At 35.2% G+C, this 122055-nt stretch overlaps 22 protein-coding genes and 4 long non-coding RNA genes across 39 annotated transcripts; 9 read left to right on the top strand and 17 right to left on the bottom strand.

The window, feature by feature from the left end:
• Window positions 1-1166: 1166 nt before the first annotated feature.
• Window positions 1167-3780, bottom strand: LOC140968547 (uncharacterized protein At5g39865-like). Of its 2 annotated transcripts, none has more exons than XM_073429555.1 (2): window positions 2630-3780; window positions 1167-1456 (listed from the first exon to the last, which is right to left on the bottom strand). In XM_073429555.1, the coding sequence occupies exon 1, from the start codon at window positions 3694-3696 to the stop codon at window positions 2677-2679; it is 1020 nt and encodes a 339-aa protein (XP_073285656.1). In that variant the 5' UTR covers window positions 3697-3780; the 3' UTR covers window positions 1167-1456; window positions 2630-2676. The 2 variants fall into 2 exon arrangements, with proteins under 2 accessions (XP_073285656.1, XP_073285655.1); XM_073429554.1 differs by lacking the exon at window positions 1167-1456 and adding an exon at window positions 1468-1929 and having other exon boundaries at window positions 2630-3778.
• Window positions 3781-6384: 2604 nt separating this feature from the next.
• LOC140968462 (protein IQ-DOMAIN 17-like) lies at window positions 6385-9528 on the top strand. 2 transcript variants are annotated; one of them, XM_073429416.1, is made up of 5 exons: window positions 6385-6633; window positions 6741-7007; window positions 7428-7664; window positions 7745-7888; window positions 8634-9528. In XM_073429416.1, exons 1-5 carry the CDS (start codon window positions 6499-6501, stop codon window positions 9387-9389), a joined length of 1539 nt encoding a protein of 512 aa, XP_073285517.1. In that variant the 5' UTR covers window positions 6385-6498; the 3' UTR covers window positions 9390-9528. The 2 variants fall into 2 exon arrangements, with proteins under 2 accessions (XP_073285517.1, XP_073285518.1); XM_073429417.1 differs by having other exon boundaries at window positions 6386-6633; window positions 7745-7882.
• A 260-nt stretch (window positions 9529-9788) lies between these two features.
• Window positions 9789-11219, bottom strand: LOC140968533 (protein BRANCHLESS TRICHOME-like). Its single transcript, XM_073429531.1, is given in 1 exon segment — window positions 9789-11219. A coding segment is annotated over 1 exon segment (939 nt). The 5' UTR covers window positions 10914-11219; the 3' UTR covers window positions 9789-9974.
• Window positions 11220-13422: 2203 nt separating this feature from the next.
• On the bottom strand, window positions 13423-15593 carry LOC140968593 (GDSL esterase/lipase At5g41890-like). The gene is made up of 5 exons (XM_073429609.1): window positions 15344-15593; window positions 14760-14890; window positions 14408-14653; window positions 13824-14082; window positions 13423-13664 (listed from the first exon to the last, which is right to left on the bottom strand). Exons 1-5 carry the CDS (start codon window positions 15591-15593, stop codon window positions 13423-13425), a joined length of 1128 nt encoding a protein of 375 aa, XP_073285710.1.
• A 1312-nt stretch (window positions 15594-16905) lies between these two features.
• On the top strand, window positions 16906-20186 carry LOC140968542 (probable lysophospholipase BODYGUARD 3). The gene is made up of 4 exons (XM_073429549.1): window positions 16906-17870; window positions 18235-18563; window positions 18954-19153; window positions 19662-20186. Exons 1-4 carry the CDS (start codon window positions 17330-17332, stop codon window positions 19984-19986), a joined length of 1395 nt encoding a protein of 464 aa, XP_073285650.1. The 5' UTR covers window positions 16906-17329; the 3' UTR covers window positions 19987-20186.
• A 5827-nt stretch (window positions 20187-26013) lies between these two features.
• LOC140968440 (mediator of RNA polymerase II transcription subunit 10b-like) lies at window positions 26014-28782 on the bottom strand. The gene is made up of 5 exons (XM_073429385.1): window positions 28441-28782; window positions 28129-28209; window positions 27951-28053; window positions 27491-27580; window positions 26014-26327 (listed from the first exon to the last, which is right to left on the bottom strand). Exons 1-5 carry the CDS (start codon window positions 28710-28712, stop codon window positions 26256-26258), a joined length of 618 nt encoding a protein of 205 aa, XP_073285486.1. The 5' UTR covers window positions 28713-28782; the 3' UTR covers window positions 26014-26255.
• LOC140968441 (uncharacterized) lies at window positions 26334-27288 on the top strand. The gene is made up of 2 exons (XR_012173777.1): window positions 26334-26510; window positions 26718-27288. It is a non-coding gene; the product is annotated as an uncharacterized lncRNA (long non-coding RNA).
• A 707-nt stretch (window positions 28783-29489) lies between the features above and the next one.
• Window positions 29490-32447, bottom strand: LOC140968510 (methionine gamma-lyase-like). Its single transcript, XM_073429504.1, has 2 exons — window positions 31578-32447; window positions 29490-30219 (listed from the first exon to the last, which is right to left on the bottom strand). The coding sequence occupies exons 1-2, from the start codon at window positions 32365-32367 to the stop codon at window positions 29642-29644; spliced, it is 1368 nt and encodes a 455-aa protein (XP_073285605.1). The 5' UTR covers window positions 32368-32447; the 3' UTR covers window positions 29490-29641.
• Window positions 32448-42301: 9854 nt separating this feature from the next.
• On the top strand, window positions 42302-48786 carry LOC140968606 (protein HLB1-like). The gene is made up of 14 exons (XM_073429622.1): window positions 42302-42854; window positions 44168-44290; window positions 44769-44838; window positions 45062-45175; window positions 45585-45668; window positions 45903-45953; window positions 46166-46195; window positions 46355-46417; window positions 46530-46595; window positions 46736-46864; window positions 47483-47518; window positions 47622-47741; window positions 48202-48387; window positions 48492-48786. The coding sequence occupies exons 1-14, from the start codon at window positions 42400-42402 to the stop codon at window positions 48600-48602; spliced, it is 1638 nt and encodes a 545-aa protein (XP_073285723.1). The 5' UTR covers window positions 42302-42399; the 3' UTR covers window positions 48603-48786.
• A 351-nt stretch (window positions 48787-49137) lies between these two features.
• LOC140968498 (uncharacterized) lies at window positions 49138-51556 on the top strand. The gene is made up of 3 exons (XM_073429485.1): window positions 49138-49589; window positions 50305-50638; window positions 51117-51556. The coding sequence occupies exons 1-3, from the start codon at window positions 49209-49211 to the stop codon at window positions 51308-51310; spliced, it is 909 nt and encodes a 302-aa protein (XP_073285586.1). The 5' UTR covers window positions 49138-49208; the 3' UTR covers window positions 51311-51556.
• Window positions 51557-52081: 525 nt separating this feature from the next.
• LOC140968499 (uncharacterized) lies at window positions 52082-54498 on the top strand. 2 transcript variants are annotated; one of them, XM_073429487.1, is made up of 6 exons: window positions 52082-52377; window positions 52573-52779; window positions 52876-52955; window positions 53674-53749; window positions 53820-53930; window positions 54014-54498. In XM_073429487.1, exons 1-6 carry the CDS (start codon window positions 52261-52263, stop codon window positions 54032-54034), a joined length of 612 nt encoding a protein of 203 aa, XP_073285588.1. In that variant the 5' UTR covers window positions 52082-52260; the 3' UTR covers window positions 54035-54498. The 2 variants fall into 2 exon arrangements, with proteins under 2 accessions (XP_073285588.1, XP_073285587.1); XM_073429486.1 differs by having other exon boundaries at window positions 52083-52377; window positions 54009-54498.
• On the bottom strand, window positions 53219-53713 carry LOC140968501 (uncharacterized). The gene is made up of 2 exons (XR_012173784.1): window positions 53565-53713; window positions 53219-53481 (listed from the first exon to the last, which is right to left on the bottom strand). It is a non-coding gene; the product is annotated as an uncharacterized lncRNA (long non-coding RNA).
• Window positions 54499-54983: 485 nt separating the features above from the next.
• Window positions 54984-59670, bottom strand: LOC140968513 (N(6)-adenosine-methyltransferase MT-A70-like). Of its 4 annotated transcripts, none has more exons than XM_073429510.1 (8): window positions 58520-59670; window positions 58083-58181; window positions 57887-57970; window positions 57448-57803; window positions 56994-57210; window positions 56689-56768; window positions 55677-55819; window positions 54984-55273 (listed from the first exon to the last, which is right to left on the bottom strand). In XM_073429510.1, the coding sequence occupies exons 1-8, from the start codon at window positions 59603-59605 to the stop codon at window positions 55266-55268; spliced, it is 2073 nt and encodes a 690-aa protein (XP_073285611.1). In that variant the 5' UTR covers window positions 59606-59670; the 3' UTR covers window positions 54984-55265. The 4 variants fall into 4 exon arrangements, with proteins under 4 accessions (XP_073285611.1, XP_073285609.1, XP_073285610.1 ...); XM_073429508.1 differs by having other exon boundaries at window positions 55591-55819; XM_073429509.1 differs by lacking the exon at window positions 54984-55273 and adding an exon at window positions 55339-55590.
• A 395-nt stretch (window positions 59671-60065) lies between these two features.
• Window positions 60066-64185, bottom strand: LOC140968470 (oligopeptide transporter 7-like). The gene is made up of 7 exons (XM_073429428.1): window positions 64122-64185; window positions 63507-64003; window positions 63335-63432; window positions 61995-62564; window positions 61592-61847; window positions 61317-61499; window positions 60066-60824 (listed from the first exon to the last, which is right to left on the bottom strand). Exons 1-7 carry the CDS (start codon window positions 64159-64161, stop codon window positions 60216-60218), a joined length of 2253 nt encoding a protein of 750 aa, XP_073285529.1. The 5' UTR covers window positions 64162-64185; the 3' UTR covers window positions 60066-60215.
• Window positions 64186-66874: 2689 nt separating this feature from the next.
• Window positions 66875-68269, top strand: LOC140968463 (probable methyltransferase At1g29790). The gene has a single exon (XM_073429418.1). The coding sequence runs from the start codon at window positions 66875-66877 to the stop codon at window positions 68267-68269; it is 1395 nt and encodes a 464-aa protein (XP_073285519.1).
• A 420-nt stretch (window positions 68270-68689) lies between these two features.
• Window positions 68690-72462, bottom strand: LOC140968607 (plant UBX domain-containing protein 10). Its single transcript, XM_073429623.1, has 4 exons — window positions 71576-72462; window positions 69833-70003; window positions 69491-69694; window positions 68690-69139 (listed from the first exon to the last, which is right to left on the bottom strand). Exons 1-4 carry the CDS (start codon window positions 72368-72370, stop codon window positions 68912-68914), a joined length of 1398 nt encoding a protein of 465 aa, XP_073285724.1. The 5' UTR covers window positions 72371-72462; the 3' UTR covers window positions 68690-68911.
• A 602-nt stretch (window positions 72463-73064) lies between these two features.
• LOC140968434 (uncharacterized) lies at window positions 73065-75826 on the bottom strand. 2 transcript variants are annotated; one of them, XM_073429374.1, is made up of 5 exons: window positions 75669-75821; window positions 74803-74875; window positions 74412-74565; window positions 74192-74239; window positions 73065-74085 (listed from the first exon to the last, which is right to left on the bottom strand). In XM_073429374.1, the coding sequence occupies exons 1-5, from the start codon at window positions 75734-75736 to the stop codon at window positions 73190-73192; spliced, it is 1239 nt and encodes a 412-aa protein (XP_073285475.1). In that variant the 5' UTR covers window positions 75737-75821; the 3' UTR covers window positions 73065-73189. The 2 variants fall into 2 exon arrangements, with proteins under 2 accessions (XP_073285475.1, XP_073285476.1); XM_073429375.1 differs by having other exon boundaries at window positions 73068-74085; window positions 74803-74888; window positions 75669-75826.
• Window positions 75827-76107: 281 nt separating this feature from the next.
• LOC140968583 (transcription factor bHLH157-like) lies at window positions 76108-81091 on the bottom strand. Its single transcript, XM_073429602.1, has 10 exons — window positions 80503-81091; window positions 79862-79951; window positions 79631-79739; window positions 79493-79534; window positions 79332-79391; window positions 77496-78782; window positions 77313-77414; window positions 77070-77207; window positions 76717-76848; window positions 76108-76612 (listed from the first exon to the last, which is right to left on the bottom strand). The coding sequence occupies exons 1-10, from the start codon at window positions 80610-80612 to the stop codon at window positions 76436-76438; spliced, it is 2247 nt and encodes a 748-aa protein (XP_073285703.1). The 5' UTR covers window positions 80613-81091; the 3' UTR covers window positions 76108-76435.
• A 4737-nt stretch (window positions 81092-85828) lies between these two features.
• LOC140968483 (BTB/POZ domain-containing protein At3g05675-like) lies at window positions 85829-88087 on the bottom strand. Of its 4 annotated transcripts, none has more exons than XM_073429460.1 (2): window positions 87807-88087; window positions 85829-87376 (listed from the first exon to the last, which is right to left on the bottom strand). In XM_073429460.1, exon 2 carries the CDS (start codon window positions 87334-87336, stop codon window positions 85981-85983), a length of 1356 nt encoding a protein of 451 aa, XP_073285561.1. In that variant the 5' UTR covers window positions 87337-87376; window positions 87807-88087; the 3' UTR covers window positions 85829-85980. The 4 variants fall into 4 exon arrangements, with proteins under 4 accessions (XP_073285561.1, XP_073285560.1, XP_073285558.1 ...); XM_073429459.1 differs by having other exon boundaries at window positions 87760-88087; XM_073429457.1 differs by having other exon boundaries at window positions 87721-88087.
• A 409-nt stretch (window positions 88088-88496) lies between these two features.
• Window positions 88497-91752, bottom strand: LOC140968484 (ribosome assembly protein RSM22, mitochondrial-like). The gene is made up of 6 exons (XM_073429461.1): window positions 90856-91752; window positions 90665-90748; window positions 90431-90526; window positions 90012-90088; window positions 89158-89246; window positions 88497-89042 (listed from the first exon to the last, which is right to left on the bottom strand). Exons 1-6 carry the CDS (start codon window positions 90886-90888, stop codon window positions 88657-88659), a joined length of 765 nt encoding a protein of 254 aa, XP_073285562.1. The 5' UTR covers window positions 90889-91752; the 3' UTR covers window positions 88497-88656.
• Window positions 91753-91775: 23 nt separating this feature from the next.
• LOC140968482 (trehalase-like) lies at window positions 91776-95587 on the bottom strand. 3 transcript variants are annotated; one of them, XM_073429453.1, is made up of 11 exons: window positions 94927-95586; window positions 94628-94747; window positions 94430-94545; window positions 94212-94312; window positions 94031-94140; window positions 93812-93884; window positions 93530-93703; window positions 93249-93336; window positions 92772-92871; window positions 92354-92567; window positions 91776-92237 (listed from the first exon to the last, which is right to left on the bottom strand). In XM_073429453.1, exons 1-11 carry the CDS (start codon window positions 95466-95468, stop codon window positions 92151-92153), a joined length of 1725 nt encoding a protein of 574 aa, XP_073285554.1. In that variant the 5' UTR covers window positions 95469-95586; the 3' UTR covers window positions 91776-92150. The 3 variants fall into 3 exon arrangements, with proteins under 3 accessions (XP_073285554.1, XP_073285557.1, XP_073285556.1); XM_073429455.1 differs by having other exon boundaries at window positions 92189-92290; window positions 92336-92567; window positions 94927-95587; XM_073429456.1 differs by lacking the exons at window positions 93812-93884; window positions 94031-94140 and having other exon boundaries at window positions 94927-95587.
• A 4127-nt stretch (window positions 95588-99714) lies between these two features.
• LOC140968511 (ABC transporter F family member 3) lies at window positions 99715-109881 on the bottom strand. The gene is made up of 18 exons (XM_073429505.1): window positions 109539-109881; window positions 108560-108778; window positions 107646-107835; window positions 106930-107138; window positions 106645-106803; window positions 105944-106072; window positions 105774-105875; window positions 105507-105653; window positions 105333-105395; window positions 103912-103958; window positions 103708-103767; window positions 103433-103515; window positions 103053-103147; window positions 101315-101401; window positions 100685-100772; window positions 100520-100605; window positions 100039-100101; window positions 99715-99946 (listed from the first exon to the last, which is right to left on the bottom strand). Exons 1-18 carry the CDS (start codon window positions 109740-109742, stop codon window positions 99824-99826), a joined length of 2154 nt encoding a protein of 717 aa, XP_073285606.1. The 5' UTR covers window positions 109743-109881; the 3' UTR covers window positions 99715-99823.
• A 1130-nt stretch (window positions 109882-111011) lies between these two features.
• Window positions 111012-112178, top strand: LOC140968598 (uncharacterized). 2 transcript variants are annotated; one of them, XR_012173800.1, is made up of 3 exons: window positions 111012-111222; window positions 111330-111385; window positions 111883-112178. It is a non-coding gene; the product is annotated as an uncharacterized lncRNA (long non-coding RNA). The 2 variants fall into 2 exon arrangements; XR_012173799.1 differs by having other exon boundaries at window positions 111018-111222; window positions 111886-112171.
• LOC140968599 (uncharacterized) lies at window positions 111414-111825 on the top strand. Its single transcript, XR_012173801.1, has 2 exons — window positions 111414-111555; window positions 111634-111825. It is a non-coding gene; the product is annotated as an uncharacterized lncRNA (long non-coding RNA).
• A 594-nt stretch (window positions 112179-112772) lies between the features above and the next one.
• LOC140968577 (plastoglobulin-1, chloroplastic-like) lies at window positions 112773-117283 on the bottom strand. The gene is made up of 3 exons (XM_073429588.1): window positions 116635-117283; window positions 113689-113884; window positions 112773-113326 (listed from the first exon to the last, which is right to left on the bottom strand). Exons 1-3 carry the CDS (start codon window positions 117195-117197, stop codon window positions 113015-113017), a joined length of 1071 nt encoding a protein of 356 aa, XP_073285689.1. The 5' UTR covers window positions 117198-117283; the 3' UTR covers window positions 112773-113014.
• Window positions 117284-117996: 713 nt separating this feature from the next.
• LOC140968594 (AP2-like ethylene-responsive transcription factor At1g16060) lies at window positions 117997-119921 on the bottom strand. Its single transcript, XM_073429610.1, has 8 exons — window positions 119831-119921; window positions 119725-119773; window positions 119453-119535; window positions 119316-119324; window positions 119143-119231; window positions 118969-119042; window positions 118691-118818; window positions 117997-118570 (listed from the first exon to the last, which is right to left on the bottom strand). Exons 1-8 carry the CDS (start codon window positions 119919-119921, stop codon window positions 118116-118118), a joined length of 978 nt encoding a protein of 325 aa, XP_073285711.1. The 3' UTR covers window positions 117997-118115.
• Window positions 119922-122055: the final 2134 nt, after the last annotated feature.

Genomic DNA, 122055 nt, shown 5'->3' on the forward strand with positions numbered 1-122055 from the left:
TATATATTGCTAAGAGTGGCAAGAAGTTGGATTTTATCCAAACCCAATTCTTGTAAGAAAAGAGAATTAAGACAAATGATAAATGGATCGGACTTTATTTGAATGTATAATAATACTTCCAAATTATAATATGACTAAATCAAAAAATAATGAAAATATCACATGATGTTTGGATGCCCACCACCAAATTTTTTTAAATATAAAAGTGGGGTTTACCGACAAAGCCGTATATAGTGGGAGATTAAAGAGTCAAAATGCTATTCATTAAGGAAAAAAAAGAAAATATTTGTTAATCATTTGACAAGAAGGGGAAGGGCCTGTGGGCAATTACTGTCCACATATTGTAGAGGACAATACATAATATCACACTGATTTCTCATGTTTCTCCGAAAACTGTGACGTTTCACTATCTTTCACCCAATCGATGCCTACATTTTAGCGCAAAACCTTTACTAATAACAAACCCACCAGACCTTCGTAACCACAATTTCATCAAATCAAATATTCAAAACTCCGATGACTTGTCATAACTTGAATTGATATCAACGCTGTCAAAACTGATGCATAAATATCAACTCAATACATCTATTTTATATAGTTGACAAAGTCAATATAATGGATCTGAGCATATTTTGTATTGAATTTGGCAGGACGAAATAGATAACTCTCAACCTACTACAAACCACCATTATACGAAGCCCAAATTTTGAGTGGTCAAGATATTGCAAACTAGTTCCACCTTAATAAGGATCAATCCGACAAATTTGATTTGTTTTGACAACTCTAATCGATAATGCAAGAGATAGAATATATACATGAAAATTTACTCTTTCACTAATCTTTTTAAACAAACATTCATATTCATAAAAAGTAAATCAAATATTTTATGCTAGTCTAATACGATTTTTTGTTTAAACTTAAATGGAATTTTTTTTTTTTGGAACGTAAAATTTTGTAGATTGGAATTTTATTATTTTTTTGTTTTTCCTCATCCAATTCATAAGTCATGACCCACCCAGATATAGCAATCTCCTGGCGAGCAAAAATGCTAAATCATGAGCACCTGGAATCATTTTGCCTGATTTGGACTTGGTAGCAATATGCAAATGATTGCACCTTTCAAAATATATAGATTTTGAGCTGCAACACTAAATCTGAAATATTACAGACTCCCTCACCAATTTCTTGAAAAAAACGAATTTAAAATTTGCTGACAATTTTATGACTGGTATTCCGCCATCCGTTTTGAGTATTAGCTAAATAGAGCATAAAATTCGGTTCATCATGAGGGCATCACAAATAAATTGTTCATCCCTTTGGTATTAAAACAAGAAACTCAGTATCAAACTGATTCATGAGTAGCACCAAAATCTAGCTCCGTAATATAATCAATCATCTACCCAACAATGAAACTTTCATGCATCAGATGCTTTGAAGTTTCCCTTTACGCGGCATACTACCGACATAGCGGATACATTAGATATAAACACAACATGCAAGAGAAGAAAATATTGTCAAGTACAAAGGGCAAAATAAGATCACATTACAGAAAATGGATTAGCTGACGTAGATAAGAAAAACATAAGATCACTCCGATGAGTATTCTGTGCGTTCGTAGAGCAAAGCCTATACCTATTTTTCATTTTTTTGATACATTGGAGGTGTGGGGACTTGATCTTGGTACCATTTTTGAGGGTTTGAGAATATATTCACGTGTGCAACTTGATACAAGAAACATCCGCTGATAAATTACACAAATCCCCCAAGATCTGGAAGTTGGACTGACACCGAAGAATTTGCTCGTTCTCTAATGAGCATCTCATGTTACATGTAGATATTAGGAGCCTTAACAAATCTACATTGAAGAAAATCAGCATGGCATCCTTATTTTCGACGACAATTTCTGCAACTTGCAGGGAAGGGATATATCTGCAGCGAGTGAATTTACAATCAATGACTACATTAGGCATACAGGTTGGAATTCAGCCATGAACTGGCTTAAGTGAGATGCATACAGTCTTTCCTATCTTAAGATTCAAAGTAACTATTGCAATTCTAACATGAATGAATCTTAATCCTTGGGTGAACAAATATCTTTCCCCACTTGTAGATTGAATAACCATGCAGATGGGAATTCCTTACAACATTATACAAGTGTTTCATTAAGTCAAAACTCAAATTTGAAAATGGTTGCACGTCAGAGTAGATTTGTCTTTCCTGGACGCCGGAACTAAGCTCGACCAAGAGATCATTATACTGCTTAATGAAGTTATTTAAATCATAAACTTGAAAAATTCTACAGCCCTTAATCCAGGGTTGCTGCTGATAAAATCTTACACCATGCTATCTGCAAAAACCATAAGATAACATTGCAGAAAATAAACTACAAAGTTTAATATGTCAAATTTCCAAGTAAAAGCTTCATAAGTGATAATGTGATGTGATCAATTAAATCTTTTTGAGTGCAGAACACCGAATCCAATTAAACCATAGATGTAAATTCTGTAACAATTCCTAGCTCTGTTATTTATCCTTAAAACTCAATCAAGAAAGTGCATTTAACATGAAACAGAACTCCGTATGCTAAGAAATCAACTCAAATAACATGAAAAGAGAGTAGAAAACAAACCAAACAGAGAGGTCGTGGAAGCAAAGTTATGGACTTTCCATTATGGATCAAGTACAAATTGGGCAAAGCACCAATCCGTTCTCATTACAATCACTGCATCTCACCACCACAGACCCCTTCGCTTGATCCCCTTCCATCTCCATTCTTTCATTCACCATCGTCACAATTTTACAACTCCCGTTACATGTAAAACAGGGCAAGAACCTCACACCCCCACACCCCTCACATACATGCCCCGCTCTCACTTTAGGCAATCCCTTGAGCAATTCCCCTAAAGAGCCCTCCTCGAGCATCTTCATCACCTTCTCAAATCCACCTATGTATCTCCCTTTCACAAAAATTCTGGGTGGTATCAGTTCACTGCTTTCTTTCCCCTTCATCAAGTCCCTTAATTCATCCCTAAAACCTCTATCCATGGAAATATCCCTTTCGCAAATCAAAATTCCTAGCCCTTCAAACGCTGATCTCACGGCATTGCAATTTTCGAAAGTGGTCCTCACCCCTCTCAATGTTGTGGAATACATAACAGCTTTATCCTCCCCATTTGGCGGGCAAATAATTTCAAACCGATTAAACAAATCTCCTACGCAATTTGAATCCTTTGAACTAGATGACTCTCGCACAGGATTACCAATATTAGGGTTGATGTTTTCCTCTTTAAGTTTCCAGAAAAGGGATTGCTGAGGGAGAGGAGAATCAGAGATTTTGGAAGGAACAAAGGGTGAAGGGGAGAAACGGAAGCTGGGAATGCGGTCTGAGTCCAGGCCCGACATGAGATCCCATGAGTTGATAGTTTCAAGAGGCTGATATCTAAGTGAACGGGGTTCTGAAAGTGGACTTGGGAAGAGGGAGCCGAGTGTTGTGCGCGACGGCGGTGGCGGAGGGTTTGGGGTGGGAGGGACTGTGGCGGTGGGAGAATGCCGATGGGCTGGCTGCGGTGGGTCGAGACTTAGCAAACCGTAAGTGGTGGAAGTGAGGGAGACAATGTGGTGGCTAAAAGCGGCTGAGCCGCCGATTTGGGAGAATTCTTCGTCCTGGTTGAGCAGTGCGGATGAAACACAGCCCATTTTCTTGGATTTTACAAAATAAAAAATTACAGAATGAAGACAGAGTGCTAGGAAGTGAGGAATAATTAGTTAAGGCGAAAGTTCATTCAATTTTCAAACGTTAGCACGAGAGGTTTTTAGCGCTTAAATTCCAACTTTATTTTTTGAATATAGAGAAAGATAGATACCGCCGTAATTTTATGAAACACAGCGACCGATTTTTTTAGAAATAAATAATACTGCAATTTGCGTTCACATTCAATTTGGGATCTCGATTCTAAAATCCATTAATTTCTGTTTTAAAGGGAACTGAACTGCTTATATAACCTAATGGTTCCAGTTATGATTTCGTGTTTGTACCTTTCACCGTATAATGTTTACTTAGTCGGATAGCGGGTGTACCTTTTATCCAAAGTATGTATCCATCCATAGTTAGTAATTGTATTAAACATGTTCGCGACTTTACGAGTTGGATCTCGAGCTATGATCTAAAACGATTTTTTTATCGACTTGGTTAGTTACCTCTCTAATATCACAATATAAAAAGACACATTCAAATGACATAACATTTAAATCAACATTATCCACGATTTACATGTAAGTTTATGGTAACATTATTTAACATCATCGAATATCAATGATATTGATCATCTTTGGATTTCTTCTAGTGTAAAAAAAAAAAAAAAAGAGGTTGGATGTTGTCTTATCTCGCTGATAAGTACGTTGTTCGTGTAAATTTTCACCCCTATAATATATAGTATTGATGAAACAAAAAAAAAAAACACGTAATGATAAAATTTTGTTGAAATAAAAAAATATTATTAGTCGAAGAATTTTCTTTTTTCAGGAACAAAATCAAATCTCCGTCATTCGGGGTCAGAAAGTTTAACCCGTCATTATTATCTGTTTGAATCGAGATTATGCACTAATTGCATGCACTATATATATAATCTTACTTTAATTTTTTTTATAGGTTATAATTTTACTTTGTTAATAAAAAGTAGTAGGCATTTTCTTCTTATTATATATAAAATACATATTTATTTATTATTTTAAAAGGAACAGCACTATATCTATTCTCAATAATCATACTTTTTTAATATTATTAAACGTGTTTTATAGTAAGGAAAAAAATATGCATACGTATCCTTTGACTTATCTGGATAATCGAAAATCTATCGCTTGTCTCGTTATTACCAGATGATACGACAAAACTATGTTTAACGAGGCATATTTACTCGAGTTTATATCGATTTATGCACGTTGTTTGTACCGTTGAAAATCATTTACTGTATGTATATATATATATATATATATATATACATACATCGGACAAGTTTTCACTAATTCCAATTATTATATTATTTTTTAGATGGCCGTACATTATTATTAGTTGCTCAGCTCTGGGATCGATTTGGATGCTTGTAAGATTTTAATGGAAGAAAATGTGTTATAAATTTAGAGTAGAATTTTCTATCAAAATATGGGTGAAGATGTTATTAATGATAATTATAGGACTAAAGAATCAATACGGTTCTGATTATGGATTATTATAAAACTAACAGCAAATCAAGAAAAGGAGATTGGGAAACTAAAATTACAAATATCAATGATCAATATTGCTTGACCAGTCCAGAGGTAAATGCACCACTGTCACTGGTCCCTTTACCCAAAAAACGAAAACAAAAATAAATAGAATCTGGATTCCCCTGCACATGCACATGTCTTAAAGTTGCCGATATAATTTTATATAATTTGGGAATAAAATGCCCCCTATAACAAGATTCTTGGCTTCCAAAAAAAAAAAAACAAATGAAAAAACCCTCTATTCTTTTTAACGATATGTTATTTTCTATACCGATAAAATTATTGAAAGCCCCCCTAAAACGAGAGTGAAAAACACCCAACGTATTTGTACCCTTTTGTGTGTGTGTGTGTGTGGCTAGTTCACTTGCATTATGACACATAGCACGTGAAAGCATGAGGAGAGTCAGCAATTATTTATGAGAAAAATAATGGCAGCCCACTTATTTTCTTTTGAATTATTATTTATACCTTAATTGAATTTTATGTATTTATTATTCATACTAATGTAAGTAGTGGATTCTTGTGGGAAAGTTGGTGAAAAATACTTTGGGTTCACTCCTTACCCACAAAATTGTGGTATTATGTCATACAAAATGTGGTACACTTAATGTGGTAATGTGGTACTAAAAAAGTACTTAGGGACTGAACACAAAAAAATCGACGACTGAGGACTGAACACCAATTTCCGGTTCCTATGTGACAGCTTTCTTTCATTTGAAACTCTCTCACACACATTTATGTCCTTTAGTTCCTCCATTTCTGACACCACACCCCCCATCAGTGCTTTGTTAATATTTCCCAATGCCACTACAAAATACCTACGGTTGTCGCATATGAATTGGAGCTTTTAACTACCCATTTACCATTTCAAGTCAAAAATCACTTATCTTCCTACTTCGGACAACGTGAAGTTTTTAGATTATTCCGCTCCTCTCCAACTTTCTTGCAGGCAAACTCCTTTATTGAATCAATCTTTTTCACTAGCTAATTAAATTAATAATTTTAATTCATAAATCCATATGGGTTTTATGTATATAAAAAATTATCCACGACGTTAATTTGTTTTTATTAGGGGCGTAATTTCCATTATAAATATGCAAATGAGATCAAGGAATAAACGAATCTGTGTGTTTTATATATTATATAATTTACTCTTTTTCTCTATAAAGCCAGCTGCATCTCCTTCCTCTACTCTGTACGTGGAACATCTCCTCAAACTTTTACACGCCATTTTCGATGGGAAAGACGGGAGGTAATTCATGGTTGACAGCAGTGAAAAGGGCTTTCAGGTCCCCAACGAAAGACACTGAGAAGAAAAGCTGCAGAAGGAAAATAGAGCAAAAAAATATCCAAGAACAAGAAGAAGAAAAGGTGATGTTTAATTCTGCAAATTTCCTTTTTTTTTTCTCCGGCATAGTAATTTGTGGGTGTAATGTGTTTGACGAAAATTTTCGTTTGGATTCGTGGGTTTTACGCAGAAGTCGGAGAAGAGGAGGTGGCTGTTCAAGAAGCATTCTAGTAATGTAAATGAAGGAAATGTAGTTACAACTGATGAAATTGTGTTGGCTTCCGAGCATAGACATGCCATAGCCGTGGCGGCAGCCACGGCTGCCGCGGCTGAAGCTGCGGTGGCAACTGCTAGAGCGGCGGTGGAGATAATCAGGTTGACTCAGCCAACTAATTCCCCTTCGTTTAAACAGCATTCTTCGGCCAAAGTCATTCAAACAGCATTTAGGGGATACCTAGTAAGTCATTTACAGACTTATTAGATTGCTTACATCAGAGATGGTACCTTTTTGGAATATCTGAATTGAGTTGTTTTTCGATTGATTCATTGTTTGAAATTTCATGGATAAATGAATGTGACTACAAAATTTTTGTAGGCTTATGTTTCAGGCTTATGTAAAGACTTTGAATATTTTGAATGAAGAATGTAAGTGTTAGAACAGCGTTCCATGACAATAGACCCGACTCAACGTCAAATTAGTCAAAGATAAAATAAGTTCTAGATAGGAGGCTAAAAAAAAAAAAAAAGAAATCATGGTTTCGAACAATAACAAAAAAGCTCAATGTCAATAATCGTGGAGCTCGAGTCAAACAATTCATTAGCCGATTTGACCCATTATAGGCGTCTAGTTCCTTACAAGTGTTTTGAATGAATGTAGGCAAGGAGAGCTCTAGCAGCGCTTAAAGGAATAGTGAAACTTCAAGCTTTGATAAGAGGGCAGAATGTAAGAAAACAAGCTAATATGACTATGAAATGCATGCAAGCTCTCCTTCGAGTTCAGGCCCGGGTGCGTGATCAACGTTCCCGGCTTTCACATGATGGCGGAAGAAGATCAATGCCTGGGGACACAAACCGTTTTATGTACCTTAAAGACATAAGAAACAGGAGGTCCATGGTATGTTTTTCTTCATTTATTTGTCTTATATTTTTTTTATACAATTGTTTGATTGTAATTTGATGATGTTCACTTTACAGTCTAGAGATGGAAGCTGGGCCACTGATGAACGGAGAGACTGCCCAAGTACACTTGAGGAGCTCGATGAATTTGTAAAAGCCAGAAATGAAGCTGAATCCACGCGTGAAAATACCCTGGCTTTTGCTTTCTCCAAACAGGTCTCTGTCTTTACAATAACTTTCAGTAAAATAATAATTCCATTGATACAAAAACTTACGAAGTATGGCTCAACTATAATTTTTATATGTTAACAAGGTATAATACTGATAAAGTGGGGCTATAAGTGTCAAGTGTCTCATATTGGCTCCACAAAAAAATATTTTTGGGCCATTGTGGGTGTTGGTTTCTCAAAATGTTTGTTACGTTACATGTCTTATATGAGATCTGCAATAAAATGTGGAATAACTAATAAATTGGATGGAGTTTTCACGCTAACTTTTGGGATTGAGCTCTTATGTTTTAAGGTTTATGACATGAGATAAATATAAAAAATGGGCTAACAGTACCAGTTTTCTCACATTTCGAGGTCCCTCGCACCTTGGTCGTCAGAAATTGACCAAGATTTGCTTGCAAGAAGTATTGAGGTAAGGTTGGCCGGTGGGTCATCACCAGTTTTGTTTTTATTTTTTCGCCTGTAGTTAGTTCTTGGTGTCTGGATATATGCCATTGAGGTGCAGAAAGAAGTATTAAAATGATATTACTGTAATATCAACAAGAATACAACGGAAGTTAAAACAGCAAACATGAAAAATGTAGATTTCATGGAGATGAACTAATTTTAACATAGTTCTTGAATATGAACTGTTCCGTGATTTTCGAGTGTGATTTGACTTCAGACCACTCTGTTTCATTGCTTACCTTTTCTATCTCTTGATCTGAAAGGTTTTAAAAACCATTTCTTTGTTTCAGAATAAGATATACAACGAAGGCGAGAACGGGATCGAAAACAGAGCAAGTTACCTTGATAAGTGGACAACAGCAACAAAGCAATGGGAGATCAGCAGCAGGGCTTCAACAGATCATAGAAGAGACTCTTTCAAAACCGTTGAGATTGATTCGCAAAAAACGACGTCCACATATTCTTTGACGAATGGTCGAAAATCGAACTGCCAAAGCCCACTTCACAGACAATCTATCCCACATGCCGCGGTCTCATCTCACCATAGATCATCATCATTTCACAATATTACTCAATCTCCTATAACCCCATCCATTGTATCAAAACCACGACCCCCGCAAGTTCGTTCTTCGAGCCCTAGATGCCTAAAAGAGGAAAGTAGCTGCTACTCGACTGCAAATACACCGAGCCTACGGTCCATGCCATGCTCAAACAACACCATGATGCCCAATTACATGGCTAGCACCGAGTCGGCTAAAGCCCGGATTAGATCACATAGTGCACCAAGACAAAGGCCTTCCACTCCCGATAGAGATCGTGGTGGAGGGTCGGCTAAAAAACGTCTCACATACCCTATACCAGAGCCGTATTATGCGAATTTTGGTTTCGGTACCTTGAACCAGAACTTGAGAAGTCCAAGCTTCCAGAGTGTAAAAGCAGGCTATGTAGGGATGGAGCAACAGTCGAATCATTCATGTTACACTGATAGTATTGGTGAAGAGCTTTCGCCATGCTCGACTACGGATCTACGAAGATGGTTAAGATGAGAGAACCATCTGCACTGAATCGATAGAGCTCTTCTGATATCGGACGAATCGTCTTCTGATATGCTTCCTATGAATTGACTATTTTGCTAAGTTTTAAGTGTATCACCAAAACTTATGATTACGAGTTATCATTTACTTAATAACTAGTTGTTTATGCACACACTTTGTGTTGATATATATNTCAACATCGTATTCAAATATTTTAATAAGCTCAATATTATTTATTATACAGTCTCATTAACTCAACTAAACAGATCTTACAAATGGCGAGAACAATTAAAAAAAAAAAAGCAAGATTAAAACAATTTTTTTGAGGAATAGTTTCCCATCCTTTTAATTGCAATGTTGTTGAACTTTTTCTTTGGATGATCACAAATGCCTAAATTAATCACAAATCCATAATCAAAGCTAGCTATCAATTGAATCAAACATTTTCTTAAACTATTCAAGAGATTTCTTCTCGGTGGGATGATAAGCCATATTCGCATACTGCAAGCTTAAGAATCTTCAAGCTACCGATTAAAGAGAAACAAATTCGATCACAAAAATATAATTAGCACATCAAACTAATCAAAATATGTGATCTTATCTTGAAATCACGCCATTAAATCTCACAGGCGCCTTCTGTTTAAGCAGAATCTTCAACTAAGCCTTTTGGCACTCCAACTTGTTGCTCAGATGCTTGCTACTTCTGCACCCAATTGCCCGAACCACTTTCGGGAATTCGACGAACCCTTTAATCCCTCTTTTTATGTGAGGATTTTCGGCGTCTGGAGACGATCTTTTCTGAATAAACGCTATTGTATGGACATGGGTTTCTTGATTATGAATCCCCGCTTCTTGTTTTGCTTCTGAAGAAGATGATAAAGATGGTTCAACTCCCATCTTTTTAGCTACTTCCAGCTCAGTGAACTTCTCTTCCAACAGGATTTTCGCCTCCTTCAGTTTCATTTGCACTCTCTCTTCTCTGATAACCTCCGCCACACGCAGCATTTTCCTTTCTTCTTCAATGCCTTTCTTCAATCTCGCTACCTCTCCTTTATCAGATGAAATTTCTTTAGCTAGCTCTCCGCATACTCGCTCTAATGCTTCTCTACCCTTCCTCTCTTCCGACAGTTCCTTAGCCAGCCTTTTATTCAAAGACTTCATTTTCTTACGTTCTTTTCGCTCACTCTCTAGCTCAGCTTTCAGCTCATCGATCTGCGCCTTAGCCATTTCGAGTTCAGATTCCATGAAAGGCTTGATAAACGTCAAATCCCAGAAAGAAGCTGCGATTTTACGGTCGGATATAGGGAGGTGGAGCTTGTGAATTTGCTTTTTATCGGTTGAGCTGTGTTCTTGATGCTGCAGCGTTTGATTTTGTTGAGAGATATAAAAGGGATTTTCATAAAGTTTCCAAGTTGGGCAAGTAATTGAAGTTGTGATAGGGAAATTGTTATGGTTATTGTGTTGATGAACAGAGGTAGAGGAAGCTTCTTGGCTTCTTATCTTCATCATCACCACGATCATCTCTTCCATTAACATGGGGTGTAAATCTTGCTTTAACTTGATCTTTTTTGGGTAAGATTGGATGCCTTTTCTTTCGAAGAAACTTTGATATTCCTGGCCACCGATAATATCACTTATTTCTTTTGCTTTTGTGCTTGCCTTTGTGCTCTGTTAAGTGGAGTAGGCCCATAATTTCAAGCCATTTGATCAAAAGGCAATTTGAAGAGAGGGAGAGGGAAAAGTACGTTACGTGCATCACATGCTGGTGCACCTCTTTCTGTGTATTTAATGACAGCATATGCATGGTGAATGGTGGGAATGAGGTGGTCTCTTTGAAAGGTCGACATCCTTTCGCTTTTACTAGCTTCTCTCACATTTTATCATGTCTTTCATCCTTAGTCATCTTATTTTTCGAACCAAACGATCTCATTAATTTATTCACCTCTCTCATAAAATTCAACAAAAAATTAGTTATTTTAATATGTGATCCACATCTTATGATGGTAGTTTGGCTTGCTTCACTGTTTTTGGAACCATTTTCTTGTACAAAATAAGCTACAAAAAAATATGTCAAAGTTTCGAGTTGGAGGTTTGCTTTTTGATTTTCCTACTCTTTCGGGTCGAAGTTATCCTAAAAATATTCTGTCTTGAAAAAAGTTTATCGAGATTCTTCGGGTTTGAAATATTATAAAAATTAAGACATCCACTCCGAAGTAGTGCGTCCCATATAAAAGAAAAGACGAAAATGGTAACATGGGTGGTCAATCTGTCTAATCATTAATTACATCGAATTTCGACTTGGATGGTCTCCTATCATGTCTTCTTTATTAGAAATAATAGTTCCAATATCAATTTTCAGCAGTGACTCAAATTATCAAGAACAAATCTCTATTCAGGTTTTCTGTAATTTTCATTAAAAATCTTTCAAAAGTAAAATTCTACTAACAAGGTATGTATATATATCATCGTCTAATGTTTTATTTCCTTTTAACTAATAATCTGGAATGCCAACATGGCCGTATCTTGTACATTTGCGTACCAATGTTTGTATCTCGACAAGATATCAAGATTTTTTAATACAAGTTGTAAAGCAAGTACAAATTAAGATTAATTTAAGGATGTTGGTGTAATTAAAAAAAAAAGATGCGCCCCCCCCCCCCCCCCCAGTGTTGCAAGCTAATTTTATTGTCAATTGGACCACTCTGAAGCAACACAGGACTTTTAATATTATTTGGCTAAAATAACGAGTGGATCAACCGAGACTGATACTTATAATTATATAATTTTACCACTCCAAAAATTCCACCATTTTATTGAAAAAGAATAATAGATATAATGCATTTAATATATATGTAGGCTTCCACGCTATATTGTCCAAATAAGGTCCACAAATTTGATAGCGCATCTGTTAATTAAGTTTTTCTGTAGGACTTCAGCCCAATATATATGTATATGTCTATGCTATCTATATTATATTATTAAATTTGATATATTTATAGTAATAAATTTTTGGTATCGTCTTCTATTTTAATAATTTTATATATTAATAAAGTGTTAAAACTTTAATGCAAGTCATCTGTAACTTTGCGAATGAAGTCTTTGTTCCTCATCAGGTCGTAGATTCAATTCCTTCATTTTTTTCTATTTATTTTTTTTAATTCATATATCAAAATTGCAGTATAGTCTCTCACTATTTCTTATGATTATATTTTGATATTCATTTAAATATAAAACAAGTGGATTATAAAAAATATTGTACAAGCACACAACGCATGCATCGATACACTAGTATATTATTAAATTTGAGACACGTAAGGTATCCAACTTTGGTGTGATGATGAATTTTTTAAAATTCCATTTTTTCTTTTTTTAAATTATAAAAATATTTTATTTTCATTTAATAAAAAATATTATAAAAATATATTTTAGTAAATTTATACATTATCTTATCATTATCATATCAATATTCCAAAAATTTTAATATTACTAAAATATGTTATTTAACATGTATCCAAACTTTTGGATTTTTAAATGATTATATAATTCCTAACATAAAAAAATTAAATTAAAAATAAAACAAAAATATCAGATATATGGATGCAACGCTAGCAAAAAGATGGCAAGTTTTTAATAAAAGGACAAAAACTTAATCAAACAATAATAATAAAATATAAAAAGAAAGCATTTTACCAAGTCAATATACAGCCAAATAAAATTGTGTTATCCATCCGTAACGTATGCCCACTGCCGACTGATTTACGAACGGTAGCATTTATTGTTTGAAATAATTGTCTATGATTTCTACACCTGTGTTTAGTGTACCCCACCATGCATGCCGTCACATTATGAATTTTTTTTTACACATTCGTCATATTTTATTTTTTAAAAAAATCTTATCCATGTAATAATTGTTAAATAATATTAATTTTTTTATTATATAAACATGCAAATCTAAGTGGTTATGGAGTTTGAGGCAATTAGTACGTACCAATGACATTTCATGAACAGCTTTTTGTAACATACAAAAGTTAGATGAAATAATTATTCAATTGAAATCAAAGTTGTAAAGCTCCCAAATATTCATAGGGTAGCTCTTACTTTTATCACCATTCATTAATTGATTAGCTACGACTATATTTGCTGCCTCTGTGGGGTGGTATGCATCCCAGAACACGTATTTTTTCCGGTCACTGCACAAATAAGAACTCGAATTCACGTCTCTCCCTTTGTAGCACACGAACGGTGGAAAGTATCCTCCGCAACAAGGCCCCTCGTTGTCCTCAAAACCTATATATATATATATATATATATGATGTTTGGTAATATCATTTCATGGTCTTATATCTATTAGGATAGACAAAATGTGTCTTAAACTTAGTACGTACATGCATGTAGATCGAATGAAAATTTTGAAGAAAGGAGAAGTAATCTGGATAACTAGCTTACCATATTTGTGATAATTGAGGATGATATCTCTGAAAATGTCGTATGAATTCGCATATACAAAGACAGCGTTAGGCCGTAAATCTTTATTCATTTGATCAAGCTTCGATTGCAGTTTCTGATTGTAGCCTTGAACCAAAGCATTTACCTCACCGGAGCATTTTCCGGATGGAATAAGATTGATGGCTCGGATAAAGGGTATGCAGCCAAGAGGTCCGATGCCCACGACCACGAATTTTCTTGCTCCAAAGACATACAGTTGCTTTACGAAAAATATAACTAATCAGAAAATGTGACTCAACCTTTTTATCAGTCCAGGCTAGAGATCACATAAAGCATCAAGAAATAATCATAAAAAAAGAAAATCAAAACTTAACTATAACATTCAGGATTGGTTTTCCTAACCATTTCATGCGTAATTCGAATTTAGAAACTATTCCTTTCAAGTTTCAACCACTCCAATTAGCATATCACTTTAGGAGACAACTTCTTAAAAGATGTATATTTAAGCAATTTTATAAACTTTTTCAACGTTGAATAATTAGAAAGAAAAACTTGAAATAAATTTCACACTTTATATTTGTTACCTCCAGTTGTAGGGTCAAATTGGACACCAAGAAATCTTGAAACATGGTTGGAGAAACATTATTGCTGCCTATAAATGGAATCATCGGACGTTGGAAATAGTTTATGACATCATTGGATCCAATTGTTATGGAGAATATTGCATTCTTGAGGAGATTGGTTGTATTTGTTACTCCCATTACACTCACAATGTATTCTCTCGTTTTCTCGAAATTGTTAATTTGCTCCTTTAATGGCAATCTTCCTATCTGTGACAAATTTTCAGAATTAGTTTACCTTAAAAATATTTATGCACGTATAAATATATAATTATATGCTTTAACTGAGGAAAAATTAGTGGAAAAATATACAGACAAATAAAGTTCCAGTCTCATCTAGGATCCCGGAAGCTCCCGAAGCATAATTAATTCCTGTGTGGATGGAATAGGCGGCGGCATTAGGTGCTAGATAAGGCGGAGGATATGATTGAGCTCCTATAGCTTCACCTACATATACACCAAGAAATTTTTTACTGGATTTTCTCATTTCTAGAATCTTTAAAGTTCATTTTTATGGAATTAATAAGAAAATTGTTAACGAAAAGTTTGTTGATATATATGTATGTATGTATGTACACACACACACACACAAATATTAAAAAACTAAATAATTGAATATATTTTCACATTACATTAGATGTAAATTTTTCTTGATATGAATATCTGATCAACAGGTGAACTGATAGGTCCCGTAAATCTTTCAATCGCATTAATTCTTCATTTGCATATTATTCCACATATATTTGCATCAAAGAAGCTTCTATTGTTATTATAACGTAAAAATCGACCGATGTCGTAATACACGTTAATTACAGTGAACAGTGGTAATGAAACACATTCAAGGGGAAGCCATTTGAAAAAAAATAATCGTGCAAGCACTTGAAAGAATTAATTAATTACCTACAATATCTGATATGGTACGACCATTAGTGAATCTTCCAGTGGGCTGGCCACCGGAGGGCGTGAAATCGATGCCATAAGGTGGAGCGTCTGCTTTCGATAGCGTAAATAAATAGTTATTATTGCCTCCATCGACTAAGGAATCACCAAACACAAATGAAGTGTAAGAAAAACTAGGCAGGATTTGTAAACTTAGAGCAAAGAAAAATGTGAAGAGGGAATACGTCCCAAGGAAAAAAATACTGTCCATGCTTCAACTACCCAAATGTGTTGCAAATTGTTGATATATAAACTGCAATTTTCATCCTTAAAAAGAAAGAGGGGTTCAGAGATAAGGTACGATTTTGAACAGGTCCGAAGGAATTGGTCCAAGAAAATAATCAGCAGATTCTAGTGTTAAAGTACCAATGAGGTAATCGGTTTGATCGATATAGGAAAATTATTATCAAGAAGCCTCCGTTGGATGTTTTTTTCAATTGAGTCTTAAACTCGAGACTTTGTTCCATATCTAGGACTTTAATGTCATATAAACTACAAGTTATCGGTAATTTTAATATTTTTATATATCTTAAAAAGGTTCATGAAATATAACTTTTGTTTAAAACTCTAATTTTCATATCAGAAGACCCGTTTGGTAATTAAAAAAAATATAATTAACAATGTTCTCCTTAGTTACTTTCGTATAATATATACTTGAAAACTAGTGTTGATTCCATCGATTCATCTAATGTTCATGGTGATTTTATATGAAGAATCTCAACTTCTATAAATTCGAGGTGTCTAACAAGAATCAATTTTTTTGAATTGGAAGATAGTATATAATTGTGTATATTAAATTATAATTGGACGATTATATTTAAAAAAGTAAAAAACGAAAATATATATGTTAATAATTAAATTGTTATAGTTTGACACCTCTACAAACAAGGCTATTACTTTTGTTCGGGACCAAGATTGATCCCTTCAATTTGCATATGTCACCTTAATTCCATGCATATGACAACCTTAGCCATCACGAAGCTCGTATACGAGACGACGTAGTTTTGGATCATGACAACCTACGAGACAAATAGATTATTGTTTTTTACATCTTGGCAAGACTGAAATTAGATCATGAGTACTGGTTTTACAGGTTATCTAAACTAGACCCAATTCGATTCCGCCACGATAAATTTGAACCCGAAGATACGTTTATAAATAGTTTATGAGATTAATCTCCTCATAAGATGAGGGGAGTGATTTCACATTCACATCTCTAGCTAGCTAACAACTCGTAATTGATTAAAGGATTAGAAGATTGAGATAATTTTGTCTTTGTAATATAGAGGTTGGAGAGATGGGAGTCATGTGGCCTAAACAACTTTCAATTAATGCCTCAAGTTTGGGACCTATTCCCTTTGAAAATGGTTGCATCATTAATTTTGGTTTGTCTATACCATACGTAATATAACGAGGGAAGAAATGTGGTAATTACTTTACGCACGAAAGCGATGTCTTCAATTTTTGTGATTTAATTTAATGGTTTTATAAAAAGTTCGATCCCCTAGTTTTTATGTAAAATGAAAAGCTAGGAACCAATTTTATTTAGCTTGTTAAGGGTGGGTCTAGTCTAAATTCTTGAGCAAAACTTGTATCTTCTTCTGCTGGAGGTTCAACCACCACCAACCCTATTTCTTTCCCCATGTCTTGCAAACTGATTTTAGTGTTAAAATAAATTCAATTGCTTCTACGTGTCTTTGTTCAAGTATTAAAAAAAATCCCATTTCTTCTTCGTCCCCTTCTGAATATCTTTTCTTGCATTGTTTTCAAGAATTAAGAACCCTTTTACATTATGTTTTCTTTCCCTGCGTAGCCTGTGGGAGTGGCCATTTTCTCGAATTAAAGGGAAAAGAAATCTGATGTGATTTAAGGAAAAGAAATTCGTCACTCATTTTTCCTGCCAATTGCTAGCCAGATTAAATAATCTGCTGTCACTTGTGAACAAAAATGGAGACGAAGAATCACATCCAAAAGTTCTCAACAATGGCGGGGACATTCCTGAATGAGATCATGAGTTTCATCGTTTTTGCGCTATTGGACGTCCTGGATTTCGTCTTGTGCTACGTGTACAGGGTCGCTGATTTCTTGATCGAGTCAGAATGTAAGCCTTGTTATTGCTCATCTTCAAAAGAAGTGATCACAAGAAGTGGCGAGATCCTTGTTTCGGAGCAAGGCGAATCGAAAATTGTTCGATTAACCTGCAGCAAGCTGCAGCTGGAAGAAATCTCCGACACACTATACACTCGCCCCTCCCTTGTGTCCGAAGCCTCGAAATCTACGGTAATTAGAAATCAATCCAGGAAAACGAGGAGACGAGTTGGGGCGGTGCGACCGACTTACACCGTTAATTCGACTATCATCGAAATAATGCTGCAAGCGCAGCAAACGTTCCCCGTGCCCAGGTGGTCCGATTGCAATTGCGAAACTTGCACCTCGTGGACTTCGTCTAGGGAGGAGACTCTTTTTGTCAAAGCTGATGGAATGATAGGTAAGAAAGAAACTAATTGAAGCCCCATCATTTAATTTGCTCAAGAAAAGCACGAGGGAGATGAACAACTTTAACATTTAATTTAAGGAAAATTATTTTTATTTATAATTTATGTTCTCGAATTTCATATTAATTTTAGCTCGTAATTTTTATATTTTTGATGTGTCACAATCCCAACGTTGATATATGCGATACAACATCATTATTTTCTATAAAAAATATTAAAATTACTAAAAATCGAAAAATACACAATTAAAATTTAAATTTATAATATAAAAAACCAAAATAGATTTATTTACGTATATAATTGTGTCCACTGCACATTTCAAAATGGCTATTCAAGAAACTGAGATTTTTCTAGCAGATAACGCGCAAGAAGATGTGCTATTCATCCATGGCTTCATATCATCATCTGCTTTCTGGAGCGAGACACTATATCCAAATTTCTCCAAGTCCGCAAAATCCAAGTACAGATTACTGGCAGTGGACTTGCTGGGATTCGGGAGGAGCCCGAAACCTACAGATTCTTTGTACACTCTGAGGGAGCATTTGGACATGATTGAAAGGTCTGTAATGGAGCCATACAAAGTGAAATGCTTCCACATCGTGGCGCATTCACTCGGCTGCATTTTGGCCCTTGCGCTTGCTGTGAACCATCCCAACTCGGTCAAGTCGCTGACGCTACTCGCGCCGGTACGCAATTTCACGTTGATTTCATTGCATTTATTGCAGATGGTGTCCTCCTCACTTAGATGAAGTAATTATTCGTAACGCTCCAGATTTGATGCCGCGTGTCTCTTCTGTCTCTCTCCCTAGCTCTACAATACATGCATGTCACAAAAATTATTTTTTTATGATGATTCCAAAAACCCCACGTCCACAAATATTAAATATGTTACCCTTTTTGTTATTTTAAACAAAAAAAAGCATATATTCTATTCAGTTTTAAAAGTCGTTAAATATTAATTTTGTTAATCTTTATATACCTATGAAAAATATAGGATCTCTCTAATTTAATGGCAATGAATAAAGAAAAACAAAAATATTTTTGGATTTGAAACCAAAAATGGTGATGCATGGCAGCCATATTTTCCGGCACCGAAGGGCGAACAAGCGACACAATACATGATGAGACGGATAGCCCCACGGCGCGTGTGGCCGCTGATTGGATTTGGCACGTCGATGGCTTGCTGGTACGAGCATATTAGCAGGACCATTTGTCTTCTTATATGCAAAAATCACCGCTTGTGGGAATTTCTCACCAAACTATTCACAAGAAACAGGTGCGCTTTATTTTTATATATCATTTATTTTAATTAACATATACCACAATTTTATGCTATTTTAAAATTTTATTATCCAAAAAAAATTATTACATTTTAATTTACGTCGTACTTTCCATTTAATTATGTTTGTTTGTGTTCTATTACTACATTTATATATAGTAGCGAGGCATAAATTTGATTTCTCGAACTAAATCATTAATTTCCCACAAATTTCACTTGAAATATATTCTCATGCACATTTGCTTGCTTTGTATGAGCCCAATAGCTAGCGCTAGCTGTAAAAATATATTTCTGAAAAGATGAGAATATATATGTTAAAGTTTTTTAAAGAAAAAATACTAATTTTTATATGATTTCATTATATATTTACAGACATGCAATAATGGATATTAATTTCAATGCTATAATATCCTATCTGATTATCCCTTAATAATATAATAGTAGAGATAATTCCAACACCAATTTTTATTCATTTTATGTGATCGATTGTCTTCTTTGTTTTCAGGATGAGAACATACTTGATGGAGGGTTTCTTCCTTCACACTCACAACGCTGCGTGGCATACATTACACAATATAATTTGCGGGACGGCTGGAAAAATCGAAGGATACATAGACGAGGTTAAAAATCGACTCAAGTGTGATGTGACGATATTTCATGGCCGAGACGATGAACTGATCCCAGTCGAATGCAGCTATAACATGCGAGCAAGAATCCCTAGGGCTAATCTTAAGGTTATTGAGGACAAGGATCACATAACCATTGTTGTCGGAAGGCAAAAGGCTTTTGCTAAAGAGCTTGAGGGAATTTGGAGAAATGCCCGTTGTTGAGGAACGAGATGATAATAATTAAGAGGGGGAAATGTTTTATTTATAAATATATATTAGGGTATAGGAAAGATGGGATTTTTCAAGTTTTCTAATCCTTTTTCCTTCTAATTAGGTATATATTTGGAATTTAATTAGTTTAGTTGAGTGTACGTTGGTGATCAACCCCTTCTACTATCGAAAATGTTAATTAATTAAACTATATATGTTACCTATATATCGAACCTTATGACATATATATATTAATTACTCCTATACATATTTGTCTATATCTAAATCAATCGGATGATTAATTAATTAGTATAGAAAATATCCATTCAAAATTGATACCCTTTAAATCCTATCCGACCCATGCCATAGTATGCCAGAGCCCATTCAGTAAGGATTATGGACATGAAGCTAATGCGACGGCCCTTGAAAAGGAAACTGTCCAAGTAGCCGAGCTAAAGGTACACTGGCCCGATGCTCTCAATGCTGTAAGATCACACCTTCCACTTTTGTCAATTATATTTTAACAAAAAATAGTATTTTAAAACTATGATTTATTATGTAGATGCGACATGCAGGCATCATGCATGATTTGTTCATCGGTACTAGAATTTAAATTTATTATCTATAACTTGGAATAATCATTCTTATTCTTATATAATTAAAATCGTACTTATGTTTCCTCACTTGATTAAAATAAATGTAAATTGTAAATATTTTTAATAATTCAGTAATAATTAATGAGCTTAATGAATGACGCGCTTCCTGCATTCAAATTTAAGCTCTTTGGTGGAAAAATGCTCCTTTAATTTTATTTCTATCAAGATTCTTTTTTTTTTTTTTTAAACCAATACTTTTTACAAGATTTCGAAGCAAGCGTACGTGAATAACTTTTTGAACCCTTTGTTCAATGATAAAATAGGTACCAATCAGCTGGTATCGTGCACGTGCACCAGTTTTGTCTTTAGGTAGATTGATCATACATGTTTGGCCTTGAAAGTAAACCATTTCAATCAATAAAAAGGGATCATTGGTTCCATTTCCATCGCTTATTAACATTGATTATACAGATGAACTAAAAGGTTCGCATAGATGGGAAACGTGCACATTCACTGTATATGAAACTAGCCATAATGAATTACTGGTAGATTTCATAAAAGTCCCAACGTATATTTTTTTGTTTGGCAATAGTTATTTAGTCGAATGAATAAATTTTCAGCCTCAATTTTAGTAAACATATAAAATACACTTACACATGATACCTTGAGAACCAATTTGGAAACATGATAACCAAAGCAAGACCAGCACATATTACTTGATGGGCTAGATATTTTCTGGGTGAATCCAAGATCTCGGAGTCTACGCTAAAGTTCTTGAAAGTCAAAAATTTTTTAAAGATGAATCATATATACAGTTTTGTCAGGTTAATCATAATTATAACATTATAATCATCATTATAAATTTAAAAGAATATGGGACTTTATAAAAAAAAAAATGGAAGTCGACCGACAGAAAGCTTTCTATCCACCCTGCTTGCTCGCTCCGGCTCCTTCGCCGCCATGATCTCTACAGATCTAGCTTGGTTCAAACTAAAACGAAACTCAGGTCTCAGTCCCAGCCCTTCTGTGTCTTTTACCAAAAAAGGGGCAAAGTTTGCATGATTTGAATTTAAGCATGAGAAATTACCTTTTCGTGTACACAGGGAAAAGTTCTAGCGAAGAAGCTGCATTGACGAAAAAGGAAAAAGCAAAAAAAAAAAGGTCAATGTCATGAAAGGGGCGGATCAAAAAGATTCAAAGCAGATCATGATGTAGAATCATTACAAAAATCATTAAACTGACAATATATAAAAAAAAAATTATCATCTGGCAATGATGGAAAAAGTTCCGTATTTGCAGTGGTGTAAAAATCTTTAATCATTACATCAACCTGCTCGTGCATGGATTACAACCTTATGTCATAAATCAACTTGAAATCACCAGAAATGATCGACACACAGTATCCAAATTAGCTCAAACAAAGAAGATCTTCATAAATCTAACCAAATTTTATTACCCCTTAGGAGAAACCCAACAAGTGAATCAGAAAATTCAGATCAAAAGGGAGCAAGAAATTGAGGGGAATGAAGCCTGGTCCGAGGTCATAAACACTATGTATCAATATATAGTTCAAGAATCAACAAGTTCTGAACTTTTGTCTTCTTATTACGTTTAAACATGCTACATCTTGTCGATGGTCTCGAGCCAGACAACATTCCCCTCAAAGAGTAAGCCTCCCATTCCTCCATATACGGATGAAAATTAGGGTTTTTGGAGAGATTAAGTCTTGTTGATCAGAGAAGAAGAAATGACTGAAGTGTGTGAAGGAATGTGGGTTCTATTAGGGCATCTCCAACCGAGACTTGAAAATAGCGTTTCACGCTATTTTCAAGTCCCGGTATTCTCCAACCGGGGCGCTATTTTGGAATCCAAAATAGCGCCCCACATCTCCTGCGTCAAATTTGACGCAGGAGGCACCCTGCGTCAAAATTTGACGCAGGGTGTTGTATTTTTTTAAAAAAAATTTTTATTTACTTTTTTATTATTTTTAAATTATGATTAATTTAATAAATAATATATTTAATAATATATGAATTCTTTAATATATTTTAAATGATTTAAAAGCATTTAATTAATATATTAAATAAAAAATATTTTGTTAGTATTAATAATTGAAAGTCATGTATTAATATATGGTCATTCAAATATTTGAAATTATATTTGTAATGTATTTTTTAATTTAATGTCATGTATTTGTATTATGTTTTTTTAATTCAAAGTCATGTATTATTATATTTTATCCATTTAAATAATTTATGTTTCAATTCGTATAATATTAAACAATTAAATAAATTTTTAATAATTATTAAACAATTTAAATAAATATTAAACGATAATTATTAAACAATTTTTATAATCATTAAACAATTTAAATTAAATAATTTAAATAAATATTAAACGATACTTATAATTATATTAATAAAATTAGAAATATATATTTAATAATTAATAAGAAATAATTTAAATATATTTTTAAAAAGGAATATTATGAGAATATTCTTTTTAGAGTAAGATTTGAAGTAGATGGGTTGGAGATAAATATAATATTTGATGCAGAAATTACACTATTTTAAAGTAGAGTTGCTTTAAAATAGAATTTTGGGTTGGAGATGGCCTTAGAATAACGCGATATATGTGATAAATAGAGAATTGAGATTGAGGAAGAACGCTGTTTGTGTAAGAGGGATTTTTATTATTTTATTAATTAACAATAAAAAGGGACAAATATATACAGAGTCATAAAAGCAAAGCAATTAACACGAAGACCCTACAATTATATATCTATATCTGCCGTGTTGTTTTTGCCCGTCTTGTCATATTAGTAATCAAATATTTAATTTAAAATTAAAAAAAAAACATGTTAATTAGCTTGTTTATGAACTATACTTTGTACATTTTAGCACAAAAAATAAGCACAATTCTCTCTAACCACTAAAAAAACGGATGGAATAACGACGTTTTTTGATAAACCGTTGCTACTAAAGCGACGCTTTTTGATAAACCGTCGCTTTTTTTGCGACGGTTTTTGATAAACCGTCGCATTTAAAGACTAGCGACGGTTTTTGATACACCGACGCTATAATAACGACGGTAATTCATAAACTCGTCGTCTACTAAAGTAAGCGACTGTTGTTGTAAAAACCGTCGCTATAATAGCGACGGTTTTTACAACAACAGTCGCTATATTAGCGACGGTTTAGTGACACCGTCGCTATTTTGTGCGACGGGTGTATCACCCGTCGCCATGTGCAACGGTATAATACAAAACCGTCGCATTATTTTGCGACGGTTTGTTTAATCTATCGCAATAGGCGACAGTTTTTCTTGCCCGTCGCTAATAGCGACAGATCGGCGACGGTTTGTCAAAAATTGTCGCTAATGGTGACGAGTTTTTCGACTACCGTCGCTATAATTCTTTACATACCGAAGTTCGCGAACACCTTACAGCGATTTTCGCCTATTTGGATTTTTTTTACTTTTTAGCGGAACTCTATCAGTTTTTTCGCATTTTCTGTTTTTTTTACTTGTACTAACATTTTTTGTATTAATTTCGTAGATTTGCTCGTCGGTGTAATCTTTCATCGTTACGTGGATCTGCATATCTTCGCGAAAGTAAGATTTTTAAAGTTTTTTTTTAATCGAAAATTTAATATTTGTAGTGTATCGTATTTATGAAATTTTGCGTAGTATTTTGATGACTTTTAATTTTTTTTTACGGAAAACCGTAGCTTAATTAAGCTACGGTTCTTTAAAAAACCGTCACTTTATATAGCGACGGTATTTCGAAAAACCGTTGCAAAGCGACGGGTTTTAAAACACCGTCGCTTAGTATAACGACGGTTTTTTAGAAACCATCGCTTAGTATAGCGAAAAAAGAAACCGTCGCTTTTATTCAGCGACGGTTATGTAAAACAGTCGCTTAATATTAGCGACAGGTTCATTTAAACCGTCGCTAAATTAGCGACGGTCTTGTTCAGAAAAATCGTCGTTATAGACGACGGTTTTTGGGAAACCGTCGCTGTAAAATAGCGACGCGGCCTCCTGTTACGGTTTTCCAAACCGTCGCTAGAACCGTCGCTTAACCCTTTTAGCGACGGTTATGGCCGTCGCTAACCCCGTTTTTTTTTTGTAGTGAACTGGGGATTTTTAACAGGACCAAATACAACAAGAAATTATATAGACTCTGAGAAATTAAATTGCTCCCAATTGATTTGAAAATTTTAGGATGTAAGCCTCTATTGTTCTATAGCGTTGGAGAAAGAATCATTGACTGAAAATCGATGAAATTGAGGACAAAGAAGATACTGGCAAGCACATTTGGTAGGAACTCATTTTCAAATACAGACCTTTTGTTTTTCTTTTATCCACCAGGCAAATATTTTCTAAATATATAGAAAAAATAATTTTTATGATATTATTTGACTCGTGAAAGCGATGAAGTATGTCTATCGCTCCCGAGTAAAAGGCCAATGAAGCTAGCAAATTTTTATTCGTATGCACAAAGTTCAGAAGGAATAGTGCTAAAACTTCTCTTGAAAGCTTTGTTATACAAAACAAAATGGTCGAGCATGTTTATTGCCCCATCTGTGCTGTGGAAGCCAGAGATATCTGTTGAAATTTAAGTAACCACGTAGATAAAACTATTTTATTTTTTTAGTATGTGTTTTCCAATATCCTGTGATCCACTACAATATATCAAATGTATTCGCCTCTTTTTTTTCCCCAAAAAGATGCCGACAAGATTTTCACAAGTAATATAATGCCGACAANAGAGATAGGTTTGACTTCATTGGTGAAATGAAAATGTTAATAATTGGATACGTAAGAACATATTGTTTCCAATATCGATAAAAGACTGCTCCAAAAAACCATAAGTCACAACCTCGAATGGCCAAATTTTGGGTTAGGTACTTGTTGTGGACCCCAGACTTATCATCAAAGTTACATTTTCTAACATAAATCATCTACGGTAATTCAATAAATTACCATTATTAGTATTTTTTTCCAACCCAAATAACACACAATTGTTCTGGCCCCACCAATTTCATCTCTCATGTAAAATGGGAAAATAACATGAAAAATAAATGATTTGCTGATTTTTAGGTCTCGACATTTGATCGCAAGTCCAGGAAAGTTGCACGCTACACGTCGTCGTCGTGTGTCATTGACATACGTGAAGAAGAGGAACTTTTAATTCAACTTTTTGACAAAAATGTACCCAAGAAAACACGAAACTTAATTAACCTTGATCATTGTTCTTAGTTGTCGTCTAATTTCAAGCCTACTTTTCTCCTAAGTATATCTTTTAGAAGGCTGCAATTATTAACACTACACGAAAATGAAGCAATTCAAACTAGTATCAAATATTGTTTACTCAATGTAAAGCTATCCAATAAAATATTCATGAGTGATCAATGAATCGTGATACCTCAGAGACAAATATTTTTGAGTGAATTTTATATTATGCAAATTGTTCGTACTCTCGTCCCCTCAGATTAAATTATATATAAGTTTTAACTCCTCAATAACAAAGCAGCATCACATTGCAATGACATAATCCTTTATGTACATTATTATAAGATAACGGGGTAACAATGCACATTACGTACACAAGATCTAGAAGAACACACCGTTAATTTAAACCGATGACGGACGCGAATCGTCTGGTTCGTAACCCTGCGCTTCTCAAATCTCAGACTTAACTTTTACATCTCCATTCGGCAGGCTGTTCTGTAATTGCGCTAAACGCTTGGACTCCTGCATAAGTTTCAACGAGTCCAAAACTTATTATTCAAATCCAAATAAATGTTTCTTGCTAAATGATCAAAACCGCACTTGCAAAGCTAACCAACCCGGCGCAAACCTTTAGAAAAAATATTTAGCATTCGAACTACAAAAGCAAATCAAAGATCGTTGATCAAGCCACACTCCACCTAGACAGTTGCACATTTTTCTATTTTTTTATAAAATCAATATGGACCTCTGAATAACACACTACTTAGACTCGTAAAACCACCATCCCTCAAATTCCTATCCCGGCTGTATTGGATCCTGCCACGGAAAATAATAAATATTGAGTAATTTGTTTCTCATGAAAAAAAAAAAAACTGTTTTAGGGAGCGGAGCAAAATGCACCTCGCAACCTAGAACAATGTTGTGTTTAAACTTGCACCATGTCGTGCTCTAGAATTCACTTAAAGTTTTGCAAATCGACACGGAGCAGCTTATGGTCAAAACATATTCCCGGTTTAAAAATTGTAGAAAACAACACATATTGGGTAATTTATTTAAAAGGAAAAATATAGCCATTTTACGAGGTAAAACACACATTGCACCCACGAGCAAGGGAGTTCTAAATTTTTGCACAATCTAGCACACTGGAATTCATGAATCGTGAACCCTCAAGCAACTGTCGGTCAAAATATCAGAATTAACATTGTTGGTGAGACTCTCACAGTTTCCTAGAAACTAACTTGAAAAAAAAGAAAAAAAACTTGCACCCGACCTGAAATTTCACTCCAAGCTCAATTTCCAATACCTTATTCCTGTCTCCGTTTTGTCAATGTTTTTTAAAAAAATTTAGCTCTACTCATGAACGAACAGCTGTAAACTGGGGGACGGGTACTGTAAAAAAGCAAAGAAAATAAAACAAAACCGACAGTTCTTTAATTAACAAAATAACACATTGATTTTCAAAAATTGTCCATGCAATGAAACATGTAGATAAGATCAAGAGAGGGAAGATCAAGAGAGTTTCCCTCGTAAAATGCCATATAAGCAGAATCATGTTCCCACCAAAATCAAAATTAAAAAAAAAACATGGGGCAAAGGTAAAGCAGCATATACTAATTCAACAAATTAATCATTGATATTTTGCAGCATGTAAGAAAACAGATGAACCAGAATTAAAGCTATCTCACAGCTGCAGATGATGCACGTATCTCCCTATATGCTTCAACTTCATCAGGAAATGCCAGGTCTAGTTCCTCAAGTAGATGTCTTCGCAGTCCCTGCATCAAATACAAAGCAATACAAAAGCACACGATTTAATATTTAAATGGACAGAAATTAAAAGATCTACACTAATGCATCGCGGTGTAAAAAAATTGAGATGCATGTTAAAATCAATAAAGGATCAAATATATCATTGTATCCACGTCTCTAAGATGTTAGTAAAGGTTAAAATCAGTTCATGTGCAAGCTTTCCTCTGACTAATTGTATAATCCCTAACCTCATTAATATAAACCTAATCACAACAATACGTCATCAGCTTGATTTATCTCAGGGCACATTGAGACGTGAGAATGGCAAATTGCTATAGGCAAAACAGATGTCTTCATATAGTCAATGTAAAAAAAGTGTTCACGGAAAACACCAACCTTAAAGGCATCTGTTTTCCCTTTAGTAATCTGATTCTTGGCAATGCAGCTATTCAATACATTCCGAGTGAATTCATCTGGATTCTTTCCATCATCAATCAAACTGCGCCCATTCAATCTAACACGATTACATATTGATATTAACTAAACCATGAGTCAATAAATCAAGAACCCTTACTTTATAACGTCCATGGGCACCTGAATGTTACAGTTTTCAGCTAATTTGGTCATGTTATCCAGCTCCGACACCAATGTATTCCTTGAGCCAGAAATAGAAAAGAAATCAAAAAAAAATGACTCGTGAATCAAACTAGAAAGATTGCTACATCAAAGAACTCAAGAGAGCACTCGTATCCATGAATTTATCAAATGAATACAAATTGGTCAGATCTTTTCAAATCCGAGTGAAAAAGTTACTCTTCAATTCCTAGCATCAAACAACATGAAGATTTCAAAAATTCAGAGAGTAAACATATTGTACGTAAATTACATGCGCTGCAGGAGAGGGAGCTGGGAAGCAACGTTGAAAGATGAAACGGTGAGGTAGAGCTGGTGTAGGATGCCTAGGGTTTTCTGGATCGAATCAATGACCTGAGTTAAATTTTGTTTCGGATCGTCCGAAGAAATCCCTGCAGCGGATACGCCGGAAGATTGCATAGGAGATAAGTCGTTCGACTGCTGGATCATAGTACCGTTACCGTCGGTCGCGACGCCGCCGGCTTCAGCTACCATTGATGCCGTGGTCTGTGAGGAGGAGTCCATGTTCCCAAGACTGGAGATGGGCCGTTAGCTGTTCCTGTATTTGCGTGCAACCAATATAACAAGTTTGCCACGGCCCACTCTCACGAACACGCATGTTCACAGAAGTTGGGCTTTTTTCTTTTCTTTTTTTTTCTCAAATATAAATAATTAATAGCTAAATTTCTTTTTTGTCTAAATTTTTTTATTATTGTTCTTTCCGAAAAATGAGATTATACCCTTCAGATAATGCCCTAAAAATATAAATATCTATCAATACAAGTAAGGTTCATATGTTTTCTAGTGGGTCTCACATAAATAAATGTTCACATTTAAATTAATTAGGATAAGGTCAAATTTCATGTTCTTTCCGTATACATGTTTAATTTCTACTTGCACGCTAGTATAGTTAGATTAAACATAATAATTATATTTTTGTTTCCAAATTAATGACTTTTTTTTTTTTATAATTTTTAGTCATCTATCTAAAAATAAAATATATATGTATAAAATATAAGATTTGATTAGATTTTAAAACATAAAGAAGAATGTGATTTAAGATTTATAAAGAAAGACAATTAGGAAATTTTTTTAAAATTCGTCAATAAAATTATATAATTATAATTTTAAATAAAGTTTCACCAAATTAATCAACAATTTTAATTAGTAAAATTAAGATGCATATATGAATTTAATTATAATTCTCAAACGAAAATATTGTACCATAATTGATGGTTAATATTGAGGTTTCATTTTAAATGTGAGCTATTTCCACAAGCTTAAAATGGACATCAAAGCAAATTAATCAATAATACCTCATTATATTCAACACAAGAGCGTCCAAACTTACTTTTTAAAGATATATGTGACAAATACCACACACATTCACATGGCAAACATACCAAGTTAAACTAGTAATATTTTGCGATGGAAGAGTGGATATATAAAACGAGTTACATCTTTTGAAGTAAACTCGGGTCCTGCATTCGAGCGAGGGCCTTCTCGAATTGGCTCCATTTCTGCTCCAACGAGCCAGTATAGCCAACCGACATTCTCACCAACCCAGGAGAAATGCCAGCCAATTCTTTCTCATCTTCGTTCATTTCGCTGCTCGTGCTACTCCCGGAACACGACATCAGTGTTTCGTAGTAGCCCAAGCTGACAGCCATCAGCCCGAACTGAGTGCAGTTTTGAAGAAGACTCATCAACCTGTTGGCCTTCTCCTCGGTTCCCATGTCCAAACACAAAATGCCACCGTAACCATAGTCTTTATTCGAGATGGACTCGAGCAGTGTGTGATCGATGTGATCTTCCAGACCTGGATAGATAACTTTGAGACCGAGCTTCTTCATCCTGGTGGCATACACCAAGGCCCGATGGCAATGCTCCTTCATTCTAAGACCCAAGTGAGGAAGCCTCTCGGAAAGTTCGAATGCGATTTTCGGGTTCATGGTCGGCCCCAATAACATGAGAGCCCCCTGATGTACATCCATCATAGAATTCACTAGGCTGGCTGGACCGCACACAGCACCTGAGGGCCATGCACATATTCATTCAGTAGGGGCATAGAACTTCAAAATAAACAAATCTAAATTTCTTGATACATATCCAAATAAATTCACCAATCCAAAACCATTATGGAAATATTCAGAATCCAGCATCAAGATAACATATGGTATATTCCCTTGTCTGAAATAACCACCACTTTTTGAGACATCATCAACAACCAACTGTCGTCCATCACGTGGATTTATTACTCTATCCTTATATAGCATTTTGGACCTACTCCTCTTTTGTACCTACTCCTCAGAATTCCACACGGTCAGGATGAATCATTTTTACCGCAATAATTAAATGTCCCTTCACTTGTTTCCGCATTAATGTATATGTATACACACACACACACACACACACACCCCATAAGAAGATATATTCTTTTGTTACTATTTTATAACATGATATTATATTGTTGCAAGAGAATTTGATTAACCCGGTAGATTTCATCATGTGAGACTCGCATTCACTAAACTACTCGGATTTAGCATAGAATCTCATGCTTGGAACAACAAAAAATCGGAAGGAGAGTGCGAGGGGAGGACATGTGATACCAAAAGAAGGCTGCTGCATCAACATGTGATCCGCTCGTACTTTAATGTGTAAATCACATGAATTCAAGAGGATAAAACAGTCGACAGTCACAATGACCTTTGGCTTATTCGGTAAATAATAAAAGATAAGTGTGCGCCGTTCGTGATAATAAAAAACGTAGAATATGAGAGATCCGAAGTGGTGGAAAAAAGAACACGTGACATTATTATTAATTATTAATTTAATTAATATATAAAAAGAGCCAACAAGACATGTACATATATCAAAGAGTTGCAATGATCAATCTTTCAAAAAATATGTAATTAAAAGTAATTATGATTATATCGGGTAGACTAAGTAAAACTTGATGGCTTTATTTTCCGAAAGGTGAGCAAACACAAAACGGTAATCCCACATTAAATGCAATCATGAATGACTAGATTTATTATGGATAAATATGTGGTTAGAGATTATCATAATGAGTCATTTAAACAAATAATAATAGTAATTAAAAACATAATAAAAAAAATCCATCAAATACGAAGCAAATCATAAGAACAGAATCATTAATTAATTACGATTTATTATATGATAAGATTTTAGTAAATCTTATCTTATAATCGAAAAACAGAATCAGATATAATATAAGAATCAGATATAATATAATAATAATAATAATAATAAATATTTAAAAGATTGATCTTGAGTAAAACATAGGTCACAATCACTTATAACTTTAATTTAAGAAACTTAATAAATGCCATAATCGAACGTGCGAGAAGGAATAAATCGAGAAAATACCTGCGATGATGTCGGCGCCACCGCTAATATATTTGGAGATGCTGTGCACCACCACGTCCGCCCCCAACCTCGCCGGAGACAACACCATCGGCGCGAACGTGTTGTCCACAACCACCGTCACCCCCTTGTCGTGTGCTATCCTGCACAGCTCCGGCACGTTAGCCACAGTCAGTGTGGGGTTCGACATCGATTCAAAATACAGGACTTTTGTTCTGCCCTCCACTATTTCCCTCCTCACCATCTCCACATCCCTGACGTCCACGAACGTCGTCGTTATGTTGCACGCGCGGGGGAAAAAGTGGGTGAGGAGCGCGTGAGTCCCTCCGTAGAGTGTACGGGAGGCCACCACGTGCCCACCAGAGCTGCAGAGCTGGAGGAGGACGCAGGAGATGGCGGACATGCCGGAAGAGGTGCAGTAGGCAGCCTCCGTTCCTTCGAGTGCAGCCATGAGGCGGCTGAGATTGAGCACCGTCGGGTTGAAGTGGCGGCTGTAGATGAAGAAATCCCGGTCGGGCCCCAATTCACCGGAGAACATTCTGGCCATGGTCTCGGGTTCCATGACTGTGAAGGTGGCTGAAGCCTCGATGGACATGTTAACGCCGCCGTGCTCGCCGAATTCGTGGCGAGCATTGGCCAGCGCCTCCACCGGGTCCACCGCATGCATCTGCGACACCTTGTTCCACTGATGTTTCTTGGCCGCGGCAAGCTGGTCCCATTGATCATCGGAAGACCCTCTTTTCTTGTTAGAAAAGTCGGCTATGCTACGGTTGCCAGTCGCCTCGGCCGCCATTTTAGTGTTCTTTGTTCCAGAGTTGGTAGGAGGAGAGTTTTGCAGTTGTGAATGTGTATTAATGACTAACGAGAGTTGGATGGTGAGGAAAATATCGAAACGGGAGTGTACCTATTTATAAGGGATGTGAAGAGATTAAAAAATAAATATAAAATTTTATAAATTTAAGGAATTTTATTCATAATAAAAAAAAGGGAAAGGAAAACAGAAGTCATCGGTCTTCGTGTTTCTCTAGGAAACCAAAAATAATATAAAGAAATAAAGTTTATTTCACGTCTGAGTAAATACTGCTATATGTGCATAATATAACGTATTCCATTTGATTTAGGGTACTTGGCGTTGGATTGAATGAACACAGACACCTTTTGAACAAAAATCCTGCATTGTTCAAATATTGACCATAATTAATTCTAAAATCATAGTCAGTGTTTTCCGATATCTTCATGAGAATTGAAACTAAAATTTTGAAGATATAAAGAACATCTCCCAAAGATGTGGTATGCCATTAGATTAAGTCATATGCAGCGACTTGTTTCTATAACAAATGATTTTGATGATATAATTTAGATTTGAATTTTTACAAATTTCAAGTTATTTGGTTATTATGCATTTTTGATATATCAACTAGTCAAAATCAGAATATCTTGTTTGACGTATCTATCAATAATATATTATTAACTAAAAAATCCACGGTGCAACTATTAGCGATCCAAACGAAATTTTGTTTCTGAAATATATCCTCCTCGCACTAAACAAGCGTATGCATATAATTAATTGCTCACGAATGGTGTTTAAGTTAGTGGAACAAATTAAATGTATTTGTAATTAATTGGTTATAAATTCTATTATTTATCAACATTTTTTTTGGACGAGCTTATTACATAATGTTTGTCTCATGTAATTTACTTGATAGACATGGTTTGTAGACTACTACGTATAACCCGATAGTTATTCCAGTGTGCATCCTACGAATAGCGGCCGAGAATTACTTGTTTTTTAAAAAAAAAAACAAAATTCATATATATAACTTAAGTAGAGTATAAAAGAATTTCCAAAGTGGGAAATTAAAGACAACGGTGGATTTTTCGCTATAACCTGATATGGAACACAGAACTCGTAACAGGTTTCATAACATTTTCTTACTGTGTGTAAAAATGTCCAAAGTGAGATCTTTAATCACCCGACTTACTTCTTATTTGCAGAAGGTGAATGATTCTTCACGTGTAGACATATCCCCCAAAAGCAAAAAATACAGAACAAACCAAAAATATTAGTTGACACTTTGACTACTCAGCTTGAATTGAGGATTTGTAGGATGATTCCTTGAAATAATATGTACTTAACTAGCATTGTTGTATGCTTGTTTTGTAATTGCTAGGTGTTCTTAAACTGCAACGAGTGGGAATCCCCGAGTGCTCGATATATTTTTAAAAACGCAAAAATAAAAAAGAAAAATGAATCGAATTTGTCTGGGTCTTACACGAGTCACGTTTCCCAGAACGTGGCTTACGCAGGCAGCTCATCAAGAAGGAGGCCACATCAATTTGTTCCCTTCCCAAATGACAAATTGTGCTGCCGTCCCCTTTAAACACATGTAACATGAATAAATATACAATAGGAGTTTGGGAGGATATTTGAGTTGGTAAAGTAGTTGAGCATTTTTTTTCACCAAAACTTTTTCAGACGAGTTTGTTGCACATAGGTTTTCGTGACGGTTTATTTGACTAGCATAATTTGTATCTATTGTGTTATCCTGGAGTTTATCCATTATATATCTAAAAGTAGTACACACGGATTATCATATCATTAAAAAAAATATGCAGGAGCGAAAGATGATACCTTGGCACCAACTACACAAATATAATAAGAATTTAGAGTTCACATCACTGCAGGTATATGATCTGAATTTAGATTATGCCAATTAATAAACTAATTTGAAGCCCATATCTTGCTTCGGCACCAATGTTATCCATGAGTTTATGTACCTCCTGTGTACGTGGCTCTTTGATCGCTTGGAAATAAAATAAGGAAAACTTTGTTTGATACTTACCAGAATCAAGCAGCCGGGAAGGATTTTAGACATATTAGGAATAAAAAAAAAATTAAACCAGGAAATATATAAGTTTTGAAACGTGGTAGTACTTGTAATAAGATGGGGATTTTAATGATAAAACTCTATGTTGCAACCAAAGGTTGTATTTCAATCCATGGATTAGAGATTGATGTATTTTGAGTTAATTCGTTTTTCGCTTGATTGAATGTACAAATTAAAGTAGATTTCAAATTCGCAGCACTATCGAGTCATTCAATTTTAATAGTAATTATGATGGATTTGAAATTCATATAATATAAATGTAATTTAAAATCAACATATAAATATATTATTTAAATCAAATCATTTCATTCTAACACATTTTTAATATCATAATATTATTTAATATTTACAAAGGTAAAAACCGAGAACAAGGGGTTATTGTTTGTTCTATTATTTTTTTTAGTAAGAAATATATTTATTTTATTTTATTGGATATTGGGGGAAAAAAAATGTCATTCTACTTTTATAGTACATGTGGGGTACATATATACACGATATAATGGATATGCACTTGCCAACTTGCAATGATCACGCTTATCTTCTGATTTAAAATTTTGAAGAAAATTTCATGAACTTTATCTGCATATTTTTAAGAGGATCTGTACTCTACATTGGTTCGATTTCGATTTAATCATTTTTCTTAGCCAAAACTGAACCATAATATGTGATTCGATACTAGTTTAAACTACATGTCGTATAAAAGGAAAATATTTTTTCCCAAGTATGTTAATCTACTTCAAATCAAAATTGAACATTAAATTTTAATTCCAAAATTTTTTTTTTGGAAAAATATATAATGATTTTTTTTAAAAAAAGTTACTTTTTGATTTGGTTTTGTTTAGTTTTTTTTTTTTTTTTAATTTGACTTTTCGGTTTAAACGTAAAAGAAAATTTCGAAGTCGCTTCTCGATTTTCGATTACAATATAATGTACACTACTATTTTTTACATTGTAATAAAATGCTCAAACTGATAAATCATATTCAAATATTATTCAATTTTAATGTGCCAAGTGGTATATCTTTTTTTGACGTGAACGTTCCATTTACTTTAGCACAATGGAATATTTATTCTTGAAATGTATTAACATGTGTTGCAATCTAACATAATCTAATCTTGAAATGATACGAATTTCCAACGCCCACGTGTTTCAATAATCTCATGTACCGACACACGCCCCACCCCACCACTAATTTGACATATGGGAAATGATGCACTCCATGACATCGGTCACTATACCTCAATCAATGGAATATCCTTGTGATAATTTGCCCCATATGGGAATTCGTTGCATTCTATCCACTAAGACCTTTTTAAATCTCGAATGTAATAATTTAGGTGGATGCAGCATGTACAGGGAAATGGAATATCCTTATCGCTATAACTCACTCTTGTGATTGGAGTGACATAATCTCTCCCAATATCCAAAAGACCCACTCCTGTATGTGCTAGAGATGGCATAGTAGGTTTTGGGCCCGACAGTTCTTTTAAGACTTTGTTCACCACAACGGCCCATTCCGCGACCAACAAATATTTAAACTCCAGAAAATATAAATGTTAGATAGAAAATAATAATCATACTTATATTATATAAATTGTTGTGAAAAAGTAAAAATTTACGGTAAAAAAGTAAAAATCTCAAACTCTCAAAATTATCACACTACACACTTTATAATATTTTTCTCTCAACTCAATTGTGTTTTTCTTCACAAATAAGAGATCTATTTATAGAAAAATTTTACAAATAATCCAAAAATAAAATACATCATTACCTACATCATCACACACTAATTTTCAATATTCAACACCTAATTTTACCTAATTTTCAACATTCAACATTCACATTTTCAACACAAATATTTAACACATTTTTAAATAATTTTTCAACACTCCCCCTTGTGATGACGATCATAATGATTGTATACATTACGTGTTTTTATACTGCCTCGTTAAAAACCTTACTAGGAAAAACCCATTGGGATAAAAACCATAGTAAGGGAAAAAGAGTGCAGTCACGTAAACTCCCCCTCATGTTGACACGAACAATTCTTCACAAATTTCGTAGATTGCGCATCCCAATATTATATATGTGCTTTCTGAATATTGTCGTAGGAAGTGCCTTTGTGAAGAGATCTGATGAGTTTTCACTTGATTGAATGTGACGAACATCAATACATTTATTCTTCTCAAGCTCCTTGGTGAATGCGAAGAACTTAGGAGGAATATGTTTAGTTCTGTCGCTTTTTATGTATCCTTCTTTCATTTGAGCAACACATGCAGCATTATCTTCATATAGTATCACAGGCTTCTCGTCGAATGATAATCCGCATGAGATTTGGATATGTTGAGTCATTGATTTTAACCACACACATTCACGGCTTGCTTCATGTAGTGCAATAATCTCGGCATGATTTGATGAAGTTGTTACAAGTGTTTGTTTCTGTGAACGCCAAGAAATTGCAGTGCCTCCACGAGTAAATACATATCCAGTTTGAGAACGTGCTTTGTGTGGATCAGATAAGTATCCAGCATCGGCATAACCAATTATACTTGGATTAGCATCTTTTGAATACAAAAGTCCCAAGTCTGTCGTTCCTCGTAGATAACGGAATATATGTTTAATTCCGTTCCAATGTCTCTTTGTTGGATATGTGCTAAATCTTGCCAATAAATTTACGGCAAAAGATATATCAGGCCTTGTACAATTTGTAAGATACATAAGGGCACCGATAGCACTTAGATATGGTACTTCTGGACCAAGAATATCTTCATCATCTTCACATGGACGGAATGGATCCTTTTCTATGTTTAATGATCTAACAACCATTGGAGTACTTAAAGGATTTGATTTGTCCATATTAAAACGTTTAAGGATCTTTTCTGTATAATTTGTCTGGTGAACAAATATTCCACATTCTTTTTGTTCAATTTGTAAACCCAGACAATACTTGGTTTTTCCAAGATCCTTCATTTCAAATTCTTCTTTCAAGTATGACACAACTTCTTGAATTTCCTTATTTGTTCCAATGATGTTTAAATCATCAACATATACAGCAATAATTACGCATCCGGATGTTGTTTTCTTAATGAAAACACAAGGGCATATTGAATTATTTACATATCCCTTTTTCATCAAGTGATCACTTAGCCTATTATACCACATTCTGCCGGATTGCTTCAACCCATATAATGATCTTAGTAATTTCACAGAATAACATTCTCTGGGTTTTGAACTTTGTGCTTCAGGCATCTTAAATCCTTCAGGGATTTTCATATATATATTACTATCAAGTGATCCATATAAGTAGGCTGTAACAACATCCATAAGACGCATTTCTAAATTTTCAGATACTGCCAAGCTAATCAAATACCGAAACGTAATTGCATCCATCACAGGAGAATACGTTTCTTCATAATCAATTCCAGGCCTTTGAGAAAAACCTTGTGCAACAAGTCGAGCTTTATATCTTACTATTTCATTTTTCTCATTTCGCTTTCGAATAAAAACCCATTTGTATCCAACAGGTTTTACACCTTCAGGTGTAAGGACTATAGGTCCAAAAACATTACGTTTATTTAGCGAATCCAATTCAACCTGGATGGCATCTTTCCATTTTATCCAATCCTGCCGATTTTTACATTCACCAAAAGATTTTGGTTCATGATCTTCATTATCATTTATGATGTCGATTGCCACATTATAAGAAAATATATCATCAATTTCTTCTATATCTTTTCGGTTCCATATTTTTCCAGTATTAATATAATTGATAGAGATTTCATGATTCTCGTCAGTTTGTGGTTCTGACAAAACATTTTCATCATCATGTGTTTCTTCAGGAACATCATTCTCTATTTTGTGATCATTATGTGTTTCTTCAGGAACATCATTCTCTATTTTGTGATCATTGTGTTTCTCTATGAATTTTCTTTTTCGAGGATTTTTATCCTTGGAACCAACTGGCCTTCCACGCTTCAGGCGTTTAATGACATCATGACTATCTTCAATTTGTTTCTTCGGAATTTCAATTCGAGCAGGGGCATTTGCAGCATGTATATATGATTTAGTTACCCCTTTTGTGTCTGCAAATGCATCTGGTATTTGATTTGCTATTCTTTGCAAGTGCACAATTTGCTGTACATCTTTTTCACATTGTTTTGTTCTTGGATCCAGATGTAACAATGATGATACATACCATGTAATTTCTTTTTCGGTATGTTTCTGTTCTCCCCCTAACATTGGGAAGATTTCCTCATTAAAATGACAATCAGCAAAACGTGCTGTGAACACGTCGCCTGTCTGTGGTTCAAGATATCGAATGATCGATGGACTATCATAACCAATATAAATTCCAATCTTTCTTTGAGGTCCCATTTTCTTTCGTTGAGGTGGTGCAATAGGCACATACACCATACATCCAAAAATTCTCAGATGAGAAATGTCTGGTTCTTTACCAAATGCAAGCTGCAATGGGGAGTATTTATGATATGCACTTGGTCTGATGCGAATTAATGAAGCAGCATGTAAAATTGCATGTCCCCATATAGAAATAGGGAGCTTTGTTTTCATAATCATTGGTCTAGCAATCATTTGCAGACGTTTAATCAATGATTCAGCCAATCCATTTTGAGTATGTACATGAGCAACAGGATGCTCAACAATGATTCCCATAGACATACAATAATCATTGAAAGTCTGGGAAGTAAATTCACCAGCATTATCAAGTCTAATTTTCTTGATTGTATAATCGGGAAATTGATTCCTCAATTTTATTATTTGAGCAAGTAATCTTGCAAATGCAACATTTCGAGTTGACAATAAACATACATGTGACCATCTGCTGGAGGCATCAATCAATACCATAAAGTATCTGAATGGTCCACATGGTGGATGGATTGGTCCACAAATATCACCCTGAATACGTTCAAGAAACATTGGTGATTCAGTTTGGATTTTGGCTGGTGATGGTCTTATAATAAGTTTTCCAAGAGAACATGCTTTACATTGAAACTTATTATTCTGAAAGATCTTCTGGTCTTTCAATGGATGACCATGTGTATTTTCTATAATTCTTCGCATCATTGTTGAACCAGGATGTCCTAATCGATCATGCCAATTGGTTAATATTGAAGAATTATCAATTACCATGTTTGATTCAATGGGACGTATATGTGTATAATGCAATCCAGTAGGGAGCATTGGTAGTTTTTCAATCACATATTTCTTTCCTGATTTATATGTGGTAAGACACATATATTTCTCATTCCCTTCATTCATTGTTTGAGTATCATACCCATGGGAATATATATCATTAAAACTCAACAAATTTCTTTTCGATTGTGGTGAATATAAAGCATCATTGATCAAAAATTTTGTACCATTAGGTAACAAAAATTGTGCTTTACCACATCCTTTAATCAAGTCTACAGGACCTGATATTGTATTCACCGTTGTTTTTGTTGGTTTTAGTTCCAAGAAATATCTTTTATCTCGGAGGATAGTGTGCGTTGTACCACTATCAGGTATGCAAACTTCAGCTTGGTTCGTAGCATTTTCCATATTTGAACTTCAAAAAAATATGCAATGAAATAAAATTATTGACAATAAAATACAATACAATATAACACACTATAAAACATTATCATACGAATACATAAAAAATAAAATATTTTACATATTTATTCCACCATCAAATTGATCATTATCTGAGAAATCAATCAGAAAATCTCCAGCATCAAAATGAGTTGAACCACTCAAAGGTTCACTGTGTTCAGTAAAGTTGGTCTCCTTTTCTTTCCCCTTTATTGATTCTTTATAAAGTTTACAAAGGTGCTCAGGGGCTCGACAAATACGGGACCAATGTCCTGGAGTACCACATCTGAAACAAGAACTTTCAAATCTTTTTGAGTGATTCTCATTAACACTCATATTCTCTTGATGCCTTTTCGGTGGGTGGTTTGGGACGTTCTTTTGAGATGAGTTATAGAAATAACTATCTCGATTATTTTCAAAACCACGGCCGCGTCCACGACCACGACCACTTCCACGTCCACGTCCACGTCCACGACCACGACCACGACCTCGATTTTGTCCTCGACCAAAATCTTGTCTGTAACTTTGATTTTGGTTTCCAGGTTTAAATTCATTTTTGCTTACAGCATTTACTTCTGGAAATGCTGTTGATCCAGTGGGTCGGGACTGATGATTTCTCATTAATAGCTCGTTGTTCTTTTCCGCCACAAGAAGACAGGCGATGAGTTCAGAATATCTCGCAAATCCACGCACTCTATATTGTTGCTGTAGTGTTATATTTGATGCGTGAAACGTGGAAAATGTTTTTTCAAGCATTTCCGATTCTGTAACCTCATGTCCACAAAATTTTAACTGCGAGATTATTCTATACATCGCTGAATTGTAATCACTGACTTTTTTAAAGTCTTGGAATCTTAACATATTCCATTCATCACGGGCGGTCGGAAGTATAACTTCCCTTATATGTTCAAATCTCTCTTTTAATCCTTTCCACAGAGCCATGGGATCTTTTTCGATGAGATATTCACATTTTAAACCTTCATCAAGGTGTCGTCGTAAAAATATTATAGCTTTTGCTTTTTCTTGTGATGAAGATATACCATTTTCTTTAATGGTCTCGCTTAGACCCAATGACTCAAGATGCATTTCTACATCAAGAGTCCATGGCATATAGTTTTTCCCAGTAATATCAAGAGCGATGAATTCGAGCTTTGCCAAGTTTGCCATGGTGGTACTAAAAATTACGATGCATTTTATTAGTTAATGAATATTGCAATACAAAGTAATGGATAAACAACAAGTACAAGTATTCGTAAAAATAAAGAAAACACACGAGGAGGATATTCTCCGATAAATACAAGACTGGTGAGTATGATAACCAAAATAATTAAAAATAACCTCGTGAAAGCCATCTTCTTTTTTTCTTCGAAAATTTGATGAAGAATAATTTTTAGAGAAGAAGAGAAAGTTGGAGTGATTGAATGTATTTGTGAGATTGTATTTATAGAGCAAAAACTAGCCGTTTTGTTACCGTTTATTACCGTTGGTGTATAAGAAAATAAATGTATGTATTTGTATAATTTTATGGTAATAATATGGTGTATATAATATTAGTCATATTTAAATAATTATGTATATCATATCACATTATTATAATTAGGTGTCATAAGTTATTTTGTTTAAAAAACCTTATAGGCTTTTATACTTGTCGTATCCCTTACCGGGAGTGTGGGATGTCGTCTTAACATCCTCCCAGGATTTATAACAAGTTTTTGAAAAAATTATTTTTATTATTTCTAACAATAACATTATATTATATATTACATATATAAACAATAAATAAATAACAGTAAAATAAATATTATTACTTTTGTTACCTTTTTCTTCTGTTCGGAGCTTGGAAAAATATGGAGGACTTTTAGAGCTTCGTGCTGATAACGTGTTGTGAAAAAGTAAAAATTTACGGTAAAAAAGTAAAAATCTCAAACTCTCAAAATTATCACACTACACACTTTATAATATTTTTCTCTCAACTCAATTGTGATTTTCTTCACAAATGAGAGATCTATTTATAGAAAATTTTTACAAATAATCCAAAAATAAAATACATCATTACCTACATCATCACACACTAATTTTCAATATTCAACACCTAATTTTACCTAATTTTCAACATTCAACATTCACATTTTCAACACAAATATTTAACACATTTTTAAATAATTTTTCAACATAAATAAATATATAAATAAAAAAAGTGTGGGATTTCCAAAAAAATTATAATCAAACTCCAATTCTGCAGAAATATATGAACCACAAACAAGACATAACATAAGAATCCTTCCAGATTGAAGAGAAGTAAGCTTTGAAGAAGAACAGATCTGAGGCATCCAATTTCAAAACACATGTCTTCGAAAGATTATCAATCGGAATTACAAAATGGAGAACCCCATCCCGAAGCTGCTGTTGCACCGCTATCCTCCGATACTCTAATTACTCCCGAACCACCGTCTTCCGATCCCGAAGCTACTGATGCACCACCTGCATCCAGTACGGAATCCATAGCCTCACCTCCATCCTCCGATCCCGAAGCTACTGATGCACCGCCTGCCGCTGAGCCAGATCCCCATCTCGTCAATGCTCAACCAGTCAATACGGAAGCATCACCGGAAGAAGAAATTTCGTCAGAGTTGAGTGATGTTGACTCGCGTGCTGTGCAATCTAACGAAACTACGGGGAATGAAGCGAAGCTGACTAAGGCAGAGGGGAATAGGACCTTCACTATGCGGGAATTGTTGAATGAATTGAAAAATGGAGATCTAAAGAACGAGGACGCAAGAGAGGTCGATACTCCTCATAGGTCTGGTCTGTCAGTTTCAGGAAAAGAAATAATGATTCATTTTTGTTTGATCAATTCAGGAGATCATTTACTGAATTCGATTGAATTAATTTAAGCAAATTAATCAGAAGTCCGTGGACTTGAGGCTTATGGTGTTTTGGGATTTAGAAGTTCATTGCTTCAATGCAATTCTTGGAATTTTTCTTTTGATAAAAAAAAATCTGATCCAGGATTAATGAGACGTGAAGAAGAGCCGCAATGCAGTAGTTTTAGATCATAGTTCTTGAAAAAAAAATGAATATCGACGATTTGGCATGTTAAACTAAAACTCCACAAGTACAATCTAATCACCATGTCATACATATATGTTTACGGAAAAGGCATACTTGATTGGGCACAATTAAAGTGTATACATCAGTACTTGTTTGCGAGGACATATGTTTTTGTTGCTGATTAGGTTACAGCTGCAGAAAGTTAGTGTCTTTGTTATCTGAATCAGTTTTCTCTGCATTGATGTCACTGTCTCTTTTGTATGTCCTTATCTCTAATATCTTTTCAATAATCAGATCAGTATATGATGAGTGAATCTCCGTAAAGAGCAGAGTTTGTGTTGTGTTCATGCACCCCATTGTTAACTAAACTTTAATTCCTTCTGGTCCGTGTGTTTGCTGCATGGCATTGGATGTTATTACGTTTGAACATCATAACAATGGAATCTTGCTGCAACCGTAATGTTTCTCATGTGCTACATGCAGCCTTTTCCCAGTCCTTGTTTTCACATTTGATTTGTCTGCTCTTTTTTTGCATCATTTATCTTATTTTGTCAGATATCTTGTCTGTGAAGCTGAATAGATTTTCTTGTTTGCGAAAATGGTGGTATTAAGTGACCACCAAGCCCCATTTCCCTCTATATGATTCCTTCTCTTTAATAGTACATATTCTGTAATTTTATTTTTATATGAATATATTGTGTCGGTTTAACCTTGTTTCATCAAAAATTTTCTTATGTTTATTTTTTCTGGTAATAATCCAATGTATATGTATATATCACATGTTTTTTAAAAATTTAATATGAAAAATTAATATGGTTATTAATTAGTTGAAATAAGTATTTTAGAAAATTGTAGGAAAAATTCAAAATATTGAACTAAGATTGTTATTTATATAAGGGTATTCTAGGAAGAACCACATAAACACAGCGAGAGACCAAGATGGTTATTATGTGGTGCTCTTCCATAATAATAGTAATAGATAACGGGGACTCTCCGTCATTATTTTAATTTACTGTGCGAATAAGCTGACTATTGTTTGTGTGGCTTCGTATGTTGTTTCAGTGAACCGATTTCGGAGCAGCAAATTGAACAGAATACTGCTGCTATGGAGTTGATTAATAGTGTTACTGGTCTTGATGAAGAAGGTAGATCTCGTCAAAAGGTTCTTACATTTGCTGCGAGAAGGTAGTTGCAAATTTTTTGGACCACATTATTTAGCGAATTTCAGTTCACATATTACTTCATTTTCTTCCTTTCTTTATGATGTTAATAAGTCACTTATACTGGCTTAAGATTTGGCTCTATTTCCTTGCTGATACGGATTGCGTTACTGAAATCTGTATTCTTTTTGTAATTGCACCAGATCCTACATCACAACATTTTAGTAGCTGCAAAGAACTGCCTTCTTACTGTATTTGATTTTTAGTTTTTGACCTCCCTGTGAAATACACAGTCATTTATTTTGGGTTTATGCCCATATATTCATTGTACATGTTTATTGATTTTTGAATATGAGTAATTAGTTACTTGAAATGTATCATAAATATTCACAATCATGAGATTATCATCGCTATAGCCATCATCGAAGCATTGTTCTCCTTTGGAACCCTTTCAGTGACACAGGCTGCATATTTCGCTTACACTATTGGGAATTTATTTGCAGATATGCTGGTGCGCTGGAGAGAAATCCAGAGGATTATGATGCTTTGTACAATTGGGCACTGGTTCTTCAGGTCCGATTGTCTAAATTAGATGTATCTAAAATGGTTAAAAGCTTGTTTTTTTCTTATTTAATTTGTTTTGGCAGCAGGAAATAACTGAGACAGATACATTTGAACTGTATTAAGTCACATTGAAAATCTATCAATAGTAATAACATGGATAGTTACATGCGTGAAGTTCCATCCTCTTATAGCTGTTAATGTTTGAATAGTTTGAACTCTGTTGTGCATGTAGGAAAGTGCCGATAATGTCAGTCCAGAATCCAGTTCTCCTTCTAAGGATGCTTTACTTGAAGAGGCGTGTAAAAAGTACGAGGAGGCTACCCGTCTCTGCCCTACGCTAAATGATGTATGTATCAACAGATGTAGTTTTCTGTTATTTTTTTGCATCCGGCCATTTAGGCGTCGTTGATTGTTAAAATAGAAAGAAAAATCTTGCGGTTTCATTTGGTTTCAAGAATTATGGTGAGCCCTGTTTTACAATAAGATATGTGATTGTTGACAAGAATGCGCGAGTGCAATGCAAATATTTTCTACTAGAATTTTCATCTTCATGCTGGCCTTCTAAGCACTTGAATCTTTTAGTTGAAACATGACTCAGATGGGAAGTTCTATCTTGATGTCATGTTTTATATTTGCTATGGTTGATCTGTTTAAGCTGTTCACACATTGTTTATTCCAGTTTCTTTTGTAGATATTTTTTAATAAGAGATGTCCTATTTTAATTAAAGATTTTTAAATCTTGACAATGATATTAGGCTTATTATAACTGGGCTATAGCAATCTCTGATCGGGCAAAGATGCGTGGCCGTACAAAGGAAGCCGAAGAACTTTGGAAACAGGTTGAATCCTTTTAAAAAAAATTCGATAATGCTATATGATTCTATAATGTGTATATAAATTGATTAGCATGTTCCTTGTATAAACTTTGACTTGAGTAGGCATCATGTGCTGGTGAATCTACTTTGCGATCTTTTCTGACCATAGTGAACGTCAAATTTACATACCAAGACATTTGTGCCACCCATACAAGTAATAAATAGTTATAAAATTTCCTTTTGTTCTTAAATTTTCAGGCTACGAAAAATTATGAAAAGGCAGTCCGACTCAATTGGAACAGTCCCCAGGTAATTTTTGAGTTTATTAATCAAATTAAAAGTTACCTTGAATCACTCTATAGGTTCAGATGATGAAACAAATGAATTGTGGTCCTCAAGCTGCTTATTTAACATCCAAGATCTCCACATTATTTTTTTACCTTTTTAATCTAACGTGTAGCTCTGCTGTTTTTTATAATACTATTTTACTAATCTTATCTAATCTTCTGATAAATTTTCAGGCGCTTAACAATTGGGGACTTGCTTTGCAGGTACTTAAGAACTGTATATATTTTTTAAGAACCTCTTTCATATTTTGATGTTTTTTATTACTGTTGTAAGATTATATCTGGATATCTAGTTTGCATTTTAATGCTTGTTTGTGCCTGAAACTCTTTCCCTTTCATTTATACGTCAAATCCATGTTTCAGGAACTGAGTGCCATCGTTCCTGCTCGTGAAAAACAGACCATAGTGAAAACTGCTATTAGTAAGGTATGAACTTCACTTGGCTCTGTAGGAGTGCCTTAATGGTATTGTTAAACATTTTTTTGCATTTGATTCCCTTTCTTATGATAACCTAATGCCTTTCATCTGTGAAAAGCAGTTCCGTGCTGCGATTCGGTTGCAGTTTGATTTCCACCGGGCAATTTACAATTTGGGAACTGTCCTGGTTAGTTAACCACTTGCCTTGTCCTTCGTGACGTGGCAGCACTTTAGCATTATCTTCATATTATTACTTTACCCTAGTGATCATAATGTGATTTATGGACTGATTATATGACTCATGCTGATATGTTGTCCAATTTGCAGTATGGATTAGCAGAGGATATTTCAAGAACTGGAGGTCACGTTAGTGCAAAGGAGGTCACCCCTGATGAGTTATATTGCCAGTCTGCTATCTACATTGCAGCTGCACATGCACTGAAACCTAATTACTCAGTATGCACGTTCTTTTTGAACCGCATCTCGTTTAAGCATTATTTTACCTTTTCAAATCTATCATTTTTTTTTTTGTTATTGTTATGTTGCTTGAATGCTGCCCCTAAATTATATCCAAAAGTTTTTACTGTAATTACTATATTTTTTTGTTCAACAAATTTATCCATCTTCAGGACAATCCTTTGCATCACTCCCTTGAACTCTGACTATTCTTCTCTAGTATTCTTTCACAGGATTCTACCCTCGCCAGGGCCTTCTCTTTTATGAATTTATTTTTCACATGTCCATTCTTTCCATCTGCTCAGTTTTCCATCTTGTTAAAATAAGTTATTTACTTTCTGCTTTTGCTAAAAAATGGACATTCACTGAGATTAAAAAGGAGTTTCTTTCCTGTAATGCGTCTGTACATCTCACTGAATTCAATGTTAACCCCAACAAGAAATTTTAAAACCCAATCAACATCCAAACTTTTTGTGGTGGGTACAATCATCCACATATTTTCCACTCATAATTACTTAAAGGATTAAGTCTTAGCAAATTCTTTTTAAACTTTTGAAAATATTTTTTGGACATTATCCGTGCCTTGGTGAGTTTTAAAATATCTGTGATGTCAAACAGGTTTACACTAGTGCATTGAAGCTTGTACGCTCTATGGTAAGTATGCTGGTTTCTCAACTTTTGTTATCATTTACTTTCATTATTACACTTTGTGCTATATGCGGATAGAGAATCTGAATATCTGGAATTTGTTTTTCAGCTGCCTCTACCATATCTTAAGGTTGGATATCTGACTGCACCACCTGTGGGTATTCCAGTTGCACCTCATGGTGATTGGAAACGTACTCAGTTTGTACTAAATCATGAAGGGCTCCAACAGGTGTGGTTGATGGTTGTCAATTTTGTTTTCTTCTCGATCATTTAAATTTTGTCAACTGTTAGGTTCGATCTGTGATTGAGTATATAAGTAATCCAAGTATTTCAAAGCATTCTATTTTCAACTCAGAATTAACCCCCCCTCGCCAATTTCTATAAAACCTTGCAACCGCTCCACTAATTTTATTAATTAGCCTGTGCATAGGAACTTTAATATCTTTAGCTCAACAACTTGAATTGGTTAACTTCTTAGTGGTGGTTTTACTTTTGATTTTATCTTGTTTATTTGTGGCAATAGAATGGTAGTCTTTAACTAATGTTCATTTTGTTGTATTTTCAATTTAATATATCATGTTGGAAATAATAAGTCCGGATTCAAATTAATACGGGAGAACATCATTTGAGGTTTCAACAAATTTATTATTATTTTAGTTTTGATTGTAATTATCATTTGCAAATTTCAGATGATCAACCTGGATCAGAGGCAATCCTCACCAAGCCTTTCATCAAAATCAGCAGATTCACCTATTAGCAAACCTGCAATAAAAGTGAATGTCGCTGATATAGTCTGTGTATCAGCTTGTGCTGATTTAACCTTGCCACCTGGTGCAGGCCTCTGCATCGAAACAATTGATGAACCAGTTTTCTTGGTATATCTTCCTTTTTAACGCTTTCGGAGAACATGTCTTACTTCTGTATCGGTTTGTATGAAGCTTTCTGGTGTCTAAATTATCTTTTCAATTTTGTTGGGCAGGTTAGTGATTCTCGGGAATCTTTGGAGGGGTGGATTGATGCTATTCGACTAGTTTACACAATTTTTGCACGGGGAAAGAGTGATGTTTTGGCAGGTGTAATAACTGGGTAATTCAGGTGGCTGGTTCGAAATATTTTCTCGGAGACCTTGCGCTTTAGAAACCAGAGAGCTTGTTGTTCCAGGAGACTTGTATATTTATTGATGATAGTTTATAAAATGAGGTTTATGATTGGCGTTTGTCGTGCCCATTTTATTGAATGTAAAACTTCTAAAAATCATAAAAAAAAAAATTAAATACATACGTGCAACATTTTTTTAAAAATCATTGAGAGGATTTCTTCTATATACAAGAGTTGAATTCGTTTATTTCTTTTATCACCACCTTTGTACGTTATCATTTAGATACTTGACAAAAATTAGTATATAGTTTTTTCCTGATTTGTTTTATCTTATAGAGCAACCTCTTAATCTTATTATATTTATTGTAAATGAAATTTGAAAGTTTAAAAAAAAAAAAAACAACAAATTTTACTCTCACTAATCTTATGGAGATATAAGATTCAAGAAGGAAACTGTGAACATGAGATTGGAATTTATTTTGGATTTACTATATGATAATTATTATTTATTCAAGTAAAGTACTACAAATAATACGAAACGTCGAATGATATCGAACACTTTATATCTTCCGATCCTTTTTCCAACGCACATCCCACCATGAAAACCGCAGTAATCACAATCCCTCCGCCAACCTACTGGAGAGCTCTGCTCCAAGACAGATTTTACTTCACCCCCTCAGTCATCAACCAAACGCTTTTGTCAATTTCGAGACCAGTCATGACCATGAAATGCAGCAGAAACGGCGCCCCAGAAAGTGAAAATAGGGAGAGTTTGAAGGATTTGCTGTCTGATATGGTGGATGATAGAGTGGACCTACTGCTGAACAAGGAAGAAAATCGGCTTTTGTTGGAAGGACTCGAGCAAGCCTCGCAGAGGGTCGAAAGGGCTAAGAGAGAGCTTGCTGATATTGAGAAGCAAGAAATCGAGGCCAGAATTATGGACGACTATGTCAAGCAGCTAGAATCAAGAGCTTCCGAGGTTTGAAATTACAATGCTATTGTTGACGTGTTTCAGGGTCGAAAATTTAACTTTTTCTGAAAATTCACAAAAATGATTGGAAATTTTTAGGAAAGAAAAGAAATAATATAGCAAAAACACTGCTTTAATTGAAGTTGGGTTCACTAAAATGATTTCTCTGATAGCATGAATTAGAAAGAAAATAGGCATCTGTTAGATGCATTGAATATCGATAATACCGAAATCATGCGGCTACTCTTTTACGGGGCTTGTCAAAATTGCACAAGTACTTGATTTCATGTGTCTGGCCTCCAAGCGGGGAACAATACAGGCTTCTTCTGCCAATGCATGTATGATAAAGCCTTCCTCATGACAAATGAACCATGGTTATTTTGACAGTTCTGGTCACCGAAATATGATTGAGTAGAGTAATTAGTTTTTAGACTGAAGCATCGGTGGTATAAAATATGTTCTAACCTCAACTAAACGCGAGTTAATAATGGTTCTTTACTAGACACTTATGTAGTTTGAATAATTCCAGCTGAGCAGAGCCAACCATACCCATTTACGCCAATGAGTTGAACTAATTGTGTGTGGCTTAACATTGCTGCTTGCTGACTGATATAATAACAATTGAAGATTGCAGAATTCAAGAAATAACCCATTTACTCTGACGAGTTGATCTAATTGTGTGTGGCTTAAAACTACTGCTTGCTGACTGATATAACAATTGAAGATTGCAGAATGCCAGAAAGAAATATTGGAAGCGAGATTGATGGTGGAAGAAGCAGAGTGTTCGTTGACAGAACAAGGCAAGGTTGACTCAGCCAAAGATAAGGAGAGACTGGAATCTGTTAAAGCTGCATCAATCGCTGCTTTTACTGGCATTCTTGCGCAACTTCCCATTTCGGTAACTCGGGTTGGTAGCAGCCCACAGCTGATTCTTCCTCTGGCAATCACCTTTGTTAGTTGTGCACTTTTTGGAGTAACTTTCCGCTATGCTATCAGAAGAGACTTGGACAGTTTTCATCTAAAATCAGGGACAGCTGCTGCCTTTGGCTTGGTCAAAGGTAATACACAGCACTTGCTATATAAATTGGCATGAGTCATGATGCAAGTACAAAAATGGAAAACAGAGACACTACAGTCACGGTTTTTCAACACTGAAGGAATGAACCCCCCTATAAAATGAGAAAGTGATGAGATTTTGATCCAGATCCCAAAAGTCCTCACTTAATAATATTGGATATATGTGAAATTCTTACAATTGTTCATTCATAAGATTCAATTTGAGGGGATGAATTTAAAATCTCTATATATCAAAAGCATTCAAACAACTTGAATGGATTTGAAATTCTCAGTTTCTAATAACTTTATTCTAAGATAACCTAAGAACAGTCTAAATTGTATGCGACCATAGTGTCCATATCCTACACAACAGGAACTCTCCTAACTCAAAATCATCGAAGGATGTTTGGGAGTGAATATAAATTAACTTATGAAGGTGACATTGAATGTGTTAACTCCGTGATTTTATCCTCGATGCAGGCCTAGGTGCGGTGGAAGGTGGACCCCCATTGGAGCTAGATGCAAGCAGCATTTTGTCACACGCTTTTGATGGTGCTGTATACATTTCTGAAAGCCTTTTGATTTTTTCATTTGCTGGAGTAGCCCTAGATTTCTGCATCAATGTGGGAATTCTGAGTCCATTTCCAATTGATAAATCAGTTCCAAGGACATAACATAGGAAGCAAGAACATTTCCTCTTTGTTTTGATACTCCTGTTTAGGGGAGCATGTGCTGAATCTTGCATTAATTGGATTGCCTGTTATAGTGAAGATTCTACTGCCGAGGTTGGTTTTCTAATTGAAAGTCTACTGACTTACGAACCATGTAAGGACAAATTTGTTAAGTAGGTTTCTTGAAGTTAAGATTTCAAGATTGGTGTGGGGGCTATGAATGGCAATATCATATGGTTATTACGAGAACTTCCCGTCGCATACTCAACAGTTTCGATCCATATTTTATGTGTTGCAATACCCTTACTTCGCGTGCTATTACCTCTCGCCAATCCTTTTTTAAGCACTCTCAATCCATATTTTATGTATTTAAATAATTTTTCTAATTTTTCAAAAGAACACGTTCATTCTATTGTTTATTTTTTTTTCTGTTACACCTGTCATATTATTATATATGTATATACTATATAACTCAATAAAAATCAAATAAAAACAAATGTTTTTGCCTTTAATTTTAAATCTATTATTGTTCCTTTATGGTCAATATTAAATGCATCAATATCTGATGTGTTCTTCTTTGATTACCTAAAATGGTCTTGCTAAAATAATATGAATATTATTTTATCTCTTGAATTTTTTTTATTTGTAAGTAATATATTAAATCTTAATAGTATTAAAATATATACATTATTAATTGTAATAAATTTATATAGAATGGTTAAGTGTCACTATATCATATAAAATACCTCTATTTTTAAGGATACGAAGAGAACCAAACCAACCAACCAACCAACCAAAGCTGAGCCCCCACTGCTATATTTTGCACAGTTTTCAAATACTTTCTGATTGCAATTCTCATAATACTAATCAATTAAGAAATTAAAGAATCTAATCAGCAACTAGCCCTCCGATCATCACCCTCGCCGAACATTGGATGCCACCGCCGTTGACCAATGGTCCCTCTCACCTCCACTGCGTCTCATGCAGCTTCCATTTCGCTAAAACCCAGTTTTATACCATCCCTCAAACCTCGTTATACCAGATATAATCAACTCAAAGTACTCAGACAGGTATGTGTGGTATTCTAGCGGAAAAAAGATACGTGCTTTAACTTCATTAGATTAGAAGTATGTGGGCTCTTTGGTTTGTTATGATTTAGTGACAAATCCCTTCTAGAACTTGTGGGCATACGTCTATGACATAATTATTAGCGGAAGAATAAAGGGTTTTATTTCTGAAGTTATTTTATTTACTGTTCTGATTAGAGGAGGTTAAGGGGTGGGAAGTGCAAAGCGGAGTTCTGGGCTGACTCGCCGGTGGCCATGGCAATTGGCGCGTGTATCCTTAACTCTCTGATTTTTCCGGTGGCTCCCTCACCGGATGATGCGGAAGCAGAATCACTTATTGACTCAGCCGACGCGAGGTTTGCTGTGATGGGAATCATTAGCTTCATTCCTTATTTCAATTGGATGGTATTAATTTTGTAACTTATTAGTGATTCGGTGATTGTATCGATTTACTTGTTTTTCGTATATATTTATTATATGCTTGTTCTTATGCTCGTGTAGAGTTGGGTGTTTGCTTGGTTGGATACTGGGAATCGACGCTATGCAGTCTATGCTCTTGTCTATTTAGCTCCTTACTTGAGGTTTCACCCTTTCACTCTTTGTTTTCTTGAGTGAATCTTATGTGCTTCTCTTGTGTGGAGACATGGAATGGAAATGGGAAAGTTATCTCCTTGACTGTTCATTATAGATGTAGTGAAGAACCAAAACATGATTTGAGAATATTGCTGTGAAATGGTGTTGGGAGATAAATCAAGGTGCATTTCCAATTATAGTTATCAAACATTGGAAGTTTTAATTCGATGTATTTTACTAGGAAGTGGTCAGAAATGAGAATGAGGCTTGCATATTCTTTGAAGAAATATTATTGTACTTCAAAGAGCTTACAATCATTTGATGCATAAAATGTCTTAATTTGTTTGACGTTCTTGAAATGCAGAGATGGTGAAATCGTATGGCTTCAGTAAATATGTTACTCTGGATCGACACTGATGAAGAGCTTCAATTGTCCTTGTTCTATATTTGTTACAGAACATTTGTTAATACCAAGGCATTTTTAGCATTCATATGACTTGTCTACAAGTTGCTTCATTAGTTGGCTTGGCTTGACTTAAAATTATGGAGCATGGATATGAGACGTGTCAGAGAATCGGAACCGACTTGGATGTTACGTGAAAGAAATAAAAGAAAACTAAAATTATTTAGAATGTGTTTATTAAGATCACATTATTGTACCGGTATTTGAATAGTATTATTAATTTATTATCATTGAAATACATATATAATCTTTTTGTGCCGTAGGCCAAATTTATCAATATCTCCAGAGGAGAGCTGGCTGCCGATTGGTAGCATTCTTCTTTGTATCGCTCACATTCAGGTATACGACTTTTAAATCTGACTCATTGTTTTAACACCTTTATGTTATTATTTATTTTGTTTGTTGGCAGCTCGAAGCAAGTATTAAAAATGGAGATCTTCAGGGCTTCCAGTTATTTAATGAAGCAGCAAAACGTGTTTCATCTCTTACGCATAAGAAGAATGACATGAACTATGAAGAGGTACAACACAGACAAATATATAAGGATCTTGGTTAATCTTTCATTGGTTTGAACTCTTTAACTTTTTGTTTCGTAAAGGATAGAAAAAAAGGCCGCCGCCATAATCTATCATCAGCATCCGAAAATTTTAGAAATCAGATAAAGGGTTGGAATGATCCCCAGAAACTTGTTCAAGATGATCAACACTCGAGTGAAGATGAAGAGTACGATGAATGAACAAAATATCTCATCGTTTTATGAATCTATCATGCATTGGCGTCACTCAAGCGTGGTTGAATGGAGTGGCTACTAACTCTAGTTGTTCCGTTTAGAAGGTATTATATTGGGTTTCGTTCTGCCATTGGACTTATGAAGTAGCAAGTTCTAATCCCATTTTTATGAGTTTTGTTTTATGTTAGCCGAAAGTGTCAACTAGCGTTGGAAAACTTAGTAGTCCGGTCTAACACGAGAAAATCCTGTGTCTAAAAGCCCGTCCAATTGAATTCACTGGTTAACCAGGCGGGGATTGTTGAATATATGTGAACTCTACATATTTATTAATAGTATGTTGTAAATACATTTTCACGAATACAGAATGTGAATCTATGTACCAGTATACCTTTTTTTTTAGGGCATTTATTAGTATTTCTTTGTTTCTCTTCACACAAAATAAAAATATTATTGAAAAATGCAAAATTTACAAATATCTTTCAAATTTCATCTTTATTTAATTTGTTCAGAAGATGGATGTACATACGGAGAATATTTGTGATTAAAATATTTTAATTCAAATGGAGTACTAAGTATGATTATATAAATATTTTAAAACGAGCCGCGTTTCCGTTCGAGTGTTGTTTTTTTTTTTTTGCAATTCACGGAGTTGGAATTTGGTTAAATTTGGTAGAACTTGAAACTGACTACAAATACATAATATTAATGATGAATCAGTCATTCAGGTTTCGATATTTAGAGTTTAATAAAAATATTATGCACCAAATATTTTGTGGGAATGCGATAACATGAAATTACAATAATTGCAACCATTAATTGAGATAGAATAACAAATTAAATAAATAAGACAATGGCAATGGTAACATAGATTCCAAGAAACCTATACATGACTCCAGTTCAGTATATGACAAGAACTTATTTTATGATTGGCAAAGACAATTTTGCGTTAAATCAAGTAAAAAAACACCGAGGCCTTTGTCTCGCAGTTTTCATACAACAGGTTAGCCCTCATACAATATTTTGAGACTCGGTGTGGGTTCATTTTCCAGGATTCAATGGGTAAAATAAGTAAGGATCAATTACAATTAATCAATACTTCAAATGCTCGGAATCCGGACCTGAATGTTAATCACCTGAATTGGAATGTGAACAGAAGTGTCAGCAATAAGCAAAAATTCGAGAGAACTGGAATGGGATATCTTGAAATCCTGTATATAAATGTAGAAATGGACTCCATATTTATAGATAGATTTGAACCCGAGACAGATAACAACCCCACTAATTCCATATTTCATGGACACTAAACGTCCATTGCCCAACAACCATGCATTAGCCATGCTATTTATATCCTCCAAACTGAATTATAAATCTTATAAACATGAATTTTTGAGCCTATCCTAATTAAAACACCAAAACATTGCACAAAAATAGCAGCAGTATCTTCTTAAACCTGCATTCGGATCATGCAACGGAGTTAGGTTACTGTTTCCCCATCCACAATCATTGCCTTTGATTCTAATGATGATTTGTTTTCACCTTCAACGACTTCCATGGCCATTGCCGTTCTTGGTGGCGATGATGGCTGCACCTCCACGTCCGGGTAAGCAGCCTTGAATCTTGCTCGCAACCCTTCATCTACTAACCGGACACCTTGCAACTGATTCCCAAGCGATAACCACCTGAAAACAGCACATTAACGAGACATGTGAACAGTCTTTTTCGAATCTGACATAGAATGATCGAAGGTGGCAATCTGGCACTTGTAACATTGTTGATATTTTCCAATTTTGGGGCAACATTGTAATCGCATGAATCAGTCACCATAAAAAGAGTGAATAAAACATATGCAGAACGTATCAGAGTTACCAACAAGAACGGAACAAAAACTTTTCACTCAAGGAAAATATGGAAAACGCTTTCTTACTTTAACCCAAGACTGAAGAAATAACAACTAATTTATATAATTAACCATGTTGAATATAGACTTTGAACCATTGAAAGAATGCATAATTATGTGTATTTGAAGATATTGTCTTGTGAGGCTTCAAGATCTCAACCATTAAGTACACATTCAGGGCATGGGCATATGTAAGATAGAAATATTATACAAGATGTCCATTTTTTGTACTTTGCTGGTGTTTGGCCCAGTTATACCATTCATTGTGATGTCAATTAGATACACTAATGTATCAGAGTCTTCGACAACTGAACTTGAAACTTAGACCAAACGAACCCACTGAGGATGTGGATAAATGGGCTTTTGCTTCTTCATCAAACCATTAAAAGGTTGTCCTAAAGTGTCTGGAGAAACTTCCGTATATGGAATGATTAAAAGCGTTTTCTAGAAAAAGAATAGTTATAGAATAATGGGTTCAAAATACGCCTTGTTCATTTCTTTGAAGATATGGATGGTGTCACAGAGCAACTTATGCTTAAGTGCATGGAATAAATTCTGTAGGGGATTTCGTCAAAACGACACAAAATATCACCAACTGTTAAGTTCAACAGCTGAAATTATAAAAAATGAAGGATCATCAAGAAAATATACCCAGCCTGTACATTGTGCATCCTTGCAAACAACTCCAGCTTTCTAGTTCTCGGACTAATTCTTTCTAGCATAGCATACATCTATAACACATCAGGTAAATATATTAGGCATACATATATAAGAAAGTCAGATTATTTGGCTCAGAATAACTATTATGAGCAAAGTTGAAGCTATTTTGGGTTGATTTATAGCAAGCATGGTCCGGCATCCAGAATGTGGATAACTATTCCAAGCATATATCAAAATCAGAGACATATTTCGTTAGATTCTTAATTTCCCATATGAAGGAAGACAAAGCCACTGACCTCGTCTGGTTTGCGACTTGTTTCACGTACTTCAGCAACAATGACATCAGTATCAATATTCCTATTCACTTCAGGATTCCCTTTCACCCCAACAAGGCAATGCTCCTTGCTGTGGTTCAGCCAGTGGCCTGTACGACCTGTTCTGATGATCCGCTGAAGTTGATTGGTCTTTACCCAGATGATCTCCTCTACACGCTTGTACCCCCAAAGTTCCAAACTTCAGAAACAGAATTGAACAGAGGTTTAATCAACATCAGTTACTACGGTGTCAAAATTTTCCATAAGAAAAAGATCAGTTTTAGAGGTGTTTTCATTGTTGAAGGTAAATATCACATCATAATCTAATTATTTCTAATGGTAAATAAAAAATATTCACCAAACGAATAAATTATGGTCATCATAACAAAATTTTCCATTTAAAATTACATAAGCATAAACAGAAAAGGTAAAATACCATTCACGTCCAAGCTCCATAGCACGGCCTGTTACCCAAAGGAATATCAGACCATCAGTCTGTAAAGCAGGAACATTCAGAGTGCGCATTTCGTCATCAGCCATTGTCCCATAGGGCAATTCCATGTGAATATCCCATGGAGGATCAGCCATTATAACTCCAAATTGCCCTAAAATATCCATTCTAAAGGAGCGTATGTCACAGTTAATCCACTGCGGTTCTCCAAGCTCTACTTCCGAGCAATAATGAGCACTCTGAGGCTTCAATGGCTTGTTCAGAGGTAACGTAGATTGTCCCATCATCATGTGTGATACATCTGGAGTTGAGTCGAGCTCATAATGGACATATTTACACGTCTACTATCATGCGCCAATGTGAGAACTGTGATCGAACTAAATAAATACTTGAAAGTATTAAAAAGATGTGATGTATAATTTACCTTCATGTGACGACAAGTGTCGAGGAATGAACAGTCTCCCAAATTTACATCAGTATGTGAAGCAATTATTCGTCGGAAATGAACCTAAATCAATTACAAGATTTGCTACAACCATGACATCAAGGTTTTTTGGATTTTTATACTGAACAAGTCATATACATGTGCTAAATTCATAAATGACGGACATTATACTAACCTTCTCACAAGCAACGTACATACCAGATTGGTGTCGGCAATCTTCTTTTGTCAATGCTGAACAGTACTCCTTTACTTGAGAACCGCCTTTGCTTTTGAACTAAAGAATTCAAGAGCAACACCATTCAGTCAACAGTATATAAAGATTTAATTATTCCATATGGGCAATAAAGCATCCCAGATAGAGTGATGAGAAGAATGGAGCCATATTTTTATACTATCTGGGAAGAGAAATCTAGAGATTATTAAATAACAATAAAAGAGAATAACTTTAAAGTATTCAGCTGATTGTTGGCGTCCAGAACTAATTTAAACCCATCATAAACACAGTTAGTTAAATACACTAAGCATGAAGGAAACAAAAACAAAATCCTTTTTGGTAGCATTAGGAAGAAAGTGAACATGATTAATTTGTTATCCATCTTTCTCAACACATACTTTAGCAGCCACCGCAGTTTCTTTGGCAGTTGGTCTGTGAATAAGGTTCAAAAGCTCCTCCCCCGTCTTAGACTTCTGCATTTCCTTAAAACTTTTCTTATTCAATAAAGCTTCAAGATCCTTCATATCCTCCTCCTCGGTCCTCGGTTTCAACCCAAGGTTATTTGATCCCCCACTTTGAAGAACACTTGGATTCACTGGGGGCTGCCTATGCATTGGGGGCGGTATCCCCACACCTCTCGGTACACCCCCTATCATCCCCATCCCTCTCGCGCCACCACCTCTCGGTCCCATCATCATCGGTCCCCCAACCCACACATCCGGAACTCCCCTTCCCATACCAAAACCCCCTCGGCCACTCATAATCTCCCCATTTTTCGTGGTTTCCATGACTCTATTCCCATCATTAGAATTCCCGTCGTTCATCTGCTTAGTTTCAGGCAACTCTTTCAAAAGCCTAGTCCTATCGATGTTCATAACCATTACTCCAGACTTCCCACTCACCACAAACTCATCCAAGTCCACACAACCATTATCCTCGGCCATCGACCTCAAGGCCATCTCCACCGCCAGAATTGGCCCGGACTCCCCACCCAACTCCCTCAGAGCCACCTTCTCAGCTAAACTAGCCGACGAATCATTCTCCAACTTTCTCAACAATGTGGACGAATCAATTGGAGTAAAGGGAACCCTCTCAAGCAAGTACACAGCCACCATTGACCTAACAACCGAAAGCGAACCACCGCTCTCCTCGATCAAAGCCCGCTCATTCTCTTTAGGCGAGGGCTTCCAAAGAGAGGCAGGGGCGGGGAGTTTTGAGTTCTCCCAGGGGACGTGGGGTTTGCTAAAATTGGGGTTGGCCGGGAGGATTTGGCTGAGGGGAGTGAAGGGCTTGTTGCTGAAAGTGGATACGGATTTGAGAGAGATATCGAGAGAAGAAACGATGTCGGGAACAACACTTTGAAGGGAGGAGATGATGTGCAGCTGGGCGGCGTGGAGGGTGTCGATGCGGGATTCGAGCCGCTGCCTCATAACCTTTATAGATGAAATCGAATCTTCTGTGGCTTCCGAAGATGGAATCTCCATCGCCTTCCACTGTCCAGTGAAGGGTTCTTCCGAGGTTTTGAGTCGATTAATAATTCTACAGAACCAGGTTGGATTTAATCGTTCATTCTTAAAACAACAAAATTATTATATTATAATACATGAATTATAAATTTTTATAAATAAAATAATTCAATATATATTTTATTTTTCTAGTTTTTTTTTAAAGAAAAATAGATCAAGATTTTTTTTTTATTACAACAAGGGGAGGGATCGAACTCTGACAGTTAGCTAATCTGATGAGGGTGAGACCAATGGGCTACAAGCCTGGTCTCAAGATTTTTCAAGAACAAGAGAATAATAAACAATATAGGTTGGACACTTCTACAAAACCCGATCCATTTCAGTGTGTCTCATAGGTTATAGTTCATCAAACACGAATGTTCAAGTCTGAGACTAGATCTCCGGTATCAAAATTTGTTTGGTATTTATTTTTCTGGATGTTGTTTCTTATTTAAACTGCTTTCGCAATGACAGTACTAAAATGATGAATCTTGATGTATCTTTCTGTGTCTACAAAATGTGAATTTAAATTGATAAATGCAGACTTTATAATTCACAGCTTTGTTGATCAACTCTCCCCCCTTGAATGCTAATATACAACGGGACACCCTTCGAAAACTATCCCTTTTGCTGTAGGGCATGCTGCGTAGGGGCACCCGTCAAGATCATTCCCCCACCAATCAAGTTCAATGTTCTCAAGTCCCAAGCACATGTACAACACAACTCCCATGAAGGCCAATCCAGCGTCCAATGCTCCCGAAAGAACGTAATTGTGTCGTCGCCACAAGTCTGGCCTGTATCTGTACACTACATAACCTGATAAAAAACCCACAATTATCCAGGTTGTGTAATTCACAGATGTTGCCGGAGGCATGCTCCCGGTAGCACCAATCAAGACAGGCATGTTAATGAGTCGGATCCATTCATGATTCGGAAAGGTTTTTGTTCCCAACCAGACCAACAATGGAGCTATGGCTCCACCGAGGAAAAACCAGTTAACCATTTTGTATGTCCCTTGGTCTCCAAAGACCTTTCGAGGGCCGACCAATCCCCATATCACAGAAGCATCGTAGAACACATGGTCACCGGGGCAAGTCCACACAATGTTAGTAGACTTGTCACATATGCTTGGAATGGCATCCATTAGCCACCATGCTGTTCCCAAGTACACAAAAGCAGCTATAATGGTGCCCACAACCTACAAAAACGTTATTTATGCTCAGTTAACATACATTTGAACATAATGAAACCATCAATACAACAAATATAAAGTGGAGAATTTGTCTTTGTAATAGTTGAAAATAAATGCGTAATTCAAGTCTTTTCAATCCTATAGTCACGACAATGCTTAGTTATATAGATAACTGTACAAGCTATGAGGATGATACCTCTCCTACGATACCAACAACTCGATCCCCTATGAACAATTGCTAATTCAATTTTTGAGATCAAAGAAGTGCCTCGGCTCTATTAATGTACCGACTAATATCTGACTTTTGACACTGTGCTAAAAGATAGTTGGAGGTAAGGGTGGAAATAAAGTTTTTAAAATGGGTCCGAAGGTCCAAGCATCGAATTTGATTTTTGTTCTGCATAAGCAGCCGCATATATCGAAGGAGATTGGAGAGGACTGCTACCGCTACTCAGCCCCTCTGAATTCACCACTACACACAATTTTGGATCATATTACCTGTGCCATGAACATAGTTCTCGGTGGGATCTTCATGTAATGTCCAAGTTTGAAGTCTTGAAGAAAAGTAATAGCTTGTTTCATACTTATGTAACCATAAACTTTGAAGCACATGTTGGCAACCGGATATCCAGGATATATGCACCCAATTATGTACTCGGTTATGATGTTCAAGCCGGGTGACTGTCATTTTTGCAAAAAAAGTCTGCCTCTATAAGTTGCAAAAATTTACTCCAAAAGGTTCAATAAATGCTAGGAAAAGAAAGAAGACTAGCCTGGTTGGTGATAGCAGTAATAATCCCGATTGGTAGGGTAAAGAAAATGGCGATTACGCAGGCTAGGATGACTCCCCACCATGGAAGCTGAAGTTGTTCAATGTAGTATTCACAGGCAAAGATAGTTAAAGCTATATTTGCCACAAGAATGCACCAAAACCACCATTCGGGTACTTGCCTATACTTGTTCATCAGTTTTGTGTGTACGTCCATTTTGTTTTCTTTAAAGCTTGATCTGCTTTGTTCCAATATTTCCCTAAAATAATGCAATCCATGATTCGTTATCCGTATGATATTAATAGATGAAATCTCTCCATAATTCATTGATTTGTGGAAAAAGGTTGAGCAAAGTTGGTTCGATTATAGTAACATAGCGCATTATTGGCCATCGAATATTAAGTACCTTCCATGGAACAGAAGCACATGGACAACTGTAGCGCTGAGTGCAGCAAATCCAACACCATATGTCATGGCAAAAAAAGTGCTGAGATGAAGAGGGCCTAGGCGAATATACGCCCCCGTGTCCAAATGGAAATTTGAGTCGATTATGTTAGATATGTTGTACACTTGACCGGACGAGGTGAAGAGACCATCGGAGAATATTGGGAAGGTTTTGGCATCATAAATGTTGAACCAATAGCTAAGGGGAGTCACAACATACAAAACAAAGAAGTAGCCAACAGCAATATTGGCTGTGGCAAACCATGGGCTTGCTAGTGGACTTCCAAGATATGATGGAATAGTGGACCAATCGAGCCCGATAGCTCCTATTCCGAGTCCTTGTAGACCCGACCCAAGTTGTTGGGCTAGAACTGATTGTGGAAAGATCCAACATATCCATGAGAGGGAAGTTAGCATCTCAAACAAATAGCCAGGGAATATGTAGTAAGCAAAACTGCAGATGAATGCTATGATGAAGAATTGAGTTCGAGTTATGCCCCCCTTAGGTCGTTCTTCGATCTCATGAAGAGCCCTGTCGCCATATTAAAATTTAGAATCAGATCATTCTCCAACCATTTCAGAAAATTTCAGTAAATTTAAATAGTTATTTGCGGGATGATTACATTTTGACGTGGTGCACACGAACCCTCCGGGTCTCATTGATGGTGCACCTTTTAGTCATGTCGGATTTGGACAAAAAAATAGTGTATTTGGATTTCATTTGTTATGTCTTTAAAAAGTTAGATGAAAAAAATTGGTATTTAAATACATTTTGAATTACAATACATTTGAATCAGTATAGGTCATACCGTGTAACTAGAATTTGATGAAAAATGGTGTCAAATTATGTATGTCTACGTTTTGAATCATATGTGAAACTCACGAAAATAAGAAAAACATATTTTAAATTTTAAAAATATAAAACAAATTTTCAGTGAAAACTCACAAATATATTTTCATAAACAAGTTTTAAAGTCATGTATGGATGTAAGGATTTAATTAGCTAGGGGCAGACAACTTGCTGAAAAAGATCTAAAATTTTAAATATCAAATGAGATCTATTTTTAAAGTGCAATTGAGATCTCTTATCACAATTACTTATATATAACTATTAAATTTTAGAGCAGTGAATTCGAAAACTCGTGTCAAAAAACATCCAAATTAATTATTAAAATGAATTCAAACCTTGATTTATAGATTTGAAATGAAGTAATCCAAATACAACCTAGCTGACCATATGCTTAGTTTCTTGAATATGTAAGAGCAAAATAGAAAGAAAATGAATGCAGGACATAAACTCACCTGAAGAGTGAAACTTGCACCAAATTGGCTGGCCACCACATGGCTGCTGGTTCCACCAGATACCTTCTAAATATGCCAGCCCATCCAAATCCCAGTACCTACCGTTCAAACCCAACCATGCAACTCATCATATCTTCTAATTCAACATATAACTAATTATATATATAATTACCTGTGTTGTGATGACAACAATGAGGGAAACAAAGAAGGTGAGGTGCTGCTTATAAAACACCTTGACAGCAGTCACAACATGGATGGCATACACTGTTCCGGCCCCGGAATTAGCAAATATGGTGATAAGGACATGCTCCTTCATGTTGAACGGCCCCGGATTCAGCGTGAATTCCCATCTCTTCCCTTTGAAGAACACGCGACTCGTGATCTTTGCAGCCATCAGTTGGCCTAAAGGCACCACAGCAATCTGAGCTGAGATGGCCGTGATGGATAATGGCTCCTTTCTGTACCAGAAAAACTGGTTAAGGAATGATAAAAGAACACAAGAAAGCGTGCCCAAGAACCACATTCTGAAAGTGAGAACTGGGAGGGCAGGGTCATCTGTTGTTGATACCGTGAGGGCCACTTGTGGGATTGGCGAGTTTTCTTCTTCCGATTCTGAGTGTTGATACAAGCTGGATGAAGGGTCGTCGTTGTTTTCCTCATTTCTTGATGCTGCAAGTTACAAGATTCTTTGTTAAATTTCTTCAAGAACATGTGTCCAGGATTATTATTATTATTATCATTATATTCCTAGCTCAACTGTCACAAAGAATCGAAAAAAGAAACTTACTTATGAGAGGATCAGTGATTTGGTCGGACAACTCTTCCATTTTTCGTTGAATTCTTGAAAGGGATAATTGTTCACATCGAAAAATGACTAAAATTGTCAAAATAAACATAGAGATAACGGGCTTATAAGACTGAATATAATCAAAAAATGACCGGAAAAAAAAATCCCCTTTTTTCATATTTTCAGATATTGGTAATCAACCATTAAATGTTATTTAACAATAAATTGATTACAGTCCAATACTTTGTATTCGATATTACAAACATTATGATATAAAGTAACTACTATTGATTTCATGATTAAAACATGCATTTAAATTAATTTCGATAACGATATCTCTAATATAATATTTTCTTTTGTACGGGAAGTCAATATGATGTTATGAAAACTTTACATTTGCTTTTTTTGTAATAATAATATGAGGAGTTGTTGATGTCTGCTTAGTGTTATTTGGGTATATGGTGAAAATGTCGTCGTTCTTACAACTTGAATATAAAATGCCACTAAAAAATTCTCACTTGTATCGTCCATTTCTCTGAGTGAATGCATCACAAAATATATATTTTTTCCTTGCGAAAATATAGTAAAATAAATATTTTTTTTATTATCCTTGATGTTAGATGAATCCCATATATATATTAAAAGAACATCGAAATCCTGGTTTTGCATTTATTGAACCAATAATTAATTCATCGAGATCATGATAAGCGGATCCGTCTCTCGTAATTTATACCAAAAACCAAAATGAATGCATTCGTCTTACTGAAAGGCAAGGGTCGCTGTTAAATCAGGAGGCCCAACTGCATTAGGGGGTTCATTTTTTTACTTTTTATTTTTTAAAAAGTGATGTTTCCCACTTAGGAATTTACTTGATTGATTAATTAATATAAACATGATTTGTACTAGAAAAGTGTGATTGATTTTCTTAAAAACGTAAAAAAAACAAAAAAAACAAAAAAAAACAAAGCAATGTACGTGTTGTATGTATATAATATGTATACACACGGATGAAAAAGATGTTGGATAAATGAATAAGAAGAGTTGTGAATAGAAAAGGGAGTGGGAGTTGTTGTCCCACATTGAGGAAATAACAATATGAAGTCTTCCTTATAAACTTTTAGTTTGAAATAAAGGTTTGGGTCTCAAGGGGACTCGAAGTTTTTAGACGAGAGAAGACGCTAGTAGACTATGTCTCGATGTATTGAAAACATACGCGCATGCCCGCCAAGCGCGGCGTGGTGCGGTCTTCGACCAATTTTATTTTTTTTAGACCAAATTTATTTGGAAATTAAATTTTTCTGAATGCACAACAGTGTGCATGGTGCTGCAGGCTCTCGGACAGAGCTGGGCGCGCGGCCGCGCAGCTTCTCGCACAGGCGCGGCGCTTGCTGCACGCAGACAAAACGCTGCGCGCGCGGCCTGAATGCACAACAGTGTGCATGGTGCTGCAGGCTCTCGGACAGAGCTGGGCGCGCGGCCGCGCAGCTTCTCGCACAGGCGCGGCGCTTGCTGCACGCAGACAAAACGCTGCGCGCGGCCGCGCGCGCAGCGCTGGTTCTGGATAAATGCGCGCCCCTTGGCTATGATGGCATCAGTTCTTGGCTGTTTTTGGCCCAACCAATCTATCTCTTGACTAGAATTGTGTCTCTTCGAAGCATCCGGTTTGGAGAAACGTGTCTTTTCAACGCAACCGATGATCATCTATAAATAATCCCTCCAACCATTGTCCAAGGTTGCTGAATCTTTTGCTTCATCTCCTCTTCTCATATTGTTGCATCATTTTTCGAAAAAATACTTCAAAGCTCTACATATTTTGTTGTTCGCTGTGTTCAAGAGTTTGAGTGCTGCATTCTCTTGATTGAAATCGTTGTAAATTGGGGACGATTGCTTGTAATGTATAGCACTTTCATACGGGCAATTTCGTCTTGCGGAGAAAGGATCTTCTTTGACTCGACTTGATCTTATTGTTGCTGCGTTTTGTTCGTGATTCAAGTTGATGTGATTTGCTCGTGTTTAAAGACTTCCAACATATCCAGGGTAATATCTATCAATTAAAAGATTAATTTTATGAGTTCGATATTTCTTACCAATATTTATATTTTAGAAATTCTATTCTTTTTAACAATTTAAGTACTTGAATTGAATTTTAAAGAATATATGTTATTCGTTAATTTGATGACATTTATTAGATAGAACCAATAAATATGCTCAAAAAATATATATATATTATGTGTAACATACTTGCATTTGTTGAACTTGTGAATTATTGAGAAACACAATATCGATGAAGTTGAACCAGTAGTCATAATCCAAAATATATACTGCGTAATTTACCTTGGCTTCAATCATAATTATTCAAAGCTCTTTTGCCGCACTATCAGCCGGGGATGCACAGGTCAACTCCATAAATTACGTACACTCGAAAGCATAAAAACTATTTTTACTCCATGTGTGTCTCGCTGTAAATAGTACATTATCCGATAGTTGCCTTATTTTCTCGCTAAATTTTTTGACCCTTCACGTAAAATAATGATCAATACTTGTATTTGATTATGATTTAAGTTTTTCCAGCTATGATCGAGGTAAATGGAAGTGACTTGTTCCAAGGCAACTTCCATGTTAAAATAATCGTTTTTTTTCATTCTACAGACATTGTTTGAATTTAGAGTATGAGTGTATATCTTCAGATTTCCCATTTTTCCCATTTTATGGTCTGTAGCATACTGATAATATTTTGGGTTTGGGAAAAAAGAATGGTGAAGTTGTGTTTTCCTACGTGTAGATTAGGGAGAATTATGGGTTGGCTTCAAGTTGTGTTAGGAGGTCTTGTCATACTTCTGAGCTTATCAACACTAGGTAAGCTTTACTCTCCCGGATTTTTCTTACACAGCTACCATATATGTCCCCATCTCTATGATGTTAATCATGTTGTGCTTCAAGAAATCGATTTCAGAGCTCTAGCAGCTCGAGTAGATGAAGTGCTTAACAAGATGGAAAGCCTTCAAGAGAATCTCGAATCAGCCGTGCATCGAATGGATAATAACGAAGGCAGCATTCCAAGATTGGAGTACAAGAAGTTCTTGGAGGATGAGGTGATTAGGCCAGTCTATAGAGCCTACATTGCTCTCAGGCAAATTCGTTTCCCGAAAATCGAAGGGAGTGAAAACATTACTATAAAAGAGGATCCCTTGATCAATACTTTCGTTGTAGAGGAGATTCGGAAGTACATAACACCTAAAGAGAACAGGGTGGGCAATATTAACATATATGGATCTGAGAAGGTATACAACACGATAGGGCATGCTTGCGTGCTGATGAAGAAAGAATTGGAAGAGTATATGGACTATGATGTTGGATCGTATTGTAAGGATGATTGGAACTTGGCTCAAAAGCTTATGGTTCACGGGTGTGATCCATTGCCTCGAAGACGGTGCTTTGCACGAGCCTCTAAACTATACTTGAGACCTTATTCGATCAACGAGTCTCTTTGGAGGATACCTGAGGGGAGAAATGTGCGGTGGAGTAATTATCAGTGCAGAAACTTTGAGTGCTTATCTGGCAAGAATCCAAAACGAGGTTATTCGAAGTGCACAGGATGTTTCGAAATGGACAAGGAAAAACTCAAGTGGATTACAAACACCACCCTTCCTACAGATTTCTTGATCCAAGATGTTTTGTCAACCAAACCGGGTGAAATAAGAATCGGATTGGATTTTGGAATAGGGACGGGTACATTTGCAGCACGAATGAGAGAGCAAAACGTGACCATTGTTTCGACAGCCTTAAACTTAGGAGCCCCTTTTAGTGAAACCATCGCTTTAAGAGGGTTGATCCCTTTATATTTGACGTTGAACCAACGCTTACCGTTCTTTGATAACACGATGGACTTGATTCACACAGCAGGCTTTATGGATGGATGGCTCAATTTACAGCTGTTAGATTTCATCTTGTTCGATTGGGATCGTGTTTTGAGGCCGGGCGGATTGCTATGGATCGATAAGTTGTTCTGTAAAAGGAAAGACTTGGATGACTACATGTATATGTTTTTGCAGTTTAGATATCGGAAACACAGATGGGCAATTGCTCCCAAAACTAAGGATGAAGTTTGCCTTTCAGCTTTGCTTGAGAAGCCTCTTAGATCACTTTAAACGATATGTTAATGCAATGATGCTTCTTCCTCTTTTCCTTTTTGTCGCCATAAATTAATATTATTGAATTCATTTTACACGGTAACATATAATTTCATTCGCACACAAATTCAAAATTAGTTTATGCTACCGGCGCATCCATGCATATCGAAGATCGTTGATAAAGAGAATACAGATTAGATGCAAGAGTTCCATTCATCGACATAATACTTTGCCGTAGGTTTATAGCTTAATGGTTCTGTTGATAGATTTTATGTCTAAATTGAGCAATATTTCTTCCAAAAGACTTGAAATTGTGTGAGCACACAAAGCTGATGTCTACTTGCCTTTGAGAGTATACCCTAAGACATTTGACCCACCAAGTTGCAAACTTTTCCTCGAATTGATGTGATTCGAGAAATCACAAATTAAAAAATGTCATGAATTGTGAAAAAACATCAAGGATGCAACGAATTATCCAATTTACAGGACCGAACATATATACCAACCCACGCCGTATTCTTTGGTAAAACACTTGCACTAGAAACAATAATGTCACATTTTATCATGCTGAATCTGCCTTCAAATTTATGATTCCTACCATAAAGCATGGATTTCATAGACCACGCCCCAATACAGGCTATACATGTTTTCTTGCTTTCATTAGTTCAACTCCACAAAAAGACTCGCCTGCGCATGTAATCCAGCTTCTTTCAAGGACAAAGCAAGTTTCTCCGGCCCGTAAACAGTGCGAGGAAAGTTGGAGACGAGACTGTAGCTGTCAGCTTCCAAACAGCCTAAAGAATCAACATAGTCATACAGAGACTGTATGGTGGACGTACAATGAAACCTCCTATCTTTTCGCTCTCCAGAAGGAAATCGAAACAAAACCTGAAAAGATACAATAGGTATCAAACAAAAAGACCGTAGCAGAGAACTCCTACGCCCTTGTTGGGTTCTAACACAATCCCTTCCCCGTCTCCCTTTGATGCAAAGACAAAATACAGCCACGATTTTGTCCATTTTTCATTTGATTTTAAATATAAAAAGTGGTAATTAATGATTCTTTAAAATGTTTCAAATTTTCCCAAACTTTGTATCTACTTTAGTACGAGACCCAGGATATTAAATGGGCTGGTATGTGATAAAATCTCTTGCTGTAGCCTTCCAAAATAAACTTAAAACAGACGATAGCATCACAGTACAATTAATTAATGGAAACTTTCTAGAACATGGGTTTACTTGAGTAACATCAGGCCCTTTCTCTGGTTCTGCGCCTAGTGATAAAAATTTCTCCTCCCGCATCTTAGCTAGTGCAGCTTCTTTCTCAGCAGCTTCCTGCAATGCTTTTTCACGAGCTATCTCTTCTTCCTTCCTTTTCCTCTCGGCTTCAGCAGCTTCATGTTCCAGTCTTTCTTGCTCCTCTTTCCTCCGGCGCTCCCTAGCCTAACAAAGAACATCAAAGAAAGTTAAAAAGATGTACCTCTATAGGACAAGGTTTTAAGAGACAACAAAGGAACATTATTGATGGCTTCGGCAAAGTTGACATTAAAATAAGAATGACCAAATTACAGTACGACATACTTGATCAGCCTCAAGTGCTGCTTGATATGCAGCATCCTGTTCCTCTCTTAGACGCATACTGCTGCTTCTTTCTTCGGCTTCAAGCCTGGCTGAAACAAGAACAGGAGCACTTTCTTCAAGCACTCTCTGCAGTATCGTCACCATTTCTTCAGGAGAATCAGGCCCCTCAATCTAATCAATTAATGACAATAAGAATCTGATGAGAACACATCATAGAACCCAAATTTTAAGATGACATCTAGAGAGAAACAAGCATCTCAGAAAATAGCATATTGACTGCGCAATGGAGATTCACATAAAAAATAAGAGAAGATTTTATATGTACATCACATCCAAAATCTTCAATATTTCTCCCCTTGCCATTTTAGCTCTTCCATTCAAACTTCACAAATGAAAGAACCTCACATAGATATTGACAATTGAAAGGTAACAACAAATGCATGAACTACAACAGATCAAAACCCATTTAATCTATAAAGAAAGCTTGTGTGACAACGAACTATATCGTAGAGGATCAAATAAATTTCTTCAAGAACAGCTTAACCAAATATTTTCCTCGGAGCCCGGTTTACATAAGGTAGAACAGAATCCAGCAGTAAGCTCAACAAGAGGTTAACTAAAGGATATACTAAAGATAAAAGTGGAATAACAATGTGATAAAACTCTTCCTTACTTTTACAGATTAATAAATGAGCAGAAGCAAAATATAAGAGAAAATATCGGTGAACAGAATCCAGCAGTAAATTACAAAGTTGCAGGAAAAAGGTACAAGTGCGAATATAGGTGAACCAGCACTTCTGAAGAACAGTTAACCTATAGTACCAACAGAAATTATTGGTGAACATATAAAATCAAATTTGGAAAGCCAATCTTCATGAAATTCATTTGACAACGATCCAGATATTTTCCACCTCTAATCCCTTTGAAACAATTCATAAAGGGAATGCCAACATTAGACTGCAAAACAAAGAAATGCGTCCCTTTGAAGAGAGAGTAGAGGAGAAAACAAACTTTTGAGGAATTGTGCAGTGATGATGATACTAACAACTGAATACTTTCTAAATCACAAACATTGGGGCAAAACAAATAGGAGCAGAATCTTGATGATACACCAAGTCCTTCAGAAGCTGATAAATTATGCAATCATGGTGATATCAAAGTTACCGAAAGCGCAAAGCACTCCCGAGTGGTGTAAAGCATAGGCGTGCCTGCCTTGTGGGCCTTTCCTTGGGGTTTTTAATAAATAAAGGACCTTAACCAGCTACGGGTGATACTACCATCTTTACTGATTTTAAATTAAAACACTAGGCCTAACAAATAGAACCTGAATCTTGCATTTAGGTCAGATCAAAGTATAACCAAAAGTTACCAAGATATAAATACTCGGTAGAAGATTCATTGGGCATAAAATTAGGAAAATCATTTTCAAAATATTCAATAAACCAAGTAACATCCACTGCATTCAATGTCAATATCGATAAACAGAAGCCTAAAGACATGGGAACCATAAAATTTTCGCTGAAAACTCAAGGTTATTAACACTATAACTAAATTGGGGTGTCCTCCAATATCCTAGAAAATTGGTACTAGGGCGTCTAATCCTCAGTGGTATACTAAATATTTATCTCCTTAAAAAAATCGGAGTGTGCCAATTTGAATTTGATCACTATTGTCAAAACACCAAGTAAAAAGGAAAATAGCAATGTCATACTAATAGAAATTATGTACTAATTATATTTATACCTGCTGCAACAATGCGATCCTCTGATTTGTTGCAGCCATAACCACAGCGCAAAAGGGAAACCTGGATGCCTTCAGACTGTTGCTCATCTTGAACCCTTCACTAGCGTTAACGCTTCCACCCCACGCCACAAAATTCTCATTCACAAAGGCCACAAAAACATCATTACACAAAGAGTTCTCACAGAAAACCGGCGTGTCTTGGTGATCTGGCGAGTGCAAGTATACAAACAATAGCTTATATTCTTGCCTAGACCTTTGCAATGCGTCCATGAAACCATCGGCCAAGAAATTGGGACGCGTATTCCCATAATCCCTTTCAAATCTCGACACAAAATCCATGGCCTCCGATGCAGACTGAGACACAGAAACCAGAGGAGTGGATCCCGCCCGCGCAGGGCCGTGAAAGTCGATCATGCCGAGTGAGTAAGAAAAAACACCACCAGCTGCCCACATACCCAAGCCAATAGCGCCGGATATCAACCCTAGACTAGTGGAAATGATGGAAAAAGGTAGCGTGATTAATTTCCAAGCGAGGCCAGGGGGTTGATTGTTGTTGCCACCGTGGCGGAGGACCAAGCCTATATCTTGGGGCTCTCGATCTGCTGTTGTGCTAGTGGCGGCGGCAGTGTCTGTGGCGTCGAGGGAGAATGGACGGTGGTCTTCTGTGGCGGTGATGGAGGATACGGCTAATTCAAGGTCCCAGCCATGAGCCGTTAGGATTTCAGTGCAGAAATCGGTATCTTCAATGCCGGTGATTGCCTGAAAATACGCCAGTTTATCGGATATATCCCCCATCTCTATGATACTATCGCGTCTGAAACAAAACTATGCAGAAATATTTGTGACGAAAGGTGAAACTAGGGCAATTGGTTCTATCCAAGTGGAGATGGGGTTTTCTGTTCGACGCGAATTGTCAATATGTTTTCTTCACAAATAGTTAAGAGAACATACTACAACTTCTATTATTATTATTATTATTATAGAAAATATATATTTATTTATTGTACAATGACACTAATATTATGGTGTATGTTCCATTTGATAATATAAGAATTTTTTTTAATTAAATTTGTATATCACTTATTGATAATTGATTAGTTTCAACAATTTATTTTAGTCAATATAAAATTAAAAAGCCCTGGTTTTTAAATTGTAAAACATACTACTGTTTTTGTACAAAATACCGCATTTTTTATATTTCTCATTAATATCACTGCATAGAACTTGCATGATTTAAATAATCTAGCTACTAAATCAAAAATGTTTTCTAAGATACAGAGTAGACGTATTTCCCAGTAGTTGAAATTCTGTTGTAAAATTTTGATTACAAAGCCTTATTATTATTATGATTGTCTAATACATCACGAAAACGTAATCCAGGGCAAATGTAGTAAAATACTTCGTAATATGTATGCTTTCTTTTATCGAAAGATTGGCTCAACTTTCATCTCCACTGCTAATTATCTGTATACATTGTGATATCATAGTTTTGTTCTGATATAATATTTTTCACGTTCAAATAAAATTCGTGTCAAGTATCAACTAATTTCTGCTCATAGCCATCAAGAAATCAAAATGACGCATCTTCGCTAGCCACAGAACACACAATAGAATTCAGTCATGGAAGCTTTGAACCTCCTTAATCAATGGCTTCCCGTTTCGTCCTACTTCTCCCTTCATTTTCGCAGTGCATATTTTACTATCCACATACTCCATAACAGAAGACTTCTCAGCATTCACAATACTGGCCAAGATAGACCACGCCTCAGCTGGTTGCTCATGAACCCAACTCATAATGAAGTAAACTTTCCGTTCCACGTGCTTAAACTTGGTCCTCAGCTCGGCCCTTTTCGACTTGTTCATTTTCTCCAACTTGAGCTGTCTCTCGGCAGCTCGAATCATCTTCTGAAAGTCATACAGCAAGCAGAGTAAAGCTGCACCTCCAAGATAAAGTAGGCAAGTTACATCATCCAAAAGCATCAGTCCAAACGGCAAACCACCCATGTGCTTGTAAGCAGTAGAGCATGTTTGCTCCAAGCAATGCAACAAAGCTTCAAAAACAGTCTCCGGGTGTGCAAGTTGACCCAAAACAGAAGATAACATCAGTAGAGTTGTCGCTGATTCAAAGGCATCAGATTTCCAATCCCCATTGTAAAGACGAAGGGTGAAACAATAACTGTATATAATGTCAACAGCATGCACTGTTAAAAGTGGAGATGACTTAGTAGCAGTGAGTTGGTTCAGAGGTGGAATGGGAGTTTCAGGTCCAGAAAGCATGTCGTGCCATTGATCACCATTGGCAGCATCTTCAGAAGATGCCACCAAATCTTGTTTCAGAACAGGTCTGACTAATTGGGTCCCATCCGAGCTAAGTGATATATATTTGGCAGAAGGCTTTAACCACCAAGGATTCCATGGTTCAATCATCTTGCTAAGCTCTCCTGAGGCTATTGCTCGATGGAAATGTTTCTTTTCTTCTGAAGATAAATCATTGTATCCTAATCGACCTCCTGTCAAGAAAGCAAGAAAAAAGTTGCCACATAGTTAAAGGTAAAGTGAATCAGGATACTTTTTGATGCCATTACAAAGAAACCATGTGCCATATAGACAACATACCATAAATAATCTTTTGGATGGTCTCCTCCGATAAAAAAGAATCCGACTCTGTAGTTGAGAAATAATAATGGAAAATGGCTGGTTTAGAATTTCTAATATTTCAGAATAGAATAGAAATATTTTGGATAGTCTCCTCCGATCAAAATGAATGATGCACCTTAACAAGACAGCTTCACAGTGCAAATGACAGCAAGAAATACTGAAGGGAGGATCGACATACCATCACTATCCATGCCACTTGTTTCCGCTTCCTCATGGAACCGTTTAAGTATGTCGAACATTTTCTTTTTGCTTGCTTCATCAGGTTGCAGTTGTTGCAGTTCTTGAACAACATTTTCTTTCATAAAAGATTCGGTGCAACGAGGATTATGGGACTGCCACGAATACCATATGGAAATGTTATCATCATAAAGGAAGTAACAAAGAGCACATCAATACTATCAATTTTCACTTATATGAAAATTTTAACACATTATCGAAACTTGTATGATTCTGCCCCACTAAAGACCGATTTACAAGCATGATCTGAGAAATTTTCAATCTGCTACGGAATCCAAATAATTAGTTACTTCACTAGTTTATAGTTAAATCCTAGCCAAATAGTTAATTACCTTGTAACATTGCAGAGAGCAATACCGAATATTACACCGAGGGCATGTATATTGTGTAAATTGCTTTTCACACCTGAAACGAAGTGCTGATAGTCAGCAAGTTTATCAGGAAATATACGCACTACGGATACCACAATTAAATATTTTTTTATAGGTTCCTTGTAGCCTGTAGGGAGCAGGCAATTACTTGAGATATTTGAAATATCAACTGCATGCTTGTTATCAAACAATAAGCTATGGTTGCAACAACCCTGAGAAGATGAGCCTCATAAACTCAAATCCCTTCATTTAAGCCTCATACACTCAAATCCTTGATTTTCTGAATGTGACTTTTAGTCAATTTACTTGGGCCCACCAAGAATACCAAGAATATGAAATTACTAAAAAAAAATGCATGATGAAACTATTAGACGTGGTTGCATTTTAATTGGAACTCTTCCAGGGCTTCCGATTTGAATTTCCCAAACAATCGGGAGTAATTTAATTTCATTTCTAAAACACGAGACCCATCCATTCCCATGCCATCTACTTTAATAGAATTAGCTGAATTTCGCAGTTCATCGTCTGCGCAGAGGTTTCTCAATCACCCCTGCGTAAATATGTCTGTCGTCGCCATATTCAATCAGCCACGCAGTAGTATATTAACCCATACTAAAAAGAATACTAGGTAAAGCTCAATTCAAAACCAAAGTAGAAACCGAAAAAGGAAACCCCAACTTCAACAAAAAACTACATCAAATTTAACAAAATGTGGTAATGAAAAAATACGTATGCACAAAAAAAAAAATTGAATTAGGAGCCTGAACGTAATATAATCAAATAAGTAAAATGTCAAAAACATGATTAGGAGCTGAAAGTGGACTCACACGCGACAGATTATGGGGGAGTTAGCGGTGAATTGCGGGATTGTTGAGGCGATAATAGTGTCTGTCATCTGAAATTATTTGGCTCTGGCAGAATCGGCGACCCAAAGCGGAGGAACGGCTGAAGCAGTAGCAAGCACTTTAGCTTGTCTGCAATTCTTGAGAGAAAGAATATCTAATTCGATTCTATTATTAAAAATATTATTTTTTATTGTATATATATGAGTCTGATCAACTCTATAAACATATTCTTATAACAAGATATCATATATATATTAAAAAAATAACAAATCTATGTAGTTTACTTACTGTTTATTACATTTGAATAGTACCCGCTAGTTTAGGATTGAATAAAAAGATGTATCGTGATATTAAGTTGTTTGATTATGACATAAATAACAAAAAAAATTGTAAGATTAATTAATAAAAAAAATTAGCCTAAAACATACTTCATTTGTTACAATCCGTGAATGAAACATAGAACATCATTCAGAAGAACACAATCATTCTTCCCCTGTTACAAATGTTTCCTTGTACACTACTAAACCTCACACTAATCTTCCTAAAAAAATATATATATTTACCTATCACACTTGCTAGTTTAGAATCCTGACCATACATTGACAACAAAAGGGGATGAAAAACCAATTGATTGTAACACACAGATCTCCCCCTCTTATCCATTTTCGACTGGCGATCTGTCCGTTGCAGCAGGCCAGTCAATTCAGAATTAGTGACATTTCAAGAACACTGTCGCTCAACGAAGAGTGTCAACTGATTAAATTGACAGGAAACGAAACAGTCGGTTTATGATGGTTGAACAAGGATACACCTGAGCTGATCACTCTACCGAGTGGATCATTTGCATTCCCTGCACTTTGGCAACTCATCTGCAAAAGCTGAATGAGGGAGGAAAATACTTCATGGCGTGTGACATGTTGATTTTCCTGAAAAGCATTTATGCTTGCATGAATATACAAAGACAACAAGGAAGAAAGGAATGTTGAGGCTTTGGATTTTATTGCATCTAGTAGTTCATTATTTTCTTTACCTCGGCCTCCACTATGAAGTGAGCCCAAATATTAGATTCAACAACTTTTAGCACTCCCTTGAGGATAATCAAGCCAAAACCTCGGATTAAGTCTGCAATCTCCAAAAAGAAACCTTGTTCTTCGCATTGGATCTGCAGCGAAAAGTTAAATATGAAGAATTGAAAGTCGTTAAATAGGAAGGACACTTATGCTAAAAACTTCAATAATCAGTTACGACCCAACTCAGATCATAAATCACATCAACCTAAGTGCCATGTTTAATTGGCAACTCAGAACTTTGCCTTGAGAGGGCAACAAAACAAAATAAGAGACATTCTTCCATGTCTTTTTGTGTGTCATAGTTCTATCATACCTCTATAAGCATTTGACCAGGGGTGCTAAGGTCCTCAACTTTCAGAGGACAAACCATCATCTGCTCGCCTACTTCACATGCCCACGTAATTCCACCTCCGCCACAACTATTGAAATTGTCTTTTGGTACAGCCCCGCTCTGTTAATCGGAGAACATCATTAAAATTATTCTTGGTAATAGAAGGTCCAAGTCCATGTAAAAAACGAAAGAATGTCGTAGAGACGATAAGAAAGACATTTTCACCTTTGGCTTGTCAATTTGTTTCAGAGTTTCAGCATGCTTTATGAGACCAGACATGAAGTTTAAATGTCTTATTGTTCGTTCCAATAGACGATCGATGCTCATCTGTAACATCAATCAATATCTAGTCAAGAAACTAGTAAATCTGTACTTTAGATTTATAAAACAGAGAATTAACTCCATTACCTTTTCACCATTAGGAATGAGTCCCCTTAACTCCACCAGACGGTCTTGGATCATTTGACGATCTTTTGGCCTTGGTTTGGTCCCTGTTTTAGCTTTTTTCTTCCCAGATTTTTTCAACTCATCTTGGCTCTTTGATACACAAGAATTTTGAGTACTCAAGCTACATCTGTTGCCAATACACACACCTGGTTCTTTCAAAGAGGCTGCACTATTAAGCAATTTTTCATCGAAGATAGGAGAGTCTTGATATTTGACTTGGTCGTGGCCCAACAAATAGCTCTCAATTTTTCTTCTTTTAGCAGGAGAGGATGACTGAATATCAAATCTTGATTGTGAAAATGTATAAGAATTACCAGCACAACCATCTAAAATGAGGTCAAGGCCTAATTTTGAGAACAAGCTATTAGATGTTGTCCCAACATCAGAATGTACGTATTTCTCAGAAATGGACTTGGTGTCATCTGCACCAAAATTCAAATCATCACAATCTACAATCGGGATCAAGGGTTCACTCCAATCCTGTTGTGTTTCTTTAACATGGTCTGTTCCGAATGTATCTGTAATAGAACTTAGTGAATTGCCCTCAAGTTTTTCTGGGATATCAATTGGAAGGTTACATCCCCGCAGATCACTACTTAGTAGAGCAGGGAATGAGGTGTTGTTTTGGCCTGGCATAGAAGAAAACCACTGAGCAAGATCATCTCCTGGAAAATATTTTGAGAGGTCCTCAAAATCATTATCTTGAAACAACTCCTCCAAAGACATTAGGCTGGATGGCCTTTGAATCCCACAATTAGTTGAATCGAGCAACAAAGCACAATATCGAGAGTGTATAAATTCCTCGGAGAAATCTTGCTTTAGTGATGAAGTGGAAGCCGAGTCGACATTGGCATTTAAACTTGAGAAATCGGCATTTTCACTCAATTTGGATGTCAAATGAGACCAAGACGAAGTTATCACTGAACACTCACTATTGCTGCTAAGCTCTTTGGTGACCGGGGCATTAAAAATGTTCCCAGACTCTAAGATGAGATTATCTAACTGAGACGAGGCAACCATCGGATTATTCAAGTCCCGAAAACCTTCAGAGATTGTATCATGTAGAATATTTTGATTCGTGGAATGTAAAATGTTGTGTGACAGTGATGACAAAAACTGTGTGGTTGGCTCATGGAACTGAGTTTTTGAAGATGCGGTCTCATTTTCCGCCAACTGGAATTTTTGACCTTCACCCATTACTCTGAAAAGTTCTTTCACTTGTTCTGCAAAATCTTTTGTCTCAAGAATCTGCAGCAAAATTTGGACAGTCAATAGAAGGGTAGTAGTATAACTAAGCAAACACCATATATGGTGATCTTCATAATAAGATAGAAGCCACCCCTTAGCTTATTATTTAAGTACGATCTAGATAGAATCATTGTAGCTTATATCATAAAAGTTGAGTGGTGAACCTTTCCATGGGGTGATAAAAAGTAATGAGATAAGGCAGCCTTCATTTATATTACAAATACAACAAAAGTTGTTTCCTTTTCAGATGGGTGTTGGGAATCAATGTTTTGGAGAAAGAGTAGCTTGTTTCTCGTGAAAAGGATAAATGAGAGCTCAGACACTTTTCAAAAACGCATATGATCAAGGTCATGGGTTGTGATTCTCGTAGTTGCGTGTGGCTACAACCTGAAGGTAATCATGGATAATAGGATGCATCTATAAACCAAAGTATGGATCCCTTAACATTCTTAAAAATGCAAATCAAATTTGTGTCCATGAAGCTCAATTACTCGAAAGAGGTATCTTCGACGAGATGCATTACATTGTATTGTTGAAAGGACGACTAACCTTGTGAGTGGAACCAAATTGCACAACCCCCAATGGTTCTACTGAAATTAGAGCTATTGTCTGCAAAATAAATTTTTGTGATCACCAAGACTAGCTTATCCATCAAGATTGAAATAAATGAAAATGTCATAATTTTCTCAATTAGAAGAAATAGTTAGCACCTCTATCCCCATAGAGAATTGGCAATACAATTCAGAATCATCCTATAAAACGACGTGAAATCATTTTCCATTAGAATAATACAGCTGAAATAAAATGCTATTTAAAATTCTAAAAGAACGTGCATGGAAAATTTATACCTGAAAAACATCAAGACTTTGGAATGATCCTAAAGAACTTTGCCTCTCATTGTGATCTTCAGAAAACATCCATCTATCATTTTTAGTAAATGCTGCTTGACCAATGACACTGTTAAAAAAACAAGAAAATTAGTATGGTGATATTTAAATTTTCAAGAAAATAAATTGAAAATTCTAAGGTCAAAATTAATATTGGTAACATTATAAAAAATATTAAATAATAAAGCTTACCCTCCTCCAAAAACATGCACTTGTAGCATCATATTATCAATCACAGCTCCCAATTGTTCCTCATAATATGCATCTTTCAATGTCAACAACCTGCGATGACCCAAAACAGACTAAACAGATTATAAAAAAATAATTAAGTAGATTAATTAAACTAATCGATACAAGATGGAGAAAATAATTTAAAAAAGGAAACAGTATAAATGCAAATAAAAATAATATAATCAAAATAATTATTGATATAGAGTAAATGCAAAGCATTTATTTATGCAATAAAATAATCATATTCAAGGACTTTTAATACGTGATATTACATATTGTCATCCTAAAGACATGTAATCATTGATCCGACAAAAATCCATTTAACAAAATAAATTTCACCTCTGATTTTGAAACCGTATTTTGATGTTATGAAAGAAAAAAAAACTAGAAATTAGGAACAGATAGCACAGAAGCTGTACTTAGTTAAGAAATACGCAGGAAAAAATGGTACTGATAAAAGAATTAATGGTTTATAAACACCATTTTTGTGTGTGTGTGTGTGTGTGTGTGAAAAAATGAAGTTATGAACTATCAAAAAATGTAATAAAAAATAAAACATTAGGACATATAGTAGAAACTTGCAGAGTATTTAATAATCTTACAAAGAATTTGTGTAATCAAAGCCCCAGAAAAGGGCATAACTCCATCCATTACTGCAACAAAGATTCTTTAATGTCTCTTTTGCATTTGAATCAATCTTTTGAGCACCCATTTTGCAGAAGCAACCAAGAATGCAGAGGCAGCAGACTGCCTTCTCAGAAGCTATCTCACGGAGAAATCACTATCATCCAACTCTCAGTCCCAAAATAAAGTCTTTTTTTCAGTTTTTTCTATGTTTATTTGATTCCAATCAAGAAATACACTTCTGAAAAAATCAAATCTTTTTTTCCGCAGAAGTAAGGAAAAGTTTAGTACAGCAAGAAAGGAAATTAAAGTGAAAGTAAACCCATTTTTTGTTTTGGGAAAAGAGTGAAGGGTTTATAGAGAGAGTGTTTGAAGTAGCAACCAGAAAAAAGAAACGGCAGTGAAATACAAAAAAGTGCAAACTAAAGAGATGATTGTTGGGTGTTTGTCTGAATGCTGAACCCAAATGGATTAAAAAGGAGAAGAAAACGCAGAGACGAAGAGTAGAGATGGGAAATAAAATAAGCGAAAGAAGACAAGAAAGATAAAAGGGAAAGTTAAATGTATAGATGCGTATGTTTGTGTATATATCGGCTGTGGAGGCAAAAAGGAGCCTCTCTCTTTCTCGATGGCAACGAGAACGAGAGTACATTAATCTTTCCATTATATTTTACAAATAAAACAAAAGTAATTAAATTATTTGATAAATAGTTTTTTTATGTTGTCCAAATCAATAGATTATAGAAAAGTACGTGTATTTGTTAACAATATTTATTTTCAAGTTATATTGTTTTCGAAATTAATTGACCGATGATATGTTTAATAAATAAAAAATAAATACAATACTGGCAGACATTAAGTAGAAATATGTATAATATATTCAGTATTTGAATAAATATTTCGTAAAAAAAATTAAAATGAAGCATTATAATTTATTAGTTTATTATATAAGAATGATTTTAAGTAATGTATAAAAAAAATTTTAAAAAAAATATTAATTAAATAATTACATGGTACCGTCTTGTACCTATTTGTGTTCATTAATGGGTTCTCTCTCTGTGTCTTTATTGCCTGGAATATCTTCACCTAAAACAAAAAACTAATTTATGACAACTATTATTTTTATGGAATTTTTCGAAACAAAGCATGGAGAACGGTGTTGGCCGTTTTCGAGGTTGGTGATGTCAGAATGTTTGCTGAATTATTGCACTTATCATAAAAATTTTAAAAAAAAAGAGTTCAACTAATTATGTAATTTCATTTTTTGATTATTAAAACCATGAACTACAAAAATTTGTATTATTTAAGTAATATTAGTATTTAAATATGTAATTGGATTATTGTCAATATTATTTAAGTGAACTTGAAGACTTTATTGGTTAATTTAACTTATGTTTGAAGCGTTGGTGAGGATGATTATGTAATTCACGTCAGATCGAATATCAGGATAACAGATTCAGCTCATCTTGTTAACGTTTCTATATTTATTTGAAGTGAGGATGATGATCAGATTAATATTTAACGCCCACAAAGTTAGATGAGAATTTTCAGACCAATTGGATATAATCGAGTACGAGAGCTCGAAAGAGACTTAATCCCCGTGGGAATTGAATGAGAAATCTCCTATGTATAATTAAAAAAAAAACGGGGATTGGGACGTGGATCCGCCCCCCTCCCATTTAATAATTTATTTAAAAGCAGAAGCGGTTGAAAATGTTCGCTACATTAGATGACTTGTATTTATTAAATCCATATGAGCAAATGTCACGTTATAAGTCGATATTTGATCGATACATACAATGTTAAGTCTTTTGAGTCAAAAATATAGGTCTTAAACCGTGAACGTACACTAATTAAATGAGAATTAAAATTTTTATTTGATTCATTCACAAATATAAATACGTTCATAAAAAAAAAACTATGGAACGTCAATTTAATGTAAGTTAGATACGTTGTAAAGGGAGCAAATAGGTAATACTATTCAAGTATGATTTAGTAATGAATAATTCGAAGGTCAAATAAAAGAAAAATAAAGGAATTGACCATGAAATATGAACCACCCAACATCTTAGCCCCAATGCCTTACATAATGTCCCTTTCGTACGTTTTTTCAACAATAAGCCTGCGATTTTAATATCATATCAAATGTCCCATTTAAATAATTATGACCCAAAAAAGTTGCAAATTTATTCATAATAATATATATTTATATAGAATAAGGTCCTCCTTTTCCTTTGAAATCTAAATAATATTGTATGAGATTTTAATTTATCCCGAAAGATAGGGAACATTAAAATAAAGATAATTGTGTCTTATGAGGATATCTCCTTTTTTTCCTCGAGGAATTGAATGATCATGAATTGCCATTATTCCTGGGGCGAATTAATGATGCATGTGAAATCTAGTACCCTAATTAATTAAATAAATAAAATTTGAAAAGCAATTTCGAAATAAAACGTTTGATTTTTCATGTGTGCACTATGTTTTGTTGGTTGTTATTAGACATTATTATTTCCGGCAAATCAATTACAAGAGATTTGTTGTATGCTTAGGAACACTAATCTGTCGAGTTATATATATATATATAACTAAAAACTTTGATTAGTTATATATTATCAAATTTTCATATTTTTTTTAAATCATAATTTTCTATTATTTTTAATTTTTATTATATTAAGTAAAAAGAAATTAACATATGGAGAAGGGGGGGTTGAGATAATAATTGGGGGAGCGTAGAACGAGACATCGGGCAGAGAATATTCGGTGAGGGAGCGAAGCACGAGATTGGGCACTCCCGTGGTGGACCCCATTGAAACTGTAGTCTTTGTGGGGTTTTAAGGGATCATTTTCTGATGCACTCCCTCTCACTTGTTCCCCCCCCTATAATTCACACTTTTTTTTTTGGCATTTAAAAAATAATATTTCCAGTTATTAGTCTATACTGATAGTAGGATTAAGATGTAATCGATTTTATTAATCAAATGTCAAGAGTTTAAATGTTACATATAAAACAAGTTTTAAGAACCCTATGAAAATATTCAAACTAAATATCCAAAACTCGTTTTTAATCAATTTGCTAAAAAGTTTTAAGACTTTCAAAACATACTCGAATCAGCTCGTTTCAATTAAAACGCTTGAGAATTCATTTTATTATTGTTTTTTTTTTATATATAGAAACACGGGAGGAATTAATATAAATGAATTTAAGATGTAAAAATATACGACAGAATATTGTGTGAACGCAGTTCAAAGAGCCAACACGAATAGGGAATCCGAGGCTTATGGCGAGGAACATCAATTATTCCTCATGATATTGTTTGTATGAAGAGAGCTAGCTTGGCTAAGAATGTTGGCCACAGCCTATAAACCAATAACAAAATGGGTCCATATATGTTTGAGCGGATCCAGAAACGTAACGCCCTTTTTTTAATTTTAAATAGATTAATTTTCAAATTTTATTTATACTTTATTATTTTAAATTGTAAGATGCATCAATTTATAATATATTAATTTGAAATGCAAAATCTTGACTTAAACAACTCCCATCATAATTTTTTGCCTCCCTCATTATTAAATCTACTTTTTACCTCCCCACATAGCACCTACCAATCTCGTTTCCCAATATCTAGTGTGTGGACCTAGTTTTTTTTTTTTTGAAGACTGATATCAAGGTAAGCTTATTTTTTTAATATATATTTTTTTTTAAAAAAAACGATGTATGATATTTTTTACAAGTCTATAAATTTAGCATCTATATATAATTTGTCAAGTTGTCTGCTAAACTTTGCTGTGTTTTCTCATGATTCCAACTCATAACATCCTTGTTAAGGAATAAAATTTGAACGTGGTACACGATCTAAATATCTTACGGTTTAAAAATATTTGAATTGCATATATAGTTTTTGGTATAATGATAAACTATTGACCGAGTAATTACTATCGAAATATTTGCTCAGGCAATTTTCATTGAAGGAGATTATTAAGTTTCAAGTGTCTGAGATGGATAAAGATTTCAGCTCAAAAATACAAAAGTAAAATAAAGATTTGGATGCATAAAGGCCCATTAACTGAACTGTTTCTAGACGCAAAGTGAATTGAATACACCTTTTGTTTTTCTTTTTTAACAAATTCAACTTGATAAAAGATGATAACTATAATTTTGTCACCTTACAAACTACACATGCTCCATCATAACATCTGAGAAATAAGTCAATGCCATCCTAAAGTTTCTTTTTACAGCTTTCTCCTATAATTTTCCATCCATTGAAACTAGAGAAGGTAATTGAATTGAAAAGGTATTGATAATTCTTTTATTGAATTCACATGGCGATTTTCTGGGAAAATATATAAAGAAAACAGACTATTTAACTGTTTGAAGTTGTTTCTCGAAATACAAAAATTCCCTAGCTCTATAATTAAACGATGAACCAAACTTCTTCAAGGTCGGTACGAATATATTTCCCGAGTGGATACTGAGGAGCTCACCTGCGTCAAATCTGCATAGACTTCACGTACATAAAAGTTATAGTACACGAATGTCTTTAATTTTCTATATCATGAATGGTCTATTCTGAATATGATCAATCTTCTTCCGACGACTGTTCGATGATAATGGTCTATGGTTACGAACAAACGAGTTCGACGAGCTAGAATATATATATAGTCCCGGCAAATCCTATACACGCCTGTGACTTGTAGGCGTAAAGAGATACTTGTTTTGATACTGTACTTTTTTAGTTTGGAGTCTTCCCGATAGTTATGTAATACAATAGGAATTCGTAGAGTACAATGAATATCATATGGTTTACTCGAGTTTTTAAATTATGTAACTTACAGGTTAATATGAACTTCGTTTCTTGTTTTCCAGTGTTGTGAAATGTCCATGAATTTTTACCTTATTTAACTTTTATAATTTTATTTACGAAAAACTATCTGGACAAAATTAATTACCCTTGTTCAATTGCCTCCCAAAGAATCATTGGCTGCAAACAACCCATAAGACAATGCCATCCTCGAGTGCTGCCGTGTTGCACCAACCTCCACCACTGACTCGACAGCTGAGCAATGCCTCCCCCTCTCATTCTTCGGCATGTTGTGTCTGCACTTCCATCTTATCCATCATGTTCACATCAACAAGTTTCGTGTTTTGGAAAACTCAAGCTAAAAAAAAACCTCAAGCATACTCTTCCTGGAAATTTGCTGTATCCACTAAACACGGGCATGCTGAGGCTGTGGTATGTTTTAAGTCGACTCTGTTTTGGTCACCATAGCCAAGGAGATGGTGCTTTTTGTTTTTGTACAGACTACAGAAGAATGGGTTTGACATAGATAAAAATGTCTATTACATAGACAAAAATTAGGCAGGTTGGATACAAAACCAAGGTAAAATGGAGGTTAATTAATTAAACACTCCCATGCTAAGAGATTCATAAAACTAAACAAAAAAGACGAGAAAATCAGAGTACAACAGCTGCATCGTCAACTCTGTCCAAACCTGAAACTAATCTTCTCTTAGCAGATTTCGTTCTAAAAGACCATACCTCAAAAGCTTCGCTCAGATCAGGATATGTTACATGCTCTGTATTCATCCAATCTGCAAGAATGTCGGCTTGATCATCAGATGGTAGCGCCAAAACTAAGGAAACTACTGCCCCTTCAATGCTTTGGCACGTATCTTCATCCAATTTGTAAGGGAATTCCATATCCTTGTCGATCATTGAATCAAGAATAGGCTTCAGATTTCTAATGAATGGCAACCATGATTTGAGCAGCTTCACTCGTCGTGGCGCTGGAAGAATCACATTCCCATAACCTACTGCATCAAGCACTTTTGACGTTACTTCAATGATCTTAACTTTTAAACCCCACATGATATTTTCTAGTTTCTTGTCTTCGACGACCAACAATACATTATCAGATATATCAATCCATTTAAAAACGAATTCGTCCATAAGCCCCATTTTAGGTAGAATGTTGCACACCCATTCAAGATCAGATAAATTCTGCATAATTTTACTTTCAGCTACCGTGCACGTGATGTCGAATTTCAAAACTGAGGATAGTTCTCTTTCAAACAAAGAAAATGTATTTGACAGGCCAATTCTTGCCTCCATTTTTACCTCATTATCAGCTGTGACCAACGGCATATCTTCATCATCCCGGAGCATGTAATCAACTTGTTCTTGGGCTGAAATTCTAAGCTCGTCTCCAAAAGGAGGGAAAGGGTGGTCGGTAGAGGTGGCAAGGCGAATTGCAGAGATCAGAACACCTTTCGAGGCATTTATATCTACAGGCTGGATTCTTGGTAGTATAGGCACGGCCATGGGACCTAATCGTGAAACTACTTTAACAATCTCACCTTCCTCAATATCTTCCCAAGGTACAGCCTCCAGGTACTGAATGCAACTGTTGACAATTGCTTCACACCTTAAAGTTTCAGCCACCTGAAGAACGCCAAGAGCAGATTGCACAGAATCCAACGCGTCCAAAACCGAGTCTGAAGGAAGATAAAGAAGCTTTAAAAGTCTGACACAGTGATCATAATCAAATTCCGAGCACTCTATCTCGACACAAGCATGAGAACTTTTGTTCAAAAGTCTATCTGCAAAGTGCTTGCTCTTGTTTTTAAGAATAAGTGAATGTGAACAGTAGAATTCCTGTCTTCCCTCCTTATTTCTCAACTGTATAGAAACATCACTTGTTTGCTGGTCGTCAAATTTAAGCAAGTTGACCTCTGCTTTTCCATACATCACACTTCTACTCACCAACCACCACGCTTCGTAAAACTTTAAGCATATTTTTTTAGTTTGCATGAGACGGGCAAAGGATAGATCAATAGGTATTCACTATACACTGCAAGATAAATAGACATCAATTACTAATGCAAAGTTTACCAATACCACGAAAGATAAAAACTTTTACTGGAACGAAAATTTGGCTCCGGTGGAGCAAAACATACATAAATATCATTATCAACCAAATTCGCGTTAATTGGAATCATAAAAGCATTAAGTTCATAAGCCATAGCTGGGTAATTATAGAGCATGATTAAGCAATAAAACTTGCTCTGTAGTCTAAGAATAGAGAAAAAACGAAATCAAATACACATCTGCAGCTCAAAACGATAAATTTAATCAGCAATTACAAAACGAAGAGAGAAACACACAATTTTTCGTAACAACCCATCAAATTCTTACAAAACAAGAACTGAAAAGGCACTCGCAATAAAACGTCACCCAAATTCGCCATCAATTGAGCATCTAAAAAAGCACATCAAACCCACTGCAAGACTTAATTTTGGTTTAATGGGCCTTCTTCGTTGATCTTGAATCGAAATAGGTTCAAGTTGGTGATAAATGCAGAGAAAGGGCGAAGTGGGATTAGCTTGTCAGTCCAAGTGGTTCACGTCTGCCAAGGCATCTATTACACCAGTAATCCATTCGGTGAGAACCCAAGAAAGGAAATTAATTGTCCGATGGAATTATAAACAATAAGCTATCTTTTTTATTTTTGTGTTAAAAATCGAATTCAATGAATATGGAAAAGTGTTGGCTAAGAAATCCATTTGCTTGGCATGTGATGACGTTTGATAAACTTCAACGCCAATTAGAATAATAATAATAATAAAGAATAAAAAGAAAAAAACACAAAGCACATGCTGAAAGTGATATCCATCAACTTGCACTTTCCCCCTTTTTTACGTTGATTTCTTTTTGATTTTGAAAAAAAAATGCAATACGTTGTATTTGTGTACAAGGCGATGATTGTATAATCGATACTTTTTTATTTTTAAGATAACTGATCTATTCGTACATATTTAAGTTTTGTTAGATTTCAAATTTTCTTTATATTATTATAAATTTTACCTTTATAATTTTAAAATATTATAATTATTTTGAAGTAACATATATAATACCCAATATACTAACAACGATGTAATTTTAGAAGTGTGACTAAGAAATAGCACAATGTATATAAAATATTATAAGAGTGACTAAGAAATAACACAACGTATATAAAATATTAGAAGTGCGACTAAGAAAATACAATGTATATAAAATCAATAACATGTTTAGTACAAAGAGCTTTTTTGGTACCAACAACGAGAAGATTATAGCTTCTGCATAAATATTTTACATGTAAAATTTTTTAGCTTGTTCGCTCCTAAGTGGCCACAGGTCACCCCAAAGTGATCGCCGGGCTTGATGATGCAAAGTGGGATTCTTGCTCTGCGTAATGACAACACGGTCAAAGGAGCCTTCTGTTCCTTCGCCATTGGTCGAACGACACACATCCAACTCAACTCGTTTACCCCTTCGAAATGGCATATAAATTATTCTTCCCCACCCACTTCCAAGATCAGCGCGAGGCGTTTCTCCATTTTCATCCTCGTATTCTTCCTCAACATCATCATTCTCCACTGATGAATCAATTTCCAATGCATTTGAATCAGATGCAACGGTTTTCTCATCTGCTTCATATGGATCATTCTGCCCTTCTAGGGTAAAAAATTGGCTCTCTGGCATGACAATTCGAAATTTACTCAGTATTCCTCAGAGGATAGAAATCGGCAAAGAAGAAGCATGAGATGATCCTAAGTACTTGAAGTCCAATATAAAAACTGGAACACTCACCGACATCCTTCTCTAGATCTTCAGGTATCCTTTTAGCATGCATCTCTTTTAACGTATCAAACTTCATACCATCAAGTGGCCAAGGTTCTCTGCTCAAGATAACCAATTAATTTACCAAATAGAGATAATATTAAAATGAGGAACATAACGTGTTCATCAGGAGATGGAAGAGATGAGGCGGGTGTTTTAGGCGGCCCAAGCTATACGGCGTCGGGAAGGAGGGTCGAGGCAGCGAGCAGGCGGGCTAGGCGGGCAGTCAAGATTTTTAAGTTGTAGTCAACAATTTTAAAAACCTAGTCAACAATTTTAAAAACCCAGTCAAAAGCAACTAATTTTATTTTTAGTTTTCCCTCTCAACTCTCACACACAATCCGCCCGCCGCCACCCACCGCCGCCCGTTTTTTGGTTTGCACATTATCTAGATGATATTATATTTTGTGCTTAAACATTATTTAATTGCACATTTTATATAAAAATGATTATATTGCATAATTATCTATAATTATCTATAAAAAATTACTTAAAAAATTCAACCGCCTAGGCGGACACCGACTGCCCCGCCACCGCCTCCCATCATTTACAACCTTGGCTGAAATAAGAATAAGAATTTCCGACGAGAATACAATTTAATGGCCAGAACCCTCATAATATTAGCCTAAGAAAATCCACTCTCCAGTTTTTGGTACACCACTCACAAGCATAATTTGAAGAAGATATTGTAAAGGTCCTTGCTGATCGTTTTGAGGTGTCCGTCATATTTAAGATGACATCTCACTCAGAGGTGGAAAGTAGACTCGGTAATTTTATGACGATATTGAACATAAATTTATGTGACAAGCATTAATTACACTAACCTTGGTCGTAATCCTCGTCTGAAAGCAACATAACAAAACTTTTCATCTTCAAAGCCACGTAGAGGACCCTTGGATCGCTACACAATAAATGCATAGACAAAAATTCTAAGAACTCGGAACAAGAGTGACAAACCGGTTATACCAAAAACATGGGATGTAAAATTCCTTGCCACACAAATGCCATGACATCTTCTACAGCAAGGTACGTGAAACAAATTAGAATTTCAACTATTCTTAAAAACACAGTTCATCAATGAAGTTGGAGTGGGTATTTAACAGAAAGTGTTAAAAGATTGATCGATTAATTCTTCAAATTGTTTCACTATGGATGCAAAATTAGAATTACGTTAAGTCTACATCTCTTTGTGCGGCGGACTGAGTGTTCACGTGTAGCAGTAGAGAGCAATTTTGACAAAAACCTTGTATGATCGCTGTGATGATGTCCTCTCCAGGCGTTGAACAAAATGACAGTATTTGTCAGTATTCTGCAGCGGGCACGGTCCATCATGGGGACACTGTAATACCAATACACCATCATCAATTTTAAACAACAGCTTAATAAAAGTTTTGAGATCCATCAGAGACCCACAAGGAACTTGCCGCTACAAGTATAATACACTGCAAGTTATGAAATTGGAAAACCATCAACTTACAGGAGCAACTACAAATGCACCGGTTTTAAGTGTCAACAGATCCTTGGAGACTTTATTGGCAGCATTTTGCAATTTGCGATTTCTCTATAAAAAAATAGAAGACCGGATTAAATTTTGAGAAGAATAGTACAAAGAAGAATCCATAAATTGCAAACAACGGTAGTTGAAACTGATCATTTACGAGATTTTACCCTCTTCTCCATCCATAAGACATGGGATCGCATTTGAGAAATGATACTTGATCCTTGTGGTGTCCCAGGCTCAACGAGAATCTGTAGCACGTCAGAAAACTTGATTAGCAAAATAAAAAGAAATTTTTTTCTGAACTAATTCAACTTTTTGATCATCAATAATCAGTGTAGACATCGAAAGAAAGGAGCTCTGACTGTAAAAGTTATCAAGAGAACTTTCTATAACACGTGACAAAGATATCTCATGGAAACTTGCAAAAGCCTCCCATGTTAGCTGAAATCAGAGGATTCCTCATGGAAAACTCCTAGTCAGTAAAATACAAGCATGTCTCTGGCCCATAACAAAATTACATTGTTAATATTTTCAGGAACGCAAATTATGCAATGAGTGAGGACAGGCTATTTTTATCCAGGAAAGGGAACTCGAGCTCGGTCAAGAGCAACCACTTGTGCCACCATCAAACCAGATAGAGAAAAGATAAACGAGAAGGAATAGTAAAAGCGAAAATAATTAGAAACACCAATAGATCACTGTTTGGTATTGATCCTGGTAAGAATAAATGTGGTGTATTCTTTAACCAAGGTAGTTACATGAAGGACACATATGCTTGAAGACGTAATAGTATACTAGATCCACAATTGCTCATATCAGGTCGTTTCTTGGCTGGACGGGCAGTGCATGATATTTGCTGCAGCTCGCAAATTTGGGAAAAATTGTTGATTATCCAACAGCTCACAATGGAGTCTTAATTGTTTCAAAACCCAAGGATTGTTCAGAAATTTTTAAATTCGCACAAAAATTCTTTTCCAGAAAACAGAATACCATTTTTAGGAGAAAACTGTAAGGGAAGGTCTCAAACAGAAACATGGGAAAGGAGGAAAATATAAGAGGAAGAAGAAAAAATATAAATAAAAAAAATAGCCCTCAGTCAATGGACAGATATATAATGAAAGGATGATTTTGGGAAACTAACTCCTTGGAGATTGGGATGTGATGTTTCATTATTACCTTTTCAATAACATTAAATCTTCACAATTTAAGATAGTTCAAAGATAAATTTCGTTTAGATTTGTCCCTGAAATCTCAATCAAAGTTCTAATTTGTGTTTCAAAGAATGGAAGATGAATTTAGCAGGTAAAGATTGGATTTGATTCTCATCACTTAAGAATTCGCCTGGTAAGTTCAGAATTTATGGATTCAACAATTGCTTTACATATACTAGTTACATAGCAGCATGTGAACCTATCTCGACTCCTAACCCCAGAATTAAGCCGCAAATCTGTGTGTTTCTTGTTCATGAGAAGTCTAATTTTCGCTGTTCAGGCCATCCAAACTCCTCCAAGAAAGCTAAAACAACTCCATTTGACCACCCAAAACCAGTCTGCAAATGAGAATGGAAATCAACTAGGAAAGTGTTCGAAGCATGAGATACTACTATCAAATAGGAAAGTGTTCGAAGCATGAGATACTACTATATACTACTTATATACTACTTACTTGGGGTGCATATTCACCGCCGCCTCCGAAGTCTCCACATTTCTGTACATCATATTTTTCATGCATTGTCCCTGTTCTCTTGAAAGCTACGTAGTTTGTTGTCATCCATTTCACTGCAATATCTTCAGCAACAACTTTTGCTTCTTTAGAACCAGATCTCACAAGCCCTTCAACTATCATGTGTTGAAGCGGCGCCCAGCCATTCGGAAAATCCCTGATTATTTAAGCTACAACTATTTAGATTTGTAACATCACCTCATGGAAATTAAGTAACACAAGTTCATGAAAGTCGACATATATTCAAGCTATCCATTGCTCGAGTTAAAGTCAAGCCCGCGACTAGCTTGTATGTAGCTAGGCTTCTTTCAAACTCTAACTAGTTATTCTTTGTAAGAAAATGTTAAATCAAAGTTTTTACCATTGTTGTCCTGATTTTGTCAAAGAAGTCGCGATCCCAGCTGGATAGATGAGCCCTGAACTTTGGAGACTTTGCACAACTTCATCCACGGTCTTAACATCTTCATGCATGCACAAAAATTACATTATTATCTATTGATATTACACTTAAATGCCAGAAGTAGCGAGATTGAGAACCTCAAAGTAAAGAAAATGTTTATTTTTGAACGATGTCATGGTCTCATGTCTGAGTCACAAGAATCTGTGAAGTGATTATAAGAGTGGGAGATTCTCCCACCTAAAAGACTAGTCTTTGAGCGCGTTTAACTTCTCCTATCCATTTCGGCTTAAGATATTGGGTATGCTTGTTAATAACTAATGCAACGAAAGAGGGCTTTGCAAAGAGCTAGCATTGGGTTATTGTCGATATTTCACTGGTGAAAATTCCCTATTGTGAAATGTGAAGCAACAGTATATCATAAACAGAACAAAGAAAAACCTGAATTGAATGACTGGATCCACAAGGGAATGAAGTTCGAGGCAAGCACTTTCTTATTCTGATATGAAGCATTCCATATGTAAACGTCCTGAACACAAATAAAATATCAGCAACCAAATTTTTTAGAAAAAACATGCAGTTTCCCTATTTGTTTGAATACAATCTTTTAAGGGAGTAGTATAAAAAAATCATAAAAACTACCCTAAACCTCCTTTAATTATTTCATTGAAAATCGTTTATCGTCCGAAAACAAGGAAATATTCAAATCTAAGCCGCAGTACCTTTGATTCTATGTACAGCGAATCACTCAGCCAATAATCGAGCCATTGTCCCATCTCCGCATTCCACAAAATTGAATTTATGGCCTTTTTTCTAGCCTCCGCTGAGTCTCTAAAGCGTGCAGCTGTTATAGCATTCCCAGTAATACGTGCCAAAGATGATATGTCAAGTTCCATCTAAGGAGAAATGGCACAAATTAAACCATATGATCACAAGAAAATTACAAATTACAAATTACAAATTACTGAATGAACCGATATGAACTGGTTCTTTTATAATCTTACCTTGAGAATGAATGCATTCAAATCCACTGGTATGATGGATGTCGTAGCTAATGTTGTAAGATCAAATCCATTCCTTCAAAACTAAACTCAGTCAAATATCAAATACCAATGGCCAAATTCACATAGCCTCAACAAGACAAATATATATACAGAGGGCCATGTAAAAGATTATCTTTTGAAATTTTACACTGCTAAAATTCACACATACTAAACATTGACCTCATCCATCTACTGCTAAAGTCCCAACCAGATTCTGCAGCTGATGCCAATTCACGATAAAGTTGTGTTCTCTCGCAACTATTTGAAAGCTTGGAAGCCGTTTCCCTGTCCTGAAGAAACACAACCAATTCTTTAATATTGTGTATAGAATTTCAAAAAGTAAAAATAGATAATTTCGTACAATGTTTGATGACTCTGGCCTTGGTTTATCCCACATTGCATAATAGCGACATAATGTGTGACTGGAACCTTCTGCATCTTGTATCATCACCTTATGCATCCCTTCCCACAATACCAAGAACAAGAGTCAAACTCGTAAAAATACGCATGAGACATACATGCAACAACATACATTAATACATATATCCATCGCGAAAGATATTGAGCTTTTATCAATACCCGAATTCCAAAACTCGTGCTCCTTGAGCAATGCCGGAAGGGATTTTAGGACCAACTTGTAATCACGTGTCCGATTGTACACATCCATGACCATGGAACTCAGGAGAGGAGGTTGGCTGCAGACATGAGGAGTTTTAGGTAGAAAAGTAACAAAAAGGTGATCATATTGGTTCGATGATCAATAACATGTATGTATACCTCCTATTAGTGTAATAGGCCCTTGCACCATTCGGAACATAGCCGTATTCCTCGACAAGTGAAATAAGATTATAAATAATTCCTCTTGCTGTATCATACATTTTACTAGCTAACAACCCTCTGCATCATCACACCAACAAAATAAACAAGTCATCAATCGGATTGAACCAAATAGAAAGTAACCAAATTTTGTTCACTTGATCAAGTTCATCATCTTTTAAATATATATGTGCGTGCGTGCGTGCGTGCGTATGTCTCTGTGTGTGTTGTATAAATTAAGGTACAAGTGCTACACACACCTCATAACCCAATAAGAATCCCAGTAATAAACCTCCCTGAACCGTGATCCGGGAACCACAAGCGGGTTTCTGAGAGGCAGCAAAGTATAGAAGTCGGTTCTTTCGAAAACCCGATCCGAAACTTTCCTGCTCAGATTCTTCCAAAGAGAATGCACTTCCAGAGCCCACTCCCTCACCTCCATGTTCTCCACTTTGAGCAAAAATTCTTCTGGTTCCGCAACGAAATCCTCCGGCTTCACATGCATCAAACCCTCATCTGCGTCACTATTCAAATATTCCTCCACGAAACTATTGAACTCTTTAACTGTAACCGAACCATTCTCAGTTCTTGGAAGCTTTTCGAAAGCTTCTACGGTGACGCAGAGATCCTTTTTCAGTGACAGATCAACGTAGGCTTTCGGATCAAATTCCGTTTGTTGCGTATGAATCTTGAATGCAGTTTCTTGGAGGCGTTCAAGGAAAGTGATCAATGGAGTCGTGGGGATTACCGGGCTCGAATCTTTACATGACTTTGGGCATGTTTTTGATCCCTTGCTACACATGATTACTGCTATCAAATTATTGTTATTGAGAAAACAAGAAGAAAGGCTTTATATGAAATAAAATTCAATGGAGATTTTGGAGCAAAATTTGCGTTGGAATTTCAAGGATAACACGTGCAATGCTGTATATATAGGTATCTTCGAATGAAAATATAATAGTCAAATCTGTCTATATTTATATTTATAATAAAAATAATAATATTTTTGATTTAAAAAATAATAATTTTTCATTAGTGACCCATGATACCTCTCACAGAATTTTTTACAATAATATCCAGTGAAACTATCTCACAGGAGTTTTTGTGATAATATAGATAGACGTTTTTGTGATAATATAGATAGATTGACTGGTGTACGTGTTTTATGTGTAAAGAATTAGGCGTCAAAGAATGATATTATTATGTACGTGAAGAAGACGAGTTCTTACGAGGATCTGAGTCATTTTGACTGTGATTCGGTTTGGATAACTGCTATATTTTCTTTTCCTCGTATATATTATACCTACCTCTGCGAGTTTTGTATATGATTTCACCGTGTCAAGTCCATTTTACAACTCTCTTCAAATATTTTATGGGATTCACAGAAATATGATAACTTGTATATGTGGTTTTATATCTAACACTGTTTACTTATATTGTATTGTTATAAGTAAAGAAAATTTCATTTTGTTTTGTAATTTATATTTTTTAAATCATTTTATTGATTGATTTACGATCTTAATTAATATGCTAATTTGTAATTTTTTTTTCAATTTTAGTAATTTTTTATGTGAGTGATGGCATAACATAAGAAAATATAACACGACACTAAAAAATCATGATGTGTCACCAAATTTCTTGGCGTGTCGCTGAGCATAGCTGACTCTTTCGATATCATGTCAATATTTTGATGAAAATGACTAAAAAAACACAATAAGTAAACTAGTCTATAAATTGATCAATAACATGATCATAAATAAAAAAAGAAAGTGCAAATTAGATTAAAAAAATATAGAAATTCCCATTAGTAAATTATCATATTGACTTCTTTTTTTTTGTTTATAAAACAAATCGAAATTTCTTCCTTATAATAATATAATTACCTTTCTTAGCACAATGTCAAAAAGGCAACGTGTTTGATAAATTCTCACTCAAAAATAAAAAGTAAGAGTAATACGTATTAATTAATTAATCGATAACATTTTGTTTACAATGTCAAAAAGACAACGTGTTTGATAAATTCTCACTCAAAAATAAAAAGTAAGAGTAATACATATTAATTAATTAATCGATAACAGTTTGTTTACAATGTCAAAAAGGGAACGTGTTTGATAATTTCACACTCAAAAAGAAAAAGTAAGAGTAATACACATTAATTAATTAATCGGTAGCAATTTGTTTACAATGTCAAAAAGACAACGTGCATGTTTGATAAATTCCCACTCAAAAAGAAAAAGTAAGAGCAATACGTATTAATTAATTAATCGGCAGCAGTTTGTTTACAATGTCAAAAAGACAACGTGTTTGATAAATTCCCACTCAAAAAAAAAAAGTAAGAGCAATACGTATTAATTAATTAATCGATAACAGTTTGTTTGCATCTTTACATTGTATTTAAATCGACTAAAATTAGGTATATAAATGAACTAAACCGTTTGTGAGTTATTCGAAGCTCGATTCAATAAAAACTCGTTTGAATTTGTTTAATGAGGCTCGTTAAAATTAAAAAAACAAGCTAAAGCTTTAAAATATTCAGTTCGTTAGTTAATGAACATGTTCGTTGATAAATTCACGAGTTATCTCTTATAGGAAAAATAATAGTTTTGATATTTGATTTATTAATTTTGCGCATTACTTATAAAATATATAGAAAAATCTATTAAATTTATTTATCAGAATAAATTTACAAATCTTAATAATGTTATATTTTTATTTAAATATATAATTTACTTTTAATAAATTTAATGAATATTTATATTTGTTAAGTTAGTTTAGACTCGATAAAAGTTTGAATAAATTTATGAACTATTAATATATTCGTTAAATAAAGTTTCGAGTTCGACTCAATTATAAACGAATCAAATCCAAACATTCAAAAATTCGGAATAGATACATCCCTAACTAAAGTAAAACAAAAAAACCATGACATACAAAATATTCGGTATCATTTTTGTTTGCATCCAAAACAATTAATGCACGTGATACTATGACGTATGAAAGATTCGGGTCATACAAGTTTGTCCTACAATATATTTTTCGTATTAAAAGTGAATTAATTATTTTACAACAATATTTTTAAATGAATAATAAAAAAAGATTTGAAAAAGGAATTGGCATGTTAGATAAAATTTAAACAACATAAATTGAACATTACAAAGACAATTTTAACTTCGTTACAAAATTGATTATTTGATATCAATTTATAGTTCGCATGGAAGAAAAATTATACATACACAAATGTAAATTGAATAAATACTTCTGAAAAAAAAATTTCTTTTACGAGCAAACTTATGTATTACACATTAAAAAAACCAAAATCGTTTTCAACAAAGAAAAAACCGATTTTCGATTAGTTGGATCGGAAAATTATATAATAGATTTTTAAGACATGATCACATCATGTTACAATAATGACGATATTACATATCAGAGGCAAAGGGACATAAAAGTTCATTTCCTGAAATTATTATTTTGCGGACATATTTCCGTTTTCTGCCGGAGGAGATTAATGGCATTTCAAAATGAAAATGAAGCAAACCCCGACCAGGCCGGGAGATTCTACGTTGTACTGGAAGTTACACTACTCGGTGTAGCATTCACCCTTCGTTCGGTACACAAGCCGCATGGATTTGTGTTCATTATCCGAACATAAAACACATACATTCCCGTTCAAAAATTTAGTAGCACGTAACTACAAGATATTGAATCAGCCAAAAACCAAGGACACCGGCCCAAATTCTATCAAAAGAAGTGTGATGGATAACCTATACAACAGATAAGTGGACATGAAACTACGTACTGCCAGTTGAGCATAAGATATGAATGTTAAAATAAAGGCTAAATGAGAAGGAGATAGGGAAGCACAAGATGTAGGTGGTTCTGAGTAATGAACGATGGACTGAAACTTACAACTCTCCTCTGAACGATCTTGTCAACAGGATTTCTTCTCGAGATCACATGGGGTGCCAAGAGAGGTACAACACACCCGACGACATAGAGCTGTCGTTTAGATTAGTCCCGCTCCTGCATGCATGTGAAGGACTGAGTCTTTAAAGTAGTTGTGCAAGCAAGATTAGAAAATAAAGTCAAGTCACTCACGATAATCAGGGTAGCATCACGACTATCTCACGACTACCAACTCCTTTAAAACACTTTGAACAACTCCCTAAAGAGGTAAAAGTTAGTTACACTCCACGTATTATCTCTATGCAAACAAGTGTCTCGCCAAGAAGTCCACACTAAGTCATAAATTTGATGTCCAATTTTCATCCTACGCTTGAGAATCCACCCGATGCTACAACCATACATCTAACCCGATGCTACGACCATACATAATGAGAACAGGTGTCTAATTTTTCGAATAAAAATTTGCAATGAGATATAGTTCACAGTAAAATTGAATTTATAGCTATTAAAAGTGAAGAATGTGTATATAATATTTTGAATAAAAGTTTGGAATTTGAATTGAGATATAGCTCACACTAAAATTGAAATTTAAGCAATTAAAGAAGAATATGCATCTAATGTTTTGAATAAATGTGGAATTTGAAATGAGATATAGTTCGCGATAATGAAATTTTGAATGCATGCTTCGTTAATTTTTTTTCTTATTATTTATTTGTTACGTATTTTGTATATATTATTATTGGTGAGATGATTATGAATCTAATATATGGTCGTTAAAATAATGATTAAAAAGAAAAAACAACTCCCCATATTTAATATCAAATAAATTAAATAAATATTAAACTATGAATTTTTAAATCATTTTATACCTATTACAAAAAAATTAATAATACTTTTTAATGTTCTTTTATTTAAATAAATTTTAATGTTTTTATTTATAACTTAAAAAATAAAATTATTAGTGTTATAATTTGTGAAATCGAATTCATCGTAACGAATTAATACTTTTATTTATATAGAATGGTGACAAATATATGATATTGATATTTAATCAATATAATTTTATTATTAATCTTAAAATTTAATTATTTGTAATATAATTAACTTATAATACATGTATCTGACAATATATAACATCATTCAAAAAATTACGGATGATATTGAAATGAAAGAAAACTGATAATATGGTGGCGGCGGGTTTTGTTCGATTTGTTTGGTAAATTAAAAACAATTCATCAATAATCAGTGTAACTAAGATGACTGCACGACCTTCTTGTAATCTTGGAATGTTCCCTCGAATGGTGTCACCCTACCTTCTGAGACGCTCCATAGTTGCTCAACACTTCCAGATATCAAATGTTCATCGTGACTCACCTGCACGCGCCGACGTACGATATAGATTTAAATGTTTAAACAACCATGCGCACCATATTATAAGTAAAATTTCATATGAACTTTAGCAATACCATTAACACGCCTCCTTGAAACAAGACGAGACCTTGGATCAAAGCTTCCACTGCATCCAAATCCTATAATTTGATAATTAGTCGTTAGTAGTTTTTGCAGGCATACGGCTGGGGTTGGACAATCAAGGATCCTAAAATAATGGTGCTAGAAGATCTCCTGTGATAACCCCACCCCCCACCCTCGCTCCCTCCCCAACATCGGGGTTAGATTCAGATATCCATACTGAATAAGCTTAACAGCTTTCCAACAACAATAGGAAAACAAATACAGTCAGAAGAAGGTTTCACAGCCTAAATGGATAGGGCATATTTTAATCTGACTCTTACGCCACTAAAATCAAGAAATACTTGAACGCGAGAAACCCATGCGAAGGAGTTGTAAGCAATTTATTAACAGCATGCTAGGCAAGCCAATCACACAATGACAAAGCGTATGACACGTAAATGTGCAAAAAGAAGACACAAGCATAAGGGAGCTTACAAGATGATTGGACGGCTCGTCAAGCAGTAAAATATGTGGCTTTTTGAATGTTATCTTCGCAAATGCAACTCTGCTTTTCTGACCACCTAAAATCTCAAATAAAAAGCATCTCAAGAACACGGGGTAGGATTTAACGAGAAATTCAACACATGGGAAAAACAATACCTGATAGTGTATACATAGGTTGTAGGGCAAGATTCCCAGTTATGCCTAATGAACCTAAATGACCTCTTAACTTCTGTTCAGGCACTCCCTGCAGATCATAGCCGCATGTTTAAAAACGATGAAGATTCAGGATCAATTAAGGATTGCAGATTGCTCTTTACTAATTTAGTAGCAGAGGAACTCAAGGGTAGAACACAATAGCTTTCAAATACAAAGTCAAAGGGAAGACAAATACAAATGCTATTCAATTTTATTTGTATTTATTAATACTTACACTCGGTAATCGTTGACAAATAACAAGGTTATAAAATTGGCTAGGCGTTAGTCGGGCACCAGCCCAACGCCTAGCGCCTAGGCCGCCTAGGCGGGGACTAGACGCCACTAATCGGATTCTACAATATCAAAACATAATAAATCATATACTAGAACTTCAACAATTGAAGGATTTGATTCTACAAGGATTTTTCCATGTAGCAAAAATTTTCCAATTTAAATCGCTAATTGCAAAGCCTTTGCCAATATATTTAAAGCCCCAAGTGCAAGCCTGGTGTCCCTAATAAATAAAGACACTAAACAGGTGAGCTTATTGAAATGAACTTGCACTTCTCAATTATCTAAATCAAGATTTACCGGAAAGCAGCGCATCATATAAAGAAGCGGATTTGAAGAGAGATCTAGCCCATCAACATGATGTTGACTAAAAACTGCAATGCGAACCTGAAAAGAAAAAATAAATAAATCAAACAGCAAAAAGACTAGGTTAATCGGCAAGTTAAAAGAACAGTCCGCAGCAAGTAATTCATCTGGTAAAAGAAGATATACCAATAAATTATTAATTTTGAAAACAAAACATAGCATAACAACCTAGCACATTTAATCCTACCGATAAAAAAGATCAGAACATAAGCAAGCATATTAACAAAAACACAATGAAACTGTTAAGTGCAATTGTAGCACTTATATTATCTTTTTTTTTGAAATGATATTGTCTGTTATCGAGCAGAATTATGCGTTTTGGTATTTGTTGTATTGTGCAGGAATTTAAGCAACAACTATTTTTATGATGTAAAAAGGCGCGCAATGGGTCGAAAAGATGGAAGAGAAAGCCTTAAGGAAGGAGGAAAGATGAGAATTCAGAAGCAGTAGCGCAACCGCGCTACCTTTCACAACGCCCGCACTATTCTTCACAAAATAATACTTCAAGACAGTCCAGCAGAGCAGGTGCGCTGAAAAGACAGTGCACCCGCACTACTCGTCGGAAATTTTAGGAACTCAGACAAAAATGCAAGCTCACCCGTGCTACATTTCCAGCACACCCCCGCTATACAAAGAAAAAAACCATATTCAGGACAGATTCAGCAGCGCACCAGCATTGCGTGTCGTGGACAACAAGGAAACGTCAGATTTTTAAAAGCCAAACCCCAGCCGACTTTTGGGGGAACATCCGGGGACGCAAATCGCATTGTTATCTCTTTTCCCTTGAATTTCTACGATGTTTGAGAACATGCTTTGGTGTTTTATTATTTTCATCGTTTATTCTAGAAAAACGACAAAGCTTGACTTAAAACCATGTCTTTGATCGATTATTATATTTTGGTTTTTCATATAGTTTATCCGTGTTTTCTTGATTTAATTGTATTAAATTAATTGATCATTAGTAGAATTGTTATATTTATTTGAAATCTAACACTGGAAAGAGGATATTTTGAATAGGAACGTAAGAAAATACATTGTGAAAATTTATAGAGTTCGGGAGATCTATAATTCCATTGAAATCTCTTGAAGAATCGTTGTGTGAACTAAATTATTTGATATTTGATTTCCGATACGGATATCGAGATTGATTTTGAATAATAGCTTTTATTCAACACTCGAGAGAGTGGGTTGAAAATAAATATGGATTCTAGGCTAATAAACTAAAAAGATTCATTAAATAGAAATTAAGATAAATAAGACATAGTGAATGGTCTAGTGAAATCGAACCTATAAAACTCATTTCATGTTGATTTATCCATATTTATTTATCATCTTGTTGGTTATTTCTATTTAGCTTATTGTCAAACTCGATATCTGATTCTCTAAATAAAATTAGGATTATTTTAACTAAAGTACTTAGTGCGAATACAGATTTTCAATCCTCATGGGAAAATATCTACTCGTCATATATTAAAACTTGACATCGTACGTTTGCCAAAGAAAATCACGTAACAGAAACACATGGTGAAGCATTGGATAAAAAGAATCACCATAATTAAAATATTAGAATTTTCTAGACGAATTGAGTCAATAACATCCAGTGAAATTGAAGAGTGAAAAAAGGAGGCAGCGACTTTTTCAGAAGATGACAATCGAGGAATAAAAACAATACCTTTGCTGAACGGAACACTGTCCCTGAACTAGGCTGAAGCTCTCCAGAAATAAGTTTGAGTATGGTTGACTTTCCAATCCCATTAGGGCCAACCACTGCAAAATTAGTGGTTGTGTTCATCGTCTACAAATATTGTGATTCTAAGATATTTAAAACAAACTCTACTATCTAAATATACGGATTCCTCAAATACAATAAGGACACTCCCTAAGCAGAAAGAACCAGAAAACCAAACTCCACGAGTTTTAACATTTTTTCCAATATCATGATAGTAATATGTAATCCTTTTCTTTACCCAGAGTAAAAATTTGTAAATAGAAGTTTCCAACAGCACAATAGTAAAAAAGGAAGACTGTTTAACAACTTCAAAAAGGACTCACTGGCTATTCGGCTATCAAGATCTATTCCAAAATTCAAATTCTTAAACAATATTGGGCCTCCAGGATATCCAAAAGATGCATCACTGCAATGATTACAAGGATAACATTGGATGATTAGTCTATATAAATGACAGAAATACGTGCAAAAAATTTATTGCTTGGACAGAAGTGAAACTTTAGAGATTGTGCTCGTTAGATCAACAGATAATTTAAGGGAGACGATTAATCGATGCACAAGGAACTTAAGTGGTAGTTTTAAATATCAGAAAATGAACCTGAAGCTTATGATTGGTGGGCCTGGTCTATCATCGGGAGATGGAAATTCAAACTTGTAGCTGCACATAACAATATTGGTAATAACACAGAGAGGTGAGTAAACTATATAAATTCCACCTTTCAAGATGTTCACAAGTTTGAAAACGATAAACCTAGATAGCATACAAATAAAATAACAGAAATGTTAATTAACAATTTCATACTCAGGGTCATTGATAATGGCATCCACATGACCCATGCGGTCCAAAGCCTGAAAATAAATGTATGGAGAGAATGATAAGTATACAACATAAGTTTAAATCAGAACAGGAAATGGATAGTATTTCACATGTATATGGCACAATAATTAAGATTGTGATGACCTTGTCAACTTTCATCCCATTAACCCAACCATTACTAGGAGTTATAACCGCAAGGATTATGAGGTCGTTAAGAGGAGTTATAACCGCAAGGATTATGGGGGCAGATAGCCAGTTACAGAGTTGATTGTGGGGGGAATTAAAGGAGATAAGGGAGGAGTTATGGAGGCCAATCATGGGGATTATCGTGGGCTAGTAGTGGGTAGTTAATGGAGATCACGCGAGGTAATATTGGGTGGTAACCACCACTTTCCACCCCTATAAATACCCAACAAGTTCCATGGTAAAGGCACACCCATAAATTCAAGCAAATTCTCGTATATAACACTTCATGCTGCGAAAAAGGCAACCTTTTGAAGTGCTAACTTCTAAAGGTCTTCAAACACTCCGGGAACCAATAGTTAACAATCGTAAGTGGGCTTCGCATTAAAATCCATATTTCCGTGTTAAAACCGACCGATTATATATACGTATGTTTTTAAAATATGAGTTTTCTGCACTTCTGTTATAAGATTGTTGTTTTAACACTGTATGAACTAAATAACAGGAATACATATTCTGATTGCTAACTCCTCTTGATTCTTAATTACTGACATCACCCTCAGATGAATAACACATAGGGGACAGTTTAGCCGCGAGGGATATAATTTAATTCAATGCTTATTTTTATATGAAATCTTGTTTAGATATATGTTACGATAGTTATGATACTTAACATGGATATTTTATGTTTCGTTTTAAAAACTGAGAGGATTATCCCCCGCTTATCGAGTGTTTCCTCTCGTCACTCACTCACTCCCTTCCGGATGAGAATGAGAACAATTAGAGGAGCGGATGGCAGATCTGTTGTGCAATGAATGATATGAGAAATGTTGTTGATGTTATGTCATTTTAAGTTTTTAGGTTCCAATTCTGTTGCTTAAGAAACCTGCTACTGTTTATGTTTTAATATGTTTTTTCCGCTGAATTTCGATTAAATTTCGGTTGTAAAGACAATGTTTTCAGTTTTCATGGAATGAATAGACTGGTTTTATAATTTTTTACTACTGAGGCTTGTTTTCGATATATAATTTGTAAACAACACTGGTGTCATCAGCTCCAAGTTCGGGGCGTCACAAAGATGATAACAGCTAAAAATAATGGTCATTAAATTATCATTTGCTCCGTCGTTAGATTACCCAGTTTGAACAAATTATAGTAAGATTAAGATATAAGACCTCTCCATCATCATAATAAATTGTAGCAACAAAAAATTATAAAAGTACCTTGATTCTTGATTGGACAAGAGATGCACGCTTCGCATTGTAGCGGAACTTGTCAATAAATGACTGTAGCACAACATTTTAGAAATGACATGATTGTTAAAATCCCACACAGAATAAAATGAACGATTGAAGTCCCAATACAGATAACATAGCAAATGGAAATGAACAAATAACCTGCATGTGAGATCTTGCTCGTTCATTTGACTCAAATGCTTTTTGTTGGTTTTTGAGCTGTTCTTCCCTTGTTCTCTCAAATATATCATAGTTCCCCCGATAAGCAGTAAGTTGTTGTCCTTGAAGGTGGAGGATATCGGTGACCACCTATAAGAAGTGATCGACAAATGGTAAGTCACATAGTATACGAGTGAAGTGCCAAAGTAACAATTACAGACAGGTTGCTGGCTAATTTCAAGAAATTAACAAACTGGAGAGAACTCATACAGTATTCAAAAACTCTCTAGCATGCGAAACCACGATAAATGTCTTTGGCCATTTCACTAGGTAAGATTCCAGCCACAAAACAGCATGTAGATCAAGATGATTCTGCCATAAAAGAAAATATGAGTTACTAGCATTGTGTAAGCCTGCAAAGGGCATGATGCATAACGTACCGTTGGTTCATCAAGAAGTAACAGATCGGGCTCAATAAACAAGGCACGAGCAAGCGCTATCCTCATTCTCCATCCTCCAGAAAAAGTTTTAGTTGCCTTATGCTGCATGTCTGGAGAGAAACTGAGACCCTGAAAAGGTGTTATAGAACCATAAATGTCGATTAAATGGCACCATTAAGCATAGGAAATGTGGTAAATCATCAATCATCTTGTAAGATAGACACAATAACCATTAAAAGATTACCCCGCTGAGGGTAAACTGAGAACAATGTCTACAGTAACAGGTAACTCAAGAAGGACAGTAAGAAAAGAACATAGGGAAGTTCCATTAATAAGACATCACCGCAATAGGCTCGAAGTAATGGTTCACAAAAAACTCACAAGTAATATTTTCTGAAGAGGACATAATTAACCGGAAAGATACATGGCTATAAAAAGAAAGATGAAGGAAAATAACCTGCCACAGGCCACTACAGGAAAACAAGGAACAAGTACATCCGTCTCAGCACGTATCATTACAAAAAAGGACAATGCTTAGAACCATCAAATGTGATAACAAAAAGTTCAGAAAATACTTCAAAACTATCTCAAAACTGAAACCAGCAGATACTGCAACATTTGCATCAATTAGTTAGTTATCAATGATACTGTGAATCAATAACTCCATAATCAAAGTTCAGAAAGATTTAAGGAAAACTAACCGCAAGAATGGAAGCTGCTCGTGCCTCTGCAGAATAAGCATCAATAAGCTCAAGCCTTTTATATATCTCTTCAAGTCTTTGCGCAATGGCATTTTTGTCAAACCTTCCATCCAGTTCACCATTACTCTTCCCACGGTCCTCCTCCAGGTCCATCTCTCTCTAAAGGAGAAATGATTGACATATGGGTTAAAAGCAAATTGAGGCAATTACAACAATAGTGAAGTCAGACGCCATGGTTAAGTTATGCAACAAATCATTTTCTAATTGGAACTAGGAACTTTAAACCTGTAATCCAAGAAGATGAGATTCTTCTTCCAAAAGTCGGATTCTTTCAACGTCAGAATTCAAAACACATTGCAGGGCCGAAGTATCATCACCAACCACTTCTTGCTCTACATGTAATATCTGGCAGTTCTTGGGAATGCCCTCAATAGCATGCAAGGCCATGTATCTCAGAAATGTTGTTTTACCAGTACCATTCCTTCCAACAAGGCCTGTGATCAGAAAAGAATTATCCAAAGGCATAAAAGTACTTTAGAGAGGTAAAATTATTAAAATACATAACAACATATATCGATGTGATTTTCCTAAAGATTTTATAGTTCAATTCATTCTCTTTTGTAAATTTACGTAAAGAGTTGCAGATAAGTGCAAAAGGAAACTGATTAGCCTCTTCAGTAAGTACTCACAAAAATGCTTGCAAGCACCAAACAACTTGCATGCATTAGCTCATACTCTAGGAAAAATATATTAGACTCATAAGGATGATATGGGAGGTAAAAATAACTTCGCACGAGATCGCTAAAAATGACTTGGATACCACTGTTACTTTAAATAAAAATGAATAAAAAGGGGAGGCAATATCCACAAAACCAATCCCAACTGATTTGGTAAAACGTCGGATGATGATGATGATGATCTGTCAAGCATTCGTCTTCACAACTACAAACAAGAAGAAGCACCATGTGTTTTCAAAATGAAAGTCAAAGTGTCGAACTAACCATAGTGTCGTCCATAAGACAAAGTCAGACAACCATCAACAATAAGATCACGTCCCCCAACAGACACATTGAAGCCCTCCATGTGAATATCTCTAACAGCTGGGCCTTCATTAAAGTCATGATTAACAACAGCAGAAGGCATGCCGGCTTTGACTGCTTCCATTTCCTCTAAGTGTGTTTGGTATTGTGCCTGTACAATGCAGTGCTGTATAAGAAAACATACTGGAAGTCTGGAACAGATAAGGTCGTCATTACCATTTCCATCAAACCATTCCCAATCTATTCATGGAAAGAACAGGAGCTGAAGAAAGTAAAATAAGAAAAACTACACTCTCGTGCATATGAAAAGACAGAAGAAAATCCTAGAGTAACCAACAGTTTTTCAAAAACAAATGTTTGACCAAAAAGATAATGTGGACAACTGGACCTCCACCGTCTTTACACATTAGAAAAGACAGACGAGTGCATGCTTCAACCATCCATAAATTGAACCAAAAGTTCTAGAGACATTTCAATTTCGAATATTAATTGCAAAGTACTTTGCACTTGGACTCAAATCTGCAGAGTTGGGTTGTAAGAATAGGAGGAAGAGAATGGGCAGGAGCATGGACATGTAGATGGGCACTCCAGGAGTAAAAAATTTCGAATATGAAAGCATCCAAGCAAATTGAAAACAACTAAACGCAATTAACTCGATAATATTGGGAGAGGAGAATTTTAACAACTATTATTAGCCATTAAGATATAGTGTGATCCAAAAAATTGTTATTACCAGCACTTGTCATGTTTTAAAATTTGAGTCAAGTCTGCCTGAAAAATAAAATTCCCGCTTCAGTAGTGAGATGCTACTCTAAGAATTACTCTGAATTGCCTTAAAGAAGATATTTATATTGTAGTTTTATTTTTTCAGTTACCTCTCTCTGGCGCTCCTCCTTTCTCTTCCTCCTTTCAATCTTCATCTTATCACGCTCAGTCAGCAAAGGGCCATCCACAGGCTCTGGCTTCTTCTTTGGAGCTTCTTCTTCTTCATCCATTCCGTCATACATTCTCAATGGTGTCGACAGACTTCTCACTGTAGGTTTTTCTTTCACCAATCCATGCTTCCCAAATTTTTCAGACAGTCTACTACAAACCTGTGACGAAACTTCAAAACATCAATTGCAACGTAGAGATAGTTTAGACATGCAGCGAGTAATGAATCTAAAGTTTCATTGTGCTAAGCAACTACATCTTCGACAATGAATTGGAGGGATTATTATTTTATTTATTGGAAAAGGTCAATGCCATATAAATAAGAATTCCCACATTAATAAAATTATGAAAGAAATATATTTTGTTTGCAATAAATAAACAGTAACGTTAATTAATTATTGATTCTTGTTTGATTTTCTTCAATGGCGTGATTCTGCTGATGATACATCATAACAATAGTTCAACAATGTTGCCAGAAACCTAAACGGTGATTAGTAAAAGCAAAATAAAAATGCAAATAACAATAATAATAACATTACCCTACGACAAAAGTCTTCCAATGTGCAGACATACTGACTCTAATCAGACTAAAGTTTCATTTAACCCACATCATGTTTCATCACAATGCAAAACTAACAACTAAACAAAGTAACTCGACACGAGAAATCACAATAGCCAAGAGGAAACATCAGAGTGGACTTATTTTAGAGATAAATGCTTAAGCAGTGTTTTCACTCACAAAATAATAGATTTAACAGAAAAATTTATAAGAATTCTACGATCAGGTTCAAAATGGAAAGAAAATGCAACGTTGCCATCACGTGATTAAAGTATATCTAATTAAAACAAAAATCCAAAAGAAAATACAAATACACAATCAAATGAACAGCTTAAATGATAATGTTCTGTCGTGGACGTTACCAAGCGGCACTCAGAGTAGTCATCAACGCAGGCAGAATCAACTAGAAGCTCTCCGAGGGCTTCGAAGGCACCTTCGCCGTCGGGGCCGAAATCGAAATCCTCGTCGGCAAGAACGTTGATGATGTAATCAACGATTGGTTGGTCCACATCGTCCACGCGTGGGCCTAGCACCTCATGAACCACGGCGCTCGCCACCTCCGTCATCTTCGTTCCCAGGCGGATTACCGTAACACGAAAAGATTTATGGGGAGTTTAGGACCACACTAGACATTAGCTACTAAGACGACAGCGTTTCGTGGATTTTTCTTTTCATTCTCTGTTTGGGCGATGGGGGCCAGGGGGCTGGAAGAGGAATAGCTTATCGGCCCCTCAACTTTAGAGAAATAATAGTATCACCCCTGATTAGTTTTAAAGAATTTTTTCGCCGGAACGAATATGATGTGAAATGTGTGTGTTGTTTTTTGTAGAATTTTTTAGTGGACCAACACTGATAATAATTTGATATAATTTATAAAAATATCATAAACTGAATCCAACATTGCCACATTGACATCTCAACTCTTATCTTCGACTGATCGAAATTTTCAATCGTTGTGATTTATTGAGCTTCTGACTTTATTTTTGGACTGATTTTTTTATTTTTGGACTGATTTTTGTTGGAACTTAATGTTAAGAATTCATGGCACTATTTGAATTCCTTGTTGATTTTTAGTCAATGAATATTATAAGTAAAAAAAACAGTTTGATTGAGATCATTTATCAAATAACTCAGCTCACTTAACAAATTAAACAACAATATATCATTTTGGCAACTTTAGGTGACTTGCAACACGCTAGCTGTCAAAGATCATTTGCCCTTGTCGTAAGGGTGAGGTTCAAATGTCACAAAATTATGCTTCAAATTCGTTTATGGGTCCAAGTGGGAAGGCTGTGCGTGCAACTGTCGAACCTGCCCAATTAGGTTATCCCCAAATTTGTTGATGTGACGGCCACAGTTTCGTTCACTTTGTAAATGGTACCCAATCTAGCTAGATGTATTAACAAACAACATATAGTGGAAACAACTTTTAGATAGTTGCATCTTCGATGTCTCCTCCATCCAAAGTGCTTTCTGTCCAACCACACGATCATGCATGCCAAAGAGTTGAAATTCAAGTCCCTCCTTTTTTTTTATCTAACGATTATACATCAGGAGTTAAACTCTGACCTACTTCATTTGATTTGCGAGATCTTGATTTTGATTTAGAGTATATTCTCCATCTTTGATCGGTGATCGTGTAATATCTATCTATCGATGAGTTTTTCATCATAAATATTTTTCTATGGTGGTGAATGTGTCGCTCTATTAATCACTGATATTTATTATCAAGCAGCTTGTAGTTTAGACATGATTTTGGCATTATCCCAACCATATGGGTAATTATTTACAACAACGAAACTAAGTTTTTTGTACTCTATATAGCATGGCATGGTTGACTTTGAAAGAGAAAAATCATAGTGGGAATTTGGTTTCTGAAATTCATTCAACAAGGCTTTTGAGTGATAATATGGACGTATAAAAAAAAGCACACAGAAGTCCATTCGCATAAATGTAAAGTAATCGTAAAAATCCTCAAAACATGAAGGAACGAACTTCCTCTCGTATTTCTCATAATATTGGCATCTTCTTGTCTTTTTTCTCTAGGTTGTGATAACTCTTTCAAATCTCATTAGTGCTTTTGAGATAATTTGAGACTAATTTTTCGATACATGATGACTACTAAAAGAGCCATGTTGTTATCTGTTAAACAGGCCAGGAATATCATGAACTCGAAGACATAGAAAGGTTCCCTAATCTTCATCGTAAGGTATGTAACAAGCACACGCACACATATATATAGATAGATAGATAGATAGATAGATACACACATATATAAAGCATAGTTCGTCGTTGTATAGAATCGCATAAATCTAAAAACTTTTTTTTTCTTTAATCACAAGCAATCGAATCAATGGTTACCTTATTATGTCATGTTTAGTATTAGATTACAAGAAAAATGTAAAACAATCATGTATATTTGGTTTCATAAGTTTCTTAAAGTATTGAAAAATTGAGATATGAAATAGATATAGACCGATTAAATAGGATTTCCCTTGTACATACGGGCCCTTTGGTTGAGGCATAGCATTATTTATAATTTTCTCCAAAATTGAAATTAACTAACTTGGTACATATGTACGTAACTCAAGTTCCAATTGGTGGTTTAGCGACAATTAAAAAATGTTATATATCTGCATTATTTAATTTTTTTTTAAAATTAAATATGTACGTACGTGCATGCAGGTGGATTTTGTGGTAACCCAGCAGGTGATGAGGGAGCTGATTGCAGTGTTAGATTACTGCGAAGGGGGAGCAAACACCGCGCACGATCCCGGCAAAGGCAAACATCGTTAAATTTAGTGTTGCCACTTAATAACGACTGGTGTTTAATGTGATCAGAAATTAATATTTTATGAAGATAATTAATATGGCTAAAGAAAGTTGTTAAGTTTATTGTTTCATGAATATTGTTTAATGTATGCCTCAAGAATTTAATTTGACAAAAGATTTATATGAAAAATTCATACATAATCATGACATGCCAGCATGCATTTTCAAAAAGCCAACCAGACAACCGCCTTAATCACATTTCAAGTGAAGTAGTGGATAATCTTTTAAACATGTTATCAGTATACCTATCAACTGAGCTTTCTAATTTTGTCTTTATTGAATAATATTAGTCTTCCAACTGATTTCTTGAACCATCGTCATTTGATTCAGTTTTGTTTACATTCTTCCTCCCAAACGTAAATGTACGTTGATTTTAATTGAAACGAGGATAACGTTTACACTCAGAGCTTTTCTCTATGCATAGTTAAAACTTTGAACTTTGGTGTGAAGTCGTTATTCATGTGAGTACGTGACCCTTTTAGTCTACTACCATTTGATTTGAAGTTTTGTTAATTATTATACATGAAACGTACATATTATGTAGTTTTCAGAGACTCGGTGTAATGCTAGTTTTGTAACTTGAAAGTTCATACTCTTTTGAATATTTTCAAATGGTTCCACAAATCTTAGCCTCACCTTTTAACTCTTGCCCAAGTGCGCATAGCTAAGTGTACATGTGTTAAAATCCGTATGCCCATGTCGTATGCATCTTTTGTTCCCATGATTAGATAGCTCTTTAAAACTAATGGTTTCCTCTTCTAATATATTAAAAACGTTATAATAGTTGAAATCAAATCTAAAAAATGTCATATACATAGCATGTTTTCCTGTTGAGTACTTGGGACAGAGCATACACTGAATAGGCAGACTCCGCCTAGCATAAGCAAATGCTGGAATCCCCTCTTTTAGTAATTCTTTTGTTGAAAAGTTCAACCACATAGGTGTAGAATCAACAAAATTATATACAACATCTATTTGTCACAAAGATTATGTAAAAGGTACCTGGTTACCAATCTAGAAGTGAGCTCCCTTCCTTCACTAGAACAAAAAGGCCACCATCTCCTCGTGAAATCCGGAAATCTTTGTCGAGGTATGTCGTCAGAAGCCATGATTTCGTCTGCCCACCACGAATTGGAATCTTAAGTGGAGACTGACCAGAAATTGCTCGTGCTACGCCTGCCACCGCATTTTGAAGTGGATTGAGAAATTGCTGCACGAATGACAGGTTTATGTTTTGACCGAAAATGTTTACGCTCTCTGGAAGATCTACGCTGGACTTGATTTCTGGAGGATTAAACGACCCTTCCTTAAATTCAACCTGCACAACTTTGCCTGGTGAATTATACAAATCCGATTTTTCAATCACTTCAGGAACACAATTTTGAGTTGCCTCACCCACAGTAAAACTGACATATAATACTTGAACAAAGTATGATATTCCTCAACAACATAAGACAACACTCATTCAATTTTAGGTTAAGTGTGAAACTTGTTATACACATATCAAATCATTTGGAACTTTCGTTAATTATCATCCATTATGATACAGATGCAAGAACAAATAACATATCAGAATTGGGCTGAGACAAACAATTATTTGATATATCGCATTCTTTTTCAATAGTGTAATCCTGTTGTGTCATGTAATAGAACGTGCTGTAGAGTATTAGAATGTTCTACCTGTATTCTTGATGGGCTTCGGATTTCAAAGGCTGCAGAAGCACTAAAAGACAAAGTAAAAGTGGGGGTTGACAATGTGGTACTATTCTCTATGGTAAGGCTGCGAGTGTCAATTGATTGACCAATCTTTTCGACTTTCACGAATGGAATACTGCCAACTGAAAGAAGGGGTAATAGCTCGGAGAAGGCTGTGAACCTGGTGCATAACCAAGAAAAAATCATTAGATTTTACCAAACTTGTAAATCAATCTGCTTCTTTCATATTGATTCGGTATTTTGTTCTTGCATGCCAGTTTTCACATTAATTCCTGAAGCACAAGCGCAAATGAAATTTTCAAAGCTACGTGCTGAGAAAATATCAAGGAAAGAAACCATTTCACTTTTTTCATTAACTCAGTAAATAGTAGATCCAAACAAATTTAAAACATGCTCCAGGCTTTGTGATTGTTCGAACATATGAAAACAACTAAAAAGGACATAAAATAGAGTAAAAAGTGTTTTTTTTTTACTTTTTCGTTAGTGGCAATACATAACAAGAAAGTACAAGCCTCAGGAATGATTACAAAGGCACATATAGTGAAAAAGGCCTCTTGCCAAATTCGTCAAAGCAACAGCACCCATCTTGTTTAGCTTAAAATGAAAACAAGACAATTCAACCACTAATTATATGTATGATTATTTTGAGGCACAGCACAGCACAACAGCTCAATGACTATGCATGCTCTGGAACTTCTATGTTTACACAAGATCAAGGAGAAACAATGACTGATTTTTATGCTATAATAATCTGGACATACTCAATCTCTTTGGAAAACCCCTCGTTATTCAGCAATTCTCTTGTATAGCACAATATACGTTTCTCTTAATATTTGGGATATTTACAATTCTAATTCTTATCATTTAGAGCTGAAAATATATGGAGATTGATTGATTGATCGAACGCCTTAAAATTCTAATTCAGATTATTTAAAGCTGAAAACATATAGAGATTGATTGATCAAACACCAAATCTTTTAATGACAAGTTGGAAATGAGCTAGCTCAGATTATTTCTAGGCATACTAAACCTCTAGTGAGCAGCTTACAAGTTGTTACTTTGTTTTTTTTTTATAAGAAACTATATTTTATTGATAAATAAAGTTTTACAAAAGTAGCGGATGAGTAATCCGCACAAGCTGTTACTTTGTTATTGATATGTAATTTCATTTTTCAATTTAGATACACTCCCTCTATCCTAAATCAAATGTTCAATCTTCTTTTCCATGATATGTGGCTAAAGAATGTTTCATTTACAAGAAAGGTTGATTTCTACACAAGCACCTCCTAGGTAAAGTGATATAATGCCCTACCGACTGACAATCTAATATTGAGGGCAATAACGTAAAGGTTTGCTAGCCTTCATTTTTTCTAAAACTAAGGCAAAATCATACGTTCAAAAGAAAACAAGGGAATATTATTTTAAAATTTAAGTTATAAAATATTGTTTTGACTTCTTTAGATCATTCATTTCTAACAAGTTGTCCAGTCAGTACTCTAACTCACTCTTTGTTGCCATTAAGCTTCATGCCCATGGCCCACTCCCCTTCTCAAACAATTTTATCCTACATGGAATGAGAAGGTATTGGTTGCTATAGCTTAGCCTAAATATATGTGAGTCAAAAGAAATCCGCTTAATCTTTTGCAAAATTCGCATAGTTACGTGCAGCTGTATTTGATTGTACCATATCACATTCAGCAGCTATACCAAAATGCTACTTTTACACAGCCTTGCTTAGACAAGTTTATTCCAGCAAATTAGACTCTCATCTGCCTCAGACTCTCATCTTGTAAGAACATGTGCAAGAAAAAACTCATGTCATATCGCTTCTAAGAATAGATCACGACCACCAACACGACAATGGCCAAAGGGTTTAATACTGACTATCAAGCACTAGCGACAATCTCAACTATGTTAGCTCAATTGCCAAGTTAAACACTTGCGCAACCATTTCTTTTAGAAATTGAAGATTGGAGCTTAGTCGGTCTAGTTTCTGTGCTGAAGTATCAGATGGGCTCATCAAACAGTAAATCAAGAATCAATTTCAAGCCAGAGGTTGGTTTTTTTCCACATATCACAACTATCTAATTTTAGCTCAGAGGAATTCTGAACATAATGTCTAAATTGTGACCTCTCTTCTAAGGCATATATTTATGGAGACCCCATGGGACCTAAATACAACAGTATGGGCAATAAATAGCCAGTTCCACCATTCATAGAAACTAATTGTGAGTAAAGGCTGATAACCTGGGACCATGCTTTCGACAGAATCGACTCGATAGGTCGCATAACAAGTAAAGCTATCTCTACATGACATTATTATCGTATAGTGATATTTATTAATTTACATGTTGAATTTTCTAGAGGAACATGGATTAGTTATCACTTTGACTTGGTTGAATTCGTACAGCGAGTTTTCTTGAGGAGAAAAGGAAACCAATCACTTTGAATCGGTCCAATGTTGTATAAACTAGCTTATCTATGCTTTACACAAGAACATAACAATGGATTCCTCCAAAATTACATACCAAATCATGTGTCCCCTTCTCTTCAACTTTTTGATAAATACTGCTTAAAAATTAAAAGTATCACCACGTTTCACACCTAGAGTTAGTGGCTTAAGCACTCCCATCGAACTTGAAATGAAACAACTTTTATCAGGAATTAGAAGCACGTGATATTGAAACAATCCAGGGATCTCTATCCAATAATACCATATTAATTAATCGGTGGCTCCTGACACATGCCTACTCTGTTCACATATATGCTCTCCACCTGGAATCTTCCCAACTCGCAATTCAATTAAGCACAAACAAGGTCATAAAAGGCCGCATCAAACGAAAAAATAACAATGTAAGGCCTCGTGCACTTAAAATTTTTGAAAGGGATGGAAACTAAAGAGTAACTCACACTAAAACCCAGTTTCCATCAAGCAACTCCGGGGACTCGGTTGGCGATGGATTTGGATTTGCGGCCTCCAACTGTGATACAAGTTCAAGGGTCTCCGCCCGAATTTCGGCAGAGGCCCGAAATCCAAAGTCCGACCCGTAAACTGTATCCACCAAAGCTCGCTTCAGCTCCCAAAGCCTCTCTTCTTTCACCGTGTTCCCACCATCTTCCTCGTCCACAGCCGGGATTCCATTACCCGATACAACAGCAGAACCACCCCATTCATCATCATCAATCGGGGGATCCGTATCTATGAGTTTAGACGTCGGTTCGGGCTCAGGACCCGAATTTTCACCCCACTCATCTACCACAGAGGGATTTTCGGGCCCGGATTCTGATGAAATGTTGGGTTTAGAAGATGGGTAGGCGGGGTCATTGAAGGAGAAGTTATACGTGGAGCGCGTGGGAAACTTGTCTTTGATCATTGGTGAGAAGAATGTAGAGCTGGGTATCGGTGTTTTTCGGATGAATTTGGGAAATATGTGTGAGAGGAGAGACGGATGGGGATTCAGTAGGAGAGACATTGTTTGAGCTTACGGAGGAACAATGGAGAAGACGATGGAAGTGCTTCAATATAACATTTGTGAATCACAAAATTCGTAAATATTGGTAAAGCACTGAAAATTATTTGATTATATCTTATGTTATTTATTATTTATTTATTTATATTTTTTGACTTGTTTATTTGTATAAATATTTAAAAAAAAATTATTGATACCTAGCCACATCAATATTTTTATGGATGAATTTGTCACATAGAAAATTTATGATTTGGTACTGCCCTTTCTTCAAATCTTATTAAATTCTTTTGAGTAAGTTTTTTGTGAGATGGTCTCACGAATCTTTATCTATGAGACGGATCAACCCTACCGATATTCACAATAAAAAGTTGTACTCTTAGCATAAAAATTAATATTTTTTCATGGATGATCCAAATAAGAGATATGTCTCACAAAATACGACCCGTGAGACCGTCTCACACAAGTTTCAGTCTATTCCTTTTATAATTGCAAGTATTCCAACACAATGTACACAATTAACCCTCACTCGAAAAATAACATGCATAATTAATGAGTTTTAATTTATTTTAACTTTTCATAATTAATATATACACTAAATTTATATTGATAATACACAGATTGTGACTAAAAAATGTTAAGGTTCTTGTTATATGACAAATTCTTAAAAAAATAATTTTATTTAAAATTCATTTATAAAAAATTTTCCTCAAATTTAAATCCATACGTTCATCACAAATAATATCTAACTTAAAATTTTAATCTAGTCAACAAGATCACTTCCATGTCTCAGAAATCTATATATTGTAATAAACGAAACGATTTTATTTGTTACACAATTTCGGACAACGTATGTCCGTAGCTAAATGCTTGGCAGCTGAGTGTAATTTTGTGGCATTCAAGAGACACTGTTCTAGATATTAGCTAAGCATTTCTCCTGGCAATTCCGTTGTTTTCGCGGTCAATAATCGACATGCTCTCAGATGAATAATTCTTTTCCACGAGTTGTTTGAACATGGAAGAGCGGAGTAAAAGGCCTAATGCAGTCGGAGACGAGCCCTTATAATTGTATGGACGGAAGGGCGTCAAACATTTTTCTTCCAAGATTTTGCATGAAGAGATCATTGCGGGATCCATTATTGCAAAAGAATTTAGATCGACCAATTCCGGTTCTTTCTTTGGAGCACACATATAGTTAGATTTGTAGGCGTGTGCGGTCTCTCTTTCGAATGATCCTCTAGTTTGAAATGGAGCTTGATTTTGATGATCAGGACCCAGCCATTTGACGTAAGTGTTGAGACCAAAGTTAGTGACTGCATTGATTCCTCTGTATTCGATTGCAGCTATATCATATGCATGTGCGGCTTCTTCTTGAGTACCTGCAGTTATCCAAAAATTTATAACAAGAATACAGTTTTCAATATATTCGTAACACAATAACAGGAAGTACAATAATTTTAACAACCTCACATATTTGGATCAATGGATAGGTGACTCACCGTAAGTACCAAGGTAAAGATATTTGTTTCCGAAAATACGACCAATTCTTGCTTCCCATCTTCCATTATTATGATGCCTCGCCACTCCTCTATACTTGGAAGCGCCTCTAGCGAAACCACTGCTTCTTCTGTGTGTGTGTGTATATATATATATATATGCAAGTTCAAGTGATCAAGAATGCGTTTGGATCCAGAATGTTTTTTTTCTTTTGGATAAATTAATCCACATGAAACCGAAATATACATCCAAAATTTCATGACTGGGTGGCTGATGATACCTTCTAAGAGAGGCTAAGTATTCCTCCTTGGTGACATTTTGCATTATTTCTACCTCTTTCTCATAATCACATATCTGCAGGAAAAAAAAAATAGTATATGTATAAATATTTAATTTTGAATTTTATTTGTTTGTGAAGTTTAATCACATGCATGCATGATATACATAATTATACCGGGAAATTTGTGTATGTTGATGGTCCCCAATACTTGATTGCAGCCAAATCATATGCTCTTGCCGCAGCTTCTTCTTCATCATAGGCTCCTAGTTATAAATATAATTTCGTGATGTTTATTAATTTGTGGCAATAATATGTAAGTATTTATGTAAGTAATTGTAGGCGCTCACCAAGATAGACTGCATGTTCCATGCAAACAATCATAGCCAGACGACATTGTGAAATAAAAAAACAACAATATATTAGAAATATTTATTATATGGATATATATTTCGAAATTTACTAAATATTACTTGAAATGTAATACCTTGTTTACCCTTCTTTTTCTGGGTTACATTCCAAGATCCTTTGTCCCATAAATGAGCTTCAAAACGACCCGTCCACCTATGTCTGCATGTGATACTAAGTTGTTAAGTTTTCTTTTTTAGTCCTCTAATTTGTCAAAGTTGTGTTATGGTCGGTTTGGTTTTACAAAGCATAAATTTGATGATCTACCAAAGATCATACCGCTTCATGAAAAACGAAAAAATCCTGTTGTTTGACCTATTTGTTGGCTTCAATGTATATATAGAGACTCACCTGCTTACTCCTCGAAATCTAGAACTTCGTTTTATCGTCGAAGCAGCGGTTGAGGTAGTAATAACAGATTTCTGTTGACCGTGATTGTATCCTATCGATATGGATAGAGGTGATCTACGACGCCTCTTAACGCACTTGGCTGCTGCATCTTCAACCATCAATAAGACACGCTTTTCGGAGTTCGTGCAGATTTCCATTTCTTTTTTTTGGCATGATCCGATTTCCATTTCTTGATGTCCCACGAACTTATGCAATACGCGATGTCTGATTATTTATAGACGTTTTCGAAATGTAGGCGCATATTTTTTTTCTTGTTTTGTTCTTTGTAAAAATGACAGGATGTGAAGCGATGATTCCCGTGTCAAGTTTGATTGTCTTTTATATTTAAGGTAGCTTTGGATTAAGAAGCTTCACTAATTAGTCATATATGATTTTTATGATGGAGATTATTTGATGAGTAGGTCTCTTGTGAAACGGTCCGTGAGGCGGATCAACCCTACCGATATTCACAATAAAAAGTAATACTCTTAGCATAAAAAGTAATATTTTTCATGACTCAAATAAGAGATTTGTCTCACAAAATACGACCCGTGAGACCGTCTCACGCAAGTTTTTGTCTTATCTGGTTTTATCGTTGTTTTCCAGGTAATTTGTAAATTCTGAAACTAAACACTTCCAACTAAACTCAACGCCCCATTTTTAAGAGAAAAACTTTATCCTCTAGAACGCAAAAAAAAAAGTGAAAAATGTTTATATTAATTAAAACCACCTAAAAAAAATTTGATTATTGTCGAGTAATCCGAATTTTCGGNTGAAAAAAATCGGCTCGGTTCAGTAATTCTAAATTCGGTTCCGTGAGTACCCGAACTGACTGACCGAATATTCAGCTCTACTTACCAATTACCACTATTTGGACATGTATTGCATGCATATACAAACTTTTTAATAGATATACTCTCGGTATAAAAAATTAAAAATCTATTAAAAAATTATTTTTTGATTTAGAAAACTTAATCGCATTTTAAAAAATTTAAATACAACGAATGTGCAAAATAATTAAGCTTCGAATTTAAAATATTATAAATAATAAATTTATAAAAAGCGAAATTAAAATTTGAATTTAAAAAATTACAAATCATATCCACATAAATGTTATTAATAGATTCGTAGGTATGGATGTAAACAAATCAAATCGTTCGCGATTTATTCAGATTTTGGTTATGTAAAAAACTCGTTCATTAAGTTTATCGAGCCGAGTTTGAGCTCGATTTCAAGTTCAAAGTTTTTATCGAGCCGAGCTTGAGTTTAAAAATATTCGGCTTGTAAGTTCGCGAGCTCAGGCTTGAATAGTTTGTTGGGTCTTGAATGTATGATAATAATGTACGTTTTTTCACGTCGAAATTTAAATGTAATGGAAATGATTGATACACTATAAAATAAAAAATCTATCCTCTTATATTCTCATATTTCTGTTGACATTTTGGCTAAACATTCTCGACGAGCTCGTTCAAGTTCACGTAGAGCCAAACTTGTTAAACATAAATTTTATAAAATTGATTTATGAGACGATCTTATATGAATTTTTGTATCTGAAAAATAGATTGTGATCCCACAGATATCGGATACATTTATTTTTGTTTAAAAAATAATAGAGAATTAAGGGCTAAACCCGATTCCTTTTATTAATTGTTTTAGAAATTTATTTTAATTTTTTGAAGGCTCGGGGCTGCTATCCTTTTCTTCTTTGTGGGGCCGGGAAGCGCATATGTAATCCTTTTTTAACTAATGGACTTCCAATTTCTTTTCCTTCCACTTTCCAGTTGACCAAACAAGCGTCCCTTTACCATTTTCGTTCTAGGTTTACCTTCGCTTCTGCAAAATCCACACGGAGCTGGAGTCCATTCTCCCACCACGCAAGGAGTAAATTTCCTCCTTTGGTATTCAGCTGGTTCTTTTCGGTCTATTTATGTTTTATTCTAACTAGTTGTAGTAGTTGATATTATTGTTCTTGGTCGATTTTTGAGATGTTCAGGGATCAAGAATTTGAGGGGTTTGAAGGTTTTCTGGGTATTTAGGCTATGAAACAAGATATAGGTTGGAGGTATTTCTGGCCAAGTATCCAAATGTATGGTAATTTACATTTGCTTCTATTTGGTTAATTGCTGCTTTGGAACGATTTGATGCTCTGATTCTGGAAAGTACTAATTGTTGTTGAAGAAAAGAGAAGTTGAATTTTTATGCGCTTGAGCTGTAGCTGATTTCCCGAAAAGCTATGGATAATTCTAACAATCAACAAAATAGCAGGCAGGCTGATCATCTTGGGGTAAACAA

The sequence above is a fragment of the Primulina huaijiensis genome, unplaced genomic scaffold (assembly GCF_012295235.1).
Source record: "Primulina huaijiensis isolate GDHJ02 unplaced genomic scaffold, ASM1229523v2 scaffold37281, whole genome shotgun sequence".
NCBI lineage: Eukaryota > Viridiplantae > Streptophyta > Magnoliopsida > Lamiales > Gesneriaceae > Primulina > Primulina huaijiensis.

Coding starts and splice junctions, on each gene's coding strand:
- LOC140968547 (XM_073429555.1), bottom strand. CDS start 3,696: ATGGGCTGTGTTTCATCCGCACTGCTCAACCAGGACGAAGAATTCTCC.
- LOC140968462 (XM_073429416.1), top strand. CDS start 6,499: ATGGGAAAGACGGGAGGTAATTCATGGTTGACAGCAGTGAAAAGGGCT. Junction 6,634..6,740: donor AAGAACAAGAAGAAGAAAAG/GTGATGTTTAAT, acceptor GGTTTTACGCAG/AAGTCGGAGAAGAGGAGGTG. Junction 7,665..7,744: donor TAAGAAACAGGAGGTCCATG/GTATGTTTTTCT, acceptor TTCACTTTACAG/TCTAGAGATGGAAGCTGGGC.
- LOC140968593 (XM_073429609.1), bottom strand. CDS start 15,593: ATGGACAGTATTTTTTTCCTTGGGACGTATTCCCTCTTCACATTTTTC. Junction 14,891..15,343: donor TACCATATCAGATATTGTAG/GTAATTAATTAA, acceptor GTGTATATGTAG/GTGAAGCTATAGGAGCTCAA. Junction 13,665..13,823: donor CCTCAATTATCACAAATATG/GTAAGCTAGTTA, acceptor ATATATATATAG/GTTTTGAGGACAACGAGGGG.
- LOC140968542 (XM_073429549.1), top strand. CDS start 17,330: ATGGAGACGAAGAATCACATCCAAAAGTTCTCAACAATGGCGGGGACA. Junction 17,871..18,234: donor CAAAGCTGATGGAATGATAG/GTAAGAAAGAAA, acceptor TTTTTCTAGCAG/ATAACGCGCAAGAAGATGTG. Junction 18,564..18,953: donor CGCTGACGCTACTCGCGCCG/GTACGCAATTTC, acceptor GATGCATGGCAG/CCATATTTTCCGGCACCGAA.
- LOC140968440 (XM_073429385.1), bottom strand. CDS start 28,712: ATGGACTCCTCCTCACAGACCACGGCATCAATGGTAGCTGAAGCCGGC. Junction 28,210..28,440: donor CTCCCTCTCCTGCAGCGCAT/GTAATTTACGTA, acceptor TTCTGGCTCAAG/GAATACATTGGTGTCGGAGC. Junction 28,054..28,128: donor GTGCCCATGGACGTTATAAA/GTAAGGGTTCTT, acceptor GAATGGGCGCAG/TTTGATTGATGATGGAAAGA.
- LOC140968510 (XM_073429504.1), bottom strand. CDS start 32,367: ATGGCGGCCGAGGCGACTGGCAACCGTAGCATAGCCGACTTTTCTAAC. Junction 30,220..31,577: donor TGGCGCCGACATCATCGCAG/GTATTTTCTCGA, acceptor CATGGCCCTCAG/GTGCTGTGTGCGGTCCAGCC.
- LOC140968606 (XM_073429622.1), top strand. CDS start 42,400: ATGTCTTCGAAAGATTATCAATCGGAATTACAAAATGGAGAACCCCAT. Junction 46,196..46,354: donor ATTGGGGACTTGCTTTGCAG/GTACTTAAGAAC, acceptor TCCATGTTTCAG/GAACTGAGTGCCATCGTTCC. Junction 47,742..48,201: donor ATCATGAAGGGCTCCAACAG/GTGTGGTTGATG, acceptor TGCAAATTTCAG/ATGATCAACCTGGATCAGAG.
- LOC140968498 (XM_073429485.1), top strand. CDS start 49,209: ATGAAAACCGCAGTAATCACAATCCCTCCGCCAACCTACTGGAGAGCT. Junction 49,590..50,304: donor TAGAATCAAGAGCTTCCGAG/GTTTGAAATTAC, acceptor TAACAATTGAAG/ATTGCAGAATGCCAGAAAGA. Junction 50,639..51,116: donor TGCCTTTGGCTTGGTCAAAG/GTAATACACAGC, acceptor TCCTCGATGCAG/GCCTAGGTGCGGTGGAAGGT.
- LOC140968499 (XM_073429486.1), top strand. CDS start 52,261: ATGGTCCCTCTCACCTCCACTGCGTCTCATGCAGCTTCCATTTCGCTA. Junction 52,378..52,572: donor AACTCAAAGTACTCAGACAG/GTATGTGTGGTA, acceptor TGTTCTGATTAG/AGGAGGTTAAGGGGTGGGAA. Junction 52,780..52,875: donor TTCCTTATTTCAATTGGATG/GTATTAATTTTG, acceptor ATGCTCGTGTAG/AGTTGGGTGTTTGCTTGGTT.
- LOC140968513 (XM_073429508.1), bottom strand. CDS start 59,605: ATGGAGATTCCATCTTCGGAAGCCACAGAAGATTCGATTTCATCTATA. Junction 56,769..56,993: donor CAAGTCGCAAACCAGACGAG/GTCAGTGGCTTT, acceptor GATGTGTTATAG/ATGTATGCTATGCTAGAAAG. Junction 55,820..56,688: donor ATGCACAATGTACAGGCTGG/GTATATTTTCTT, acceptor TGCTGTTTTCAG/GTGGTTATCGCTTGGGAATC.
- LOC140968470 (XM_073429428.1), bottom strand. CDS start 64,161: ATGGAAGAGTTGTCCGACCAAATCACTGATCCTCTCATAA. Junction 63,433..63,506: donor TTGTTGTCATCACAACACAG/GTAATTATATAT, acceptor TTTGAACGGTAG/GTACTGGGATTTGGATGGGC. Junction 62,565..63,334: donor GTGCAAGTTTCACTCTTCAG/GTGAGTTTATGT, acceptor ATATGGCGACAG/GGCTCTTCATGAGATCGAAG.
- LOC140968463 (XM_073429418.1), top strand. CDS start 66,875: ATGGTGAAGTTGTGTTTTCCTACGTGTAGATTAGGGAGAATTATGGGT.
- LOC140968607 (XM_073429623.1), bottom strand. CDS start 72,370: ATGGGGGATATATCCGATAAACTGGCGTATTTTCAGGCAATCACCGGC. Junction 70,004..71,575: donor GGATCGCATTGTTGCAGCAG/GTATAAATATAA, acceptor TTAATTGATTAG/ATTGAGGGGCCTGATTCTCC. Junction 69,695..69,832: donor CAGCACTTGAGGCTGATCAA/GTATGTCGTACT, acceptor GTTCTTTGTTAG/GCTAGGGAGCGCCGGAGGAA.
- LOC140968434 (XM_073429374.1), bottom strand. CDS start 75,736: ATGACAGACACTATTATCGCCTCAACAATCCCGCAATTCACCGCTAAC. Junction 74,566..74,802: donor GCTCTCTGCAATGTTACAAG/GTAATTAACTAT, acceptor TATTCGTGGCAG/TCCCATAATCCTCGTTGCAC. Junction 74,086..74,191: donor CATCCAAAAGATTATTTATG/GTATGTTGTCTA, acceptor CTTTCTTGACAG/GAGGTCGATTAGGATACAAT.
- LOC140968583 (XM_073429602.1), bottom strand. CDS start 80,612: ATGGGTGCTCAAAAGATTGATTCAAATGCAAAAGAGACATTAAAGAAT. Junction 79,392..79,492: donor AATTCTCTATGGGGATAGAG/GTGCTAACTATT, acceptor TTTATTTTGCAG/ACAATAGCTCTAATTTCAGT. Junction 76,849..77,069: donor CTGGTCAAATGCTTATAGAG/GTATGATAGAAC, acceptor TTTTCGCTGCAG/ATCCAATGCGAAGAACAAGG.
- LOC140968483 (XM_073429460.1), bottom strand. CDS start 87,336: ATGCAAACTAAAAAAATATGCTTAAAGTTTTACGAAGCGTGGTGGTTG.
- LOC140968484 (XM_073429461.1), bottom strand. CDS start 90,888: ATGCGATCCCATGTCTTATGGATGGAGAAGAGG. Junction 90,527..90,664: donor GTGCATTTGTAGTTGCTCCT/GTAAGTTGATGG, acceptor TTGGTATTACAG/TGTCCCCATGATGGACCGTG. Junction 89,247..90,011: donor AGACGAGGATTACGACCAAG/GTTAGTGTAATT, acceptor TATCTTGAGCAG/AGAACCTTGGCCACTTGATG.
- LOC140968482 (XM_073429453.1), bottom strand. CDS start 95,468: ATGTGTAGCAAGGGATCAAAAACATGCCCAAAGTCATGTAAAGATTCG. Junction 93,704..93,811: donor TGAATGCATTCATTCTCAAG/GTAAGATTATAA, acceptor ATTTCTCCTTAG/ATGGAACTTGACATATCATC. Junction 92,568..92,771: donor ACAAAATCAGGACAACAATG/GTAAAAACTTTG, acceptor TTAAATAATCAG/GGATTTTCCGAATGGCTGGG.
- LOC140968511 (XM_073429505.1), bottom strand. CDS start 109,742: ATGACGGAGGTGGCGAGCGCCGTGGTTCATGAGGTGCTAGGCCCACGC. Junction 100,773..101,314: donor ATATGATGCGCTGCTTTCCG/GTAAATCTTGAT, acceptor TATGATCTGCAG/GGAGTGCCTGAACAGAAGTT. Junction 100,606..100,684: donor ACCTATGTATACACTATCAG/GTATTGTTTTTC, acceptor TTGAGATTTTAG/GTGGTCAGAAAAGCAGAGTT.
- LOC140968577 (XM_073429588.1), bottom strand. CDS start 117,197: ATGTCTCTCCTACTGAATCCCCATCCGTCTCTCCTCTCACACATATTT. Junction 113,885..116,634: donor GATGGAAACTGGGTTTTAGT/GTGAGTTACTCT, acceptor GTTATGCACCAG/GTTCACAGCCTTCTCCGAGC. Junction 113,327..113,688: donor GAAGCCCATCAAGAATACAG/GTAGAACATTCT, acceptor AAAGTTGTGCAG/GTTGAATTTAAGGAAGGGTC.
- LOC140968594 (XM_073429610.1), bottom strand. CDS start 119,921: ATGGAAATCTGCACGAACTCCGAAAAGCGTGTCTTATTGATGGTTGAA. Junction 119,774..119,830: donor GAGGCGTCGTAGATCACCTC/TATCCATATCGA, acceptor TTACTACCTCAA/CCGCTGCTTCGACGATAAAA. Junction 118,819..118,968: donor TACTTAGCCTCTCTTAGAAG/GTATCATCAGCC, acceptor ACACACACACAG/AAGAAGCAGTGGTTTCGCTA.